Below are 144179 nucleotides of genomic sequence, written 5' to 3' on the forward strand. Positions count from 1 at the left end.
GGATGCGTGCCGCTAGACGATAGATGAATTGGCAGATTTCTGGGGTGCGACTGACTCGTAGTAGGCGTGTGACGTGAAAGGCGTCAGTGCGAATGACAGTGCGGGCCATAGGTAGCATGGGAACGGCGGCCACAGAGGAAAGTGCCTCTTGAACCGCCAGCATCTCCGCACAGAAGGAGGTTCTGAGAGGCGAAACCTTGACGTCTTGTTCAGAGCAGGCTTGCAAGGACAGTAAACTGCCATTGTTGTTTCGCAGGCCTGGATGCTTGCATCAACGTACATAACGATGGAGCCATGCGGCAGATTGGCGTCTTGCTCTTTAATTCGGTCGCGAAACGACGATGCCGCGCGGGTAGATGAATGCTGACGTAGATCAGTTGGCTTGTTATCGCTTAGCTGCACAAAACGCCAGGGAGGAAGAACTGGCGGGGGCAGTTGTAGAATGGAGTGCAATGAAGCATATGCCTGGAGTGCACACGTTGTGTGTGTAAGGCTTGACTTTAGGCGGCGTATATCGCGTCGTTGTTGCACCAGCTCATCTATAGTTTATTCAGCTGCGCATGCTCTTGGAGCGCCACGATCAGGGTAATGTGGGGAAGGCAAGTGATGACCCTCATTGCCTCTCGATTAACAGCTTCTAGACGATCCCATTGAGCCCTCGTCAAATGCTGGAATTGGGCTTGGTAAACGAGGCGCGGTTGCACAACCGCCCTCACCAACTGTCGTGCAACATGAGAGCGGGCTCCGCCTGTTTTAGGAGCAATGCGTCTAATCAGACCCAACGCCTGAATTGCTTGCTTTTTAGCCCAAGAAAGCCAAGCAGTACCTGTTCCTAACTCGTGTATTATCAAGCCCAAGATTTTTATGGTCGAACTTTCTTAAATTGGAGTTCCGGATAGATGGAGACGAATTGGTGTTGCAGCCAGTTTACAGCGCCCCCAGCAGTTGGCGACTGACACGAACGTGGTTTTGCTCACTGAAAGCTGCAGACCAATTGAAGGAGCAAAAGTCGACGTAATATCCATGGCTGATTGTAGGCCTGCTGCTTGAGTCATCAGGTCGTTGTGAGTGCTCCACACCATTATGTCATCAGCATACAATAAGAACTTAATCTCTGAGACATCATGTAAGCGCCAAGCAAGGGGGATAAAAGCAATATTAAATAATGCTGGCGATAACACCGATCCCTGGGGAATGCCGCGAAGAAGCACAAATGATCCGACGGCCTCACCACTGAGGCGTATGGCAGTGTCGGCCTTCAAGGAAGGATTTAACAAAATTGCGCACTCTAACGGGGAAATGCAGCATGCCAAGCGATTCCAGGATGGCAGCATGACTGATATTATCGTACGCCTTTTCAACGTCCATGGCCAGTACAGTACGTACATTGTGGCTGCAAGTTGAGGCCAGAACTGCTGACGCCAAGACAGCCAGTCCATCTTCTGTACCTATGGACGTACGAAAGCCAATTTGGGCGGGATGGCAGAAACCATGGTGCTCAAGCCACCACGACAGTCGTGTGGCAAGAATTTTTTCGAAGATTGCATAATGTTGGCGTAAGCGATATAGGCCAGAAATTTCCAAGGTCTGTCGGCGGCTTCCCCGGCTTTCGTATGGGGATCACAATAGCCGATTTCCAGGTTTCTGGTACGACGCCTTCTATCCATACCTTGTTAATGGTGGCGAGGAGTTGAGGCAGTACAGCGGAACTTAAGTTTTCTTGTAAACCTCGTACGGAATGGAGTCAGGACCGGGCGAAGTCTTCCGACGGGCCTCGTCTATTGCTGCAAGCAACTCGGGCATTGAAAATGGGCTTGCAATTCCCTCGGCGTCGGCTGTAGATGGGAGCTTATCGACATACGCTGGAATGGCAGCCAAGGGGGCTCCTATGACCCTTGGAGGCAACACATCATACTTGGAAAAAAACTTCCGCGCTGCCTCTCTGGCGAAATCATCCTGAGCTAAGTTAGCTGCGAAGCATGCTGTGGCCGCTGCGTCAGGAGGACGGGAACCGTGTTCCATTGCATGAAACATTCGCCAGAAAGCAGCATTCGATGAATTTGTCGAGAACTGCTCGCACCACGCATGCCACTGCCGTCGCGAGAGATCGCGTTCATATCTGCGAGCCTTGGCAGTAAGGTAATCCAGCCTTGTCCGTGCTTGCGCAGAAGTTGGGTCTCGGGAAGCTGCCATCTCCGCTTGTCGGCGAGCAGCCCACAGGTTAAGCAGACCCATATCCAGCACCGGGCGAGTCACGTGCGTCCAGGTGACAGCAGTAGCCTTATTCAGCGCAGTTTGTATGCAGTCCACAAGTAGTGTAGATGATTGCAGAGAGAGATCTTCGACGGTGGTGCGAAATGTGTCCCAATTGACCACAGAACACCTACGGCGTAATCAGCGGGCCCTTGATGGATGGAGACCGATGATGATAGGATGGTGGTCACTACCCCAGCAGTCTGGCTCCAGGTGCCACGATGGAGTCCCGGGTCCTGACCACCACGTAAGGTCCGGAGCATATGTTGGACTGCGAGCATGGCGCACAGTCCGCATTGCTGAATCTGGATGGTTGAGTAAAACAAACAGCGCACCCGCGAATGCGTCCCTTACCACGGGGGCTTGAAGTGGGGTACCCCCAGTCTGGATGAGGGGCGTTAAAGTCACCACTGACTAAAACAGGCCACCCTGGGTGCTGTCGTCGTAGAGTCAATAACCACCCCAGATTAATGCGGGAGGGAGCTCTACCGGCGGGTCTTGCATAGTAAGACACGACCACAACAGTTGCCTTGGGAAGCGTCACAGCCACTGCAACTACCTCTTGATATGAGGTGCACCAGTTTTTTAGAGAGAGGCGAACTTGAGGAAAACGCGCATCAACGTACACTGCAGCCTTTCCCGAAGGGGCAGCAGTGTGCACACGACGGTCGTTCATTGAAGGAGACATGTATCCATTAAAGCCCGGAATGGATGGCAAAGCATTTGTCTCCTGCAGTAGCAGGGCCCACACCTGGAGCTTGTTCATGCGAAGTCAAGATTTGAGCTCTCCCAGCTTTGTGGAGAAGCCTCTGCTGTTCCATTGGAGCGCACCACAACAACGTGTACTCGCCATTTTCGATTAGGCTTCCAAGCGTTGTAATATAACTGATGTCAGGTTAGATAACTGGTTTACCATAAATCGGAGGAGGGATGTTGTTGACTTATCCTGCAGTGCTGTAGAAGACCTGGTAGAGTCTGCGAAAAACGCATGAGGGCTGGACGTAGTCGAAGGCGCTGCAACATTGATTGGCGTGGAGTGGGATTCCGTTGGTTGTCTACGGCGAGCAAGCAGTTCACGGCGTTGCCGTAGCTTAGAGACCTCGGCTAAAAGGCGTGCAATTTGGTCATCAACTGCTGCCATGTTCTCACGCAGAGGTTCCAGTATGCTGTGCTTTTGTGTAGCTTGAAGGCGACGGCGATCCTTGCGCACTTTATCACTGTACGACGGTTGGGCAGGGGCTGCAGGTGGATTGGGCTCAGAAAGCTCCGGCCAGACGTCTTCATCCCACTGGAGAGCCGCAAACCCTGTTGGATGTCTGTATCGGCCCGGGGTTCTGTTTTCGTTCGGAGGCACTTGCTTACGGATCCCACGCAGAACCTTCTCAGTTGCTTTCTGTTTTGTTGGGCAAGTTGGAGAGGTGATCTCGTGGTCGTCAGACTTGCAAAGTCCGCACCGGTAAGACGGTGTGCCTTGTGGCCGAGCCTCATCTTGTGTTGCAAAAGGGCATGATCGGCGCATGTGGCCAGGTCTGAAACAGCTATAGCAATAGACAGCGCTCGGTTTTTAAGGGCGAGGCCGCAGAATACAGCCATAGTAGTAAAGTCGTTCTGGGAGAGTTGGTGGGCCCTGTAGTGTGATGATGCACGAGCTCCCCTTTCCCATATACCGTGCTTGGATGACACGGTGGGTTGGACAGTACAGCTCATGCTGGAGGGTCGTCTGGTCTTCGGCAACATCGACGCTGTAAACAACACAGCGTTGTAGGTCCGAACCTTCTACTAGGTACACCTGGACCGGCACCGAGATCTCGCTTGTAATCGATATATATGCACTTGAGCTTTTGCAGACACTCGACAGCAGCCAAAATCGGGAGCCACACCGCGATGGTATTAGATTTCGTTCTAGACGTGAAGCCACGAAAACCTTTGGTCCAAAGACACTCGTCCAGGTTTGCCTGAAGAATCCTGTTCGGAATGTCTGTCAGGCTTTTGGCTGCCAGAGCTTTAATGGCCACTTTATACGATACCGATCCTGATGTCGGCACAGCCACCTGGTTGGTATACGCTGGGCAGGAACGCTTGCCTTGTGAGCTGCAGTTAGCAGAAGACGAATCCTTTGCAGTGTCCCCTGATGGGGGCTTTTGAGAACTGCGGGAAGCCGGTGGCAAGGATGGAGGCGCTGAAGGCAGGTCCATTGGAGAGCTCTCCTCCTCACGCTGCACGGTTGAAGCCCCATGCATCCAGCAGTGAAGGCAGCCATTGCCGAATTCCGCCCACAGGGCAGATCGCTCACGGGCTGAGGTGCATTTGGAGAAGGCGGGATGTGCGCTGCCGCTGATGTACCGGGAGCAGGGACCGACGCCGGCGAAGCCACCTCTGCCAGCGCGTCACCGGTGGCTCCAGGCCTAGCCTCGGAGCCCAGTCTAGCTGCCGGGATGACTGAAGGACATTTGCTTACTGCCACCCAGTCAGACGGCGCATGAGCCTCGGGAGCTTCCTCAGATGGTGCGAAGTCAGTTCTCTTGATATAAGGAACGTATTTATGCGGATGGTGAGATTTTTCACTGGAGCGATGTGCAGCCACCGTAGCAGGGACTCTTCGTCCCAGTAACCGCATCTTCGTGGCACCACAGGAGTAAATTTTTCTCGAGGAGGGGGGGTGGGGGGGCACCTGTCAGAGACTGAGCTTGCTATATAGAGGCAGAATAGTCTTGGAGACAAGGAACTTATAAGTTTACGGACATCCAGTATAAAAGATTCGAGAACAAAAATGACAGTCGTCACACGGTTGGACGAAACAAGCAATCCCCTCACCCAGTGCCCGCTATTCGCTGCTGTCTCCCGTGTTGCGATTCTTCCAAAAGCAAAAAGGAAAGAATGAAAACCTAGCTGCGATTCTTCCAAAAGCAAAAAGGAAAGAATGAAAACCTACAGTTGTCTTGCCTGCGGCAAAGCAGAAAACTCCGACAGCACCTCTGCACTTTAGTACATGCAGCCCTCGGGAGGAGCGCTCCGAATATTGTGATTTCTTCGAAGGCGAGACAGTACTTGCCCCCAAGTCATAAATATCTACACCGCAAAAGGGCTGAGCGGCTTTGGTTAACCACAGGGTCAACGAATCCAGAGACCTCAAAGCACACCGCTGCTACACAACCGCGTCTCTGCAACTTTCACTGGCTTGTCAAGGAGACCTTAGCTGAGCTGCTGATAAGTGCAGTGCCTCCTTGTGGGTTGCCCCGCCAGTGTTCTGTTCTCCGGTCATCGCCATTACAAGCGGAGGGCAGACAAGAATTCACATGGCACGAGTATTCAAAGGCAGCAGACTGTTGCATCAGCCTGCTAAAGCAGTGTACAGCATATTCTGGAGGTCAGCGTGTCTAGGCAGAAAATTCACTGCAATGGCGAAGCCATCCCCGGATGACAGGCTGATGGGCTCGGTCCCTGGGTCAATTGAGAGTGCCAGTGGCACATTTTAGAAGTCAACAAGACGATATGAATGCACGCGGCGATGCTCTTGTGGTACTGAGCTCATGGCTATGTAAATTCAGCGCCTGCTTGTACCCGGCCAAGGTCGCCACAAGCAGGGAGGTTGGGGGACACCAAAAACGAGCAGAGCATGAGAACTCCAGGTTGTGGAACTCTGGCATCACCGAAGCTAAAACAATCTACAGCATTCCTGGGAGGAAAAAGGAATGCTTCCACTCGCCTAGACAAAGCTGCACATATCTGTTTTTATTTATTTACGGGTCTGTAAGCTTATCTAAGGCTGTTACAGTTAGACCCACGAATGCACTTCGGCGTAGTCAATGGATTAGGTATATACCACTCTTTCTGAATGGCCAGAGCGTTCTACATCTCAAACAAGCAGGCTGTTCATGAATGTGCAGAAAATTCTTTGGAAGCTGCCTAGTAAGGGTGATATGAAGCCAGTCGGAAGGAAGCTTTACAATGGCCGGCATGAAATTCGAAAGACTGGAACTGTATGCTTCTGTGATGTGCCAGATCGACGAGTACAGGTTACAACAAAGTGGCGTGTGCTGCTTCGATCCACGGATTTATTGCACTTATGAACAAACCAAAAAAGGCTTGGATTAAATTTAGTCATCGAAGAGTGCTGCCACGGCTACTGACTCTCCACAGACAACGCTTCAGTTTCTTCAGGGCAATGGTGAGCACCAAAAAGCCTTTGACGTAACTTATCTTTGTTTATTGTGAATAGTAATGCTCTCCTCGGTATGCAAGAAAACAAACCCTCTTCACCAGCTTCTTTTCGGAAGAAGTTGGTGATGAGAGAAAGAAGAGGACACTAGAGGTTATGTGGGTGGCGACAAAAGGGAACTATTTTTACATCTACTGTTTACATTTATCGAATGAGATTACACGGAAGTATACAGCTCACAATCCAAAGGGGATGACTCTGATTAAACCTGAAAACCAGCGACTCTCTTGCTTTTTCATTCTTTTTTTGTATTTGTTAAAAGCAGCCGTAAATATGTCTTCCTGCTAATATAAGTTGCTCCAGTTTCCGTCGAGTAGCCATGGAATGTACAGAGGGGTTCCCTTCACTCGAAGTCAAAGCAGCAGCCTTAACGTAAGCACATGTAACTGGCATGAACGTGATGAAGCAGTCTTGGTTTAGACCATTCACTTGCCATGGAGATTGTTCTCTGCTTGTTGGGTTGAACATATTTGTGGCATCAGACGCTCAAAGCTACCGGGTCGGCATGAGTTAAGTGTTTCGCGCTCAACCTCAGGCCGCATTTACGCCAACGGGGGAGGCGAGGCTCACTGCCACTGTACCCACACTCCTTCCTAGAAGACAAGATGGGAGCGCAGCAACTGAAAAGACATTACAGTGGAGTCCCAGAAACCTAGGAGGGAGCCACGGCATCTGGGTTTCGAACCAGCGTAACAGAACACCAAGCGTCACTGCGCACCGCAGCGGAGCTCTTGAACTGCACTTCGGAAGGGGTGCTCGTCAGCGTAAACTATTAAAAAAAACTCTAACTCAAAATTCGACCTCACCAAAGGACAACCTCACTCAACCTCAAACACACATGTGAGGTTGAGATCCGATTTTCTGACCTCACTCAAAAAATATTGACTCCAATCCATGCTGTGAAGGTAGTTGGACAGCGAAGCTGTAAAACGATACCAAATTGCCCATTGCGACGTCACTTTAAAATTGATACTCGTGGCTCTACAAAGAGTGAAACCAGAGACAAGTGAAATATATTTGAGCTGTATGCTATACGCCTGATTTCAAAGGAGATATGCTGTTTGCATTCCATTTTTAGCCTGGAATTTTTTGCTTACGACGATGACACGAAAACGCAACCGTAATCTTTACCGGGAAGCACACGTGGGGAGAAGGAACGTGCTTCGCATTGTTTGCAGGCGCCGTTATCATACATTATGCGGTTTGCACTTCACACGATAGCTTTGAATGACGTCAACCCCTTTCGAAGCAGCTGCAAACTTAATGTTTACCAGAACACGTAGTTGTAATTGTCAGCACCACGCATCGGAAATATTCTTTCCCTTATGGCATGGTTTGGGTGTCCACCGAGATATGTGATGATGATGGATTTTTATGGCACAAGGGCATCTGCGGCCAAAGAGCGCCGTGGCACAGGTTATTTTCTTCTACCCAGGGTGGGGTCAACGACCCATTTCCCAAGCATTTCACCCTAAATAAGCCAAGCACCAGACCAGGGGAAAGCTTGTACCCATATTGTGTCACTGGTGGGTACCCGGCGGCACTGGGGACCGAACCCCGCACCTCTCGCATGCGAGGCAAACCAACGATGGCATTCTGTGGACTCTTTGGCAACGCTGCTGCAACACGCTGTTGCGTCCCGCTCTTAAAAGATGAAGCTTGTGCGTCCTCCAATTTTTTTAATCTTTTTTTTACTTTTTATTATTTTTTGTCAGTTATGCCGGAGCCTTTGCATGATGTCAACCCCTTTCGAAGCAGCTGCAAATGTAATGTTTACCAGAACCGTCGGACAGTGTTCCCATTGTTCACATGCACCTTATAATCTATTGTGTGGCTCTGATGCTTGTTTTGTGGTTTTTTTTAGCCTGGAGTTTTTTGCTGATGACGACGGCACTACGAAAAGTGCGCCGGCCCGCTATGCTTATAGTTGCCAAGGCCATTTGATTCCCCCGTTCTACAGCCGCCGTTCCACATGGCCCTCTGCAAGGCCACTGTTTCTCAGGTGCAATGTGGAGCCTGGTGCAAGGCCACTGTTTTTCAGGTGCGGTGTGAAGCTCGCTGCAAGGTTTTTCAGGTTCAGTGTGGAGCTCACTGCAAGGCCACAGCTTTTCAGGTGCAGTGTGGAGTCCACTGCAAGCCCACTGTTTTTCAGCTGCAGTGTGGAGTACAGTTTCCATTTTCATGGCGTGGTCATACGGTTTCGCGCTATGTGTTTGGTGTATGTACATAATGGTATCGACACCCCTCTGGTTTCACAAGGTGAAGATTAGTGGCAGCATACGAAAACAAAAGTGCAATACAATGTCTGATGACCAAAATTATAGCTGCGGCCATGACCAAAGCAACTGCAACGGTTGTGAAGAAGCGCTGGATAGGAGATTGGCATAGGTTTGAGCACGTTGTGTACAAAAGGCTCTAATACAATCCTAAGCAACTAAGAAGCAATCACTAACACAGTCGCCTATCTGCAATGTGAAAGGAACTAGTAAAGATCTTGCCTTTGAAGCATTTGAGAGCCCTTTCCAGTTTTTCTTTATTCCTTTGGTGTGTCATATAGACTCTCCACAAGGTGCTGCTGTCATGCAGTGAGGTGTCAATTGTGGTCAGCATACCCATGCATCATGCAGGGAAGCCAACCAATCAAGTTCTTGCATATAAATCGCCGCCAGGTGCCCTCTTTCAGAGCAGCCCATATCGCTTTCAGGCGAAGAAGAGGTATCTCTCCACTATTTGTGACATTATTCATCCAGAACCCATTTCCTAGGTGCTGGAGCCAATGCGGGCAACGGAAAACATGGGCTCAAGTTGGCAAGGCTGACATATTCGGGCGCTTGGTGCACGTATTGAAAGGCACCCTCAACACACATTGGCGGCTTACTAAACGCTGGCTTGGTTGTCGTCGGTCTACATGGCAGCAAATAAGTCTGTTGGCACGAGACAGTTGTAACCAAGGTCACTTATGGCTGTAAAGAAGTAACAGCTATAACGAAGAGACTGCAGGGCCCTTTCGACTTCATTATAACGAGGTTCAACTACTTACATCACTTTTATTATTTAATTTTAAATTCCTCACATAAATTATGTACTTGTGTCAGTACTCAATAGAACAGGCACTCTGAAAAGGCACTAACACATAAAATGCAGATGTTTTTTTTTATCGCACTTGTCTTTTCGTTCTGCAAGGCAAGTGAAAAATGCAAATGTGACAAAAAAGTGTTGAAAACCTCTATTCGGTCATGCAAATACAACTATCAACCAGAAGCTTTTGTCATATTGTTTCCTTTTCAGATTTGCTGCTACATTTATTAGCAGATAAAATATATATCAACAGATGCATTTTTACAAACAGAAGTCCAACATATACACAGTACACTGTCACAACAGGGATTATAAACAATATGTGGCGAATGTAAAACAGTAGCTAAAGGGACGCTGAGGACAACTCTTATCAAATTCTTATTCTTAGTAAAAATAGACTATCTCTTTGTGGCTGTACTGACGTCTACTATCTCTTTGTGGCTGTACTGACGTCTTAACAGCAAAACATGCATCCATTGCCAAGAAAATTGGATATGAGAACATATTCTGTCCTGCAACTAGATTCGACTCATGACGTAAATAACGAAAACGACTCTATGATCACTGCTTCGAAATGAACGCCAGTGAAGCCTAGCCTCCGAGATCTGCAAGCTAAAAACTGTCTCAATATCACTGCCCTTTGCTTGTGAAAACGGCCAGTGGCGGTGATACTATCCTTCATTTGTTGGCCTTTTCTCTCTTATAAAAGCCCAGTTTTTCAGTGAAAATAGCCTCTTCTACCGATAGAAAAGGCCAAATCTATTGATACAGGCCAACTTCCAATTCGTCCTCAGCATCCCTTTTACAGGTACAAAACACATAACAATTCTCTTAGCGTTGCTTAGCAGAGCAACTCATCCTGGCACATGAACAGGAGCAAAACATAGCAACAGATTGTGGAAGAACTCCTTGTACTGCAATAAAACAAGCCTCTGTGTCTTGAAACTAATTTTTCCTGCTGTTGTGCATTTACCGTTAAAATAGTTGCAGTTGCCAAAGGTACATTTAGTGATTCAACAGAAGTTTACTAAAGCAGAGGATGGCAAACATTTCGTAGAAAATGCCCAAAACAGCAGTAATTATGGTTTGTTTGAATGTAATGATCTCGTGACCACAGTGTGGGGATTGTGAATTAGCCACAGGTTCGGGGGAAATGATGAAGTGTTGCAACATCTCCTGTACGGTGGAGAGAGAGAGATAAGTTTATTGATAGAAAGAGCAAAGAGGTCGGCTGGAAAACTGGATATCTGGCCTGCTACTCTGCACTGGGGAAGGGGAAGAGGAGAAGAAAGAGGGTCGTGATGGGTGACGATGTGGTGAGAAGAGAGATGAGAATATGTGCACGTACATTTGATGGCATCGCAACCACGAGTCGAGGCCCGTGCCGCTCGAAAAGCATGAAAACGCCCGCACTGCCTGGACTGCTTTCCAACTCTGCGGCCAAGCACCTAGCAGTAAGCGGCCAACTTTAGTAGAACAGTGGAACCTTCTTTGATACGCACCCAATTAAGACACAATTACAGTTTAAACACATTCACAACTGTGCCTCCATTGAAACTAACATATCTGCTCCCAGCTTAACCTGTAATAGCTTACCACATATGCAATACTGAATATGTAACGCAACTCTTATATGTAGCTATGCGGTACACAGGGTAAAACTGTCTACCCAAGTGGTAGCGCCACTAGTGCTACAATGCACTGTGAAATGCTCCCTGCAATTCTGCAATGCACAGTAGACAGAGAAAACAGTGATTTTTGCTTGCGATTCTCTCAGTAAAAACATCAAAACTGCTCAAAGATGCACGAAAGCTGGGACATCAACGGGAGGCCTCCCAATGAACCAGCTGCCCATTGTCGCCGGCCCTGTCAAAGTCTCCACCTTTACAACCCTGCCCAGCACGCAGCCTCCATGCATCCACCTAACATTTTTGTTTTCTGACCGTTCGACGCATTTTGATGGCAAACCATTGATCGAGCTCAATTTTGACCAAAACTACAAACTAAAACTATGATTGAAACTAAACATGCAAAGAGATGAGTTTTCTGCCCACTTGGACATACTGTTTCCAGAGTTTGGCTATTGTTCAATGCTACTTTTGTCACTGCACGGTTGTGGTGACAATAAACGTATAATTGATTTTGCATCTTGCAAACTAAAACAAATCTCATATGCAAGCATTCCCGAGTAATGACCTTAACATAGTTTTTTTTTAAGGTGAAAAACAACTGGTAATTAGCATGTACACATTGCATCTTCCTGCTAACTACGTATTAATGAGGTTCTACTGCATTTAAAACACCAGAGGCTAGAAAAAATCCTGGCAGAGAATGTCACATGACAGTGCTTCTAATAACACTGGCTGGACTAGAATGACATAATACAAGAAGCAGTCCCTGCGTGAACAGTACAGTTGGATGAAAGCGCATCACTATAAACACCACAGGCAATTGTAGTCCCCACAATAACGGCAGTAAGGTCTAAAGCACTTTACATTAAATACCACAGGTAACATTGACATCAGCAGAGCAGTCACTACTCAGGAAATTATATTATGCAATAAAAGTCATGCCTCCCACGACAACAAACAAAAGACTAGGCTTTACACAAAACTGGTAGGCCAAACTACATATATGGAGCCATGTAGAAAATAAAGAAGAGTACAAAATTCCAGTATCAGTGAAACTTGCCTCCAAGAAACAGCTTGTTCAGATTATACATGCAAATACGTATTGCACAACAGTATAAAAAGTATGTAAAATAAGAAGATGGTTTATGGGGGTTTAACGTCCCAAAGCGACTCAGGCTATAAGGGACGCCGCAGTGAAGGGCTCCGGAAATTTCGACTACCTGGGGTTCTTTAACGTGCACTGACATCGCACAGTACACGGGCCTCTAGAATTTCGCCTCCACCGAAATTCGACCGCCGCGGCCGGGATCGAACCCGCGTCTTTCGGGCCAGTAGCCAGGCGCCATAACCACTCAGCCACCGCGGCTGCCGCATAAATAATTAAAAAATAGACAAAAATTGTATGGCTTAATTGTACTAAACAAGCAAAAAGGATAGTGAAACCGACAGTATAAGCGTCCCTTGATAATTCCAACTCCAAGGGGACCAAAAGTTTCTGCAGGTTTTGTGAAGTTCTAAACAAATGGAACCTGTTCAAGGGGAAACATGGCTTTAAAACCACAAAAAATGGCCTAAAAAAATTTTTTTAATCACTGTATCCTTTTGTATGCCTCGTTTTCTATGCTGTCCTCAAGTTTCATTGCTGAAGTTCACCGGAAAGTATACTCTAAAAAAAATTGTTTCACGAACCACGGTGGCACTGCGCAGGAGAAGAACGCTAGAAAAATAGGTGCTTTTCTTCGTTCCAGTGACCACCTTGTGCAGCAGATTCCTTTATGATTCCTTCAGCGCCTTTTTGGTTGCACGTACAGAGCTCCGCTATGTGCAGTGACAATCTTTTATTCCTTTTTTTTCATTTTTATGGATTGTAGATATTTTGGCGTGACATCTTGTTTACAGTTCAGACATGTCTATGTCAACTCATTGGTAAAAACTGAAGGCAAAAAAAAATTTTGTGAAAATCACGCGTAGCATGTGCATTCAAAAGTTATGTGGATGTTGAACCATTCTACCACATTTTGTTGAGTCTGCAGGTTTTTCACGAGGTGTAGAGGAGAAAAAAGGTCTAAAAAAAAGTTCTTCAGATGCAAGGCTGAAATTTTGTACACTTAAGTGTAAAAGCATTACTAAGGTGCAAAAAAATTCATATCACAATCCGTCACAAGATTAAGAAAATTGGTGCTGAAAGCTGCGTTACCCCGCATAATACACTTGACATCACAAGGACAAAACTGCCAGTTCGATTGAACGGGATGTTTGGATTAAAGGAGTACAAACACAATTTTGAATGCAAAAAAAATATAATTTGTATCATGGGCATAAGGGGCTGCCTATAGTAGCAAGTTTTAGTTGCGAGTGTGTAATGGAACATATTTTAATATGATTTTGAAAGTTGTCCGAGCAGCCGCTCGAAATTGTGATATTCACGAGCCGAGTGGTTGCACTCCTTCGTTAAAGTACGTATTATGCACTGGCGTGAATTCTTACATAATACGTACTTTAACGAAGAACGTGAGATTGCACGCCAGTCAGAAATAGTTCGGAAATAGCAGATAATTAATAATTATTAATAATTGGTTTTTGGGGAAAGGAAATGGCGCAGTATCTGTCTCATATATCGCAGTATCTGTCTCATATATCGTTGGACACCTGAACCGCGCTGTAAGGGAAGGGATAAGGGAGGGAGTGAAAGAAGAAAGGAAGAATGAGGTGCCGTAGTGGAGGGCTCCGGAATAATTTCGACCACCTGGGGATCTTTAACGTGCACTGACATCGCACAGCACACGGGCACCTTAGCGTTTTTCCTCCATAAAAACGCAGCCACAGCGGTCGGGTTCGAACCCGGCAGATAGCTGCCGGAAGTGATATATCTGCCTGGCCCGAAGACCCGAAAAGGAAGACAGAGATGTGTTACGTATGTCAGTATCTTAACTTTATTTAGCAGTTTACCATCTACCACCCCTTCGTAAGCGTCTTAATTGAGACGCCGTCTTGAAGACTACCTCATTGGACTACCTGCGCCGATGGATGGATGGATGGATGGATGGATGGATGGATACGGCTGAACCCTTTACATCGGGCGGTGGCTCAAGCCACCTAGCCATGTCTTGTGAAATTTTACTCCTGTCTTGCTTTTAGCCACCAATCAGATAACCTTCGCTTGGTTACTTCTAACCTCTTAAAATCCACTTTCTCTTCACTATCCCTAAACCCCAATGCCTTGGGTAAGTCAGCCCCGCTGCCTTCCACTGTAGGGTGAAGCCCTTTACAGAAAAGTATCAAGTGTTCAGCTGTTTCCTCCTCCTCTCCGCACGCAATGCACAAAGTGTCTATCTCCTGATACCTGACTCTATACGTCTTAGTCCGCAAAACTCCAGTCCTGGCCTCAAACAACAAAGAACTTCCCCTACAATTATCATAGATATTTTCTTTGACAATTTCCTGTTTAAAGGTCCGGTATGTTTCCAGTGCCGATTTCGTCAGCATCCCTGTTTGCCACAAAGCTGTCTCTGTTCCTTTAACCTTTTTCTTAACCGATAATTGCTGATTTGCCCCCTTACTGCTGTCCAGATATTTGCTTGTCAATTTTCTAGTTCGCTTTCTCCATTTCGTGTCAACATTCTTTATATACAGGTATCTGAAAACTTTCCTAGCCCACCGCTTTTCCTCCATCCTTCTCAATCGTTCCTCAAATGCTATCTTACTGCTAGCCTCTCTGCTCTCGAAAGACGCCCATCCCATATCACCCTGTACCCCCTGATTTGGTGTATTGCCATGTGCTCCCAAAGCTAACCTCCCTACTCCCCGTTGCCTAATTTCCAGCCTTGCTTGAACATCTGGCCTCATACACAGGACCGCATTCCCGAAGGTCAGGCTAGGGACCATCACCCCTTTCCAGATCCCTCTTACCACCTCATACCGATTGTATTTCCACAGTGCCCTATTTTTCATGACAGCTGCATTCCTACTAGCTTTATTCATTACATATTTTTCATGCTCTGTCAGATACTCAACACTGTTATTTATCCACACCCCAAGATACTTGTACTCATTCACTACTTTTAGCACTAACTCCTGTATTCTATGCTCGCCGCCCTCTTTCATTAAATATCATGACTGCAGATTTTTCCTTACTATACTTGAAGCCTAATCTATCTCCCTCTGTACTGCATATGTCTAACAACTTCTGCAGGTCTTCCTTGTTGTCAGCCATTATCACTATATCGTCCGCATATATTAGTCCCGGTAATGTCTGTTTAATCAATTCCCCTTGCTTGAAAAAAGATAGGTTGAAGCCTAGTCCGCTCCCCTCTAGCTTGGCCTCCAAACCTTGCAGGTACAACATGAACAACAAAGGGGACAGAGGACATCCTTGTCTAAGCCCCCGCTGTATCTCTACAGGCCCTGATACATTTTTTTCCCATTTTACGAGCACTCTGTTACCTCTATATATATCATTTAAAAGATTAATTACTCCATTTTCCACATCCAATGTGCCCAATATGTCCCACAAATGCTCCTGAGTAACGTTGTCATAGGCTCCCCTAATATCCAGAAATGCTAGCAATAAGGGCCTATGTTCCTTTTCCGCAATTTCTATGCACTGTGTCAATGAAAATAGATTGTCCTCCAACCTCCTTTGTTTCCGGAACCCATTTTGTAGTTCCCCTAGCACCCCCTCGTTCTCCACCCAAGCCTGCAGTCTATCCTTTATAATCTGCATCACCACCCTGTGAACCACAGATGTCACTGTTATGGGGCGATAGTTACTTACGTCTGCTTTGTCCCCCTTTCCCTTATATATCATGTTCATTCTACTTAATCGCCATTCATCGGGGACTTTCTCATCCACTATCATTTTGTTCACTACCTGTATTAATGTTTGCTTGGATTTTGGTCCTAACTTCTTTATCAACATAATCGGGATACCATCTGGTCCTGTTGATGTGCCACTAGGAACCTTCTTCTCTGCCCTTTCCCACTCTCCTTGCTCAAGTGAAGCTATTGCTGTAACCGGTCTATCCTCCTTCGATAAATTATGTACCACGTGCTTTGCTGAAAATTTTTCCGTCATCCTTGTTCCTATGTGTTTTATTGCTTCATCCCCTTCTAGTCGAATACCCTCATCTGTAACAATAAACCTTTGTTCTAGCCTAGTTTTATTACTCATTGCATTTAGATGTTTCCAGAATTTTTGGGCTGCTTTTCTATCCTTTTTATTTACTTTTGATATCCATTGGGCACCCTTTCTTCTAATTTTCTCATTAATCAAATAGGATGCGTCCCTTCTACACTTTATGAAGGTATCCCATTTTCTGTCTACTTCGGGTTTTGGTTCCCCCCTCTTCTTGGAATATCTGTGTTCCCTGGATGCTTACTTGCACTTTTCTATTGCCCTCTTGACCTCCTCATCCCACCAACTCTTGGGTTTGCATCTTTTCCCTTTTAGCTTTACTCGCACCTTAGCTAGCTCTAGCTCCGGTAATCGAGTTAATTTGGTATAAGTCCATTCTGTTTCACTATCCTAAAAAATTACTTTCTCGATTTGTTTGGCTGCTACTTCCAATTGCTTTTCTGAGTAAAAATTTCCCCCTGATTGTTCATCTTGCTTCAGTCCTACATTGCTTTTTCTTCTGAAGCTCAACTTGATACGCTTGTGGTCACTACCTAGACTTCTGGAACCATCTTCATCTATGCTCATTACCCCTAATCTGTTATACATCCTCTGTGACATTAGTGCATAATCTATCGTCGAGTGCAGACTCCCCGCCTCCCATGTTATGAGCCCTTCACACTTCTCGGTGCTGTTGCATACAACTAAATCATGCCTGTCACACATGTCCTGCAGCATGCTTCCTGTCGAATCCGTGTACCCATCCAGGTCTTCTATGTGTGCATTCATGTCGCCTAATATAATTATCTCGCCCTGTCTTCCTAGCTCATCAATGTCGCTTGCAATACATTCTAACATTTTCCTGTTTTCCTCTTTGGCATTAACCCCTGTCCACAGGTATACAAAGCCAAGGAGTGTTTGCTTGCCTGCCACTGTTCCTTTTAGCCATAAATGTTCCCTGCATCCCAGTCTAACCCTTTGAAAATTCATACTTTTATGAATGAATGCCCCAATTCCACCTCCCTTTCTGCTGCCCTCTGTTCTATTGCAATATTCCCATGCGTAGTCTGGGTTACAGGGTGGTTGCTCCATGTCTCTAAGATGTGTTTCCACTAAACCATATACCATTAATTCCTCCTGTCTTAACTGTTCTTCTATTTCCTCCCATTTCAGTCTATTCCTGCCACCTTGCATGTTAATGAAACCTATATCTGAATTAACTTGGCCCTGGCGCTTGCGTCTCTTTCTTCCCCTATGGTTCCATTGTACGTTTGATCTTAATTCTTCCTTCTCTACACTGGTTCCTTCAGAGCTCTGGGTCCCCCCAAAAAAGTTGTTGCCTGGCGACCTATCCTACTACCCACCTTCTTGCCAGTGGCACCACCGTAGTGGATGCCATCCTGTGCAAAAGGGTGGGGCCTAACCTCGTACACTTCCCTGTTGACCTCCATCACCTCGTATCTTAGTCGTCGGCTCAATAGCCTAATTACCCGATTAGTCTCCACGACCCTCCTTTCCGTTTCGCGAGCCTGCCTCTGAACCTCTGGGATTGTGCATATGGTCACATGCACACTCTCAGAGGCCTAAGCCTACGCATCCCCACCTCCAACTGCGTCTCAAGATTATGGCTCCTCCCCTGCAGTACATCATTGAGACCAGCATGGATGACCACAAGGTGTTCGCCATCCATGCTGCCCACCACCACCTCCCGGGCTCTGGCCATTGCATCCGCCATGCACTTTCCCGACTGAGCCTCCACCTGCACCCGCCTGTCTGCCTTCAATGCCGTCAGAACGCCTCCCTCAACCCTCGCTACATTCGAGTCCCCGACCACCAGAACTCTCCTGCGCCCCAAAGGTTCGCTTCCTAATTCCATCTGTTGGCCTCCGGATCGCTCTAGTTGACTCTCCTGCCGCTGTACGCTATTGTCGCGAGTTTCCATGCCCGCTTTAACCTTTTTCATTTCGTTCTCATTTTTCTCACTCAATGCTCGCTGCACTACAGCACTGTACGATCGACGAGCCTCGTCCCCCACCTGACACTTCTCCGTACTGGGGTGCCCAGCCGGCCGCGACCTGAGCGCTTCAACCTGTTTTTCTAGCTGGGTCCGCTTTTCCCGCTCTTCTTAAATCTCGCCCACCATTCGCTTCAACAGGGCGGCATTATTCTCCTCCTTTTTAATCAAATCGGCGACCTGAGCTTCCAGCTTGATCTAGTGTTCCTGTATATGCTCCCGCGGGAGCATATACAGGAACACTAGCTTAATCAAGGTAGGAGCGTCCCCTTTGAAACGGGGTAGTGGTAGTTGCCACTATGCGCAGTTTTTTTTTTCCTTTTTGTTTAACTCTGCTGTAAATTGTTAATAAAATTCGCAATTTTCTTTAAAACACGTCATCCTACACTTTAAAACTTATGTCACCTCTCTGTTTTTGTGCCACCAATCTCCAATCGCTTTTTTGCTAATTTCCACCACCGATTTATTTGCATGACTATTGTTATCCCTAAATGCCATAAGGCCTCAGGAAGAGTGACTTTGCCTGCATCGACATCGGGGTGGATACCATCACATTTTAGAATGAGGTGTTCTATTGTTTCTACAGATTTGCCACACACAGCACATGTGTCATCTTCTTCGCTAAATTTCTTTTTGTAGCTGCGCGTTCTAAGACACCCTGACCTAGCTTCAAAGAGGAGGGCACTGCCTCTTGAGTTATCATAAAACGATTCCTTCCTGATGTGCCTTTTCCAGCATCGATATAGTTCTACACTATGCTTCTTTTCCATTGAATATATTCAATTTTTACCTTCGACGTTTTTAACCTGTCGTTTAATGCTCTTTCTTTCTGCCGAACAAAATATGGGAGCGCCCATGACGGCGAAACAAGGAACTAGAGTTGACGCAGCCGTCGCTTTCTGTGTAGTCGATTGTGGTGGCTGGTGGTAACTAGGTAGGTACACCGGTGCTTACGTAAAACGCGAAAGGGAACGGATTCGCGGGCTTTTAAACATCTTCGTGACGGCGCCTGTAGCGGCATACATTAATTTTTGACATGACTGCACCTCTTGTATAGATCAGTACAACGTGTAGGACAACCTCTTAATGACTCTTGAAGTCCAGATGCAAGTTACAGCTTCTCTTCTGCTCTGAACTTCTTGCTCACTGGCCTGTGCCGTTTCGGAGTTTCGTCTGCCGGCGTTGCATCGTCAAGGATCGTAGAAGTGGATGTGGTTGAAAGGCTTGTAGCGTCCACATTTGCGCCTCTTTCTTTGCAAATTTTGCTAGCCTTCCGTACTGTACTTACCAACCTAATGTCTTAGCAAGTGGCGTGTCCGCACTGATCACTGTCCGCTCAGGGCACTTGTGTCGTTTTCTTGACGCGCGGAGGTTGAAGTGAAAAGCGGAACTAAACCTTTGGCGCCGCTTCAAGCGCCAAAAGCGACGGCATTCTTTGTAATGTCATTAAATGTGCACCCACTCGCTCCTCACAAGGCGTCTCACTGCTTTGGAGTTTAGAGTCTAATATATTGCTGCTTACAACGGGAGGGCACAGGAAGAAAAGATTCTCAACATGGCTCAACGCGACGTGCCGACGAACTCCAAGCTGCCAGGTAATTACATGCAAATAGACATGATGCTTTCCGATTCATGGGGAAAGTTTAGAGCTGTGCAATTTTCGCGTTTTGAAGTGGCTCTGTCAACGCAGTTGTGTGAAAGCTGCCAGCTCGCCTGCGCAGAACTAATGTGTTTCTTTTGTCATATTCCTGCGGTTGGTGTTGTCTGCTGCTACTGTCGTACATGGCACGCTAAAAACTGCATGTCCTGCCGTGCCGAAAACCATGATGACAAGCTCGCAAAGAAACGAAAAAACATCTCAGCCGCTCAGAATGGTTACAATCAGTGGCCGCTGTGCTGCAAACACACGCTTAACACGAACGGTGGATTGCGCGTCCTGCGCTCTTGGCGGTGAATCCGAGACCATGCTACACGGTGTGTTTGCGGCAGCTGAGCGTTCGTGATAAGCGTGATGGCGGCGGTACATGCGTCTATCATTGCACACGGTGGAAAATTGAAAATGATATGTAAAGGACTGATATCGGATTAATGTGAAAGTGATGCTGACTCGGGAACAGCAATCATGGGCAAATGTGTGTGCATGCGTGTAGTTTCCTGCCTTTTTTTCTGTTGTTTTTAATTATTTGGCCGTGCTGCATTTCAGGTGAACACTCGGCAGCACCAACAAAAACAGACAATCAGCTGCTTCTCTGGATGAGCTCTGAGAACTGCGCAGTACGGCGCCCGCGACTGACCAGTAAGCTCAACAGATGAAGTTTTATTGAATTACACACGTGTGTTTCCTTGGCTTCATTTCTGTGTGCAAGTGAAGTCCCTACTGGGTGGTACCACGAGAGATCAAACTGGCCAAATATTTCAGATTTTTAATTTTTTCAGTTACTTTATTATGCACACATTATTCGGTAGGCCAATAGTGAATTTCGTAAGGCCTCATAAGGCCGATGCCACTCTTACCCCTGGCCCTGTATCGCCACAGCTAGGTTTAGATGGCTATGCAAAATGATCAGCTGCACTTATAAACTTTATTGCTCATAAAAAGTGGGTAGATGATGCTGAGTGCAAGCCCAGAAATTTGTAGTTTATTGGTCAGGGCATATGAAACCGAAAAAATCCTCCCCAGTGAGTTTGAGAATGGGCAGGCAATATTGACAAGCTGAAGGGACAGAATGGCTGGTAACCACAAAGTGAACAAGGGAGGGAAAGCCTCGGGGTGCTTGCCAGGATGGCTGCTAGTATTTCCCAGGGGCGGATGAATCTAAACCTACTTGTTCGTGCAGCCAATGATCTTGTCAGGTTCTTATTTTTCGGGCAATCTCTGCCGATGCCCATGTGCTTCCCATTTTGCATGTTGTGCACTGTGAAGCATTCAATTTCCGACTCCTCAAGGTTAAGGAGGTCGAAACAGTGTATGAAACACATTACTTGATCTCGGTCTCCTGCTACAAAATGCAAGGGAGATGCTGACAAAGCCATTTTTCTTGCTACAAATCCTGCCTTTAGAGGCTTGTGGTCATTCCAAACACTGTGCTTGGTTTGCGAAGAGATGAACTGCATACTGGGATGTTTGTCTTTCTGTGGCTAGCTTTCCAGAGATGTGCGCTTATTGCTTCTTTGGTGCAATGGGACTAGCTGTCATGCACTGCTAGTAGTCACTACTTGCCTGCTGCAGTGTTACAGGCGGTTGTTTTGGTGGTGGCGTAAGATCACTTACTTGCACACGTTTAGCCTGAACACGGTGTGGGAAAGACTTCTTGCAGGATTTAGTGATGCTTGGCGCAGAACTGACGCAATGCTGATGTGGAGCAGACAAGGGTAGGGACATGATGGTCTCATGGGCATGACATACAGAGGTCATCAGCTCAGATCTCACTTGCAGAATGTAGCTATTTTTTCTTTTACTTTTAATCAATGACATTTCATGCAAAGAGTGGTTGTACTACTAATTTTACATTGATAGTTGGACATATTTAAAGAAAATACATGCAGCTATAAGTTCTTTGGTTTCGGTGAGACGTATTTAAAGAAAATACGCCCAACTATACGTTCCTTGGTATCGGTGACTGTTGGCTTCCTAGAAACTAGTGCTGATGTGTTGAATTGCAAATACTATCAGTGGCTCACCATACTATGCAGTTCTTTGATTTCATGCATGTGTGTACCTCATTGTGATGATATCCCGCATCGTGTGTGACCCTCCATGTCGTGCACAAATATGGGAGCTGCAAGGGCTCACAATGTCCACATTGCCCAGTAAACAGACTTCGGGCTCCCGCATGTCTGTTATCACCCAGATAAACTGCAGTGTTGGCCCTGGTTGTTTGTTTAGGTTTTCCTTTGTTTTTTTATGGTACGTGGTCAAAATCCTGCTGCTTCTAAGTATGCACGCACTCTGTCTTGTGACTGGAGTAAGCTGGACCTGAGAAAATTGCTTATTGTTCTGCGTCTGCAAAATCTGATACAGTGTGAAGTATGGCTGTTCAAATGTTCAGTGCCGTGTACCTTGCCTGCATTGGTTAAGAGTGGGATGTAGGGCTTATAAGGGTCAACATTTGAGCTGTTGTGCCAATTTTGTTGTATTTTACTGGGGTGATGTGCACTTATGCCATTCGAACATAATCGAATCTTCAGTATTGTGTTTTAGTTGGGAAAAAAAGTTAATCTCATCAAGTTGAGGAGTTTAGAAAAATATCATTTTAAAACTGCTTGTAATTTATTTTTATGTTATGACGGAGGTGAGCCTAGAAATGTGCCTCTTATATGATAAGGAGGAAAAGTGCTGTTTCTTAACCATTTTCCTGGAAAATCTCACCACTTGAAAGCAGTCTTTATTTATTTTTTGCACTTATTGCTGTTTAAAACCTTTTTTTCATTCACCATGAAAACCTACAGAGTATGATAAGTACATAATATTGTTTTCCACATAATTCTAGCTTATAGAATGCCTTTGAAGCTAGTTTAGGATATACAGTAAAAAAAATGATAGTGTTCCTAAAGGCACGTGCAGTTTGGTTCAAAGATATGCACTGAGGAAAATAAGTTCAGAGGTTTGACCAGTTGTGCTTTTATTTCCTTTTTCACAAATAAAAGCCCTTGCCACATAGGTAAAACCTTCTTCCATTCCAAGCTGCTCAGTAGTAGTGGCTTGCAGTTTTTGTTATTTTCATGCTTTTGAACTTTGGAGTGGCTTTGTTTGCTCTCAGAAAGTTGCAACAATAAGCTGCACAGTAAAGACATGTGACACATAATGGAATAAAACCAAGGTTTCATGAAGACTAAAAGCTAGAAATCGGTCTTCAAAGGTCATGCGACACATCTCCGCTAAGAGCAGCCTTATTTTCACTTTGCCTGCCAGTCATGATTCGTAGGGCTAATATTACATTGTTCTTGCTTGCGTTGATGTGTTTCTCCTGCAATCTTGACATCAAAGTCACAGTTTTTGCACCATATTGCCACACTGCTAACTCCTATAGTGGCGCCGTATCACGGCTAAACTGTATTACTTGGCAGTTGGCAAGCCTTGAGCCATCTCGGGGCTAGATGTTTTCTCGTCTTCATCTCTCGACAATATCCCAATCCCCCCTTAAGTCTTTTGTTATTCTCTGATTCGTACTTGCCCCTGTACCTGACTTTTGTGGGTAACAAGCCTGCGATTTCTTGTAATGCACTTGCAGATGAAGAGATTTCCAAGCTCTGTGTTGTTTGCACATCCTGTGGAGACCAGCTGAACCATCACAAGAAGAAGAGCCTCTGTATCCATAGGGTTCTGAAAGTAATTTCCTGCAAAGTGAGTTCTTTGGAGTTTCTTCACATGGGGAGGCAAACGGGTGTTCAAATCATTGCCTTGACTGCCACACAGTCCAGGCAATGGCTGCATGGATAGCACTGCTGCAGCATACCTGTCACAGTTCCTTTGTTCTCTGGCTAAGGCCAGATTGTTATAAGTTATCGCTTAGTTTTACAAGCTGTGCACATACGTGCACCATCAATTCAATACAATTAACAGGGAATATGTACTGTATTTGCCTGAATGTAGCTTGATCATGAATGTGACGCAAGGATCACTTTGCAGGCATGAAACAGGAAAAAAATTCCATGAAAATGTAATGCGAACAACTAGGCCGCAGTGTGCTGAAAGTTTAACTGAGGTTTACGAATAAAAGGGCTTCGAAAATTGTCCTTCTTGTTCTTGTGCCTTGTTTTTATAGGAAGTCGAGGCCGCCTTCGAGCCTTAATGAAGTACGGCAGTTGCTGCCACCATTACTGTGTGGTTTCACGTTCAGCTTAAGTTAAGAACAATACAGCGAGCTATGAAAAGAAAAATAATAGGTGTTACATTAAGAGACAAGAAGCGGGCAGAAAAGGTGAGGGAACAAACGTGGGTTAATGACATCCTTGTCGAAATCAAGAGGAAGAAATAGGCTTGGGCTGGGCATGTAATGCGAAGGCAAGATAACTGCTGATCCTTAAGGGTAATGGGGTGGATTCCAAGAGAAGGCAAGCATAGCATGGAAAGCAGAAAGTTAGGTGGGTGGATGCGATTAAGAAGTTTGCGGGGATACGGTGGCCGCAGCTGACAAAGGACAGGGTTAATTGGAGAGACATGGGACAGTCATTTGCCTTGCAGTGGGCGTAGTTAGGCTGATGATGATGATGATTACATTCCAGCTTTGTTTTAGAGTGCAGCTTGTAGGCATCCGTTCTTGTCTTCCGTGTCGTCGGCATTGCTGGTTGTCCAAGTAGCAGAGCAATACGCCACCTGGAAGGTAGCTGCCATTGGAAGATCCCAGGTGGTGGCTAACAACGTAACATGTCACCTCCCAGCCATAAGAGCTGTGCTCATATTTCGCATTACCGGTGCCATCCTAATCGTCTGTCAATTTTTTTTATTTTTCCTGAACGTTGATGTTGACCACTGCAACGCATCAATCAATATCCAAGTAAATACGGTACAGCCTGCCTCTACTGCTGCATAATATTCAGTTTTAATGCGAGAGATTAGTTTTCACTTATAGGTATGGTAAAAAAAAACTTTAGTTTGAGTTAATATGGTAACATATAAAGAAAAACAAAGGCTCAAAAAGGCTAAAAATTGGCTAAAAAAGTATACTTTGGTGCCAGTTGGTCAGGTACACTGCTTGAACAAAGAACATAGCTTTGAGGCAGCATAGAGAAAAGGTGAGGACAGGATGAGCACTTAGTCCTCGCCTTTTCTGTGTGCTGTCACAACACCACGTTCTTCTTTGTTCAGACACATTGGCTAACCTGAACTCCTGCAGCGGCCCTCTGATTATTATTCTACAGAAGCTTACAGAAGGGACCCATTTTTTTTGTATCGCTGTGCGGTGTGCAAGGGGACAATGACTTTTTCTCAAGGCTAGGAACATGAACAAAGTCAAGTTTACGTATGTAGAGGTTCTTTTATCCAACAGGACCATTGATGAATTTCTGATTGCCTTACATGGGACATTGATTAGGCACAGTGTGTTCAGCTTGTGTGTTTAATAGGCTGCTTGTTACCACTTCTGTAGTGTCCTGTTTTATATTTGCCTGCTTCTGTTGTGGGGCAAAACCTAAGGACCGCACCTTGTACCATTGTCTTCTGTGCAACCTTTTCAACTTTATGTCGCTCATATTAATTGGTTGCAACTGCCGAGGTGGCTCAGTGATTATGGTGCTCTGCTGCTGACCCGAAAGACGCGGGCTCGATCCTGGCCGCATTTCGATGGAGGCGACATGCTAGAGGCCCGAGTACTGTACGATCGATGCCAGTGCACTTTAAAGAAGCTCTTGGGGTAGAAATTTCTGAGGCCCTCTACAATGTCCCTCATAGCCTTAGTCGCTTTGGGGCGTTAAGCCCCATAAGCCATAAATCAACCTATTAATTGGTTGTAGTGTGAACAAGTTGATGGTTTGTATCATTTTGACTTTGCTTGCACAAAAAGGGTTTGTGGTGCTTCAGTTTGTTTCCCATTCCCTACAATTTTTTTTTTTTTTTTTCAGCGGTGCTACACCTATTATGGTGATGGCAGTTTCCAGAAAGATGAAAGTGGCATGGACGAGTACTGCAGCTGGTGTGCTGAAGGTGGAAACCTCGTATTGTGTGACACTTGCAGTCGAGTTTTTTGCAAGAAGTGCATTCGTCGCAACATGTCTCGCCGGGAGCTGACCAGGATTGAGTCACTGGATGAGTGGCACTGCTACGTGTGTGACCCGGATCCACTCGTGCCACTGGTCAATTATGCCAACATGATCGTAGACTACAGCCAGGAGCTGCAGAAACAGGCTTCGTCGAGTTCCAGCAGCTCGGGAGTGTCCACGAAGCTGAGAGAGGCCGACGTGAAGAAATTGGCCCTGCAGAAAGTGGCAGAGGTTCAGCGCTCGATTTCTGAGCTAGCTGAAAGTGGAGGTGGTGAAGGGTTCCTGGCAAGCATGAGCAAGTTGCTTCGTGACCACGCTCGCAGCTTATCCCATATAGCACTAAGTGCCGAGGAGTGTCAGAAGCGCCAGCTAAAGTTGAAGAAGCGAGGTGAGAGCAAAGACGTGAAAGAGGACTGCAATGATTCCTCTGCGTCTGTGGACTCTCAGAACAGCAATGCAAAGAGGCAGACCAGGAACAGACGGCTTCTGGTGCTCGATTCAGAGTATTGCCATATTGTTGAATCCGATGAGGATGAGCAGAAAGCAGGACCAAAGCAAAATAAACAGGCTCGGGAAGGAGAAGATGCTGAAGCCGAGTTGAGCACTCGAGAGGCAGATAGTACTGCTAAAGACGTAACGGGCAGCGACAACCAGGAAGTGACGAGAGAACAAGACAAGCAGGCTCGTGGAAAGAACGAGTCAGACTCTGAAGCAGTCACAAATGGTCCAGCAGTCAACCCTACTGATGGAAGCATAACAAAAGAAAATGGCACAGACTTTGAAGATGGAGTAAATGGTTTTGAAGTGAGTAGCGTTGTTGAGAGAATACTGGATGATGGATCTGATGATGATGCCAGCAGTAATATAAGGCGTAGTGCAAGAAAGCTTACCGGTGCTGCCATAGAAAAATGCTTAGAAAATGTGCCCGAAGAAGAGGAAAAGAGGAACGGTACAGAAGTGAGTGCTGCTGTTGAAAAGGCACTGGATGACGGTTCTGGCAATGAGGCTAGGAGTGGCATAAGCAGCCCTGCAAGAAGTGTTGTTGATGCTATTGTAGAGGAAAACTCAGAGGATTTGGAGGCAAGTAAGGAAAAGGGGAAAAGGCACAAACCATCCAAAAACTTGAAGGCTCCACCAGTTCTCAGCCTGGGTGATGAATTTTCACCTTTAGTTGAAACCGGTGAAAGCGAAAACGAGTCGGAGAGCCTCCTTGCAGGCATGTTGGATGTAATGGAAATTGTGCCTGAAACGCCTCCCATGAACGAAGAGCGAGAAAAGTCCGATAACAGCGATCATTCTGAAGGCACCGGAAAAGCCTCGCTTGTAAATGAAACACTTGCCAGGCTTAAAAAGGAGCCAAAGTCTCCTGACGGTGATCAGCTGGAAGGTACTGGAGAAGCATCAGCTCTACATGAAACACCTCTCAGTATTAAAGAGGAACCAGAGGACGTTGATAGCGATCAGGCAGATGGTGTTGGAAAGGCATCAGCTGAAGATCACGAGGGTGCAGCTGATGTAGCACCTGGCTGCAGTACTAGTCATGACACTAGTGGCGATCGTTTGACTGGTGAGTGCCAAACTGATGTGGTACAAGCAAACCGAAGTGGTTCACCCTCTTCTGTTGATGAAGCAAACCGATTGACTGAAAGTATGCCAAGCTCTGAAGAGGGGGAACATGAAAACCTCAAAACACCACAGAAAGGGACTGGTAGCCAGCCGAAGAAACGCAGTCCGTTAAGTAAGAGCACGAAGGCACATCTTGCCCTGATGCGGAGCTTGCGTTACTCTAGTCAGTCGTCGAGTGATGATGAAATGGATGACCCATTGACAAGCACACCTCGTGCCCTGAAGCACAGAACTCCCAGGAAGAGAAGGCGCAAGTCCTCCAGTGCCTCACCAGCACTGTCGGCTGAGGCCGTGGAGAGGTATCTTGAAAAGGCAGCTGAAGAGTACGGGGATCCAATGCTAAAAATGTCTGCACGTGTGGAGTTGGAACGCCTGCCTATTGACCCATCACTGATTGCTGCGGCAACTGCAAAGACTAAACATAGAAAGCCTGCCCTGGGTGACAGTGATGATGAAGAAGATAAGGAGATTGCCAGGCTTCTTGCTCCAGTAAAGATGCCTACCAAGGCAAAGGGCACAAGTGAGTCTGAGGGTGAGGCAAGGACGCAAGGAACTTCAAAAAAACCAAAGAAGAAACTTCATAAAAGTAAAGCAGCAGGTAAGTTCAGCAATCCTTGAGAGCGCAGTTGATATAAGAACTCATGGGGGCTGCAAATTTTTGCTCGATTTATTGAGATTTATGTGTGCTTGTATGCTCAGCCAAAACATGCTTTTTATCATGAATTTTCATACATGATAAGTTTATTCTTGATAACTCTTTTGCTCAATGACCTAATTACATAGCGGGTATCAATAGATATTCGTTGAAATTTTAAAAAATGTGCCTGTTCAGTAAATTAACTCTACATACATCCTTGGCGGAAAAAGAATACCGCAGAGCCCACTTACAGTAAACCTGATGGTTACGCAGTTTGCGCTTATTGCATCCAAATTTCCTAGTATCTTTCCATATTGCAGCCAGAAATTCAAAGCTTAGCAATGTGAGCAGTTATTTCTTTTAAAACATCCATCATACATGTTTGCCGATTCGGAGCAGAAGTGCATGGAGTCAACACGGTACCTCGAAGCACCATGGTAGATAGACCCTGTCACAAAGCTGTCAAAGCTCTTCGCCGGAGTTCATGTGCTCTTTGTCATGACCCATCCTGTCGTGGTTGAAGTATCTTCGACAACAAGTGGTTGTATGTCAGCCTTCTCCTCATTGTCATCACCAGATTCCTGGCAGTCGTCATTGTGTGCTCATACTTAGCGTGCAGTGACTTTATCAGTGCACGACTCTGCAGTGTCGGTGGCATCATACGCACCAACAAAGTTGTCTCAGGCGACATCAGCTCTTGCCAGCTGTGCATCGACATTCTGTGCTGTCTTTACAGAATGACTGTCATCGTTTTGCCATCTCCAGCCTTTTCTTGTTGCAGTCAAAGTAGAACTTGGCATGCAGTCTGTCGTCATGCTAGGCATGATTGCAGCTCTTTTACTCTTGCGATAAAGCAGCTTTGGAAGCCTCCGATCCTCGCCAAGGTTAAGGTACAGTAACAAAGCTAGTGCAGTGTACACGCATCCAGAATGCATCAGCTGCGCTGTTCGTGCACTGCCTTAATGCAGTGGCAGCTTGCTTCAGAAGGTGGGGAGCCAGAAGGGGAGGTGAAAAAAAAAAGCAAATGAAAATTTCCCCAAAATTGGTTTGGGTAAAGGAAAAGGTGCAGTAACTCTCTCACCTCTTAGTGGACATCTCAATCGTACTGTGAGGACAGGGATGAGAAGGCAGTGGGAGAGGAAGAAAGAGGGAAGAGGGTGCTACAGGAGATGCAACACAAACCATGTAAATGGTAAACCATTCTTGCTTCACTGCCAATGGTTGGTCATCAACCGTGTTCAGTAGTTTTGCTTGCCCCTGTCTCACGCCCACCACACTTCCACTTTAGACACTTTGTCCAGCCGGTACACATGCGCGTACTGACTCACTTTTCTGGCTATCTACGCATGCTTGGCCAGCGGTTAACTGCTGTTCCGATTGCGCCTTTTCACTGTGTTTTTTGTGCTGACACGCTCTATCAAGAGGTGGGTTGAGGGAGGGGGGGTTGTCACGGGGTCAGGGAAATGCACTCCCTGGCACAGAGTTTTAGATTGTGGGGCAAGTTTACCATGCCTCCCTGTTCGCTGTAACCATAGTAGTGGTGCGGCCACGGTTGTTCGTTTTATCTGAGATGCACTGCCACTGCCCTAGTAGATGGCCGTAGCATAGCGTTTGTTTGTATAAGCAATTGTTCATTATAACTGTGGCCATTATAAGTGGGCTTGACATCACATGAGCATTTCTAGCAAAATAGAGTATGCTATTACCTACCTCATGGAGACATGTCTGGAGTCCATGGAAAGCAAAAAGCACGAATTAGATCAAGCAGTTCATCCAAACTGGCCCGGAGTGTGAAATAGCAGTCGGAAGTAGCTGTGTTTGTGCTAAGTTTAATGCTGTGACTCAGCTCTTCTGCTGTTTTCACTGTTGACATCCTTACAAACTGTCGTCTGTGTGAATGAAAGATGTAGGGATTAAAAAAATAACTGAAAACACTGTTTGAATGAAACGGCTATAAATACATTGAAGACTTTATGGGCAAGTCAGTATTTTAAAATACGTAAAATTATTCAACAATACAAATGATCAGAGTGCGAAGTAATTGCAAATGAACTATCATTGGAAGAGAAAAATGCGTCATGCTTTTTGCTATGGCTTCATTGGAAAGCAAAGAGGAGTTTGAATTATTTTCCGACTGGCACCTCATTTCTTCCTAACTGATAATTTTTATGTTCCTAAAGGCGCATCATGAGCACTTAGAGTAAACATATGTACCAGGATGTGTAACCCTATTAGCGCATTATAACTTGTTTACTGACCTGCACTGTACATATTTCTGGGTGGAATGCATTGCGCATGCAGTTAGCTCCTATTGAACTTCGGCCATGTCTTTACTTGTTTACTTGTTATGTTGCACTGCACAGGACACTTTTGGTGCATTGTAATGCTAAATTGCCAATTGGAGGCACCGATGGCATAGAGGTAGTGTCTGCCTCGTTTGTAAGAGGACCGGGGTTCGAATGCTGGTGTTGCGCAATTCTCCACTGGATTTTTAAAAAATATAAAAAAAATAACTGCGTGTCGATGGAATTGCATAACCAGGCCTGGGGTGCAGATTGATCTCGGTGACTAGAATCGACAACTCACTCCCTCACCAGAACAGGATGTGGCCACCCTGGTGCAGTACTTGGCCGCAGCTTTCCATGAACAATCCAATTAATTGGAGAGACATGGGAGAGGCCTTTGCCCTGCAGTGGGTGTAGTCAGGCTGATGATGAATGCCATGAGCAAACAAGCTAGGCAGAGAAGAAAAAATGGGAAAGCTTGTCCTGAGCAAAAAGAAAAATAGACGTGTGAGGGGCATAAAATGGGGAGCGGGAGGTTAAAAGCTTTTGAAGCATGTGTATTCCGCGGGCTCTGTCAAAGGTGCATTTAGTGAGCATGTCCTTTCAGTGAGGAATGTCCAGTGTTTATCAGCGCATCTCATTTTTGCCTTTTTTGTCAGTGATGTAGCCTTGAGGTGCCATTCTTTAGAGAGCGTTTTGCAAATAGTATTTCTTCTTATTGTTTTAGGTTTAGCAACAACAACACTGGAAAGCCATTTTTGGCACCTTTCACTATTGGGATCTCTAGCTATGGCATCCATGCTGCAGTGCTATCTGTACTAGGGACATGGGTTCATTTCATAATGCTTCGTGTTGGGCACAGGTGCAGCAGCTGTGCGCAGGATATGCCCTTCAGGCACTAATTATTATCCAAAAGAGGGAAGTTGTTGATGTCATCAGACTTTCCTAAGGAGCCTGCCAGGATTGTACATGGAAAATTTCTATTCTCCCATATGATTAACTATGCAATCATTATCAGCTCCATATCGTGACTCAGTATTGGTTTCAGGATCTCAATTATACTTCTTTCGACTCATTCTTGCCCTAAGCACTCGTTACGTAAACAAATCTAATAGGCAAATTTTTATCATTTTAAGTCACCTATGCTAACAAAACAAAACGAGCACTCATCGAGGCTGTACCAGAGCTGCCATGAAACTGGGAGACGTACATCCTAAAAACGATTCTTGGCGCTTTGGTCGCACGTTTGGCTTGAAACGGTTTTACAGAAATTTCAGCAATTTAATATGGCATCCCTATTTGTGTACATTGCACCTTATTTACGGGGATCTGGCAGTGTTCAGGTTTGTACACGCATTGCCTGAAGGGGGTAGGCATAGGCAGGAGTACTACATTGACTTTTGAGCCTCCCCCACAGCTCGTGCAATCGTTCAATATAGCGTCACGACAGCATTTGCCACAATACTTTCATTTCTGCTGTAGCCTGTCAGTCGGTCACACAGCAGCCAAGAGCATGCTGTCACACAGTCTCTCGCTGTGCCTTAGAAGATGAGTAGATAGCACTGAAACTTGTGGCGCCTTTGATGGTGGGTCTCGTAACTTTTATTTGAGTCGGTTTATGCTTGCATGGGCTATGCTGTGTGTGTAGGCTTGCTTTAACAAACAAATTGCTGAAAGCAGTAAGTTCTCTCTGAAAGAAAAAAGTGTCGATGTCAAGATCTTTTATCTTCTCAAAAGATTGGTAGCATTATTCATTCATTACTCAAGGCCTCTTGCACTTGTGATTTGCAGCATCGGATGGCTCAAGCAGCGATTTTGGTGGATGCAGCCCACAGGAGGAAAATGATGTCAACAAGGAGGATGCTGACCTTTCATCGACGATGGTGATTGTTTTTTTCATCCCTTTTGAAACTGCAAATAGTTTGCTGCAGTGTGTGTTAGAATGCTTACGCTTGTTATGCTGCTAAGAAAGAGCAGGCAGTAAATTAGTCTTGCTGTGGGTAGGAGCAGTATTGGTAATTTTCTAAGAGTTCTTTAGGGCGGGAGTCCCACACTTTCACAACCACTGGCCATTGTGTTTGTGCGATTGCTGCAGTCCCCCCTGCTTATGATAGAAAAACGAGTTGTAGCTCATTAGGAAGATAAATGTAGTTATGTTTCAGTAGTATGCATTGTAAATAGCAGTAGTTGTTGGTATGGATGCAGCTACACAAAACGTAATGCTTACAACAATACCTTTGTTTGAATTGCCTGCTTGCAGGATGCGTTTGGGAAAAACTACTGCAGCATTTAAATGAAATGTTAATCTCGAAATGCTGAGAGCGGTTTTGGCTCCAGTGGATAGTTATTTAGAACTGGCACTCTAAAAAGGACCAGAAAATGACAGAAATGACTCATGTTAACGGCTTAATTGCTTCCTATGTAACTGACAAAACACATGCACATTAGGCACATTTGTGGGACATGTATACAGTTGAGCCCACATATAATGTCCCCATTTAAGACGAACTTTCGCTTATAACGAGCGAGACCTGCGCGACCGTCAAAATATATTGTTTCAGTGGCACAAAATCGCACGTATAACGAACGCCATTAAGCCCTGCTGATCGGTTACAGCGAACGGACGGCGTAAACCCAGCGCCGGGATGCGAGATAACCTGCCTCCGACCTCTTTGTGTGCCCGGCGCGCGGTATGTTTTCCCGAGCCTCATCGCAGGTGAACTGCCCGCCCCGTTTCGGGCCGCTCTCAAGCGAGCTACCCTTTCCCCACCGATCCGCATTCCAAGATTGCCCTCCTGCTCCTCCTCACAACTCCGCTCTCCTCTCCTCGCTCGCTTGCAAATCCGTACATGGCCTCCGCGATCAACCGCCACGCCGACTGTGCCGATCGCAGAGGCCACAGAGGCAGAGGCGTTCTGTGAGAGCCAAGGGGTGGCTGCACTGATGCTCACAGACGCTCCCCATTGGTCTCTCCGCTGGCGCTGTGCATCTGTATCTTTAGCTTGATTGCTGCTTGTGCACGTTGCACGTCTACCCCATCGTGTGCTTTTGTTACTCTTGTTGCGGTGCGGACGTTTCGTTGGCTTCGTTCAAATCTCGGGCCCTGGTTGTAATCCGGGATGGCGGACGGGAACACCGTGCCCATTTTCCATTGTATTCAGCGGTAGAGATGATGAAAGCGGCCTGTGCGGAGGTGACAGACATTGGTGTGCGGAACTGCTTCCGCAAGGCCGGCTTCGTCGACAGTGTCTGATGCCGAGCCTGATGCTTCGGAGGATGACGAGCCCGGCGGCGATTTGTGCCAGCACGTCGTCGACCCCGACAGAGGGGGTCATGACATTGGTTGGAACGATTTTATTTCTGTCGATGACGACGCCGACACCGCGGAACTGTATACGGACGAGGGCATCGTTTCTAAAGTGCGGGATGAGAGTGACACAGAGGAATCAGATGAGGATGAGGAGAGCCTCAGACAACTTGTCTATGCCAAGGGCCTCGGCGAAGAGGACGCTTCTGCTTTAAATAAACAGGAAACCTCTCTCATCAAATCTGCGCTACAAAAACAAAAAACAGATGTCCATCACTGACTTTTTTGCAAAGAAAAAATTTTGTATTTTGACAAGCAACTGTCTCTAAAGCTGTGGTCCACTTACTACGAACTTTGGGATATAATGAACAGACGCCGCATTACGCTCATGTTCGTTATAAGTGGGCTCGACTGCATTTTGTTAACTGTGCGAAATTCCTTTGAGCTGCATATTGTAGTACTTAGTTTTGCTTGTTCAAAGTTAGCTTTCATCGCCAAAACGGGACCCATGTCTGCCTGGCTTTCTTCATTTGCTTCTGAAGATGGAGACGTAGAATGAGCAGCTCGTTTGCCATGACTTGTTTCTGCCATGGACTCTGCGAAACTCACGAAAAACCCAAGTCTGTTTTGCTTGTAGAATATGGCATGATCTCTTTGAGTGATTATCACTTTGCTTATTGTTAGGCTGCAAAAAGCACTTTCTAATAATAAGCATAATAATAAGTCTAATAATGAGCATTGCCATGGTGTTTTTTATAAAGTGCGGGATTTCGCTGGATGACGACATTAGAACAATGTGCTGTAGGACCGTAGCAGCAGTGATGATGACAGCAGCAATAGTGAGGACAGTGGTGCAAGTGTAAACTAGTCCAGTAACTAATACATTTTCATATTCGAATGTGCCCACGGGCACACCTGTCCTATTTATTACCTTTTTTTCTTGCTTACGTGCGACAAGGTGGTGTCGTCTTATGTTTGAGTCAACTTACAATAGTGTAAATACGGTAGTTGGAATGACTGCTGTGAGAACATCAATTTTGATTAAAATTTCAGAATCCCGAATCCCATTGTTGTCTACCTTTTTTCATGCATTATATTTGAGGAAAAATAAAACATATTTCTTTCAGGTCGTTACTAAAAAAATGTAATGTCTTTTATCCATGTAAAGAATAATTGAATACTCATGCATAAAGTATTTCTTTTTTGTACATTTTTTTTGTAAGACTAGGATTTGCTACCGTTTGCAAACTTCGGATGGTGGCCACAGCATGAGAAACTTATTTTACCTAAAAGAAGCTGGGATAAAGAAATCAAAGATGGTCAAGAACACAATTTATTGGTGTCAGTTGGCTTGGAATGAGCCTTACTTATTTTGTACGCAAACAGCAGAGAGGTCTTAAAAGCCATCATCCATCAGTAGCAGATGACACCATTTTTTATTCATATTCCTCTTGATTCTTCATTTTTTTTTGTTCCAAGCATGGGCTTCTGTTGCGGTATTGATACCTGTTCCCAGTGTTCGCATCTCAATGGAGGTGAAGGGTGAAATCGGCTGTGTGCTGTACTTTCAGCAAGAAAGGAAACATAAACAAGGCATCTGAGCCACAAAACACAAAAGAATATCTTAGCCAGGGGAAGCTCAATACTAGCTCAGGTTCTTTTAACTTCGAAGACGCGAATACCCTTCTTCAAAAGTATTAATCTTCACTTCGAGAATTAATGTGTTAGTGTTTTTGTGTTGCCACCTCAGTTTTGTTGATTGCATTTCCTTCGCTGCTGACAGTACCATGTCAGTGCATGTTAAAGAACCCCAGAGTCCTCTACTACAGCGTACCTCATAGCAGCTTTGTGATGTTGAGCCTCATATGCCATCTGCCCTTTTTTTTTCTGTGCACATGTATTGGGATCACAGGAACGTTTATTCTTTTCAGATGGAGCCGAAGTTGAATGACGATGCATTCAAGGACGCTCTCCTTCAGGGCATTCTGCGGAGCGATTCTGAGGAAGCTAGTGAAGGTGTTGTACACAGCTGGCTTTCGCTTGTATGCATGAGTGCCAAGGAACATGCATGGTAGCTGTGTTTCTAATTGTTTAGTGTGAAAGCACTCGTACAGTCACCAACCCTGACTGTGAATCTTGTCAACCGATTTTACGGTTTTGAGCTGTTGCCTAGCCACAGCGATACCACGTTAACTTTCGTGTGTGTAAAATAAATAAATAAATATTGTTGTGCCTGGGATTTGAACCTGTGGCGGAACAAAAACATCAGCTTCGCTGGCCACTGCGTGAGAGCACTATGCTATCATCGCAGCCGATCCCGCCTCATATTAAACTGCAACACACTCCCGCTCTGTGCATTGCGCATCATCGTCTTCATCAACTTCCATCTGCGGTGTGAACAGATATGATCAGCTTAACCTCGATCGGAGCTTAACCTGAGTTTAACATTGTCGCCACACGTGCTGACGACCTAGCAAAGCAAAACCATGAGCCAATCAGGCTTAACACATACTATTGCACGTCTACTCGGTTTGACTACATTAAAGCCTTACCATTTTTTAATGTAAAAATAGTGATGTGTGGTAGTGGTGAGCTTGCGTCACCTTCTCATGGCTCTTGCTGAAGCAGTGCGTTGAGAAAGGAGACTTTTGTCAGAAGTGTTTGCCTTCATTGTTATTTTTACGGGTGTGCAAATATTCGAAATTTTGAGTACAAATACGGATGTGTGTGTACAAATACGGAGTAGCGGCTGTTCAGAATCAACGAGGAATTGACGGTGACCTTCCATGCTTGTCATTTGGAGCATTCCAACAAGCTTGCTGTGGGAGCTTTTGTAGATGACAGGTTTGCAGATTCAGTTACAAGCTTTTTCATTATCATCTGTTTTGTAGCTTGTCTGGGGACCTTTACTTTCTCCTTCTTTGTTTTTTTTTTTTAGCTTTGCTCAGGTGGACGAGTGACATTTCTTTGAGCAGCATAGTGACTATTGTTGATGTCAGTTTGGCTGAGGTGCAGACATACATTAATACTCAACACTGTGCTTTTCTAATTGGCACCTTCGGTCAAAGACTTCTTATGATGTTGCCTGACTGGATTACGTCCATTGCTTTCGGGTGACATAAGCGAGCCATTTGGATTAGTTAGTGCCTGGATGTAAAAAATGAAAATTTCTTCAGCGGGATATTAATAATTATATTGAGATTATGCTTTCTGGAAAGATGCGGAAAAATGAATGCAGATTTAAGGTCTTAATGAAATGATCGAAAATTTGCTTGGTCTTGGCAAGTGAAAAATCAGCTGCTTAGCAGGCGCTTTTTCACAACCTGCTTGCTAGTGGACACACTACGGGGAGCGAGAAAAACAAACAAAAAAACAAACAAACAAAATCATCGCATAACTTTCGGCCAATTACTTAGAACGTATGTGTTTTGGTCAGTCGGTCATGTGCCTACAAGTGTGCACAAAAGGTCAGAAAAGAAAAAGACAGGAAAATTGTGGTGTTAATTGAGGCTGGTGATTGTAAGAGCCTGTTCCTTGCAGGTGAACCTTCAGACTTGCCAAAGAAACGTAAAAAGGAGAAACCCGATCAGGATAAGGAAACAAAGAAAGCTGAACCTGAAGCTGATGAATCTGCGCCCAAGGAGGAAGCATGCAAGGCTGAGGAAGATAGTGAAATGGGCTCTGATGATGATGGCGGCGAGAAGCAGAAAGCCAAGAAGCGGAGCAAGTATGACAAGCTTTTGCGAAAAAACCCGCTGGCGAGCAGTGGCGAAAGTGAAAGTGATGAGAAGGAAGAGGAGGAGGAAGAGAAGATGACGAAGAAGCCGCAGCCCTGTGCCCAGCCGCAGAAAGCGTGAGTAGCGCTAAGGGCATCGCAGCCTTCAGTGTTAACAGCATGGATTCCTTGGAAGGGCAGACCTAGCAGAGAGAGGGCGACAGAGTCGGGTGGGTGGACGAGGTTAGTCCTTAGTTTGTGAATATAAGATGGCCAGAGCTGGCGCAGGAGACTGGCTTGATTGGAGGTCAGTGGGAGAACCCCTTTTCCGGCAGTGGATGCAGCCGGTGGGATGGTGGTGATGATGAGGACAGGTCAAATTGACCCATATTGATTGGTTATCATATTCTGATAACACAGAGACCACTTTCACCGAACACAGAGCTTTTTTTAGCTAGGAAAAGCCGAAGAAAGAAAACTAAGTTATTGCCGCATCCGGCTATTATTGCATGCATATTGCAGTGACATCAAGACGGTCTTACATAGATCCCTGAGGTGAGGCTAGGCTATGCTAGGCTAGGAGAATGCAAGGAACAACAGGACTGGACCTGACAAGTGTTTTGCCAATGCAGTCAGCTTGCCCCTTGATCTTCTGCTGCACTGTAAAGTTTCCAAAGTTTTGTAATCAACTCTGGTTCAGTAGTCAACCTTGGCTACCACGTTCATTGTGCATGCATAAAGTTTCCCACAGGGGTGCATAGTTGCAGAAATTCTTACATCTGTGCTTAGGTGAGTGGCCACTTCGAATCAAATACCGAAGTCATCTGCTTTGATTCAAATAAATTCAAACCTTAATTCCCGTACTCACTTGTCGGAAAAGGACTTGAGCTTTTCCACCTCCATAGGTATACGCAGGACTTAAAAGCAAAATAGTGTCAAGTTTGCAGGTCATTGGCCTTTTTTTTTGGTAATTTATGACTCTGTGCACAAATTTGGGCCAGCAAGGGAAAGGAGAGCATGGGATGCATGTATGGCTTTGCCTTCACTGGGTGTGTTGGTGTTGAGCATTTGCTGCAAAAGAAATTTGCTTCTCTTTGTGTAACTACCCTCCTTGGTTGAATGTGAGAGTGACTTTGCTCAAAATACCATATTTACTTGCGTAATTTGCGCACTTTTTTTTTCTAAATTTAAGGCTTCAATTAGGGGGTGCTCAAATTATGTGTAAATTTCACAAGCACATCTAAAGACTCTACGAAGGTCATAATGTGCAATATGTACGGTATATTGCCACGTATAAGACAACTCAGCAGCTTGCGCTGCTCGCTGGCCAAAATAAAGTAGACTTAAGTATAAATCGACATATAACCCCCATCCCAGACCCACATAGTTCCCCATGTGATATCGTAATGGCGCACGTGCAGTTAGAGGAGTAAACGCGAAATGATAAACTCTAAGCCAGCACACGGAGGCAAATGGAGACAAAAGATTACCGAAAGGTTACCGAAAAGTCAGTGCCACTAGTGCTGTTAATGTTTCTTTGTTTTTCATTTACTGTGTTCTGTTTTGTTGTGTTCATGAATTATTTCTGTGCTTTTGATGTACTTAACCCCCTACAATAGTGCCTTTGGGCGATGTAGGTACATTGAATAAATAAATAAATATACCAATTTACAAATAAATTGCTGACTTTTTTAATGCCATTCACTCACCGTTCGCAACTGCACGTGGTGACGTGGCTGCGCCAATCTTCCGAAGCCTGCCCTGCACCCTTGTATCGGCTGGTGTGCATGCGCATCAGGGAGCGTAAAATATGCGAGTTACGGTTTTTTTTTCTCTGTAAATCCGGGCAATAAATTAGGGGTGCGCAAATTATGCGCAGGTGCAAATTACGCGAGTAAACACGGTATTTGTTGGTTATTATTTTACATGCTTCACCTAGTGTTTTTGTTGATCTAGCTGGAGCTGTGTCCTGTCACCTGGTAAGAGTGAAAGGGACAGAGTTAGAACAGAGTTCTGCAAGATGCCTTAAAAGTATTGTCCTCTTTGTTCCATTTAGGGGTGCATCAAGAAAAAGGAAAATTGTGTATAGTGATGAAGATGACTCTGGCGACAAGAAGGCTTCATCAGACTGTGTCTCTATTGACGGCAGCTCATCAGATGAAAGTTCAGGGTTCACTCCTGCTCGTAAGAAAAAAAGTAAGAAAGCTGCCAAGGCGCCTGCTTCAGATGACTCGGACTTTGCAGAGAAGAAATCCAAGAAGGGCGCCTCCTCATCTTCAGATGTGAACAAGCGGAAGAAAAAGCGGAAGCGCATCAAGATGGCTTGCTCTACAGCTGAAGAGGATGATGATGATGACGATAGTAGTGTTGAAGTGCTCAATGCTGTAAGTGGGACATTATAGGTATTACAAACTGCATTGGATGGTGTCTTGCTTGGGCATTAGAGAATGAGGTGGGCATACTTGTTAGAGAAACTTGGAACTCTAGGATACACATACAAGCAATGGCCGTACAGTCGTGCCCCGTTAATGCGACGACCCCGTTATTATGGACTGCTCGAACTATGGACAGTTTTTCTTATGGTTATGGACCAAACTTTGTTATGGACCAAAATTTATGCCTCGTTAATATGGAAACTAGCTGTCCGAACGATGGACAGGGCGAAAATGTATAGAGCCCATTGGGACCCATGTATTGTTGTCCCGTTAATAGGGACAGCGATGAGAACAAAATCTTGAGTGCATCTGCCAGGTGTTCTGCCCCTTGTATTTTGAGTGCAGAACACCAGTGCGAAAGTGTAAACACTGTAGTAATGGCTTTATTTTATGGGTGTGTGGCTTCATTCATTGCACTGGCGAGATGCCCAGTCAACACAACTTGATCATTTCCCGCACTGCATGAATGGTTGCGAAAAAAATTATTTGCGTGCTCCATTGAAAACTAATTCAGCAGCTGTCAGCCAAGTGAGCACTGAGTTCTTGGAATGTGTACAGTCTTAGTAAAAGATACTGCATAACATCAAGAGGCGCTGTCACACCTCGCATGGCCACTAGGCTCTCCAAAAAAAGATAAAACCTGCACAGCATGATTTAGAAAGTAGTGGTGACCAGAATAATGCACTTGGAGCTTCCAAGATTGCCTCATTTTCAATTCACTGCCTGCCACTGTGCTGAGAAGTACTCCGTAATCATTAAGCATTTTTATTTTTTCCAGAATATTTTTTTTTTTTTTCGCGATTCATTATTTAGACGACTCGCTTTATAGACACATTTACTCTGGAACCGCAGTGTCCATATTAACAGGGCACGACTGTATTTTAAAATGATTTTCTGCACGCCAAGGTTTTTTCCTACTTATTACACAATTTTTGCAGCAGTGTTGCATTGCAGGGACTAACAAATGATTGAAGTGTGTTTTCAGATTACGCTTGTATGACGCTTAGCCTCCCCCTTAACAGTACAATGCGATAGCATTATAGATCCCTCCCACACAGGCACACCTTCTCTTTCATAAATTAATAGGTTGCAGGGAGTCCTGATGGCACTCCTGGCACAGTGGTGCAGCAGTTAAGGGATGCGCCACTGCCCCGGAAGTAGGGCTTGTGAGATCCAGGTTGCTCACCCCGAGCTCTCCCGTAAGGCTAATTTTTGCACAGATAGTTCTTCAGGAGGTTGTCTATCTCTCGTCCAATGAGCTTATGCACAGTGCCACGGTGGGCAGGTAACGATTCCATTAAATTTATTTGAATTAATTTCATTGCCACCTGCCATGGTAGGGCAGGTTGTCCACTGTGGCCCACCTGCTTTTTTATGACACGGACAGACACTTGCTTTCCTCGTGAATGGGATCTCTTATGCCATCGCATTACTAAATAGATCTTAATTCGCATTGCTAAAATCAAGTGCTGTATCACTGATGAAACAAAAATTTATAGTTTTAATTTTTCGTTGAAAGTCACATAAATTTAGCTGAAGTTATGTCCTGCAATGAAGCCTCGCTATGGTGGGTGTATCCCACCACATGACCCAGTCTTTCAGTACATCAAATGCATTTTATCTTTTCCTTCTAAAAGTAGTAGTCTTATTTTATTATAGTTTACATTCTTTCTAATTCTTTCTTCTGAAGAAAGCCGGCATTCCCTTCACATCACCAATGAAGTGCTTTGAGTTGTTAATAGATGGCATCACATTGTTTTGCATTTCTTAGTCGAAGCGGAAGTCGCGGCCCATTACAGCTGTTAGTGGCAAGACATACATCAGCATGCTGGAACCTCTTGTAGTGTAGAAGCTCAGATAAGCCTCTTCACAGTACTAGAACTGTCAAACAACTGTCTAGTGGCTGGGGCTGCGTTAACTTGTGGTTTCTCAATTTTGCCAACTTCTAACGCTGTCACTCTTGCTGATCATGGTTTCTGCCATCATGGTACAAAACACACCCACTGTTAAAAAAATTATCTGTAAAAATTCTTCTGGGTGATGGATGAAACAGTTGCAGAATTGGCCGTCTCGGGCACTAAGCTTTTGCCATGGTGAAAAAAATTTCGGTCCTTAAAATTCAGTTGTCAATTTCTTCAACAAAAAACTCTATAGGAAAACACTAGCATGCTGCAGATGAGCTTTAAAATTAGAATGTTTTTCCTCATTTGCCCTGGTTTCTCTGAAGTGGACAAATATTTCTACAGGTGCTGTTAAAGGTAAATGGAAGGCACAACAGTGTGGCAAACCATATAGCAGCACTTTCTAACACTGCCTTTGATAACTGATTAGCTCAATCACCGGGCAGTGACTCGCACTACTAGCAGACACTTATATGTGTGCAGAGTTTTAAATTTCATTGTCGGATATAATGTAGATCCATGTCATCCTGTTCCTTTCTTTTTTCTTTTAGGCCAGTAGTATTTTATGTGATAACACACCCTTTCTTTGTTTTTGTATGCAAAGTTTTCTTTTTACTACTATGCCTACATGATATGAAAAATGATGTTGTAGAAGTGGCACAATGTGTCAGTGTTGCTGTACTCTTAAAATCTTCATAGCCCAGTCTACTGTGGTAACAGTATTCTTATGTCTCCTAACCTAGTCTGCTGTGGCAGGCTAAGGGGTCCATGCCTGGCATCTGAGACATTTTGCTGCTTACATAAAAAAATTGTTTGCGGCGTCCCTCATAGCCTGAGTCGCTTTGGGACGTTAAACCCCCATAAACCATAAAAAAATTGTTTGCATCATTGCTTGGAGACAGATGCTTCCGAAAACTTCGACTTGAAAAACAAATTCTGGGTATTTCAGAGCACACATGCTTTTTCATGAGCTGTCAAGTTTTTATTTTCTGGTTTTGCTTTAATAGCGGCAAAAACTATATTACATTAAAAAGTACAGTATTTTCTTGTATGGGTGAAACATGCAAGCCCTTATTGGTCAATGTGAGCAGGACACTTCCTGAAAACTGTCCAGAAACTGTGCTAGGCATTTTTTTTTTACTTGTTTTCAGCATGGCTGACTTGGAAGGATTTGATGTTGAATCATTCAGTAGCAAGATTTTTTATGGCCAAGATAATGAAGTTTCTTTTTTTTTTTTGGATATGAATTCTTGGCATCTGTTCTTTTAATACATTTTGATTGGAATTGTAGGACACTTATTTCTATGTGTTCGTGAGCTTTTGCAGATTACACACTGTTTTATTATATTTTTATCTTGACTTGCTTATCTCAGAATCCAAGGAGCATCTTTGGAACATGTCCACAGCGAAGGGCTGCTGCTTTTTCTTGCAGAGTCAAGATGCGGATGGCAAGGGCCGTAGGAACATTCGCAAACTCATCTCTGACAAGAAACTCACTCAAGAGACTAAGGCTGCTGCTCAGGCTGAAGAGGAGAGGAAGAAGCGGATCGCAGAAAGGCAAAAGCTGGTATGCTACACTGTTCCTAGCTCTAATTTTTCAGTAGTCATTTCATTTTTTACGCGAGTTGCTTGAAAACGCATTCCTCCCACACGGCCATGAAGCCATGCTGGAACATCAGGTACTCATTGCGCGGGAGGGTTTGCAAAGCATTGTGCACTGACAGCAAACGTGGATGTTTGTTAGGATGGCGAGCTTTAGCAGTGAGGTCTTCGTCTGATGTTATATGAAGCAGCCTTTTCCTTGGTGAATGAGTTGCCTTTAGACTCGCCGCACTCATCTTGTTGTTTTGATCATGTGTTATCAAACCTTTAACTATCCTGCACTGAGAGAATAAAAAGGCCTAGGTAGGGAACGCTACTGACGTGACCTTCAGGGTTGCTGTGAGTGAGTGGTGGAACCCCAAGCAGGGCCTCTGTATTTTTTCCTTTGATAAATGGCAGGGTGGGGTAAAAAGAATTACTTGGAGATGAGGAAATGTGGGAAACATTCGTGAAGTTTTACTGCCGTTGAACAGTTGCATCAGGGGCAGATGCAAGACACTTTTGATCAAGCTGTTGTACAGATGATGGAATGTGCATTGCTCATCATTTCAAGTACTCGGTGTCTGTCCTGTGCTTGCCTGTTACCAACCTCAGTGCTAAGTTACAGCCAGGAGCTTCTCTCAGTGAGCTGTGTTGTCCTTTCTTGTCTGAACTGCAGTACAATGAAGCCCTGGGAACTGGACCGAGTGAAGCTGACCTCACTGTGAAACAACTAGTGCTCGAAATAGACCTGAAGACAAAGGAGCCACTTGTGCAAGTGGACAAAGACCTGGTCAAGTTCATGAAACCTCATCAGGTCAACGGTAACACATCTTACCCAGTCTCATTTACAGTAACAATAACATATGTACTCTTGTAATGAATTCACCAAAATTATAACCTTTTCCTGCCATAAAACACATGCCTTTTTGTAGTGCAAGGCTTTATATGAAAGCTGCGCTGCCAGTTTTGGCAGCAACAAGGTGCACACATGCACATGTCACGTTGTGTAAAGCAGGGAACACGTGTGCATTGTTATAATTGAGTGTTTCAAACATTGCTCCCATTAATTTTTCACGTTATGCCGTTGTACTTCATTTTCTTTAACTTTATGCTATGCCCGAAGTGACATTGAAGACCAAGCACTTGTCATTTACCGTTCTCGTCTATTTGAAGGGTATTTTCTTAATTGTGTGTTTCTTCAAAATCTTTTTGTATGTCTGTCATAGCCCTGAGTGGACACACAGAGTGTGATGAGTGGACCCACATTTTTTGCAGGTGTTAAGTTCATGTATGACTGTTTAATCGAGTCAGTGGAAATGTTGAAGAAGGACCCAGATAAAGGATCGGGCTGCATCCTCGCTCACTGCATGGGCCTGGGGAAAACATTTCAGGTGCTGTGTTTTCTTCATGTTTGTAAGAATAAGAAGCAATGTGTGTAAAGTAGGCTGGTGTAAATTTCATTTTGAACGATGTGAAAAAGTATTTACAGGTTTTAGCTGTAAATACTGGCACTTTCTTTTGAGCTTGACTTTGAAACTTGCTCAAAGTTTGCTTCAAGGTGTCTTTCTTTTTTTTTTTTTCAACCTGTTTTTATCCAGGCAGCTTCAGTCAAAATTTAGTTTTTCACGCATACATGCACATGCCCACACACACATTTCCAACCCCCTACTGCTCATAAATATTGCGAATGGCTCGAAAACTTCAATCTATACACAGCGTACACTTCGACACTCAAGGAATTTCAGCTCTATTCTTCGAAGAAAACATTTATGCCCATATATTTACTTTCTTTATCATCCGAAGTAGCTTCCTCAATTGCAAATCAGCTACAGTGTCCTCTACTAAAACAGTCCACTGTGTGAGAGGAGAGAAGATAAAAGTTGCAGCATTAGAGAGGACTTGCAAGGCGCACCGCAGAACTTCGCGACATCCATCTTTATTTCTTGTTTTGAAAGTGATCCTCTCTTCTAGGTATGAAATGGTCCTACGATTTTCTCTGGCAAGGATTTAAAATGTTGCCGGCATTACTGACTTCGTGAAAACAGCCTAGGCGCTTCGAAAAAGTTTGAAAACTTGCGTGCACAATCTTGGATGTCGTACTGCAAAAGGTTATAGGAAGTTAAAAGCCACTTTGGCTGTGTGGTGTGGCATTCTGCCAAACTTCTTGAACCACCAGGCACTTATTGCTCTCCTCATTATTATTGTTATTATTATTATCATTAGTATCATTATTAAATATTCTGTTTCTTGAGGTGTCGTGGAGAAAGCGTTTTTTTTTTTTTATGAGCAGGGGCTTCGAGATGACTGTAATGAATGTTGTTTTTTTGTTCAGCTGTGCATTTGTTTTTGAAGTTCAGAGGAAGGTAGAGGAAAAAGTTGTGGCAAATGAAGAAACGAACGTACATTAAAATTATTGACTCCAATCACACCCCAGCCATGGCAGCACCTTGTCATTCTCCGGATGCAACGCAAAAGGAACACTACAGGATTACGTTAGCTACTTGGTGGGAAAATTATGAAGCAAAATTTTGTAATTGTTTCACCCTCTTGGGGCCTGCCCATTTGTAAGCCGAGCACTTGATGTAATACTAAACTGTTCACTGCAGCATCTGTTTTGCTAGATTTTTATCTGCAACAAAAGTTTGAACAAAAACCATTAACAAAAATAATGTTTGCTGCATGCACATTATCACCTGTTTGAGGCATAGCCCTCCTCTTATGATGGTAAAAAAGCTAGAATTTGATAACAGAATAGAGCATGGTCAGATCAACTTCCTACCTGGTCCTGGAACTGAAACTTTACATAGCCTTTTAGGAGAAAGATGACTGACGCCAACCAAGTTAATTTTGTATGCCACTTGAAGTGACCACATGCCACGTCAGTTGGAGGGCGCGTCCTTCAATTAGAAGAGAGATCGCTACCATTAAATATGCCCATAGCCTCAGAGATCACCTACTTGTAACGTGACATCATTAGGAGGGCCATGCAGCCGAAAACTGTCCGACGGCAGTGGCGTCAATAGGAAGCCACCACCTGCCATTGTTGGCAGGTGGAGATAGGGAAATCCCCGTCTCCGTTTGTAGGAGAGAGGGTGAGAGGGTTAACTAAGAATGGCTCATAAAAAAAATGGACAAAAAGCAATCATGAATAGAAATGGAATGAGATAGAATCGTGGTGGCTGCGTTTCAATGGAGGTGAAACGCTAAGGCGCCTGTGTGCTGTATGTCAGTGCACATTAAAGATCCCCAGGTGGTCGAAATTATTCCGGAGGGCCTATTTTTTCTTTTCTTCTCTTAGTCCCTCCTTTATCCCTTCCCTTCCGATGCGGTACAGGTGTCCCCCGATTTTCAATTTTCAGTCGGAATTGGTATAGATTGGCTAGTGGAAAAAAACTGCTATCACATCCTAAATTTTTTTGTTCTGTGGAATATGTGCAAAAGCACCAGAGAGGCATAGAATTTATACCTTATCCTTTTCTGTTATAAAATAAAAAATTAGCTGTGGTTCAACCTGACTGAACCTAGTAAGACTAGTGAAAGCCCTGTTCATACAAAAGATAAGCATACAAAAATAACCACGCTCCACATGCTTTTATATAGTGAATGGCGCATCACATGATTTCCGAAAGTTGCGAGAGTGCGGTCGGCTCCGCATACGCAGCTGTGGTGAGGTGCAGCGAGTCGCGTGATTCGATAGTTGCGAGGCGAGCAAGTGCTGTCGGCTCAACATGTGCAGCTGTAGCAAGGCATGGTGAATCACTTGACATGACCTCAGAGCCAAGCCTGCACTCCTCCTGGTTTGAAAGTCAAGGCAAATTTCATAGCCACATGACCTTCAGCATTGTGCGGGTGGAGTAGAGCTTTCGCTCTAATAACTCGATCTCCTGTTTGTATTTCACTCAGCTCTTAACTTCAATAAAGTAACCCTTCCCGTGACACTCCCTGCTCAGGAGCATTTCTCCATGTGCAGGCATTCTTTTATGGCGGAATGGCACATTGCTGCTCTCTAATCAACGACCACATCTCGTAATGACTTGTTCTGTCCCTGTACAGAACTTCGGTGGAGATCTCATGACCAGCAAAACTAGTTTCCAAAGGACACTGGCTCTGTAAAGAGTGCTGCATTGATATGCTTGCTTCCGTGTCGACTTGTTGCGCAGGTCATTTCGTTCCTGCACACCTTGATGACTCACGAGGTAGCTGGCCCGCTGCTCCGCACTGCCCTTGTGGTGTGCCCCTACAACACCGTCCTGAACTGGGCCAATGAGTTTGAACGGTGGATAGACGACAATGGCCTCAAAATGAAGGTGAAAACTGCTCTCATATTGTCTCGCCAGTACTCTGCTTGATCAAAAGAACATCGTTAGTGCCTTGTGTTCATAGAGGACATTTTGCCTAATTTTGTCTTGCAGATGTAGCCAATGCTAGGCTTTCAGTACGTCTTATTGTTTTGTTGTTGTTTTTTTTTTCATTTATTTCTTCAGCCGAGCTAATTTTTTGAACTAATAAATGGAGTCTATGATGTACTTTTGGTGGTTGCAGACTGGTCGTAACACACTGTGCCTATGACATAGCTTCAGTCTCATCTGCTCAGCTTTTGCTCCCAGGGATATTTATTTGGAGGAAAAGTGCAGTAGACACCTGTGTGTTACGCGATCACTGTGCATGTTAAAGAACTCCGGATGGTCAAGACTACCGTATTTACACGATTGTTAGTCGACTCGAATGTAAGTCGGACCCCCCCCCAAATCACATTTCTGAAAAATAAAAAAAAACTTCCAAGGTTGTTTAAGCTTGGCCTTGAATAGTTGAACGGGATAGCATTATCCAGTGGCCGCCGTTTATTGCCAGCCGCTATTGACTGCCGCGCGCGGGCATGCCCGTGGGCACATTCCAAAATGAAAATGTATTAGTCACTGGACTACTCGTCCACACCTGCGCCGTCGTCCTCACTAGTGTTGTCGTCGTGATCGCTGCTGCAGTCCCGCAGCATGTAGTTCTGACGTTGTCGTCCAGCGAAATCCCGCACTTCGCAAACAGCCACATCACGACATCGCATGGAACAGTGCGGCTGTTCGTTTCTTCGGCGTAAAAATGGCAGCCATCTTGAATATAGCCGTGAACGAGCGCCAGTCACTTGCCGGACCTGGAGCACAAATGATGTCTGACGAAGCACTACATTAAAAACTTGTGAAATGCAACCGGCAATAGTGAAATGCATCAGAGCCAAAGAGAAACTAAGCGTGAATGGCGTCGGCCCTTCCGTCGGCTATCGACACTCCCTGGCACCACCGCCATTCCGAGTGGGGGTGGCGCCTCGATTGGAACAGCGGCCTTTCCATCAACTATCAACGCTCTCTTGAGCGCCGAGCACATTTGAAAGTAAAAAGAAAACTTGTTGGACGCTTGAGCTTCCGTAGAACGCGATTGCGTTATCGGGCCGCCGCCGCTTATCAGCAACCGCAGTCAGCAGCCACTTGTGGGGTGCCAGTTTGCTGCTTATCGATAGCCACCATTTGCCGCCGCCCGCGCGCGCGGAGAGGGGATGCCAGTTTTGCGCGTTGACATAGCAGCCTGCTCAAGTCCAGCACCAAGATCGATGCGACAGAGCCGCGCGGCAAAGTTGCAGCCATGCTGTAGCATGCCCGATATCTCGTTTGTCTCGCCTTTACTTATAGTGCTTTGCTTTCGTTTCGATTGTAAGTCGACCCCCTCCCACTTCGGATTTTCAGGTTAAAAAAAATAGGTCGACTTGCAGTCGTGTAAATACGATAATTGGGAATGCTACACAACCGCGTTCCTCATAACCCATGTGTCACCTTGGGTGTTAAACCCTGCACACCACGCCATACCATCTTACCAGCCAGGGGCATCCACACTCTTAATAGAAACTGATACAGTAGAATCTCGTTACAATGAACTTCACGGGACCGCCGAATTTAATTCGTTATTTTGAAATATCGTAGTACTGAAAGACCTTTATTTTTTATTTTATTTATTTATTTATTGGTACATACTGTCAATCCCATATGGGATTATAACAGGAAGGGCATAAGTTGAACAGTCTAATAAATAAGCACAATAAGGCAAGCAAGCATAACACAAAGGTAAACACTCAGCGTTTTGAGGGTAAGATGTTTAACAAGAACTCAAGAATAGAAGTAAAAGTGAATAAACTTTCAAATGGACGGAACAGACAACAGTAATCAAGGAACAGAGAACAGACACTGGAAGCCAATGAATCAATATTTTAAAAATGAAAGGCAAAAATGTAAGGTAATGCAACAGAAGAACATGTAGAAATGCGCACACAATGAACACGATCTGTGCCTGATTGGAAGGCGGGTACATATGCAAAGGTGCGTAAAGCATTTATTTCGTACCCAGTTGGTGTTCGACGAGGGCTACAAAGTTATTTAATGATGAGCAGCTTGTGATGGTTGGGTCAAGGGTATTCCATTCGCGTATGGTTAGCGGGAAGAATGAGTGTTTAAAGCAGTCGGTCCGGAAAGTGTACTCGTTTAAAGTATGAGAGTGCTTATGGCGTGTGGGCCTGGTATCTGTAAAGGATAAATATGTAGAAGTGTCAATATGCAGCTGATTATTGAGCAACTGGTGCATGAATCTAAGACGTGCTAGTTTGGCTCTCTTCTGCAAGGTAAGCATACCAGCTTTCTGGAGTAGGTCAGTTGGTGAGTCAGTTTGGCTATATTTATTAAAAATGAATCTGATTGCCTTCCTTTGTACTTGTTCTAGTTTACTTACATGTTGTTTAGTAGAGGGAAACCAGACAATATTAGAGTATTCAAGAATTGGCCTTACAAGGGTATTATAGGCTAATAGTTTTGTCTCTGATGGGGCTAGTTTGAGGCGCCTTCTCAAGAAGAAGAGTCTTTTTAGAGCCTTGGATGTAATGTGAGTTATATGGGAGTTCCATCTAAGGTCATGGGATATGATTACACCGTGGTATTTGTGTTCTACGACTTGGGGGAGTGGGATATTATTAATGACATACTGAGATGCTGATTTTTGTATTTTCCTGGTTATTGATAACGCGGCAGATTTTTTTACGTTTAGGTTCATTTGCCAATCATTACACCATGTCATTTCATGTCAGTAATGCATCACAAGAACTAAAATTGCGTACCTTTGCAGCAGATTTATGTATTGGTAAGTAAATAATAAACGATAACGCTGGGCACAGTTTAACTACAATTTATTGCTTGAAGAAGTCTTGGCGAGTAGACGACAAGCGCTGCAGGACGAACACCTCCACGTCCTCGACCTTCCAGTGCACGTCATCGGGGACATCTCTTCAGCGCCCGAGGAATGATCGGGTCTTTTCTAGAAAGACTAGGACAACCGAGCCAGAAACAATCTCTTCCTCTTCGTGCGCAGATCCAGTGTCGGCATCGTCTTCGTCGCTACTACATTCTTCTTGCTCACGCACTTGATTCACGGTGTCTTCGATGGTGAGCTCTGCGGATGTAGCCCCCACGCTGTCGCTGTCCACGGTAGTTGCCCAGCCGCAGACGTTTTCTTGAGGGAGCGACTCTCGGTGTAGTTTTATGATCTTGTCCCGATCTTTGAGCATCGTTGCATTTGTCGACTGTGTGATGTCAAGCTCCCTGCACAAGTCCACTTGCTTTTTTCCAGCATTCAGCTGCAACAGAATGTCCGCTTTTTCTTTAAGCGAAAACTGGAGTCGCTTCTTTTTAACGCAGGGGCCAGGAGAACTCATTGTCAGCAAAGCTAATGCACAACACAATCACAGCGCCGATAACTTTGCAGATCCTACCGTTCGCTGTCGACGTGGTGACACTGCGCTGAATAGGCTTAAGACTACGGCGCAGTATGCGACCACACGCTGGATGGATGATAATGGCCTTACCCTTTGTATCGGGCGGCAGCTTGCGCCGCCTAGCCTATATTCATTCACCGCGACACTAGCGTTGATGCCGATGCTGCTGGGGCTGTATCCGTTGCAACGGGTTTCCCAGCGCATAGCTGCTGCTTCGGATGATGATGATAGGCGTCAGCTTCAGGGATTTGGTACGAAACTTTGATGGAACTTCGCAATAACGAAGCGTCTTGCGATGATTGCGAGATTAAATTACATACGTTATTCTGAAATATTCGGTAATTTGAAATTCGTAGTACTGAAAGTTTTTTACATTTAAAATATAGGCATTTTGGCGGGGATTTTAAAAAAATTCGTAAATCTGAAAATTTCGTTAATCTGATGTTCGTAGTAACAAGGTTTTACTGTATACTGTTTAGGTGCTACATAAAACATTGTCCATATAGTATGATTATTTCAGTAGCTGGACTTCAGAAGTGGTTTTGGAAGTGAAAAGAATTTGAATTACACTTTGGGTGTGTGGTGAGACAGCGACATTTTTTAAGCACTGGCCGTTGAGGCACAACCCAAATGCTAGGTAGTGTATTTGCCGTGAGGCTCAGTGAATTTTTCTGTACAATAGCCAACTGATTTGTCGGATTTCAATAATTCAAACTTGTGCAATATTTCGGACTTTGTTGAGGAACCATCATGCATCTCATAGGAAAATGTGCATATTTACGACCTATATTTCGGACCCCGCGGACCCCAAAAAGTAGGCTTTTCGCACTGAAATAGAGGCCACTAATACAGTAAAAGCTCGTTAATTCGACACTGACGGGACCGCGAAAAATTGTCAAATTAACCGAATGTCGAAATATCGAATGAACCACAAAAAAACTTGAAATTTGCCCCAGCATGACATACCTTTATTTGGCAAAGAAGTTTGTTATCGTCGTCTGCTATTTAGGGTGAATTTGAGCGGCTACAATAGCTCTAACAGCTGCCAGATGCTCCGCGGCACGCGAACCATCCGGAATTTGTTCACAGAAGTCTTCCAGCACGGGCAAGGCTTCTGCGGCTTCTTTCACCGTGCGCTTCGGCGTTTGGGGCAGGTGCTCACAATCGTCATCTTTTGACGAATCGTCGTTGTCGGCGCCTGTCACTTCTTGGATGATTTCGTCCTCGGTCAGCTGGCCGGCAATGGCGACACCATCATCGATGGACACGTAATCCGCGAGCCGCACGGCAGGAGGCAAAACGCTGTCGAAACAGCTGTCGTCTTCTGTGGTTGCGTCAGCTGCTTCTGTCGGCAGTTCCCCCACACTGCAGTTCGGTTGCACAAAACCGCTGTGCCGAAAGCAGTTCGCAATAACTGCTGTAGGCGTGTTGGCCCATTCGTGCGCCAGAATGTTCAAAGCGCTGAGGAGCGTAAGGTCGTACTTCTTCCCAGCTTCCATACAGATAAGCATGCGCTGCAATACATGCTTTCTGTACTTGCATTTTATATGCTGGATTATGCCCTGGTCCATGGGCTGAAGGGCTGCGGTTGTATTCGGCGGGAGGAACACAAGCTCAATCCATTCCAGGCCCGACACCTTGCAGTGAGCACTGCAATTGTCCACAACCATGAGGACCTTCCGTTTCTCTGCTCGAAAACGCCGATCCATTTGATGAAGCCAGGACTGAAATATGCTGGACGTCATCCAAGCCTTCCTGTTGGCTTGGTATTCAACCGGAAGGCGCCGCGCGTTCTTGAAGCACCTCGGCTTCTGAGCCTTTCCGATCACTAGGAGAGGCAGACGCTCTGTTCCCGTCATGTTGGCGGCAAGTAGCACAGTGACCCTTTCTTTGCTTCTTTTCCCTGCTGTGCAGGGGTCACTTTTAAAGGTGATCGTCTTATCCGGGAGTGCTTTAAAGAAAAGCACTGTTTCGTTGGCGTTAAATATATTCGGAGCGTCGTACGCAGCTAGGTGTTCACGAAGCCCGGTGATCCGCCACTCCTCGATCCTGTCTTCGTCCACGGATGCTCTTTCGCCACACACACTCTTAAAAGTCAGATTGTGACGGCTTCTGAAGCGAGCAAGCCAACCTTCAGAAGCTTTGAACTCTTCAAGGTTCATTTTTGTGGCGAACCTTTCAGCCTGGGCACAAATTAATGGCCCACTCACAGGGAGGTAGGCCTCACGTGCGTTTCTAATCCGTCGCATTACGGCTTCTTCGAGTTCCGGGTGGGCCGCAGTCCGCAGTCGTTACCTTTTGTCACCGTAGGCTTCACTGTCAAACGCCTCCATAATGCTGTTTTCATTCTTCACATAAGTGGCCAAGGTGGTTCTTTTAACATCATACTTGACCATCACGTCAGAGCGTGAAACACCATCCTTCAGCACCTTCAATATTTCCACTTTCGTGGCTAGGTCCTTCGCCTGGTTGTACTTCGGCCGCTTTGCCGGTGTCGCCATCGGAGCAGGACGCGATGGCGAGGCGCGCAGGCACGGCGCGCTACGCACTCGAAAACAGCACAGTAAACACGCTGGCAAAGCACGGAATTTCCAAAAAAGGCGTGTTAGGGTTCAATAACCGCGATCGTAGCAGCAAGAAACATGGGGCAACGACGACACACGCCAAAACGAGACTTGCTGAAGATAGGGTTAACACAACGACTGAGCACGACTGCAAGAGGCAACGAAGCACAAAGAAAGACACCGGGCACTTCGGCCACTGCTAACCTTGCTTCCTCGCCCTCTCTCGCACTGCTGATGACGATGACCGTACGGATGGCCTACGCTTCATTCTTTTTTTCCAACTTTACAGTAGCGCCGCTCTTGGCGGGCCGTGGAACTAGGTCGAATTAACCGATGGGCGGTAAAATTTGTCCGAATTAACGAGAGTTTTGCCCCATAGACTCCTATATATAATTGTAGGGACCATGCGTGCAGGTCGAATTATCCGATTGTCCGAATTAACGGGGGTCGAATTAACGAGCTTTCACTGTACTGTGCAAATCGTTTTTCATCTGGAAGTTCGTTTTTGCGGCCTAATATAGACGTGAGCGGGCATTGCTGCCACAACCAACCGGTTCTTTGCCACTGTGAAAGGCATCATCTTGGATTTAAACAGAATCAGACAGACTGGATTGGATAGCCTTGGCTACCATATTTACATGTTTGTAGGCTGACCTATTTTTTTAATTTGAAAATCTGTAACGAGGGTGTCAACTTATAATCAAAACCAAAGGATGGCACCATAAATAAAGGCGAAACAAAGAGTTGTCAGGGATGCTACATCGTGGTTGCATTTTGTTGCGGGGCTCCGTCGCATCCCTCTTGTTGCTGGCCTTGAGCAGGTGCTTTGTCAACGCGCAGAACTTCTGCGTATTGTCAGTGGCTTTGCTAATGTTGGCATAGAGCCCATTTGCTCTCTGCATGCTGTTTCCTGGAAACCTTTTGCTTCCTGCTGAGACAATTCGCTATTGCAGTTGATTCAGACCAATTTATGAATTTTAATTAACTTGTGTGTTTTTGTTGCGTTCTGTAACAGCTGCATTCAAATTGCACTTTTTGGAGGTTCAAGCTTTGTTGCTTGTGCAAAAAAGTATGCGGAAAAATTCAGTTCTGTAATGGAAAGCAGGTTCGAACTCAAAGTTCATAAAATGCAGAATGGCCACAGTTTAGTTAGGCTTGGCATTCCAGTACGAAGGGGGTATCAGAAATGCACATAATTGTAAAAAGCCATTTTCAAATATTGCATATTGCATGGCAGAGTTTCATGCTGTCATTACATTTGCATCATAAGTATATTGTAGTCTCTGCGTCACTTGGTGACTAAATGCGTCTTATTGAAGGAACCGTGAAACACTCGTTCAATGGGAAGGTGCATGCTATAGATCAGCTGGACAGAAAGGTTCAGCAGGGCCGAAGCACTACAAGGACATGAGGAGCTTTGTGTTCAATATTGCAAATGCCTAAAACTTGCTTGTCAGGTCCAGAATTGTGGTTTGTCTGGGACAAGTTTATATCGGTAATTGCCGCTTTGCTTTGGGTCGCACTTATTTATTTTTGCTTTGCCGAATTCGGATGCTATTAATTCAAACAAATACATGTGGCTCCGAGAACTTTGGTGCGACTTAGGGGCATATTAGCTGTGTTTGCTAAAAGGTACAAAGGTACTTTAAGGGGGGACACTGGTCTTGGACCTATTTTCCTTATTTTTAGTCCAATCCTAATGAAACTGTATCACGTTGCTCAGTTTTTTTATACTGAATTCAAAAATGAAATTGCTTTTTTAATTAAGTCTTTAGTTTCTAAGGTAATTAATTTTAATTAGTCATTTATTATTTCCTCGATACAAAAAAATGGCTCAATAAAAATAATTTTTAACCCATGGCTACATAGTATGGTGAGTAAAGAGTGCAATAATCAATGCAGTTTTATCATTTTACCCTCATTAGTAATTTTACAGCACTTAGAATAGCAGCATTCAAGGTGTGAATATCGTGCATCGATAAATTTTGCAAAATTACAAATTCTTGAAGCGTGATTGAACAGTTGTGCTTCGACTATTGCATACATTGTGCCTTCAGCTTCCTTTAGCAAACAATATGACATGTCTATCTGTCCTAGACGTTGAGATATTGACGTACTAAGACAGCCAGGTGTCCAAAATTTTCAGTGTTAAATCGCCTGCTCCTAAACAAATTGAGCCCACACAGTGATCTAAATTTAATAATATGGCCAAAGTACCAATTTCTTGGAGGAGAAAACTGGTAGAGTTGATGAATAATAGCTATAGGCTCCAAAAATCTCATTTATAAAAAATAGATTTTTGGGTCGTTTTTTTGGTCCCCGAAGACCAGTGTCCCACCTTAAGGTAGCTCAGTGTTGGGAAGTCTCCAGTGCAGTCCCATTTTGATGCTTTCTCCTTTCGGTGCTCCACTGACTGGTCACATTTTGAGAGTGGCGAGCAGTGTGTGTTCCATGCTGTGTCTCTGTTCATGTGCAGGTGTACGAAACATCTTCCATCAGGGTGAACGATGTGAGACTGGAGGTTCTGGAGAGGTGGCACCGCAGAGGTGGCGTGGCCATCATTGGCTACGACATGTTTCGTCGTCTTGTGAACACACCTGGAAGGGGAAAGAAGAAGACCATGCAGGAAAAGTTCAGGAAGCTTCTTCTTGACCCAGGTATGCCCAGGCTATGAAGAGTCTCTCTCCAATGCTTCGCATTCCAAGCATGCACAGGTATGCTCAGTATTTGTGAGAGGGTATGTCATGGCATCACTGCGTGGCTAGGACAGGACAGCTGGTGGTCTTGTGTGCTCACCAACATGAGGCATCGGGAGCAAGGCAGGCCTTAATTCCTGCTCTCCTTGCTTGCTTCACAAAAGCTCTTAGATACTGCACCATGCACCGAGCTAACCCACTTCATCACATAGGTGGCTATGTTGCTGAATACGACATACTCACTTTGAAAGCCTGCAGTCACAGTGAAGAAAATTGGAAATTTTTAAAATTATGATAGCTTTCATTGATGATGCATCATGAAACCGAATGTAACCATAACAGTCTTTGACATTGTCGTAAGTGCCACTGTCTCATGAAGACCACAAAGCATTATGGATGGTCTGACTTGCGCTAGCTACAGTCGACCAGAAAATCTGGACGCCTGAATATTTGGACATCTTTGCCGCACCACGACATGCCCCATAGAGCTTAATTATAAGAGTGCCTGAAATTTCAGACACGTCGCGACTGATTGCTCGATTTTTTGCACCTCATTTGTGCTTACCGCCAAAGACAAGCTGCCATATAATGTCTATAATGGAACCTCGCTAATTCAGACATTCAGGGAGGGATGCATAGGTTCATGGAGCTGCTTGAACGTAAAAGTGGTGCACGACTGATTAGGGCTTGTGCGTTTGCCAGCCACAGTGGGGATTGGTGTCTGCTTGTTGCAGTCTGCTTGTCAACATCTTTTCGAACGTGATTGCATATCAGCTGTAACTAGACCTAGCTTCTACATTGCTGCATGGTGACAGTGTGCATCACTTCCCAGCAGTGCACCTCATTTGTCAGATATGCAGGATCAGTAGTGCAGAACAAAGTATATCACTAAGAAAAACTGCTCTTTGACACAACATGGTGTTGTAAGCACTTAAACATAATTTAGAAATTAGTCGCATGCTTTTGGAAACTGGTGACCAAAAAGATAGCCATTGCTGCTCACCTGTGTGGCTTTTTTTTTTTTTTTGTCTTCCGACAAGGCGTTGCAGCTGCTTCGATCCACACAGAGCAGTTTATTTTGCTGTCGCACATCTTGTGAAAAGCTTGCATGAAGTGTGTTCAGTATATCAGTTTTGTCTCCTGGGCTGTAGCTCATATTCTACCTCACAGTGTGCTCAGCTGCTTTGCAGCTAATTTTGAGGTTCCTTCGCACCCCCCTCCCATCCCCATTTCACTCATCTCAGCGATTGAAAATTTGCAGGACCAAAGCTGGTTGTCTGTGATGAAGGACACGTATTGAAAAATGAGAGCACTGGCTTGTCCAAGGCAATGAGTCAACTGAAGACTTGCCGGAGGATTGTCCTGACTGGAACCCCGTTGCAGAATAACCTCCAAGAATGTAAGTGGAGTTTCATTTTTATTTTAGTGGCAGACTTGTAACGACCCTGGGATGTGGTGCTAGTAAAACCGTGACTGTTTTGTTAGGAGGCTGCTGCGGTGGCTCAGTGGTTGTGGTGCTTGGCTGCTGACCTGTGGGTTCAATCATGGCTGCGGTGGTCACATTTCGATGGAGGCAAAGTGCTAAAGGCCCGTGTACTGCGCGATGCCAGTGCACGTTAAAGAACCCCAGATGGTCGAAATTATCCCGAGCCTTCTACTATGGCTTCCCTCATGGCCTGAGTCGCTTTGGGATGTTAAACCCCATAAACCATTTTGCTAGGAAAGCAGCAGTGTGTTGCTTGCGGGCAGGAGGCTGTTGCCTCATAGTTCATCCTGGTGCAGCTAAGCATTTACAGGATTTTACAAAGTCTACAGGCTTTCATCATGCTTCAGGAGATGTTGTATTGAGCAAAATAATTTGATTGTTGGGTGGGATTTTGTGTACTACTATCAGCATCGCATGAAGCAAGAACGGACCTGCTTCAACACAAAAGTGAAAATGAGAAAAGTTTTGTTAAAAGCGATCAAATACTTGCGTTATTAATTATCGCTTCTAAAGTGTGATATCTGCTCATCAAAGCAATAATGGACCAAGGAGGTACTGTATTTACTCAAATGTAACGCGACCATGATTGTATCTGTAGGGGCAGCTTTACATGCTGCCCAGTGTTTCCCGGAAAAAAAAACTACGAACGTCACGCGAGACCAACATGTGCAAAAAAAAGATACCTTAAGCACTTTCTGTTCTGTGAAAAAAACAACCTGTTTTGAGTGTTATAAAACAAATATTATTTCTCCAAGAAGTGATAAATGCACTGTCCATTGTAATACATCAAACTGTAGCTTATTGATTATACTTCCGAACAAAAAAATGCCAGAGTTGTGCGTGCTAAACTTTTTCGAAAATTTATTGGTTACCATGAAAACCCGCACATAATAGAGGTATGATTTTGGAATAGCAAAAATGTAAAAAAATGTTCTCATCCACATCCATCATAATGAAAGTAAGGCAGTCAGCTCGAAGACATTCCGCAAGTCGCGAAAGCTGAGCGTCCTCCGATTATTTGTGTACACCAGCACTCCGAATATGACACGTGTAGCGCTGGCATCAAATATCTGGCAGATACATATCAGGTGCCAGCGCTCACGTCTACTCGCGTCTTGCGCCGTGGGCGCGCACTTCGAAATTTCCAGAAACCCCTTGTCACAGATATCTTTTCACAGAAACACAGCTTCGGTACCGTTAAGCGCGTTTGATATGCCGCATTTCTTGAAGTTACAACCGGTGAGCTCCTCGGGAATGTTAGCCCATGCGTCCGCCATCCAACTGCAATGTGTGGCTTGAGAGACACGTGTCCGGCAGCGGTAACTGCAGGCTCTCCCTACCTTTTCCACACCTTGTAGCAACGCTTGACGTGGTACCGATGCTTTCGGCAGCTGCGATTACAGTAATCCCTCATTATAACAAAATCACTTTACTCGAAGTGCACGAAGAGCTTGACCCGCTTAAAGTTAAATGGCGAGCGGAGGCATCGCCGGCGCCGAGCGCTGGCGACCCTTCTGCGCATGCAGTGTCAAATTAATACCGCCGACGAATTAGTCTCATGCAGGCACAGAACAGGCCACAAAAGTACCAAGCGAGTGCCGAGTGCCGCCAGCTATGTACAGCGGAGCGAAGGGAAGCTGTCAAATTCCATGGCACAGCGTGCCTGAACCGGTAATCTCGGTTGCAGTCGCGTCGCTGGTGTCCCCCGTGATAGAATCTACAAGAAAATAAAGTATTCCTTCGAATATGGGCCCATTCACACTTGCGAGTTGCAGAGGTTGTGCGACTGTTTTGGTTGAAAAGGGACAGGCCAGTCACTCGGTGCTCGATTTTCCAGAATTGCGACTGCGAATTGCAAACTGCTGAACCAATCAGCGAGCGAGCTAAGATTTCGGCACCAACACCAACCACAGTTGCGCCGGTCAACGAACAGCTGCTCCCTGCCTGCAGTAGTCGTCGCTAAGCCTAACCGTTTCACATCGGCCAAAGCAGACGAAACACTCGAAAGCACGCAAACGTCATTCCCGAGAGTTTTCGCTTTAGACGAGAAGGCAACCCGTAGGACGCACTTCAAAAAGAGTCAACAACAATGTTGTTGAGCTGCTGCCTGGTCGCATACCCTTTGCTATGTTCGATGCGAGGAGCTATGTTAACGAATCGGGAAAACAACTTTGGGGAAGCCGGTCCAGAAATTTGCTTGCCGCTCGCCATAATCAGCCTGCATCGCAATAAAACACCGCCCCTAGCTTCATTGCACTTTTGACGGTGCATATCGACCGATAACATGCCGAAAACATGAAAAATCCGAGCGTCGCCTGTGGCAAGTCAGGATGCTAGCATATCCAGTCAACGCAACCATAGTGTTTCCCCAGCGATTTTCTCAAGAAACTAATGCTCGATTCGTGCCATCAGACTAGACAAACGGTCTGAATGCTTGGTAGGGTCATTGAATTTTGTTCCTAGACATGTCAGTGGTGCAGAGGCGATGCTGCGTGCAAACCGACACTCGAACCGTAGAATTATCAGTGTCGTCGATAATGGTGCACCGAAAAATTCTCGTTTCGCAAACTTCACGGCTGCACACTTGGGAAAAAATTGCCCAGTAATCATGCTAAGTCCCTACTGCAAAACCATTCAGTTTTCATGATGGCGCTGCATACCCACAGTGAGCAGCTAATCGTTTTTTGAGCGCAACAAACACAACCTCAGACTCGAGCCACGGCATTTGTGGCGCTTTCCAGCGCGATACTCTTGTAGTCCTCGGTGACCCCCCCCTCCCATAAAAGCAGCCACTGCCTTCATGATTCGAAATGCCCCGAAGGTTGAATGCATGGGCGGTGACCGCGGCCTCATGCATTGCTTGGTTAGGGTTGCACGCGCCCGTTACAGTAACTTGAAACAGCCAAAGCGCATATCCTTTTTTGCATCTGAATAAAGTTTTGCTCCGCTGAATACATTGTATTTTGACTTCCTCGCAGTTGCGGTGCAATTAAAGCTGGTCTGCTTTAGCTTTTCTCGGGTGGTTGCTTATATTGAGTTACCGCTAATATAATGAATTTTTTCCCAGAGAGATTACTGTACTTTCCTTTTAAACGCAGCTGAGTACTGCTTTCGCAGTCCCGATTGTTTTTGAGGCAGCAGCAGCAACAACCGCGGGAGGTGCACTGGTGCGATAGTCCTGGGAGTCGTGAAGGCAGATCAGCGTGGTGAACTGGCTTCGAAATCGAAACTACTGACCTGGTAGATAGTGCCTCCTATCGCTCGAATCGCAGTGGTAATGGCGCTCGATAATAATGAAACTGGGAACTGCAGATTTGGTCAAATGGTTTGGATCCACATATAATGTAAGGTGGAAATTTGAGATGCTAAAATCCAAAAAAAAACCTCGTATTATGTGCGAGTTTTTACAGTAAATACGCTAGTAACACACATACAAAAAAGAATACAAGCAAACAAAAATCTGCTGCACTGAGCCAGACATTGATACGAAAAAAATATAATATACAAAACATTGCACATGTTCTTAGCTACCGTTCGTGCAATTTTCAACTGTGTACATAATACACACTGCACATTGCGTAGCTTTTCAGGTTAGGGAATATGGCTGCTGTGCCACTAGAGAAAGCAGTTGCTTGAGGACATGAAGTGGAGGTAGATATGAGATGTGCTGCACAGTACACATGTGTGAATAATCAAATTTTCGAATATGAGTCGAGTACAAATATGAAGAAAAATATCGAATATCTGTTCAGTGCAAAAAAAATATTTCAGAAAATGATAAACAAGCAAATGTTGTTGCCCATATTTTTTTCAAAATTGCGTATGGTCTTTGCAACTAAAATAAACAAAACTAGACTGCCTCAGTACCATATAAAAATACAAACATGATGTGCAAAGAAATGTATACCACTTGATTAGACAGCATAGCAGTATCCAAACTATAATGAGGTCATGCAAAACAAAATCCATAAAATGACAAGACTGGCAACAGAAAATAACATGGTGACTAGTGAAACCTCATTCATTCAGAGTTCAAGGGACCGGAAGAAATGCCCAGTTCATCCGAAGGCCTCGGTTTATAAAATTTTCGCCCCCCCCCCCTCCCGGTAAAAAAACAAACAAACGAAAACCAGCCAAAAATGCGAAGATGCAGTAAGGCCTTATGAGGCGGCTCCATCGCGCTAACACCGGTAAGCCCGTGCCGAGCCACCCATTTTGGAGTGCTGGAAGAACAGCACAAATGCAAGCAAGGGGCCAGCGAACACACGCTGGCGTCAGAACGGCGAGACGGTTTTTAAAAAGGAAGGAGAAATAACCTGCGGCACACCAGTCAGTGTCCGAAAGCCGCGCGGAGCTGGGATTGGGCCACCGGCGAATGCGCGGGCCGATAGTTGATGTTGCCGCGGGGCAGCGGCGAAGCTCAGAAGTCGAAACTACGCAGCCAGGCTTTTTTTTTTTTTTTTACCTAGCGACAGGGGCCTTCTGATCGTTGTCACACCTGCCGTTACGTCCACTAAAGAGGTGCGCAGGTTACAATGCACTGTGCAATAGGCGAGATTTTTACAGGATCACTTGCCCTATTGTGACAACTCAACGCGCCCCTTCAGGAGGCTCTCGCGGCATTCCGCAAGTAGGCTTTTCCACATAGCGTAGTTTACAAAACGGGATGGCGGAGGTCACGCTCTGAGAGTTATGAAGGCAACAGGACGCGTTCCTAGGATGTGGGCATTGAATATGTAACATATATTATATAAGGATAAAAGAAAAGCTCGATAGGACGAATGCCATGGGTGTGGGCATGAAGTATGTCACGTATTATGGAAGGATTTAAAAAAAGTTTGCTTTCGCGTTGCGATTGTTCGAAGCGGAGGCCGTCGGCCATATTGTTCGCAGCACGTGTGTTATGTGGGAAAGCCCACTTGCAGAATTTCGCATGAGGTCAAGCCTAGCGACGTCGGAATGTGATTGGTCTGCGTGATAAATGACGGAGAAGGAACGGAATAGGACCTCGGTATTGTTTTCCTGGAATTTTTATCACGATTATCGGCTAATTTGCCCAGATATTGTGGTTTTGCCATGGTCGAACTTATGAAAGTCTGCGCAGTATACGATCACTGGCGAGTATTCGGGAATTTTAGAATATTCTGAAATTCTCGAATATCAGTTTCTCGAATATGAGTACAAATTGAATATCAAACATATTTGATTCATATTCACATTCAAAATTTCGAATATTCGCACGCCCATAATATATATATATATATATATCTGCTGCTTTATAACTAATTTTCTTTAAGCGATAGATTAATCTTAGTATCATTATCCCACTGATTAGCACCACACATTGAAAAAAAAAATATTAAACATTCCCTTATGCACCTTGGTTTCGGTGACTGTTGGCTCCCTTCATAAGTTTGTCAAAATGAGTCCCTCATTTCCCTTACCTTATCTGCTAATATATATATATATATATATATATATATATATATATATATAGCAGAGATTGCAGTTCCTACTTTTTCTTTTTTACTTTTTACCTTTTTAATTTTTTTTACTTTTCAGTTGTTAGTAAAGGGGGTGTAATTATAAACCACCATAATAATGAATCTGCTGACATATTTGGCAAAATATCTTGGCAGTATGTTGCAAAGACCCTAAAGCCCCAACTAAAACCACTGTCATCATTTACAAATCAAGCAGGCTGCATTAAATACAACATGAATGGCAAAACGACACACACAGCACGCACTGATGACACGAGCCTCTGATACGAAGTCTCGCAATCGGAACTGAAATCCGACCATTTCATATAGTTGTCTAACTCACCACTGCTGCTCTAAAAAAAAAAAATGTGCTCAGTGTAGATTTTGCCTTCCTGCAGTGCAGGGCGCAACAGACGCTGTGATTGCCAACCGGCAGACTGCGTCTGGTCAAAGTTTCATTTGTCACGTTGCCTCCTCATGTTAGGAAATGAAAAAACAAAACTGAAACCAAAGAGATGATGATGTAGAAGCAAACTAGATGGTGCAGCTTGTCCAGAAGCGCTGACTAATTTTTGGCAGCAGGTTCAAAATGTCGGTCATATATAGTCTAGCCCAGTTATAGCAAAGCCACTTATATTGAACTAGCGGTTATAACAAAGGAATTTCAATTTCCCGTTCCCAATTTTGCACATTGATACAGTTTGGTCCCGTTTTAACGAAGTAAATAAAAGTGCATTGGTGGATATAGGGAAGAGATTTCGTACCAACAAAAAATAATCTATCAATCAGAACATTTTTACACCCTTGAGGCAAATTTTTGTGCGAAAGTAAGGGCAAAACTCGACTGATGTCAGCCTTTGCAGTGGCATAGCTCTCTCTCAGAGCGAAGTCCAAGGACTTAGACTTCGCTCTCAGCCACGAAGACTTCCAAGGCCGCGTCCATTGACGAGCGATCACTTCAGCACTGGGGATGGCCAAGAATATCCATCGAATTCTTGTGTATTCCGGCAAGGACATCTACAACACAGATGAAACAGGCCTGTATCCTCCAACTGTTGCCATCAAAGAGTCTCGTGGCCTAAACGGACAAATGCGTGAGAGGAAAAGCCAACAAAAACCAGATCACGGTGCTGCTCTGCGTGAACATGGATTGCTCAGACAAGTAGACCTGTTGATCATTAGCAAAGCCAAGAAATCGCTCTGCTTCGTAAAGGTGTTCTCTATGCCTGTGACGTTTGTGAGCAACAAGAAAGCATGAATGACTCGAGACATTTTTGGCAAGTGACTCGCCAACTTCGACACAGAGATGGTCTGAAGAAAGTGCAAGATGCTGATGTTGCTTGACAGCTGCACTGCGCATCACATCAATGCACGCTCGTTTTGTTCTTGCCCCCAACTACTACCATCAAGCTACAGCCCATGGATCAAGGGGTTATCGCCAACTTTAAGGTCCACTACTGGCGCCGAGTGATCGAGCGCCTCCTGATCGATGTTCGCACTGCTGACAATGTGGCTGACATGAAGACCCCTTTTGTGAAGGGGGTCTTCTTCTCAAGCAGAGCCTGGAGGATGTGTAGCTCCTGACCATCGTTCACTGCTTCAAAAAAGCCGGCTTCTCCTGAAGCAGCAGCGCGGATGTGCGATGCCTGCCGGCGACGAAGCTGCTGTGGTTGACATCGCCACAACAGCTGATGGTGCCACCACGACAGCCTGCTGGGATCAGCTCCGGGAGTCCAGTAGCAGGTTGGACCTTATGCCCCCGGATCTTGGCCACATGGACTTCGTTTTCGTCAATTACAACCTTATTGCCACAGAGGACTTGACTACTAATGAAATTGCTGAGTTTTCTATGGTAGCGGCCACGGTGGACAGCACCTCTGACAGCGATTGTGACAACGCTGGTGGTGTCTCTAAACCGGTGACCTCCGTAGCGGCCATCGCAGCAATTGACACTATATGGATGTACCTCGGGAGTTCAGAGCTCGGCCAGAACTTCGGTTCACAGTTGGAGGTTATCGAAGCTGCGATCCTGTAGCCCGCACTCACGAAGCATGTTCAGGGAATGCTGGACCACTATTTTCAGCGTCAATTAATAAATTTACCCATATTTGTGTCTTTTTATTTTTCTCTCGTCCAGGTATACCGAAATAGCGGATATAGCGTAGCGATTTTCGATTCCTGCAGACTTTGTGATAACCGGGCTAGATTTTAATGACCAATGGCCTAAGGCGTGGAAAAGAGGGGGGGGGGGGGGGGGGGGGGGGGGGGGGGGGGGTAGCCTTTCTTGACATCATCATAATTATAAATCTGCTGGCGCATTTGGTAGAATATATTGGGAGTATGTTCGAGAAACACCAAAGCACCAAATAAAACCACTCTTATCATTTACACATCAAACGCACTACATAAAACTTAACGTGAGTGGTTAAATGAAATGTCTTCAAGCACATGCTGATGTCCTGGGGCTATGAGACACAGTCTTGCAATTGAAACTGAAATCCGACTATTCCACGTGGTTGCCTAACTTGCCATTACTGCTCTAAAAAAATACAGCATAAGAACCGAAAAAAGTGCTCTGTGTAGCCTTTCGCCTTTGAGGAGCGTGTGGCGGAATGGATGCCATGATTGGCGACCGGCAGGCTTTATCCGGTGAAAGTATAATTTTTCACGCCACCTTCTTGCATTAGAAAACAAAAAACAAACATGAAACCAAAGAAATGTTATAGAAGCAAACTAGATGGTGCTCCTTGTCCAGGAGCACTGTCTTGAATTTTTGGCGGCAGGTTCAAAACATCAGTCGTATATGATCGATGGCCTATGACGCAGTAAGAAAAGTTAATGGACAATGGACTTGCCAGCTTTGTGAAAACACTCACTCATCTTCTTCTCTCTCGGGCGCTGAGTCTCGTCAACCTCCCAGGCAATGTCATCCTCTGTGCCATCAAGGCCATTCGATATGGAGCGCTTCTTGAATGATCGAACGACCATATCATGAGGCTGGCTGTACCAAGCAGCACACACCCTCTTGGGCCCGGTTGCTTGATTCTTCCCAAGGGTGTCGGGGGCCTGATGTCGCTGGATCCAGTCGCTGTACATTTTCCGCACTCTGTCTTAAAATGGTTTATTTAGGCAGACATCCAGTGGCTGCAGCAGCAGACGTCATCCTCCAGGAATAATAAGAAGGCGGGATTTTGTTTCATCCAGCTTCTTCACTTCAGGGGTCAGGCAATTCAAGGCCAGGATTGACACAGGGTGAAGAAGCGCACCTGGTAGACAGCAGTGCACAGTCTCGATTTAGTCAAGTACCAGTGACGCCTTCTCTATCCTTTCCTGCTTTTGGCAGTGAACAGTCATATTGTGGCCACCTGCTAGGCATATCAGCATCACCGTCAGTCTGGTTTTTTTCATTCCCAGTGGTCCTAATGCGGATTTCTGGGGTGCACCTATACTGTGCACAGTCTTCGTCATCGGCATGTCCAGATACACAGCTGTCAAATCGGCGTGGCCAATATGCTCCGATGGCACATTTGAACGGCGCAGGTTTACAAGGTAGCGCTGAAATTCTAGCAGCTTTGCTTTGGAGTCTCCCGGCATCTAAGTTGTTTGGAGCAAAGAAAAACTGCTTCTAATGAACCATTGGGCTCACCCGCGAAGTGCTGTAAAGTTTTCAATGTCTCCAGTCTTCCAGCGGATAAGCTCAATAGTGACCTCCATGATGCAGTTGCACGTCTCAATTGCAAGGTCTGGCACCTTTTCCTCCAGTTCGACGTGACAGCCACGGTGAGGCCTGCGGAAGCCTTTGCAGTCAAGCTCACATTTAAAAAGCACCTTCAGCTGCAGCCGTGGATGGTTAACTCGTTTGCATCCAGTCGACTAGCTGTCGCAGAATTTCCCAAGCCCTTCAGCCATCAGGATTGCTTTCCTCTTAAAACAAGCGTCATACTGAGCATGACACGTTTGCCGTTGTGAGGAAACTACCACACCGCGAATGACGCCACATGTAAAGAACACGACGCAACAAGCACGAGATCCCAGGCAACGCAAAGAACAATGTTCTGACCTTGTGTGGATTTGGCTTCCATAATACTCGCATTGCCAGCATAACATCGCAAAACTGTTTAAATGAAACCAAGTTGTGATTGCTTCAAAATGGCGGCACCACTGCACTGCTTTACTGCTCTGTTCACGTTATGTTTGAAAAAAAAATGTTTTTTTTTTTCCTTTGCAATTAATAATGTATTTTTTGCATTAATTTCAAATTGTTCTTTGTGTTTCAATAATGTCGATAGTACATGAACGGAGCAAAGCTTCGGTGCATATTGAAGGATGCCTGTGTTTACAAAGCCTTGTGGGTTTGTTTGTTTTTCCTGCAGATCACTGTATGGTGAATTTTGTCAAGCCAGGCCTTCTTGGGACCAAGAATGAGTTCAGAAACCGCTTTGTGAACCCAATTGCCAACGGACAGTGTGCAGACTCCACCATCCACGATGTAAAGCTCATGAAGAAGAGGGTCCACATCCTCCATCGGCTCCTGGACGGATGTGTGCAGGTGTGTTGTAGGCAAAGTGAGATGTTCTCTTTGGATGTGCACTTCTAGATGGTCATAATGGCTACACTGTAATGATGGATTCACGACAGCGGACAAGGTCACAGCTTGTCTGCAAGCTGAGTTGTCAGGTTGCCATGCATCCATAAGCTCCTTCAAGTGCAATACTAACACAGTGGATAATTAGAGCATCCCCCTCCATTCTTGCTCATTTGAGACTTTTTTTTTTGTACTATACTGAGGTCCTTTAATTGCACATGATACAGATTTAGTATAAGATTCTCAATCTTTTCAGCCTTGCGTAACCCAACGGCTTTCAAGATGTGCCTAGGAACCATGTGTTTCTTCACTTCCATTCCATCCTGCCTAATATGGACACAAAAGTAGAGAACATGCAAGAAAAATGCCCAAATTCAGTTAATAATTACCAGCTACATATTAAAGCACTCTGCTACAAGCAGTTATGGCCCCATAATTAGATATGTAAGAAAAAGTTGGGTTTGAGACAGGTTTAAGTGTTAGGCACTCTGGGAACCCAAGCGTTTCGTGGAATCCAGTTTGAGAATCCATTTAACTTCAGTAGACAGGCTAGTTTGCATTGGTGTCATGTTACAGTAAGCAACAGAGCCTGTGTAACGCGTATCCGTGTTCCGTATATGAAAAGGGCTTGTTCCTCCTTTTTTTTTTCCTTCATTCTCTACTCATGCATTACTTGTGCACCTATTCAGTGAAGTTTTGCATCAGAAAAATTATCACTGCTTTTCATACGAAATCTTCAGGGGACGTCAATTTTTGCAAGCTGATTTCAAACATGTCATTTACAGTCGCAGACCGATTTTTTGAACTTGGCAGGACCCAAAAAATGATCGCGATTAATTGAACAGTCCGAAAAATTTGTGAAATTCAACAATCATGCTCTTCTCCGCTCCCCAGGTTCCGCTTAAAAGCGATAATTTTAGACTGTATCTGAGCCACAGTCATGCATTCATCATGTTCGCACCATCTCTCATTACGATACCAGGCTGTGCAACACAGCCACACGTCATACTGCGAACAGATGCACGCACCGTGTGAAGCGAGAAGTCAGCTTCCATGGGCAACAACGCTCGTGAAGACCGAGAGAGGTAATCCACGGTATGATGCGAGCAGAAGCAAGCGCCCCTGAAAGAATCCTCTCATTTGCCCGCACAATGGGTGGCGTCATCTAAGCCGTGGCAGATGCTGCAGTTGCCCGGTTCAACGCCGATGCTATCGCACGCTCTTTGTAAGACATCTCAGTGGCAACGAAGAGCATGCTGTTTGTTTACTCAGTTTAAATCCAAGATGGTGCCATTCATAGCAAAGAACCGGTTAGTTGTGACAGCGATGCCCGCTCGCATCTATATTAGGCTGAAAAAAACGAACTTTTGGTTAAAAAAAAAAATGAACCCCACAGCATTGCTAGCATCTATTTTAGTCCAAAAAATCAAGCTTTTGGACTGCACAGGGTCTGAAATGTCGGTCATGAAAATGTACATGTTCCAGTCACCTGCCTGACGGTTCCTCAGTGAAGTTCGAAATATCGCACAAGTCCAAATTACTGGAGTCCAAAAAATCGGTCAGCTGCTGTAATTTTATGTACAAATCCTTGTACACTTATGCAATTTGCTCTGTAACTTTCTGCCTAAAGCTTTCAGGAAGTTCTGCTGTTTAGAACTTGCAGATTGTATTCGATTGGTTTCTCTTGACATTAAGCTATGCATTAAGGGTAAAATTATTATCCTGCCTGTAATAGAAGTTGAGTTATAAGATTTTGAAGTTGTCACCACAAACAGCAGTACATATTTTTCTTCCCAATTGTGAAGTGGCAACTTCAAAACCCTGTAACTCAACTTCTATGATAGGCAGGATAGTAATTTTATCCTTATTGTACAGCTTGATGTCAAGAGAAGCCAATGGCATGCATTCAAGCAAGTTCTCTGCAGTAGAATTTTTTGAAAGCTTGCAGTAAAAAGTTGCATAACATGCTATATAAATGCAGAAGGACTTGTACATAAAATTAAATTGCATATTTGTAATCAAGCACACAAACATGCATATTTCCTGATATTTTCATAAATGTGACTTGAGTATGATTTTTTTTTTCTATTTTTTCTGAGACCAGCTTCCCCCCTTAATGGCAGAGCTTTAGTGCTTATGTGGTATGAGATGGCCTGCGCAGTACTGGTTGAAGTCAGCACTGCATTCGCGAGCAAGATTGATCGTTAGTGCATATAGTCGAAGAATGGGGGTACTCTGTTTTACATATAGTGGCATATTGCTGTGTGTAACACTGCAGTTGCACTGGTTTTGCAAGGGGCCCCATACTTTCGCGGCCACTTTTTCACAATGTTGGCGCGATTGCTGTAGTTCTTCCACTTGTGGTGGAAAACAAGCTTTAGCTTATTATGAAGGTAAACGTTTTTACATTTCAATGGTTTTTGTTGTCAAGCAATACAGTCGACGACTGAAAATTTGCACGCCTGATTTTTCGGGCGTGCTTGATTATTCGGACTTTTTCACGGTCCTAGGTTCTTAGGGTTAATGTATTAAAGCGCCTGAAATTTCGGACGCACTGCAACTGACTGCTTGATTTTTCGGACCTTGTTCACACTTCCTGCCAATACCCAAGCCGCCATATAATGTGTACAGTGGAACTTCATTAATTCAAACTGCAGGAGAGATCGAAAACTTGATCAAACAAAACGAAAAATTCAAACTTAAAAGAGAGCCTCGTAAATTGTGGTGCTGAAATTCTGCTCTAGTCAGCACGTTGCGCCTGCGTGGTTTCGAATTCGTACTGTTCTTGAACGCGTTGTCCGCTGGACAGATTTGAACAGAGTTCGCGGAACACATCTGTACAGAGTCTTTCGTCCCGAATACGGGATAGGAGGTAACAGCGAAGCGCGTGGAAGGCGTACAGCTTCAGGGAGACTGCGAGCGCAGAAGAAAATGGTGGTGCATTTCAAAGCGAGGTCAGTGTGCCTGCAGCAAAACGCATTATAACCCTGACTTTTCTATTGTAAAACCGTAAACTGACAATGCGATGACAGGCAAGATGGCTCCCATTATACGCAAGCCACCGCAGGGTCTGTATCGCCGGATGCGATGCAAATTTTGGCTCTACGCGCTAGGCCTAATTGCGAAGGTCAACGCCGACGGAGCGCTTGCTGCAGCCGTTTATCAGTTCTTATTGCTTTGCGATCTTCGCGTTCTCGTTCCGTGCCCTTCGTACTGCAGGTGCAGTGCAGTTCCCACAGCGGCGTGTTCGCGTTTGCGTCTAGAGCCTATCCCAACCCGTGCGTTCATTGGCGACCTGCCGATGGCAGCACAGCCGGGCAGAGTTCGTGAAAGCGGTCGCCAATGTTGTCTGTGTGCAAGACGCACGGCGAAATTTATTCATGAGGAGTTTCAGAATGTGCACAAAACTCCTTCCTCCCTTCCTCCGCCATATTGGCAATATGGTCATGGTCTTTTCGGTGAAAGTTGAGTTTCCGGACTGCCTGATTTTTCGGTCGTTTCCGCGGTCCCTAGAGAGTCCGCAAAATCGGTCGTCGACTGTAATTGTTGGTATGAGTGCAGTGAGCAGAAACGTAGTGCATTAAACAATACTTTTATTCGACTTGCCTGCTTGCGTCAAGTTTCTGAAAAGACTAATGCACCAAATCAAAAAGTGTGACCTTTGCAGTGCTTAAAAGAAGAGTTAATCTCGGTATTAACTTAGCAGTTTTTGGCTCCAGTGGATAGTTATTTAGAATCGGCACTGTAAAAAAAGACCAAAATTGACAAGAAACGATATATTAGTGGCTCAGTAGTTTCCTGTCTAATTGATGAACACATGTGTATTTGGCTCTTTTTGTGAATTGTGCATGTTACATAGTAGTTAAAATTGGAAAATTAGTTTTAGCTGCACTTAGCAGTTCTGTAGTTTCATTGTTTGAAGGTGACTGTACGGCGGTCTGGTGACATACACCAGACCACTGGAACTAACAGCAATAAGTTTACCGAAATGCAGCATTACCATGATTTTGTGAGCAACAGTCACCTTTACCAGCGCAGAACAGAAAGAAAAGAAAATATATAGTAATATTGATTTATTTGTTTACGTAACTGTTCACTTTTCACCACTGTTGTCAGGAAAAAGAAAAAAGCCTGCATTGCATACAAGTAATTATGAAACATTCTTTGACTTTGCACCCGTTATCAGCAACGAAAAAAAGTCTTTTCAGTTAAAGCACAAAAGTTTCTCTGTGCCTTCCTGGGTTTCAACAACTATAGGCCCTTTGGTTCTCGGCTCACTCTGTGAAATGTGGCTCTCCCATGTTACAGCGCTGCGGCTACGATTCCCTGGCTCCGTACCTGCCACCCAAGTGCGAGTACGTGATCAGCGTGCGGCTGTCGGACGTGCAAGTGTCCCTGTACCGGCACTTCCTGCAGCACCTGGCTCGAGGCGGCCGCCATCCGGGCAGCCAAGGGACCTCGCTGTTCTGGGACTTCAACATGCTGCGCAACATCTGGACACACCCGCTGCTCCTCGAGCTGAGTGCTGAGCGACTCGCGGCCAGGGAACTGCTCAAGGAGCAGGAGGAGGTGGGCTCAGGAGTTTGAAATGAGAGAATATGCACTCGTTGCCCAAGGGCAGCTGCACAGCTGCAAAGGAAAACTGTACAGGTTTTACAAAGTCTTCGTAGTTGAAAGGTTTGTTCTGGTGGGGATTCAACTTGTACCACGCATGTCCGGGGCAGTCGCTCTATTAGCTAAGCTAACCAGGACGGCTAGCAAATGGCAGGGTGGAGACAAATTGATCAGCTCAAAGCAGGAGCATTGTTAGTCTGCAATGTTTAGGGAGATCCCTCAATGTGGAATAAAATTTATGCAGAGAAGTGTGGTGCTTGCAAGGGGCGTCTTAAGAGGGAGAGTGCGAGGCTTGCAGGCTGTGAGGCTCTGCCCTAATGTCACCTGTGGCAGGAGAGAATTAAGTAAAGTGGCAAAGGGAAATCAAATATTCGTGGCAGCCATATATGGTTTACGAGCCGAAGCACTTCACAGATTAACAGAGGCGCTGTACGTTGGACAGAATTGTCAACTGCCACAGCCTGTGCGACCCGCCAGCCCCCACCGGCACACTTGTAATGGAGCTGTGTCGCCACTCGTCAAGGGGGTCGATGTTGTACCAATGAGGAGCTGGGCAACTTCACTCCTCATCACGCAGTGTTCATGTTAAAGCACTGTGTCATCCACATTATTATAAGGGGTCGCACTACTCCTCAGTCGACCAACTCAGTCAACCAAAGAGTGCCTATGCAGAGCTCCGAGGACAGTTGGGGGGGAACTCCAACAAATAGTGTGTCACTATGGGATTGCCACTGGCTTTTGGGGAGCGGAGTGGTTGTGGGTGCTTAACGTTTGTACATATAGTGTGATACAGTTAAACCTCGATTGAAGTTGGTTAAATCGGCAGTTTACTTCGTAATACTGAAATTTCACTACATCAAAATTAGTCTCCTATAAACAGGATGCAACCAAAAAAGATAGCAGCTGTTAACGCTGGGCCACAGTCCGTGGATTCTTGTATTACTGCGCTGGCCAATCACAGCAGTAAACAAAATCAGCTTTTTGGTGTTTGGCTGTATTAAACAACCCAGGGATCAAAATTCTATAGCTTATAATTTTTCTTGCTGTGATTAGCGTTTTGGTTAGGCAACAAGAAATGTTGACTATGAACTACTTTGTTGTTGAGAAATTCTGTGTGGCGGTACTGAATGTGGATGGAGCTCTACTGCCTACCTAGGCTGTATCTGACTATAGCATGCTAAGGATCTGCCAAAAATGCACTGTGGATAGAGAGAGGGGGGGAAAACTTTTTCAGTGAGAGGATGGTGATCTTGGGTTTTTCTGCCGCTCCAGGTGGCCGGCAGTTTAACTGCGGACGGGAAAAACCTTAATTTGCGATTAAAATGGTCCCTTACTAATGCCCTTTCTTTGCCAGTAGCAATGGCGCTAAACGCGTCTTCCTTATATTAGCCCACGAGCCGCCTAAGCATCTGGAAACACTATAAACGCAGTGTGCTGCCTTTGAACACAGGTAGCACATCGCTTTCGGCACCAATTTTGGGCGAGACAGCAAGAGCCACAGGCTGCCAAGGCTGCACATACACTCATGCCAGCCTCGCCCATACTACCGCAGATGGCACTGCCGGCGGTGCATTCACCAGTACGATTGTTGTCACAGTTGCGTCTGGCTATGCACTCTGTATGTGAAAGCTGGGGGGTGCTTATATTACTATGGTGGCTAGAGGGGAAAGGTGTGAGCACCGTAGAGGTAACACCAATTCAAGTTGATGCGGTGGCGCTTCTGTCGATAGTGAGTTGCCTCCACGCACTGGCTTGCCTCTGCACCCCAGAGATTTCGCTCTCTTATGCACTGCTCTTTTGCTTCGCAACGTCTTGCAGTGCCTAATATGCGTGTTCCTAAAGGACTTCTGAAGTCTCAGTGAATTTGTTACCGTATTTACACGATTGTAAGTCAACCCCCCCCCAACCACCCCAGTTCACATTTCTGAAAAAAAAAAAACTCCCCTCTTTTGTTGAGACGAAAATGTTGAAATGCATTGCGCTAATAAACTTCCGCAGCATCCTGTCGTGCTCTTCATGCAAGAATTGCCCTTAGAGCTTCCCAGCTGGGTGGAAGTAACTAGAAAAATATTGGCGAACCTTTCCTGGGGGCAAATAGCCTATCAGTTTTAGCAGATTTTTTCTGAATACCTTGTTTACTCGCGTAATTTGCGCACCCCAACTTTTTAACTGGATTTCTAAAAAAAAAAAAACTTTTACTCACATATTTTGCGCTCGCTGCTGCGCAAACGCACCAACATGCATGCGGGGGCTCACAGAGAAGGCTTGGGAGGATCTGCGCTGCCGCGTCGCCATGTGCGGCAGCGAAAGGTGAGTGATTGGTGTCAGAAAAAGTTGGTAATTCGTTTGTAAATTGCTTCCGGTAAAAAGAGATAAATTCCGCGCCATTTACCCAGTTTGCTCAGCCGGCAATCACTTTCCTATATAACCAACTGCGAGATAAAACTTCCAGTAATCTCCAAAAGCGTACGTCGCGCCAGAATTCGAAACTACTAGATCGTTGGATGTTTGCTGCTACTCAGCCGGCTGCATGCGAGGACGTCATTTTATTGCTTTGTATCTCCATTTGCCTCTGACTGCTTGCTTTGCGATTAGGAAAAAAAGTGCGCAAATTAACGCGAGTGAATACGGTATATGTGGTATCTTGCACCGCGCAGCGTAACTCCTCACTTTAACATTTCTTCGTTCCATCACTGGAAATAGCTGTAGAAAAAGCTTGGACTGGCAAACCCCATCTGTACCTATGTTTACTCGCCAACCTAATTTTTTAATCCGGGAAAATAAGAGTCCTTTACGTATATAAAATACTCTAATTTCATGTATTATGCTTTCTGGCTGAAATTACTGATACCTTCTATATCCTCTTGCTGCATGTAACATCGGGCCGAAGTCAAACACCAACACACACATAAGCTCGATCGTAATACAGTGCAACAATCCATTTTGGAGCCACATTACGAATACATACTTCGTTGGCTTCATTACATACAAACATAGGTCATGCTAGATAGATAAGCTTTATTTTCCATCAACGATGGGGGAAGGCCAGGCTAAAAGCTGCAACCGCAGCTTGACTGGTCCTCGCCCCTTTACATAAAAACAACAGGTGACACGTGAGAGCAATAACATACAAGGGAGAGCATCAGAGACACAGCATTTAACATGAGAACATACAGTTTGGATAGTGGCTTATAAGTACGAACAAAATGTGAAGCTCATCAGAAACATGAAAAACAAAATTGTTTACATGGTACTGTACGTACAATGGAGAGAGGGGGATATAGTATGAACAAAATCAGTCAGTAGTGGGGATTAAGGTGTCAAAATTTTCAAAACCATGGAAAGTGGTGAAACACCATGCATCTCTCGCGTATTTAAAATTACCGTGCAGTCGCATTAAAACACGGTGTCCAAAAGAGGAGTGTGTTAATACATTCTAAGCACATGCAGCACTCCCCTCCCCCTACCGAGAAAAAAAAACACAAAAGAACACCGCCAAAATGAGATGTCAGTTCATGAATTGTAGAGTGCTATATCCTGTAGCGTATGACACGGGTATTATTGAAGAAAAATTTTCTTTAACTGCCTAGTATTCAACTGTAAAATGTCGGTATTATTAGATAAATAGGAATTTAAGAGGGTGGAAATGCAGTGGTTTAGTGTTTGCGTAACGTAGTTATACCTGAAAGCAAAAATGGAATACACTGCGCATCATTCCTAAGTGCTGTTTGCATGTTTCATTTCGGCCTGATAGTGCACGGGTCCACCGTTGTGTTTTGCAGTCCTGTAACTTCGTCTTCATCATGTTATTCTATTGCGTGAACAATCCGTCACACTATGGCAGGCAAGAAAGCAAAACAGTACCAACTAGTCGAGGCGGACGTGGCTAATTACGTTAAAAGATCGGGTGCAACCACGCGCACCCCAAACCTATGCACACAGCCGGTGGCTGGCTTCGTATGCCAGCCGCCATATGAGCGCATATTACGCGTGCGCTCAGATGCGCAACCACCCGCGCCAGCGATACAATTTTTCCCAGGTTCATTTCCAGCCAGCCATGGAATTTCGTAACACTGAAAGTGTGGCATAATATACTTCGTTATATTGAAGCAAAAAATACATGGTGTTCTATGAACGCAAATTTAAAGTTTGTTTCTTCGAGGTTTAACTGTATTAGTGTTTTCTTCGGGTTTCAAGTTGCATATCATGGCTTCTCTCTCTTTTTTTTTGTCCTTTCAGAGTGATGCCATGGACTCCTTCATTGATGACGGGTCATTGTCAGAGAAAAGCACCCCAGATACAAACAATGATGATGGCAATAATAATAATAATGATGATGATGATGAGGTGGTCTGCCTAGACGAAGAGGAGGGACCCTCTACCCGCGCCACTCGCTCCATGCGCAAGTTCGTTTGCTCTTTTTTGCTTCCTGTTTTAACATAGCATGGCCTATAGTATAGGCGTCCACTTACGCACCAGCGTCATCAGACTGCACCGAATGATATATTTTCTGCACCACGCTAATAGAAAGGTGTGGAGTTGTGTCAAATTCCTTGGAACCAAAGATTGCAATCAGGCACAATCTTGGGCTACGGGAACCTAGCTACTGTAATTTGCATTTCTTTGTGTGTGTTATGCACCATGTAGAACTATGCAACTTGCAAAGATGTTCACAGTGTAGCACTGTACCCTCTGAATGCGGCAACTTGCCAAGCTTCAAGGGGGTGTTCAGACTCCTAAAAAGTGTCCTCCTAATGATCGGAGTTGAGCCTGTGGTATTTCACTCCTCATTTTATTGTTGAAAGCATTGTCGCCAGCAGATCGCTGCCTGGCATGTTAAGTTTGCCAGTATATATAAAAGAAAGGGTGGGCTGGCCTCTGTGTTGTTCTATGTCACAAGTTCGAATAGTTCTCATTACACACCTTATAACTTTTCTCAACTGCACCAGTGTTCAAGATGGGGGCCAGTAATGGCTGTAAATGTTGTTTTGTACTTTTAGGAATAAAGAAGACAAGGCGGATGAGAGCAGTGGCGATGAAGTCATATCTACGTGGAAAACAAGAAGCCGAGGTTTGTTCAGAGCATAGTCATCTATTCTTAGGTTGTGTGCATGCTAATGGACTTTGATAGGCCTTCATTTGAACTTCGACTCAAATACAGTAACAGCTCATTGATTCGAACTTCAGACTGGAAAAAATGTTCAAATTATCCGAAGTTTGAATTATTGAATGACTCCTGAAAAATGACAAGAACTGCTTTCATGGTGATAAATTTCTTGGTAATACAGTCTAACCCTGCCACAACGAACGCTGTGACAGCGTAATTTCCGCCACAATGAAGTATGTGCTATTTGCGATACAAGGCAGGGCAATTACAACCTTTGTCCGTAAAGTTTCAAGACTGATTTATTTCCTTCTCTAGAAATGATTCCTCAAGACAAATGTTGGTGCGTATGTGTAGCGCCATCTTTTCGGTCTAACCTGAGCTACTTATGTTAATTGCTGTGGCAGCCGCTAGATGGCACTACATGTAGAAAAATGTGTTGTCACCAGTCGTCTGCGCATTCTACTGTGAGTGAATGTAGAGAGATGGACGTCCACCTCGAACAGAGTGTAAACATAAAATTCTGTGTGAAGCTTGGCAGGACAGCCACACAGACGTATGAGCTCCTTCGTGACGCTTACGGCAACGAGACATTATCGCGGGCGCGAGTTTACGAGTGGCACAAAAGGTTCGTTTCGGAGAGAACGCCGGTGGAAGACGGCACAAGGCACGGGCGCCGTTCAACCTCACAGAATGAAAACAACATGATTCAGGTCAGGGAAATCATACAGCAAGACTGCACCATTACAGCCCACATGCTATCATATGCTCTCGACATTAGTAAGACAACATGCCACCAAATTTTGCTTGATAACTTGGGGAAACGAAAGCTGAATGCCAGACTTGTGCCGCATTCCCTCACACAGGACCAGAAGGACACGCGGGCATCAGTGAGTGCTGATTTGCTCTCCGAAGCAGAGAAGGATGCTGCATTTGTTGACAGCATCATTGCTGAAGACGAAACATGGTGTTTTCAATACGACCCTCAAACAAAGAGGCAGAACGCCGAATGGCGATCCACAAGCTCTCCAGCGTCAAGAAAGGTGCGGCGACAGAAGACCAAAACAAAGGCGATGCTGGCAGTTTTTTTTTGATGCCAGAGGTGTCATACACCACGAGTTCGTCCCACAAGGGCAGACGGTGAATCAGGAGTTTTATATTCGCGTGCTCCAACACATGCGTGATGCACTGCGATGCCGTCGCCTTGACTTATGGGCACCTGGACAATGGAGCCTTCTCCACAATAACGCAAGGCCGCACACCGCTCTCAGCATGACAGATTTTCTCGCCATGCACAGGACTACTGTACTTCCCCATCCGCCATACTCGCCTGACCTCTCCCCATGCGATTTTTTCCTGTTTCCTCTTGTGAAGAGAGCCCGAAAAGGTTGCTGGATGGGGAGCGTGGAGGCCATTCAAGACGCCACGACAAAGGAGCTGACAGCTCTGCCAAAAGAAGCGTTTTCCAACTGTTTCCAAGACCTCAAGAAGCGTTGGAAGCTGTGTATAGACTGCAAGAAAGACTATTTCGAAAGGGTGCTGCACAAATGATTTCATTGTTAAGCGAATTTTTTTTAATTAACTCAGTCCCGGAACTTTACGGACAAAGGCTGTATTTTCCCCCACAGTGAACCATTTTCAGAGTCGGACTCTGCATCAACGAAATTTTTTAGAGTAAGTGGCCAATTTTCTTTTTCTTTTCCACATTCATACATGCCCTTGCTTCATTAGGTTTCACAAAAAAAAAAAGCTGCCGTAGACGGTTTGCAGTTTCACTACCGCAGCTGGCATTCCTCGCAGAATCGGAATTTATGTGTAGCATGTGCACATTAAGATGCGATGCAGTGCATGACTGCTTGCGATGGTTTTGCCAACGGCTTGGACTCTTCACTTTTGAACTGCAGTCGTTGGTGCAAGGCGGTTTTCAGCTCTTTTGTTTTGCTGACAAAGGCATAACGCAAATCATTTCTGCAGCATTCATTTCAGTGTGAAGCTATCACTTCTGCGGAAACCGGCTAAGTCGTTAATGATAAACGATGGCTAGTTCCAAAACTTTTTTTTTCGAGTCTTCCAAGGCACGTTAGGCATCGGTGTTCTTGAGACACCCAGCAAGCGGAGCAACAGTCCGCTGTGCCCGGTATGCCGGTGAGTCGCACGCCATTGCAAGAAGCCTTACGCCGGTTGCGGTGTAATCTAGTCTCGCTTTTACGCCACAGGCAAGCGTCTTGATAACGGTTCTGTCCAGCTTTGACCTTTGTTTCCCAGAAACAAAGGTCAAAGCTGGACAGGGCAGGCATGAACTTTTCCCGTGTGGTGCACCTAGGCACTGACCTAATACAATAAAACCTCGTTAATTTGGAAATTGGGATAATTTGGCCTCCCTGCTCCCTCCCGTCAAAAATGTACATAAGTCAATGGCACCACACGCTCGTTAACTCGGAAGTGAAATCGCGCTCAAACTGGTTAATTCGGACTGAAGACATGCCAGGAACGGCACTGAAGTCCATTTTCGAGACACGCATCACCCGGAACCAGTGCCACGTCAGAAACCACCCTTCATTCTGAAACAGAAAACTCGGCGCTGCTACTGTAAAACGTAAAACCCCGTTCATTCTGCCCCCGTTAATGACTGCCACCTGAGTCCCGCCAAATGCACATGCAGTCGATGGCGTCGAAAGCTCGTTTATTTGGACACCGCGATGCTCACATCGGTCAATTCGGACCGGCCCACCAAGGGGCGCTGTGTTGGGATATGACATGCTCGACTGGCAATTGTCTAGATATTCGTCAAGAGGCCTGAATTGCTTATTGCATTGTTTCCTGCGCCCCTCTGATCTGCATGCAGAGGCAGGCATGTTGACAGTCAGCAGGTTCCTGTCGATAGGCCGAGATAGAGTCCGGCCAAATGTGTCTTTTTCGGAGCCTCGTTGCGAGTTGTCGCCAGCCCGCGGCAATGGCGACTATCGGCTGCGCATATCAGCAAGCCAGCCAAGCCACGCACCGTTTGGTATGATAGCCTTGTTGCTGATCATTGATTTTCGAAGGCGTCTTGCCGCTCCAGTGCCAATGCGCGCTTTCCTCGCTTCCATCCGCATGGTATTTCCATTCTTCAAGTGCGCCGAAACTCCGCGCTCATCACGTGCTGTTCACTGTTTGTACAGTGAAGCCTACTCACGTGCGACACCACAGGTGAAGAGCCCCCAGCACTACCGTTTCGGATGCTGAAAGAAGCTGCGGAGACCGTTACCATTGTGGAGCTTCTGCTTCCGCCACTCCCGATAGCCTGCACGAATGAAAACATTTGTTGGAACAGCAAGAAATCGCTGTTGTCGTGCAGTTTTCATCGTAAATTGAGACATTTGTCCAGGTTCCTTCATAATAAATTTTGCTTTCATGTGAATGGTTTTTGGCAGCTTGGGAGACCGTTCGGTAATTCGGCATTTGGATAATTCGAACGTTTTTTCCACTTCCTCGAAGTCTGATTTAACGAGGTTTTACTGTATAGGCATTGCGAGTGTCAGTAGTTCTAGGCGGAGTGTCAACAGAATGACACTCCGGCGGTATGTTTGTACCGCGTGTCGCAAAACTTCTTCGAAGAGTCGGAGCAACCGCATTTCTGCCACGTGAAAAAGATCAACTTCAAGGTGCATGTGACTGCTACTCAATGCGCAGTGACGCGGGTGTGCACACGCTTAGTCCATGCTGATATGCCTCCAGGCAGCACAATAGTCTAAGTATGGGTTCTTGCAGGACTAAAGCAAGGGCAGTTTTAAAACGCATGCGTAAAAAAAATATTAGTTTTGATAGGAAATGTATTTGCTGGGTTTAATACGCGATTCCGAGATTTCCGGTGTACCAAGAAAATCGCACCACGGCGCCAATTTTGAAACTGTGAAAGACCGAAGCTGGTAGATTTTTTTTAAAACAAACATTGTTCATGAACTTTCCAGTGCAGCAAGTCAAATGTTCTGTCCAGATTTTACGGCAACGAAGGTTCCGCTTTAATGAAATATTTCATGGGTCCCGTGAATTTCGTTGTAGTGGGATTCAGCTGTAGATTACGCAGTGGTTGCCTGCTTCTGAGGCAGGTGCTGTGCGACAGTGATCATTTTTCATATTTACATCAATGCTTTATCAGGGGTAAAACTTCGTATGCCTCACAGCAGCCACGAATTACACACCGTAGCGCCAATTCCTCCTTCAGTTACGATCATAACGGTTAGTGGCACAGTTATGGCGTATTAATCTCTGTGGCAACAGACGACCGAAACAAGTGAGCGTGAGGGGTGTTAGCATGGCACCCGGACTGGCCCAAAATTGGGACTGCTAGGGGAGGTAGGTGGATTTGTCGTTGTCCACCTGCTGTGCGCGCGGCTGCGCGCCATGTTTTACTTGCGTTTTCGTCCACCCTTTCTTTGCTGTTGTGGCATGTTAAAATTGGTAGTGCTACTGGTCAACAATGGTAACTGCAGTGCTGGGCCAATGTACAGAGAACAGAGAGCATATTTTTCATGGTTTTATTGACACATATATCCTTCCCATTACTTTCAGTCTAAAAGATTTCTCAAAATACACTATATGTCTATGCTATATACAGCATTCCAACCAGTACAGATATGTGTTTGGACACACCGGAGTTGCCAAGTTTATCTCAAATGGCACAGCTGACAATTTCATTACATCTTATCATGCATCATTCACACAATACATATGTGATCATTCCGTGCGTACTGTGCAAGCAAACAGAAGGATTATTCTGTGCAATTTATTGCATGCACGATGTACCTTACAGTCATAGATAATTGCAAAAAATTGTTTAGTAATTATGTAAATGCGTGAAAGTGAACCACTGTAAGGCAGCGGCTTCATTGCCCACGCTAACACACACAGCACCAATAGAATTCAGTTAACATACAGTTGCATAATCGGTCCCCACGATGTGCCGACTCTTCTGCGAACCAGATACGATGACTGCTTCGTCAACAGCAGTGACTAAATCATAGCTAATGATCCATGGTGCCAAAATGAGCAATGGCTCAAGAAAACGAGCGCAGATAGCAGTTCCCATCATATCCGTGTGGGTCTCGCTGCATTGTTCGCAATTCCTATGGTCACGAGCGCAAAACCGAACAGCACTGTTTTGTTGCTGCACCAACATCACTAGCACAAAAAGGAACACAATGGCAGAGTATCTGTGACTGGCGCCGCAAAGCAGGCAACAGTGCCCGAGATAACGCGACTAACGAAGGTTGCGAAACATGCAGAGGATGCACAGCGGTTGCAACGGCCACGCTGGCCAGAAATTCTAAAGGGATAGAGAGAGATCTTTTCTCTTTTCAAACCTTCTTGTAATTAGATCTTGTTCTTTACTACTCAATCTAGCACGAATTCCTCCTTCATTTTACGCTCATATCGGTAAGTGGACCAGTTACTGCTTCATTGGAGGTTTCTCCAGTCGGGCGAGACGGAAGTTGCTCGCGCTGCCCTCCCTGTGACTTTACTGCATGCATGGGGCCAGTAGCGTTGAAGCAAAACAGCTCCAAAATGATAAGGCCCCCTCAGCATCTTTCACAATGTGGCACGGCAGCGGTAGATCCCCTTATAAGCAGCCGCACCATGTATGTGAAGGCTTCACTGCACAAATGACGGATGGCCCATGACAAACGCGCAGTGCCAGTAGTAACAGGAGCAGTCCAGCAGTAGTAGTCCAAAATGGCGCGCAGATGTTCACAGTTGGCTGGTTGATGGACAGCCGATAGCTGCCGTGGCTGCCACCACTGCCACAGGCTGGGGTGAAACTGAGAAAAACGAAACCGAAACTGAAACTACAGTCCCAAATCGAAATCAAGCGGTCAGCAATTTTCAGAAATTGGGCTGTCTGTTATTTTTTTTTTTTCATCAAGCCTGCCGCTGCGTGCAAATCAGAGGTGTGCATAACTGTGTAGCATATGATTCAGGCTCGATTAGGCTTTTTTGGTGATCTCTTGCTGTGCCAATCATACCTGGACACGGCCTCCATTCAAATTAGTGAGCGTCCAACGCTGTAGACTTACATGGGCATGGGCCAAAACCGAGCCAGTGGCTAGAATTTTGCATGTTTCCATATTAACGTTGGTCCAGTTAACGAGCTTTTACTATACAAACGCGACTTAGCATGTAGGCGGTATGGGCAAGCGCATGATTGCTGATGGAGTACCCTGTTTTGGTGGGGCTCAGTGTATATATTTTTCTTTTGCCCTGCACTGAAAGAATACAGGAGGCACTTCACCAACAAAAGCACGATGGCAGCAACTAATCACAAATAATTCAACTACAACCACTACAACTGCATTGTGTGCACCATATGATCGCAGGCCTAACATGGCACAGCGAAAGCCCGGAACGGCTTCACCAGAGCATTGGCAGTGCAGATAGTGCCTAGGAAGACCTGCTACGGCACGCACTGGAGCACACATCACACAGGCAGCTTGTTTTTCTCTTTTCGTTTTTTTTAATCTGCAGTGTGAGCCAGCGGCTCCCTGTTCAAATTATCAGGAGTAATTCCTCCACTGAAATGCACAAGGTTGGGCCGGGACCCAATTGTCAGTTCGAATTAACCGAATTTAAAATGAGCTTTATTGTACTCTGCGTGTGCTGCTTGTTGCAAACATTGCAAAGTGTTTCTGCTGCTGTTGTGCCTTTGCTCAGTGAGGTCTTCAGTAATTATAGGCGGAGTAAAATAAAAAAAAAAAACTTAACCCTACTTGGTGTTGTGCAGATGAACTTGGCCACACTTTACATTATGCATCACCTGTACAGAGTCGATCACACTTGTCTAGAGCGCTCGAGAGATGCCGTCTGCAGGAAATAAGGCAACATTCTAAAGCAGATATTGACTTTCACTGATAACGCTTGCTCTGGAGAGTAGCCGAATAGACAAGTGAACCGCACAGGCATCAGCGCCTCAACGCTTGCAAAGCAGTTGTGAAAATATTTCAATTCATGTGCTCTGCAGCACACCGTCGGAGCGCTCTAGACAAGTGTGATCGACTCTGTACCTCTCTTGGAAATCGTGGGTTTATGACTCCTTGTGGCAGAGGCTTCCACACCACAGCTTCTGCAACACCCCTCAAGAGCTTCCTTGTTTTGTTTTTAACACAATAATATGTGGTATGTCTGGTTCTCCCAAGATTTCTTTGTCACAATCTGCACTTCCAATTTGTTAGAGCTTTGTGCTGTCTCGTTGAATTGATTGTTTTGGGCTCATTCGATGTGATGTTTCTGAGTACACCATTGTGCAGATGGGAGATGATATGACAGCGTTGAAGATTAAGTTGTTTCAGTGGCATTTCATTAAAAAAAAAAAAGAAAACTAGTTTTCCTTGTACAGTTTTGATTAGGAGCAGCAAAGAAATTAATTGGTTTGGTTTGATCATAGAAGGACAACGCAGCGAGCCATGGAAAGAAAAATGATAGGTGTAACGTTAAGAGATCGGAAGCGGGCAGAGTGGGTGAGGGAACAAACACGGGTTAATGACATCCTAGTCGAAATCAAGAGAAAGAAATGGGCTTGGGCAGGGCATGTGATGCGAAGGCAAGATAACCGCTGGTCTTTAAGGGTAACGGAATGGGTTCCAAGAGAAAGTAAGCGTAGCAGGGGGCGGCAGAAGGTTAGATGGGCGGATGAGATTAAGAAGTTTGCAGGCAAAGGGTGGATGCAGCTGGCAAAGGATAGGGTTAATTGGAGAGACATGGGAGAGGCCTTTGCCCTGCAGTGGGTGTAGTAAGGCTGATGATGATGATGCTGAGCAAAGAAATACAGTGTGACTTGGGAAAAGAGTGCATCGAAAAGCCCACCTTGTTGAGTCCAGAGAGGAGCCCATTTTCCTGTGCCTGCTCTGGACACGTATGCACAGGGGGTTTGCTGTGTCATTGATCTTGCATGTAGAAAGCGTTTCATGGGAACAGTTTATGGATGGGACACAATGAGCAGCTGCATTCCATTACCTCTTGAGCAGGTAACCCAGATGAGCAGCCACCAACACCGCCACCGAAGCCACAAAAGAGGGAATGGTGGGACCAATATGTGTCTGAAGAAGACATGGAGAAGCTGCAGATCAGTGGGAAGATGACTCTGCTGTACAACATCCTCCAGGAATGTGATGCCATTGGGGACAAAGTGTAAGCTGCTTTTCTGTGTGCAGTTTTCTGTTTGTGCCTGTACTGTTTGTTATTTGTGGGCCTGTGTTTTGTCTCAGCTTAACTGAGCAAGTTTTCAACATTGTGAGGCCTTCACACTGCAAAGAAAGCTGTTTGCCCTGTGGCAGTATTTAATTCTGTAGGAATTGAAAACTCTGTGGCAAAATAACTGCGACTCTTGTTCGTGACTAGTTTTGTCTGAAATGCTACTGGTTTTGTGTTATGTTTGATGCCACCTGACTTTCGAATTTCGAATTGTGGAAGCCAGCAGCTGCACGCGGTCGTGTGTATCCTTGTATTGTAAGCATCCGGCCTAGTAGTATTGCTTCCTGGCTTCAGTTTCTAGGACTGCATCTATTTTGCTATAGACATCAAAATTCTAACTGTGCATGACTGCATCATGGTGTGCATGTGTTCTGAGAACATGCAGCAGGTGTGGCATTGCTGCTTGCTGACCGTGAATGCTTTAGGCGGGCTAGAAGTTAAAGTGGCGTTCATTACTTTTCCTAGCACTTGCTTGGGCTGCCTGCTACTGCAGCACTCCATGCGCCAGTGTACCACACCATTACTTCTCCAGGAAATGTCAGCCATGTGCAGTTAGTCATTGTAAACACTGTGCTTGTTTCTGCTCCTTATTACCATATTTACTCGCGTAATGATCGCACTTTTTATCTAAAAAAATTGACGGAAATTTAGGGGTGCAATCATTATGCGGAGTAAATTTTGCACAAAAAATTTTTGAGCATCGAAAATGCAAAAAAGTTGCAGGTCAGACTTTTTACAGTAGCTATCACGATCGTAGCCAAAAATAGAAGTTGAGTAAGGCTTACCTTTGTAATAAATGCACACATTGCACAGGCACCACATGGACTGCACATTGCCCTTTTATTTTTTCTTATTCAAAAATTTATTCCGAGTCTGAATCCTCACTGTCGTTGCTGCACGAATCGTTGTCTGAAACGGCAGTGTCATCGCTGGGGGCATCTTAGTGGTCCCAAAGAAAGTCGTCTTCCATTCCATCCAGAGCGTTGGATATGCCAGTTTTCTTAAAACCCTTGGCCACTACCTGGTCGGGGATACCGCTCTACACTTCGACAATCCACGAGCAAAGCACACCCACGACGGACGGTCTTCTGATTTTGCCACTTGGTGTCAAATCATGTTCGCTCGCCGCCATCCAATCTGTGTAGAGCCTTCGAACGTTGTCCTTAAACGGTTCATCATCATCATCATCATCATCATCATCATTTATTATACCCTTAAAGGCCTCTGTTGAGGCATTACATAGGGGGGGGAGACAAAGCAAATGCAACTAAGAATAATACGTTAATACAACAAAACATAATGCAATACAATAAAATGAAAAACGATAAATCACAATACAACGTTGGTCAATAATGAAGGGCACAAGGCTGAATTAGGCGGTAACAACTACAACAACAACAAGAAAAATAATAAGTTAACTGGGTGAAGTTTGACAAGTGTCTTTTATTCAGTACAGTGATTAATTAATGCCTGTCGAAATTTAGTAGCGTCGCGCTCGTTAACAATGTAGTCGGGTAGCAGGTTCCAATTTTCTATTGCAGTTGGAAGAAAAGATTTATTAAATGCCAAGGTCGATCCATGTATACATTGAATGCTGAGGAGGTTAAACAGGCGGCGCGATGTTCTGATGGGAGCTAGTAATAATGTGTCACGAAGATCAGGAAAATTGTAATATAACTTATGAAAGAGGCAGAGTCGTGCGATTTTCCGTCGGAGCTCTAGTGGCGGGATGTTAAGTGAAGATTTAATACTGGTGATACTGCTGTGTCTATTGTAATTTGAGGATATAAAACGGGCTGCTCTGTTTTGAACGGCTTCTAAGGTGTTAATTAAGTATGCTTGGTGAGGATTCCATATAGCCGCTGCATAATCAAGTATGGTACGGGTGAATGTTTCGTATGCTAATTTTCGAACAGAAGGAGGGGCTAGGTACAGGGATCTTCGGATGAGGCCAAGTGATTTTGATGCTCTAGATGATAGATATAAGATGTGTTCCGACCAGGTTAATTTGCTGGAGATGGTGATTCCAAGGTACCGATATGATTGGACTTGGGTTACCGTGTTTGACAGGAGTGAATATGCAGATCTGATGTTGGAACGTTTTCGCGATACTTGCATGAATTGGCACTTTGAGACATTCAGCTGCATAAGCCAGTCGGAACACCACCGTTCTATTATGTGTAAGTCATTCTGAAGCGATAGTTGATCCCTGTTAGTGACAATGCGACGATAAAGGATGCAATCATCCGCAAAAAGCCGAATAGTGGATGAAACACCGGAAGGAAGGTCATTAATGAAGATTAGAAAAAGAAGTGGGCCAAGAACGGAACCTTGGGGAACGCCAGAGATAACGTTAGTAGTGCCTGAAGGATGATTGTCGATTACTGTGTATTGGGAGCGACCTGTTAAAAAGCAATGTATCCATGATAAAACGAGAGGATCAATGGACAGTCCGGAGAGTTTAGACATGAGGCGAAGATGGGGCACGCGATCGAAGGCTTTAGAAAAATCTAAAAAGATAATGTCAGTTTGGAATGAAGAGTCCATATTTAAGTGGAGGTCAGTGGTAAATTCAAATAGCTGAGTTTCACACGAAAAACCGGAACGGAAACCATGCTGCTTAGTAAAAAAGAAATTGTTCTGATCGAGGTGTGATGCAACATGTGAATATATGACGTGCTCTAGAAGCTTACAGGCAATGCATGTAAGAGATATTGGGCGATAATTTGAGGGATCTGATCTGTTACCTGCTGTAAACACCGGCACAACTTTGCTTATTTTCCAGTCTTTCGGAAGCAAACCCGTAGTCAATGACTGCTAGAAAATAACTTGAAGGAATAGGCTAGAACTTTCCTTAGTGCTCTTAAGAAATTTTGCAGGAATTCCGTCAGGGCCTGGTGCTTTCGACGTTTTAAGCCCATCAATTATTTTCACAATGCCTTCCGCTGCAATGTGAATGGGGGGCATTTGAGGAAAATTTGAATTGGGAACTGGTGGTATATTTTGAGGGGGCTCATGGGTGAACACCGATGAAAAATATGAATTCATTGTATCTGAGCGGAGTTCTGTGGGAACAGATGCACCACGTTCGTCAAACAAGGTGATGTCTCGTGAACGGTGAGTGTGTGGTGCCAGTATGGACCAAAATTTCTTTGGATTATTACGAATAATGTTCTTCAAGTCCTGATGAAAGAATTTCTTTTTACTGTGTCGTAATAACCGTGTATATTGGTGAAGACATGCCAGGTATTTTTGCCATTTAGAAGCGAAGGTAGAATTTTTCGCTTCACGGTAGAGGCGTTTCTTTTTATTCGATAGTCTTCTTAGTGTGTTGGAATACCACGGTTTCCTAGCATCACCGCGAATACGTATGAGGGGAACGTAAGCATCAATAAGCGATAAAATTTTATTTTTATAGAGTAGCCAGTTTTGATCTATTGTTCGAGCAGGAGAAGAATTTAGGAAGTACGGAAAATACTTATTAAGCTCGGAATTAATCTTAGCGAAATCGGCTCTTTTGTAACTACGGATGTATTTTATTGACGGTTGTTTCATGGGGATTGGAATAGAAAGATCACACAACAGCAATTTATGATCACTGAGGAAATCAACACATGACAGTGACCGGATAAAATCTGGATTTGATACCAGGATAAGGTCAAGAATATTAGTGCCCCGGGTTGCTATTTTAACTGTTTGCATGAGGTTAAATGTGAGTACCATGTCAAGAAATTCGTTGGACTGACGAGAAGGTGCATACAGATTGTTCCAGTCAATGTCTGGGAAGTTGAAATCCCCACAGACCACATGTTCAGCATTTGGAAAGCGAAAATGCAAGTTTGAAAGGACACTGCAAAGATCGTCAACAAAGGTACTATCGGAATCAGGCGCACGGTAGCAAGCTGCGAGGATAACAGTGCTAGAAGGTAGAGATATTCGGACGCATGTTATTTCGTGGCTACAAGTAATCTTGACTGGAAATGAAGGTATACTAGATTTTACAAAAACCAGCACTCCGCCTCCTCTGCGCCCAACCCTATCAAGCCTATGAATAGTGAATAAGTTTTCATCGTCAAGTAACTCGCTGTTATCAACGTCAGAATTCAGCCACGATTCTGTGAAAATGGCAATGTCGGTGTCGTTGTCATGAAGGAGGGTTTCAATGGCCTCTTTTTTGGATAAATAACTGCAGATGTTTGTGTACATTACTGACATGACCTTATGAGCAGGTATTCTATTCCGGCTAGACTGTTGGTGAGGGGGAGTGGAAAATGGAAGCGTAGCCGTCGGCAGTGAGCGCTATGATTTGACCTCTAAAACAGAATCGGATTCGGTATCGTAGATAAATTGCTTTTCATCGATGATAAGTTTGTCGAAACGCATCTTGAACTTGCCGTTACATTCCTTGCCAAAAGCGTACAATTTCTGGCGACAATTCAGTGACACATTGAGGGGCCGCAGCAATGACGTTAGGCCTCCCAGGATCACCGCAATGTCTGTGCGTAGCTTCTTAAGCTTAGCACATACGCTATCCACAAGATGGCATCTGAAGCTGTCCAAAACAAGAAGCGAGGGAAGCAGAAGCGCCCCTGGTCTTCGTCCCCAAACAGTCTTTATCCAGTCAACCATCAGTTCGGCAGTCATCCAGCCTTTAGTTTGAGCACGGGCATGGATGCCACGGGGAAAGTTTCCCTTCAGGACAGTCTTCTGTTTAAATATAACATATGGTGGCAGCTTCCACCCATCGGCCGTCACAGCAAGCATGACAGTGCATCGCTGCTTTTCTGCACACGATGTCTTCATGAGGACACTCCGAGCGCCCTTCTAGTTGACCGTCATGTTTCGGGGCATGTTGAAGGTTAACGGGGGCGTCTTGTATCCAACATTGTGCCCTTCTAGTTGACCGTCATGTTTCGGGGCATGTTGAAGGTTAACGGAGTTTGGCCGGCGTTTCCTATTTGCGACAAGAGGTAGCCGTGCTCTTTTCGCGGATCCTGGTGACAGAACGGTGAAAGTCTATTACCTTGCTTTCATACGCGGATGGGAGCCGCTGGCACAACGACGTCCGCGGCCTCAGGGAAAGTCTATTTCGTCGCATGAAGCGGGTAGTCCAACTGGAGCTAGCGCGGAAGTCCTTTGTGGCAATTCCCAGCTTTCTGGCAGCTGTGCGTACCTGTGTTTGAATCATTTCTAATGATACTGCACAACCATCTTTGCGCAGGTCCCTCACGTATTGAAGGACCGCCTCTTAAACATGAGGAAACTTGCCCGTTTTGGGTCCGCGAAAAGCCCGGCGAGTTATGTTCGTAGCCATCAGCTTTTCACGCTGCTTTTTCCAGTACCGTATTCGAATTTCGTCGACACTGAAATGTCTGGCGGCAGCACGATTGGAATGCTCCAGCGCATAATCAATATCCTTGAGCTTGAATGCAGCCGTGAAACTTGTATACCGCCCCATGGTCAAATGGCACCGACACGCACACACACGATCACAAAGCTCTCTGCAGACTTTCAAAATGGCATACACGAGCTTTTGTAGACCATAGAGGAAGGAAAGAAACTCCATTTCCATGCGAGTTTTTATATTATTTTTGTCAAGAATTATGGGAACGCGTTTGCTGCCGGATGACTGCAGGTCAACCAATAGGCGGCCGCTGCTGTAGCAGTGTGGGACATCACAACAAAAATGGCGGCTGACAGAGCAAGCCGAACGTAGCGCGGCAAGTTCGCGGTGCGATCATTACGTAGGGAGTAAAAAGAACAGAATTTCGAGGACAAAATTCAGGGGTGCAATCATTTTGCGAGTAAATACGATACTTAAATTGGGGCCTTGCATGCTATATGGTCAAGGATGGAGTGCCATGATATTCATGCATGCAGCAGAGGAAGAGAGTACAGCCAATTCCAGATATATCGGATTATTGCTTGTAATGAACTGTCAGAATATCCCCTTGAAAATCCCATGCAAGTGTATAGCAGTGCTGTTCGTGTTTGTCCAACTCCCGTTCAGCGGAACATTCGATACTATATCCAACAGCGTGCCACGTCCCTGCAAGTGGTTCTTCTCCTGATGGCCCTCCCAGCCTCCACGGTGGCTCTGTGGTTATGGCGTTCGGCTGCTGGCTCGAAAGATGCGGGTTCAATCCCGACCGCGGTGGTCGATTTTCTGTGGAGGCGAAACTCTAGAGGTCCATGTACTGTGTGATGTCAGTGCACGTTAAAGAACCCCAGGCGGTCGAAATTTCCGGAGCCCTTCGCTACGGCGTCCCTCACAGCCTGAGCCATTTTCGGACGTTAAACCCCCATAAATCAAACCTAATGGCCCTTCCATGATCGCCTTTTGCGAACGGCGCCAGGTCGGCTGCGTGGCCCTTGACATCTGCCAGAAGCACTAGCATTGTAAAACCGCGTGGTGAGGTGACCGTGGAGTGTGCTTGAACGTGGCCTTTGGTCTGGCCTGCTTATTTTCAGTGCACCAGTTTTCATGCAGTGAAGCCAGCCTAGCTAATTGAAAGCTTTCAGCGACTTTCACGTGGCCTTCTTCGCTAGAAGGTGGCGCGGAAAGCAGCTGTGCCCTAATTGAGGTAATATTGCGCTTGTAGTCTGCTGGTAACAGAATTAGACCTCTTATATTTGGCAGTGGCTTTTTCCAAAGCACCGTTTGCTGCGGCTTCAATGCGAAGTGAGCTAGGCCTGGCGACACCCAGCTAACAGTACGCTGCCAGTGTGCCCGGGGGCAGTACGTTGCTGCATGAAGCGCAGCTAGCATCAGTGTGCTGTATCCACACATCTGGGATACAAGTAACCTTATCTGTTGCCTTGCTTATTATATTGAATTATTGATAAACCAAACTATTTTACAATTCCATTCAAGTTCAATATATCCAGGATCGACCGTGTATGTTCAAGGGAACTGTATGTGTGAGAGTACATGATAGAGAGAGAGCTGCATCTTACATTAAACCGGCTGTAACTCTTGACACAGTGGTGTGGTAAGTTATGGAAAATGATTTTCGTACTTGTTTGAAACAAGTTAGGGTATTTGGACTGCTGAAAGTGTCACTAGCCAATTGCACTTTAAAGTCAAGACACAAACTTGGGTGAACTTGTTGATGTGGGGCATTGTTCTGAGACTTAATCCCTCTGTTTCTGCTGCAGGATCCTGTTCAGCCAGAGCCTGCTGACACTGAACATGGTAGAGAAGCTGCTCGAACAGTGTGATGAGCGGGCAGCCTTAGTGGACCCCGAGACGGCCCTGGTGGACCCCAAAGACCCGTGGCGCGACTGCCATAACACATGGGTTGCAGGCATCGACTACTTCCGCATGGACGGTTCTACCTCGGTGGACCTTCGAGCGCGCTGGATCGAAATGTTCAACGACGAAGAAAATCCCCGTGGCCGCCTTTTCCTCATCTCAACCAAGGCTGGCTCACTGGGCACCAACCTGGTGGGCGCCAATCGTGTGGTGCTGATGGATGCCTCGTGGAACCCGACGGATGACGTGCAGGCCATCTTCCGGGTGTACCGGTTCGGACAGAAGAAACCAGTCTTCATTTACCGCCTGCTTGCACAGGTACTGCAGCTGCTTTCTGTGTCGAGAGAATATTCAGGAGTGCATGTTGTTTGGCGAGTCGGTCGTACATCGTTGAGTAAAGGAACTGCGCAAAATAATACAAACAACTGGTGCATGGCAGCCTCAACAATCAGGTTGATAGGTTGCTGAGGGCTGGGTTCTCTTTTCCAGTTGTCGTTGCTGTGGCGGAAAAGCTACTACGGAGATTGAAAGCGAGAGCACCCCAGGAAGGTCCCGTCCGAGGAAAAATCAGGCCAACAGTTGTTCCCTACATACACAGGGCATCACACAACTTGAAGAACGTAGCTGATCGCTACGACGTGCCAGTGGTATTTTCTGCCCCGCGCAAATTGGCCTCACTCTGCCCTCGGATTGCTGCCCGAGAAAGGAGCGTGCGAGGTTGCAAGAAGCGTCGCGCCACTGAGTTCGTCAAGTGCTCGGAGGGGGTTGTTTACGAGATCCCCCTGACATGTGGAAAAGCTTACATCGGTCAAACAGGCCGATGTGTAAATGACCGGCTGAGGGAACACCAGCTTTCAGTTAAGACCGGAAAAGGATCTAATCTGCCCTTTCACTGTAGCGCATGCCCTTCGGCTACACGTGATAACCCATGCCTGCCTTTGCTGCAGAAAACGAGCATTTTGAGGCGTAGCCGTGACCAGATGGCGCGTGAACTTGCTGAGGCTTTTTTCATTAGGAACAAAAGAGATGATTGCGTGAGTGATACCTCGATAAGACTTTATCAGACAGAATGCAGATTTCTGGCTTGCGCTTAGTGACTGACATGGTGGTGTGGAAGCTATAAGTATGCGCTGTTGTTCTGAATAAACCCAGTCGCGAGTCTGCGCCCGTCCTTGTGCCCTTCTCGTCCATGTTTGTATTATTTTGCGCAGTTCCTTTACTCAAAGAGAATATTCCATTACTGATGAACCTCATAGCTACTACAAAGCCGAAAGGACCCTGCTGTTTCATCTTTAGGACCATTGTTTTCTTTTAGGTATAGATGACCTTGGCCACATTTCGTTTCATGGGCCCTTTAGCATCCTAAAGCTATGAGCTATGAGCTATGTGTGAGCTATGAGAGGGACTCTGTTGGATGGCTCTAGACTAATTTCAGCTACGTAGGATTCTTTAACAAACAATGACATTGCGCAGCACACCGAGGTTTTTTCGTTTCTCCGCCATAGAAATGTGGTCACTGTGGCCAGGGCTCAATCCCGTGTTCTATGGATCAGCAGCTGAATGCCAAAGCCGCCGAGCCACTGCAGATGGGCCTCATGTCTTGATTGTTTAAAATGATATGATAGAGCCACCAGAATTGGCAGCATGGTTAATGACTTTCTCTAGGACACCTAAATCTTTCTCTTTTTATCAAGTTTTTTTTTCTGTCTGATTTGGAACGGATGGCTTACATTCTTCATGTTCTGCATAATCATCATCATCATCTTAACTATGTTCGCTGCAGGACAAAGGCTTCTTTCAAATTTCTTCGATTAATGGGGGGGACACGGTGTCCGGAAGTGAATATGTATTTTTATTTTTTGGTGCAGAGCAATGAAATTTCACACGCTTATTGGGAAGTCTACTGAATGCTGAAAATACAAAATTTCACTGAAATATCCTAAATAGCTGTGACATTATGAATTGTTATATGCTTCATTGCTGTACTAAAATTGCAGAACCTGGTCTGGCAACAAAACATGGTACAGTAGAACCCTTCTACACTTGAACCCCGCTACGGCAAAATTCACGGGGTTCGCAAAAAAATTCGTTGACGTGGAAATTTCGTTGTGCCGAAATTGGCCAAAAAAACTAGGAGCTGGCTGCACTGTTCAAAAATATCATTTACAAAAAATTCGGTCATCTTGGCTTGCGTCTTTTTAGTGGACATGAGCGTCGTGGTGCGAGTTATACACTCGGCCAACAACTGCATCGCGATGTCGTCGTCATGCGCACCGATGAAAGCACGAATGGTGTCAAATGCGTCCATCACATGCAATGCAGATGGCAGGGCTGGTGCATCTTGCACGTCGCTCTCATCTTCGGACGAGGCGTCTTTCTTCCTGCCGCTTGAGGCCTCTCGGATTATACATGCTTTATCATGCAAAGAAAGGAACTTGCGCTTTTTGCATGGCGTTGCCATGCTGGCATCGAGTCTAGCACACTAACACAAATGAAACACCGGACAATCACACTTTGTCGGGCTGGGTCTGCTGCGCTTCTCTGCCGATATGACGGATGGCGTTGAATAGCGCCACCCATTCGCACTCTACGCACTATGGGGCACACATCGATTCCAGCAAGTGTTTTCGGTGAAATTGGAACGTCATGAACGTACGGACGGGCAATGTTATGCTTGTTTTGTCGTAAAATAAATGTTAAGCCCATCTCCACTGAATAAAAATTTCGCTGAAGCGGAAACGCACTTGAAAAGGTAATTCGTTGTGGTGAGAAGTAGCATGCATTGTTTTCTATGGCTAGCTGACTGGGAATCTGAAATATTCCGTTGAAGCGGCGTTCGTTGTAGCGGGGTTCCACTGTATAGTAAAGTAGCTCGGACCAGCAAACATCCTTTACTATGTCGCAGTCTTTACTAGTATATCAGTTGTTGGTGATGGCAGGGCTTTGACTATGCTCCTCTATGGCTGCTTACGAATAGTGAAGTGTCGCTTTATGAAGCAAACACTCGGAAATGCCTTACATCCTGCTCATATCGCCCCTTTATGTGATAGTTATTTATTATCAGTTATCACATGTTGTTATGTTTTTGACATCATTTACATCTTGTGGAAGTACCACATTTACATGAATGCAATGTAGTGTGGCTACAAAAATAGTTTGATTCCATGTGAAAACCAAACCTTTCCGTGATCACGGCGGTGTCCTCTGTGGCTTCAGTGTCATTTAAGAGGAGTAGTGAAGAAGTGCGCGTGACAAAGTCAAGTGTGGCAAAACTGCCTACACAGTTCCGCCACGCCTCCTCTTCTTGCCAATGGTTCTCCGTGCTTCACGCTGCCGTGCTACGAACGCACGCAGTTTTCTTGCATTTTCTACCCCTACTGCACTTTGACTGGCTTTCCTTTGTCAGCGACTCGCGCCGCCTTCTTCCTACGTTCATAGCCAGCTGTTCACTATTTCCGGGCACGCGGCGCGCTTCGCCTCAAAGCCTCAAGGTCTTCGAGAAGTTGGCTTCTCCTAGCGGCTCTCTAGCTTGGTGGTGAAGCCACCTTAACGAGCACATTCGTATCTCTCTGTGTCGCGATCTTACTTCGCGTGTTCTGCGACGTCGTCGTTCCGCTGGAAGTAAGCACGTTACTACGGCCAGACGCTCTTTTCTAAAGCCGTTTCTCCGACAAAAAATTACTACTATAACAAAATAATGTACACAAAAAATGCACACTCCTCTCTGGAAGGCAAAATGCGACTGCAGCTTCACTTTACTAGATCTGAGTTTTTACTGTAACCGAGTTTACTATAGCGGGGTTCTACTGTAGAAGCCTACAATCGTTCTTGAGTTTCAGCCAAAGGATTGGTTTATACAGTGACATTCTCCAAATATTTTTAGCAGCCTAATTTATTTCTACTCGGAGTGCTATGTCCAGGGGCCAGATTAAGTAACTGTCAATTAGGAAAATTGTCAAAAACTTGTCACAGAGGTGTCAATAAGCCTCGCTCCTATTGATTGGTCGTGGCCGGCGGCCATATTGCCTTTTTGCGTCATGGGTGGCTGCAGATGATGTCACGGATGTGGCAGAAGTGGTGATGTTGCACACCTAATTATGCAGGCGGAAATTGACACTTTTTTGTGACAGTCTCGAGGCGGTCAATTTGACCGTTGCGTTATTGACAGAAAATGGCGGCGGTGTACGCGGCGATACGACTGAGGCGGCTGCGCTGGCGCAAGCAACGACGAAGGAGGGTGCACAAAGACGCGTTCGACTTGCTGGACGAGCTGTTTCGACGCCTTTTTCGACTGGCGAAGCAGACTGTGGAGTGGCTATGCGCCGAACTCGTTGATGAACTGGGAGGTTTGCGTGCGAGTGCGCTGTCGGTGCGGCGGCAGGTGCTGTGTGCACTGTGGTTCTTTGCTACCGGCGGCTTTCAAGCTGCCGTTGGTAATGAGGCGTACGTCTGCATCGCACAACCGGCGGTGAGCAAATGCGTACAGCGGGTGTTGGAGGCAGTTTGTAAAGTTAGTGCGCAGAAGGGGTGGGTGCCATCGTCACCTCTGTGACACACAGCTACATATAAATAAGACACGCTTATGCTGGCAAAGAACTTTATTTTTCCCAGCAAATCGCACTTCGTGGTCGTCTTCTGTTCCCCAATGGGAAAGAAACAAACAACCACTCGTCACATGCTGCAACACCTCACCTTTTGCCATTTTTGTCATCGATCTGAAGAACCGAAAAACACAGACTTCAACAAGTTGTCTTTGTCGATTTCGTACCAAGCGCTTCTTGCAAGTTCGCTCGGTAGGCACGTAGCCATCACTGCATTCGTTGAAATTTTTCTGCGCACTTAGGTCAACCGCACAGTAGCTTGATTCCAGACGCCGCGCAAAAAACCAATAACACGGCGTGAAACAGCTGCTTTCATGCAAAGCGGCATTTTTACTTTCGTCAGCACACCCCCGCGGCACCGAAAGTTACCCACCAGCCAATTTATTAACACAACTTTGAACGCTTTTTGTATTGCTTAATATTTTCTAACTTTAAACACAAAGTTTTGGCAAAATAAAATATTAGTTATTTTCATCGTTGCTCATTTCTTATTTCTTTTTACAAAGAATTAAGCAGACGATCCCTCGAGTGCTCTCGGGGTGCCGCCCTGCTGTAATTGGCTGATTCCTCGTTGCGTCACGTAGTGATGTCTCATCGTGTCGTCATTTTGACGTCACTGTCAATAACTTGTGACAGAATTTGTCACAGTTGCGTAATCTGCAGCGGCAGCTTCCCCTGAAACGGCACAACACACTATGCCATTCCAATCTTTAAATCTCGTCAGCCACCCTTCACTGCACGAGAAACATTCGATGCCAAGCTGCAGAATAAATTCTCCTGCTTTCGCGCGAATGAGTGGCCCGCTGATCGGAATGTTTTCACTGCGGGCTCTCCGCGGCCAAACGACTAGGAACTTCTCCAGATCTTTGTGGTTGGCCACCCGCAGTCGTTTTCTTTGAGGGCCAAAGCATGATGTCCCGAAAGCCTGCCGCAGCTTATCCTTGTCCTGAAGTATCCTCGTGAGGCTGCTCTTGGGGACGGCGTACTTCGTCGCAAGCACCGTTTTTGTGAAGCTACCACACTCGTAGTCGTTGATTATCTCCATCTTCCTTTCCAACGTAAGGGCATTGTGAGGTCGCTTCTGCGCTGCTATCGGATGCTGACTTCACGACGAAATGTCGCAGACGACGCTGAACAGCAGATGTAAGGCTTAAGCCTAGCTGAACACAACTGCAAGCACACCGTGACACAGAAAGCAAGCGATGCGGTTGCAGTGTGCGAGAAAACTGGAAACGTCCAGGGAAGGGGGGGGGGGGGGGCAGGGCAGTGATGCGTACCGCGATGGGGCTGCGCGTGCACGTCAAGTTGCGGTTTCGAGTCTATTTTGGGTTCCGTTTATATGGTGGTTGAAAAATTGGAGTTCCGGTTAAGGAGATTTTTTTTTTTTTACATTGCCTTATTAAAAACCAACCAACTTGCGAGTCGTTTGTTCCATTTAAGCGTTGATTCCATTTAACCGATTTCCGTTTATCGAGATTCTACTGTACATGAAAATCCATGAAGCCATTGTCATCCTATGCTTTCTGGAAAGCAGAGCAGTTGGGTCAAAAGACACTTTTGAGAGAACTGGCATTTTCACAGACATTTCAGACATTTTTTTTTTGGCTATTTAGTATCACAAAGACGTTTTTTAAAGTCACTTCTGGCTGTGTTCATGGAAAATTTTTCGGGATGTAATTTTAAAGACTTTACAGATACCAAATCTGGTGTTTTCTAAAATTTGTTAGTTTTTTGTTTAGATTTTTGCGATTTGATCTTTATGTCCCCCCTTTAATTAACTCTGTCCTGTGCTAGCTGCGGCCAGCTTATCCCCGCAGACTTCCTAATCTCATCCGCCCATCTGGCTTTCTGCTGCACCCCACTACACTTGCCTTCTCTGGGATGGCTCTCCGTTGCCTTGAACATGTATGCAGATATGTAGTTTACTGCAGATTGGATTAGTTGCCACAGTAATATTAAGGATTCCTCATGGGTTTTTTTCTTCTATTAAGAAGAATGGTTAAAACGACGGCAAGAGATCACGAAGCACGGATCTTATTTGTTGCCTGTAAGTCCAAGTGTTGTTCAGTAGGTGTGTGTAGAGTCATTGACTCATACCGCTGTTCTTGCCTGCTTTCTCGACAAGATGGTGGAAAGCTGTGGTTGGCCTTATTCTGGCTTTTTTGCTTCTCAGGGGACAATGGAAGAGAAGATCTACGACCGTCAGGTGACCAAGCAGTCGCTCTCGTGCCGTGTGGTCGATGAGCAGCAGATCGAGCGGCACTTCAATGCCGCCGACCTCCAGGAGCTGTACAAATTTGATCCAGATAAGAAGAGCAATCGGCCCACACCCATGTTGCCTAAGGTATGCACCACTTTTGCACATGCTTTTAAAGTGTTGCGCTTGAAATTCGTGCCGAGCTTTTCTGTACAGTCCAGCCCACTAATAATGGCCGCATTTGTAACGAATGCTTGCTTATTACGAACGAATTTGAATGAACGGTCAGCATATGTATTAGGGCAATGGCATTGCATCTCAGATACAACGAACCAGTGTGGCCTCACACCTCTGTTATAGGGAATGAGGAGGCACTGAGAACTGGGCCCTGGAGCAGAAAACCTCCATTTTTCTCTGGAGCAGAAAGCGATGACCACCTCCAAGTGCCCATGACATCACCTCCCCCCTTTCTAATGAAAGAATGCAACCCCAAAAAAGCAAAAAAAAAAATTACAAGCTGTATGGAATGACTACAAATCATTTTCTCAGATACGGCTGTCGAAAACGCATGCCTTGAAAGAAGCTGATGAAAAGTGCAGTAAGCTTTGAGTTACCATCCTTCAATGCCTGAGCATGGAAGGCAGCAACTAGCGGGCACCGTGCGAAGAATAGCAAGACGCAGGGCTTTTGAAGCTACATGCTCGTGCGCATGACACAAAGGACTGGACAATGCATGACATTTTGATTGATGAGTTTGCCACTAGGCATGCATTTGCGGAGTGGCTTCAGAAAAAAAAAAATTGGAAGATCCTGTTCGCATTCGACAACCGTGCGGCGCACCATGTGCTGACTTTTCTGACTGCGGCAACCACGCACTTTACCAACTAACGCAATGAGCCAGAGCTGCTACTTGACATCAGCATAATTCACATGCTCGAGGCATTCTATCGGCGCCCCGTCACCAGTGCATACTGAGCAATTAATAATAATGATAGCAATAATGATAGCAATTGACTGACAAGGTGCCGACATCAGGTGACTGCGACGTGCATCAGCAGTTGCTTCCGTAAGGCAGAATTTGTGATCCAAGGAGCGATGCCGGATGCTGTTGAACACCTTCGTTATTGATCACCTACGTTATCGAGCACATGCTTGTTGGTGGCTTTATTTAGAGTGAATTTTTTTCCGGGGGGAGGCCAGCGTGGGGTGCGGGTCCGGGTGCTGACATATACGAAGCAACATACACTATACCTATATTGCGCATTATGACCTTTGTGGAGTTCTTTAAGTCGCGCTCGCGAAATCCCCGCGTAATTTGCGCACCCCCTTCTTCGAGCCCTAATTTCTGTAAAAGTGCTCAAATTATGCGCATAAATACGTTATGTGCCGCTTTCATAAAGCAGCTTGTGGGCAGCAACGCTGTCGGTGAGGGGCATGTGACTGCTTGGAGAGTGCTTCAGTAGGGTCTAGCTTGAATAAACACACGCACATAACAAGTTTACACTGTGTGACTATTTTTGCTGTAACACGGGCAGTCCACTTAGTACGAACCTCAGATACAACGAACACAATCCACACAACTGTCAGGTTCGTTATTAGTGGGCTCGACTGTAATGCCATAGGAAAGTATGCTAAATGCTAGGCTCCCATTTGGCTGCCTGTGTAAATAAGAACTGTTACAGATAACTTCATTTTGTTAGCCATACTAGTGATATCCGGACTTCTGCTCAGACAGAAGTGTCTCATGCAGCCTTGTGAAAAACACATTCCTTTCGACCCAGCTTGCTTCTCAAAGGAAATGTAGTTCTAGATACTGAATAAGTCTATAGATTTGTGAAAGAAGCAGATGTTCTAAACAAACTTTAACACTTTGGACATTTAGTTCCTCTGCTCCAACAGAGAGCCATACCGTATTTACTTGTGTAACTTGCGCAATTTTTTTTTTTCATTAAGGCCTCAAAAAGAGGTGCGCAAGTGACGTGAAAATTTTCTGAACCCGTCCTAAAAACTTCAAAGGTCATAACGTGCAGTATATACTGCGCAGACCATTTATAATGTAACCGCTTATAATGCGGGACCGCTTTGTATGCGCCTTTTTGTGACAACCGCTTTGCTTCCCATAGAGTTCAATGTATTGGCGTAGCGCTTAATATGCGGCAGCGCGCAACCAAAGACTGTGTGTAGTGCGGTTTTCTGAAAGCCTGGCGGCCCACGTACCGGCGCGGGCCCATGGGTACCAGCGGGCGTGAGGAGTGTGGTCCCCAGATTGCACAAGAAGGGAGCAACAGGCGGGGTGGGGGAGCGTTGTCAGCGTGATTCAATGCAAGGCTGAAGGCAGGAGAGGATAGAAAAAAAATTCCCAAAGCAGGCGTTTTTCCTCTCACTCTCCGATGCGCCTCCGTTGGGCACACGGATTGGACAAAACCGGGAAGCATGTGATGGCACGGCCAGACAAGCGTTCTGGAGCGGTGGCCGCAACCTCATGGCATGACACTGCAAGCGCTGCTTGTACCACGCGCACGTGCGGCAGTGTCTTGTCACGCCTGAGTCCATGAGAGCAATATGTGTCGTCGCGTGTAGCGAAAAGTTGACAACGTTGGCGTTCAGTTGAAAACGTGAGCAAGTTTACCAGCCTCGGCTGTGTTCAGTTCCTATGGCATGTGCACCTCCGAAAGCCAGGAAACGGCAAGCTCTTTAAACCAAGCAGAGCATTGTGAGGCACGTCGAGAGCGGTTTTAAAAAGGCTACGGTGGCAAAAATGTATGGTGCCGCCGACACTACTGTGTCTGCCATTTGGAAGAACAGCGACAAGTTGCGACAACAGCTGCAGGAAGACTCCGCATTGCTTGCAAGGAAGTGGATTCGTGCGTCTAAGTACGAAGATGTCGCCGTTTTGTTTGCACGGTTTCGCGAGGTCCGTACCCAGAGCGTTCCTGTAAGTGGCTCGATATTGCAAGCCGAGGCCAGGTGCCTTGCAAACATTTTGGGGCATGATGGTTTCAACCCATTGAACGGCTGTATTCAGCGTTTCAAGGACCGGCACGCGATAAGCTCGTCGTCGTCTACCCCGATGGCGTTGTGTGTGAAGTAGCCGCCACAGTTGAAGACGTCGTGATAGCGGTGTGCAGTCGCAATGAGCCTCTATCTGAGGATGAGCCTGACGAAGTGAGTCAAAGTGCAGCAGAAGTTTCATGCAAAGACGCGCTCGACGGTTGCAACGAACTGCGCCTCTACTACACTCAGAGAAACCTCAGCGAGCAAGCACTCAAGTGCCTCACTGTTTTTGAAGATGAAGCCCTTAGCAATGCAGTTCAGTCGCAGCGCCAGACTAAATAACATTGTTCTTTCATTCATTACCATGCTTCAACAAAAAGATTAAAAAACGTCTTTGTTGCCTGTGATTGCAGTGTTGTGCGTCCGATGCGTTGTCAAGTACACTTTGAAAGGTAGGCTGGCTGTTCTAAAAATGAGAATGCATGGAAAAGCTGCGTTTTGGTTACAGTGCAGTACTGTTTATAATGCAGGATTTTCGCGACACCCGTGGTATGCGTTATAAGCGGTCTATGCTGTACTGTATATTGCCGCCTATACGTAGACCACCCCCATCTTGCACCCCTCACAGGCCAAAAATAAAGTTGACTCCAAATTTAACATGCATACCCCTCGCACCACACCCCACGTTATCTAGTTCCCCGCCGGATGGCATAACGGCGTGTGCGCAGCTCAAAAGCAATAAAAGCACAATGATACAATCGCAAAGCCAGCGATGGGAGGCAAAGGAGATGACGGTTGATAAAACGATGCCTTCGCGTGTGGCTGAGCAAGTTAGCGGCAAACCGAACAGCCAACTTTTTGTTAGTTTCGGATATGGATGCGTACGCAACTGTTCGTCCAGGAAAGCGGCCGCCAGTGGGAGTGAGCCGGGTAAACAGCGCGCTTTTCGTGCCTTCGTTACTCGCACAGTTCACAACCACACACAGCGATACGGCCACACCAATCTTCCCACTGGCATAGCAGAGAGCGCAAAATGTGCAATTAGTTTATTTTTTTTTTTAAATCCAGGTAAAAAGTTGGGGGGTGTGAAAATTATGCACGGGGGCAAATTGCGCGAGTAAATACAGTATTTACCCTGTGTTGGGTGCATTATAGCATAGCCACTAAAATGAACACAACGGCAACTGTCACAGGAACACTGTGAAGATCTGTTGCTGCTGCTGCTGCTGAACGAGTGCGTCTCCCCTTGAGGTCCCCGTGCTCCATTTTGTTTTCCTCTCTTTCTGCAGGATCGGCTTCTTGCAGAGCTGCTGATTCGCAACAAGGACTGGATTGTGACCTACCATGAGCACGACTCTTTGCTTCAGAATGTCACTTCAGAGGAACTGACCGAGGAAGAACGCAAGTTGGCCTGGGAAGAATACAAGGATGAGCGCGAGGGAAAGATTAACAGTTTGAATGACGTCCGTGAGTCTGCATTGCATTCTTTTTTTTTCCCTGGTTGCAGTGATGCTCTGCTTTTCTGGAAAATGGCAACCCCAGTCCAGTCATAGTAATCTGGTTATTGCATAAGCATGCATGATGGCAACCTTGGTGGCTGAGGCATAGGATGGCACATGTGTCAATCTGTTGGTTTTCTTGGCATCGGTTTTTCCTTCTAAAACAATAATTTAGCTGTATCAAGTAACAATCATCTACAGTTATAATATTTTTGTTAAGAGGAATTCTCGGATAAGGTGAACAGTGCGAGACCAACTGGTTGGTTTTCAATAGGAGTCAACTGAAATATAATCCGCTTAGGGCGAACTGTTTCATGTGTGCTTTGGTTAAGACAAACTTCGCAGCGACTGCCGTTGTTCAAAGGCACTAGTGGGGCATCCTTGTGTCTCTCTCAGGGAAGGAAGAGGCTTATAAAACTTCTGTGGAAGAAAGCGCACCCCTACAAGACAGCTTCTGCATACCTTTCACATAAATGTGTAGGGAAGCTGTCTCGCAAGAATGCGCTTTTTTGGGGGGAAGCTTCCTTGGTGGTGCACAAAATGGAGAGCCCCTTCAAGTATGCCTGTGCTCAGTGCGGAGATCTGACCACGTGCACCAATGCACGTGCCCCAAGTGCCGTGCGTTGCCTCCAGCGTACTACAGGCGCGTAGGCATCGAGTGCACATTCTCTTTGTCTTGGGGCTCAAAGTTTGGTCACAAGATGTGCAACTTATGCACCAGCACAGTTTAGCTCAGTACAGAGATGGCCAGATACCAGTGCCGCGTAATCATTACCTCCGGCAAACGGAAAGTCATGTGGGGCTCCTACATTTAGAGTTAATAGCAGCTACGCTGTGGAAGGCACGAAAGGGATGCACAGCTACCCAGTGGAGAGAAAGAAGAAATCAGAAATAAAGATTTAAAAAAATCACTCTTATAAAAGAACGTGAAAAGGGGTTATTGAAAAAATAAAATTTTACCGCTGCAGTTTTCAAGTAAGATTCAATGAAAAGAGTTCAACTTAAGGACAGCGCAGCGAGCGACGGAAAAAAAATCATAAGTGCAACGTTGAGATAGAAAGAGGGCAGAGTCGGTCAAAGATCAAACACGGGTTAATGGCATCCTGGTCGGAATCAAGCTTTGGCATGTCATGTAATGCGAAGGCAATATAGCCGATGATCTCTAAAGGTTACAAAGTGGATTCCAATGGAAGGGAAGTGTAGTAGGGGGCGGCAGAAAGTTACGTGGCTGGATGAGATAAGGAAGTTTGCGGAGATCAGGTGGCTGCAGCTGGCACAGGACAGGGTTATTTGGAAAGGTATGGGAGGTGCTTTTGTCCTGCAGCGAGTGTAGTCAGGCTGGTGATGATGAATGTGAGCTTGTTTTAAGCCCTCACTCTTCAGCTCACTTCATGCATAGTGAAATAAATGCTCTATTTGCCAATACCCTCTTTCTGAAAGGTCATTTTTTTACTGTTTTCAAGTAACTTTTATTTGGAACCATCTTGCATGCTCACATATCTTTTAACATGAACTCCTGATAACACGCACACATTTTCATGGTCCGTACCCGCCGTGGTGGTTCACTGGTTTTGGCGCTCGGCTGCTGACCTGAAAGACGCAGGTTCGATCTCGGCCGCGGCAGTTGAATTTTGATGGAGGCAAAATTCTTGAGGCCCGTGTACTCAGCGATGTCAGTGCACGTTAAAGAACCCCACGTGGTCGAAATTTCAGGAGCTCTTCACTACGGTGTCTCTCGTAGCCTTAGTCGCTTTAGGACGTTAAACCCCCATAAACCAAACCAAACCATTTTCATGGTCCCTTAAAGTTTATCCTAAAGAGCATCTGCTGTATATTTTTTTGGTTTGAGTTCTGTTATAGCTTTAAACTGATGTAGCTTTTTTACCCTTGGCATTACACATGGCTTTATTTTTAGGGGCAGAGGGGAGACAAGTTATCTTGCTAGGGGGCAGTCAACAGGGCTAGTGAGCACTGCCCAACACAAGAACTAAGATTGCAGGAAGTTTGTAAATGTGTATAAGTGCTGCAATGCTACCAGCTTGCCAGTGCAGTCAATGTGAAACCATTTTGCATAAGCTTGCGCATGCTTTCTGTCCCCAGCCGCCATGATGGCTCAGTGGTTATGGCACTAGGCTGCTGACCCGAAAAACGCTAGTTCGATCCTGGCCGCAGAGGTGGAATTTCGATTGATGCAAAATTCTAAAGGCCCGTGTACTGTGCGATGTCAGTGTGCATTAAAGAACCCCAAGGGGCCAAAATTTCCGGAGCCCTTCACTACGGCGTCTGTCATAGCCTGAGTAACTTTGCATGTTAACCCTTTGACACGCTATGTACACAATTGTGTACAAAGCAAACCCGCAGCTTTTCTTGAGTGATTGCACCTAGCAGTGATTTCTTTATTTCAGATTATTTTTGCATCTTTCATGTGGTAAATAGGGTGGTTTTTTTATACTGTAATAGGGAATATAGTCAGTAAAATTTTGCGAAGCAGCGAGCACGGCGGCATGTCATCCGCCATTGTTGTGAAGACATATTTTGCCACCAATAGAAACATCATTCCTTTTTGGTCACAATTTCAAGCATAATGTGCACATTTGAAATACAAATTATTGCCACAATCCTTCGGGTGTTTACTTGATAGTTCACAGCATTTCGATGTCACTATTTTCATCAGTTATGGCACTTTGTATGAAATTTTGCACATCCCTGCAGTAAAATAACTGTACTAGTATTTAGCGCTGGCAAACTAAAAGATGGTCATTTGAAATGGTCTTTTTAATGCCTGAATACACTGTTTAGGCAGGAAAACGTTCCTTTTCAATGAAACAAAAAATGGCGTTTCAAAGGGTTCAACCTCCCCAAAAACCACAGCTTCCTGTCCCCTGACTGTGAATCACGCCCACTGCATTTTGATTCTAAAATGCACACAACTTCAGCTGTCCCAAAATAGGAGCACCTTTGGAACTTGCCACAATATGGCATTTCCATGCCATATAGCAGGCTGCACCTAGAGCTCTAGTTGAGCAGCCATGCTTGCAGCAACTATTCTTGAGCTTTCTGGGAAGCAGCAATTTAAGCCACATGCTACTGTGTTAGCGCTAACCTTTATAAGCAGGCAGGGTCAACAAAGAGCTTGGCGTGGATGACACCTCTCACATATTTTTAGAAGCTGGTGTCACTTGAAGAGAAGTCGAGAATGGTTCCTAGAGGAAAGTGTCGTGTGCTTGTTTCTCTGGTGCTGCAGGTTTATTTTAGGGCTGTGCTGCGACATGTACTTTTTGTTGTATGGCAGTTGTGTCCTTGCAAGTTACAGCTGGGTTAAGGGTGACAGACTGGAATTCAACGGAAGGGAGGCTTAGGCAGCAGAAAGTTAGGTGGGCGGATGAGATTAAGGTGTTTGCAGGGAGTGGGTGGTCACAGCTGGCACAGGACAGGGTTAATGGGACAGGCCTTTTTCCTGCGGTGGGCGTAGTCAGGTTGATGGTGAGGATGATGTAGAGGTTCCACGTGTACAGTAAGGTAGAAAAGTTGGTGGGTTCATTATGTTGCTACCGTCAACAGAGGTTGAGGCGAATGTTTTCTTCCCAGCTATTGTTCTGTTCTGTGTTGCATGAATCTCTGGGTAACAGACATTTCTCCTCTCTGTGTGTCACTGCAGTTGGAATTGAGACACAGGGCACTGGGCAGACCTTCAGGCTCGCTCTGGACCTCAATCAGATGATGGCCGACATAAAAGCCAAGGTAAGTGCACCAGTATCTCTCGGCATACATTCCACCTCCTGCCATTGCTTGGGCTGGCCTATCTTCTCAAATAACATGCATCAGGTACATGTTTCTCTGCAAGTTGTCTTGTTAAATTGAAGATTAGCTAAATCGAAAAAAAAGTCAGTTATATCTGAGAGTGGGAGAGGAGCAGGTGGTTAGTATGGTGGTTAACGATTAGTACAGTATGTACATATATAAATTGGGCCATTGTAAATTAGCTTGGGTGTACTTTATTAGCAAAAAAATAAACAAAAAAATCTCCTGGCTTGGTGTTTAGTATCCAATAACTGCCATTTCTTTGAATAGAATGTTACTATAGAGTCCAGTAAACTACTTCAAGACATTTTCTGGCTTTGTTTGTAGTGTTACTGCTGAGCCTGAATGTAGTGAAGTAATGAAACTTGACAAAACTTAGCAAAACTTAGCAATACATGCGTTCACATGCTATGTTTATGGACATTCTGCTCATAGCCATGTGGGCTTTATTGTTATTTGATTGATTCTTGCAGTTTGGCTGAATGTTAGAGAAACTCAGTACTAGCCATAAATGACTAGTGTAGTGAGTTGCTTTTAACAAGGTCGATCACCACAACGCCTTTGTTACATGGATTTCACAAATACACGCCTTTCAGTGGGAATGCCATCAGGAAACTAAAAAACTTGATAATCCGAAGTGATTTGCTATGTGGTGTTTTATATATCTGGGTTTGAGTGTACCCACCGTTAATGCGTAACTCGTTCCACGCTTCGGCCACATCGGACGGAGTAGCAAGGTCTTCCTCCTCGTCGTTGGCACCAGCCTGTGCATTTTTGGCTATTCCGGCCTTTAAAAAGTAATTCGTGTTAACTTCTGCCCTGACCTCTTGCCAGGAGGCAGCAAGCATCTCTACTGCTTGATAAATGTCAATCTTCATCTCCCATTCCAGACGGATATCGAGAAGAATCTTCAGGATTAGTCAGCGCTGGTAACAGCATTTAAAACTGTTAAGGACCCCCTTTGTCCAGGGGTTGTATTAGGGACATGCAGTTGGCTGGGAAGTAGTGCAGTTCGATGTTTGACAACTGCAAGCCTTCGACATGGTGCGCTGAGCAATTGTCCAGCAGTAGGCAGAATTGAGGCCTTGCCACTTGACGTCTTGATTACATTTTTTTAACCACTCAGAAAATATTACCGAGTCATCCACGCTTTGGAGTTCACCCATACTTCACGGGCATTCGCTTCTTTCCCTTAAAACACCTGGGACGCGCACTTTTTCCAACAATTAGCGGGACTTGTCTGTGCTGTCGAGGTTGGCGCTCTGCAGAATCGTTATGCGAAGCTTGCTCTGCTTTCCGCCGCGGCAGTCATCGCCGTTTAAGGCTAGCGTGCGCCCCAGAAGCATTTGATAAAATAGAGCTGTCTTGTCGGCATTGTAGATTTCGGCCGCCTTGAAACGACTCAGAATTCCAGGCAGCTTGTCAGCTGCCCACGAAGCAGCAGCTTCGCTGTCTGCAGAGGCAGATTCGCCGCTGATGACTCTTCCGACAACACCGTGCCGGCTCTTGAATCCCTGCAGCCACCCATTGCTTCTTGAAGTCGTCATGGCCCAAGATGCGCGCAAAATCCTTTGCCTTCTGTTTTAATCATGCCATTTATGGGCACATTTCTGGCTCGCCTGTCCAGAAAACACATGAACACTGCCTTCTCCGCATCAGCGTATGTGGACAGCTTGTCTTTTTTTCCTCGAGCTTGTTCCCGACTCCACTGCGTGTCTGATGCTGTACTTCGCACTCAAAATCGTTGATGGGTGCTCGCTGGAATGCTGAAGCGGACGGCGATGTCCTTCTTCTCGCCCGCGAAGACTGCATTTAAAATTTCAAGTTTATCTTCAAAAAACAAATTTTTTCATTTTCTGGCAGTAGTACTCATCACGACCAACTGACGACGCAGTTACAAGCGGAGATGCACAATTATACGCTGACAGGCAGACCTAGCAGCTCCAAAACAAGGCGGACGAACCACCACCAGAACACAGCTGACACACGCACACGTGCAGACGCAGGACAACGCGCAAAGTGGCGAATACAACCCGTCGTCGTCCTTCTCCCTCCCCCCGCTCTGGTAATGAAAGAACGCGGCCATCAGCGTTGCTTTTAAAGTGAATTCTTAAAAAGAAAAGTGTCTAAGCCGTTGAAATACAGTTTTAGCATAGCGCAATCTGTGTTCCATTGCCATGAACCATATCTGCGCTGTCTGTGCATTAATGACCCTGAGGAGTGCACACCTGCCACTGCACAAGTGTAGTTAGGTCCCTGCTGAAGCAGATCACGATAGCGAATCGCGTTGCGCTTTTTCTTTCCAAACATCGTTATTAGGAACGGCAAAAGATGGCACACGGTTGCACGTCATTTTTTGCTGTATATAAGTCGCATCGACAAAAAATTTAAAAATGTGACTTGTCCGCAGGAAAATACGGTAGATACTGTATTTACCCCCCCCCCCCCCCCCCTTAAAATCGCATGTCAGGAAAACTTGGAGATTGCTTAAGCATTGCCTTTAACAGTAGAACGCGATAGCTTTATCTGGCCGCCACTGCTTATCGTCAGCCACTATCGACAGCCACGTGCTCGTCCACAGTTGCGCCATCATCCTCACTAGTGCTGCCGTTGTTGTTGCTGCTGCGATCCCACAGCACGTTCTAATGTCATCGTCTGCAAAATTCTGCACTTCGCAAACAGCCACCACACCTGTGTCGCCTGTTTCGAGACATCGAACTTTCGGCCCGGTGTAGTTGTTCATTTCTTCGGCATAAAAAATGATGGCTATCTAGAATGTAGCCATGAACGAGTGCCAGACGCTTGCCGGACCAAGAGCACAAATGACAATTGACGAAGCACTATATTAAAAGCAGGCAAAAGCGTGGCCAGCATTCATCAAATGCATCAAACAGAGCTAAGAAAAAGAAACTACACATGAGCGGCATCGGCTCTTCCATCAGCTGCTAACACTCCCTGGAAGCGTTGCCTATCCAAGTGGCCAAGATTATAACAATAACTCTTCCATCAACTATTGACACTCCCTTGAACGCAAAGTGCGCATTGGAAGTAAAAAATATATATATAAAATACTGTCTCGCATATATCCGTGGACACCTGAACCATGTCTAACGGAAGGGATAACCCACACCCTCCTTCATCCCTTCCCTTATGGGGCATATTGGGTGTCTATTATATATATATATATATATATATATATATATATATATATAGCACATTATTTCCTTTCCTCAAAAACCAATTATTAATTTTCATTTTTTGAACAAGCACACAAAATAGCCAAATGCTACTGGGTAGAGCCATAGAGCAAACACTAAATTGCAACCACATTTGTAGCATCTCTGACATCTCATTTGTCTTGCCTTTATTTATGGTGTCATGCTTTGGTTTCGTCCAGCCCCTCACCTTGGATTTTCAAGGTTTTAAAAAATGGGTCGACTTACAATCATGTAAGTATGGTATCTGCGCCACACAGTCATTTTTCTGCACCAAAAGACACTTTTCAGACTTAGGCCAATCACATCACTGTAATGTGATGACAATCCTTTATAGATTTTTGGTATGACACCTTGTTTATGCTTTACTGACTTAGCGCCGAAACAGACAGCACGCAGTAAGAGAGACTGGACAAGCATCGTTTTGTGGACAAGCTGTGGGATAAGCTGTGTGCTGTCTGTTTTGATGCTAAGTCTTTACGAAAATATGCACCAACTAGCCACCAGCAAGTATTACTATGCCTACTGACTTTGTAAAAAAATGAAACCAAACAAAAAAAAATGTTGTGAGAAAAAAGTGGCTGTCGGTTTAGCATTGCTAAGCAGGAAATATTGTGCAAAAGCACGGTGGGTCACCCAAATTTCAGGGGTGAGCCCACCCCATTCTGGGGTGCCCCACATCTGTTCCAAAGGTGGTTAAACTCAGTTTTAAAGTTTTTGGGGTGGGCCAGCTCCATGTTGAGAGTAGGTCAAGCCTGTCTTCACCTGAGCACACCCAGATTCTCCGGCAGTCAAATTCGGCCACTCCAAGGCCAATCTCAGGCGTCTTAACCATATTTTGGACATGCCTCCTGTGCCATACCATGTGTTGCCATCCTTACCCTTCCTTCGCTTCAGAGTCAAATTTCACATGGTTCTTGCCATATTTGGGTATGGGCCACGTTAAGGACATGCCATATATACGGGAACCCGCCGTTTTAGTTTTTATCTATTTTGGCCAAGGTCAAATTTCGGGAGTTCCATGCCATATTTGGGCATAGACCATGTCACGATATGCCATAATCACATCCCCAACCTTCAGGGCCATTGCCAAATCTCCTCACAGCTTTTTTTACAGCTGCTCCAAATTGAGTCACGTGTCCTGCCAGAAGGCTTCACACATCCCACGGCTTTTGCCGAGTATGCAGCTAGAAGTGCTTTCGCACTAAAAAAAAAAATAATAATTATATTTTCATCATGTATGCATTCAGAAATGTGGTTAAGGTTGAACTAGTCTTTTACCACATTTTTTAAGCCTGCAGGCTTTCCATATGAGGTGCAGAAGAGAGAAAAAAATTGTTGGAAAAAAAGAATTCTTCAGATATAATGCTGAAATTCTGTGCACTTAAAGGTGCCCCGAAACACATAATCAGTGCATTATTTTGCCTGTTGGTTGCATAGAATGAGTTATAGTGATGCTATTAGCATCAGTCGTATCGCATATACTCCTGTCTTTAATATTTTAATTAGCTCACAAAAACAAATTTATGGCACTGACGGTATCACCATACAGTGGCGGTTTTTAGCAGTGGATATGAAATCATTGGGTGGGCGCTTGATGAGTGGACAAACAGTAAATATACTGCAACTTGTGTTAATAAATAGAGATACGTTTTGTCAAGTTTTTGCATTTTATATTACATCAACAAAACCAACTTCTTTACCTTAGATAAAAGTGCTGTAAATTAAGTAACACAGAAATATACCACCAGAGGCCCTGGCTATTTTTTTGCTCTGGAGGACTCTGCGCCTCTCTCTACACATCCTACGACCTAGCACTCAACGCCTATGGCTACTCTCTATGCATCTGAGAACGGCTTTGTGGAATCGATCCGATCGAGCCATTGCACTCTACAAGTGTTCTTTTCGGTCCCAAGGAAGGATGCAAAGAAAAAAGTCATTCGTTTCACATTTAGCAGTGCACATTGTCGGCTTGTGGAGGATCACCGGGCGGCGGTGCCAGATGGCGCCACGCTCCATCAACAGCGCGCGCCTTGCTCGCCGTGACCACTCAGTGCGATCCTATTGGTGGGCCATGGTACGCGGTAAGCAGTAGCGCTACACTAGAAGTATCTAGTATCTTGCACAGGCCGTCACTCCGTCGCAGTATCTCGCGCTCGAGTGTGGATCCATAAGTCGGGGAATGTCACTGATCAGTGTTTCCTTCTGCATCGTCGACCTGACGATGAAGCATTGCTGGGTCAGCTGGGCATTTACGTGGTTGTTGTAACCATGAAAATGACGCTGCCAGTCTTGGCAAGAACGAGTTACAGAGATTAGGCTACCATGATGTGCAAACTTCTGCGACATGCTCAGATAGGCTGTTTTGATTGGTCCCGTCCCGTGTCGTCATTGGGAGAGTGAAATGGGAATGGGAAGCCCCACAAAAATCGAGTTGAGGGCAGAATTTTATTTGCTTGTATTTTGAAATTTCTTGAATTCTTGATTGAAATTTCTTGATTGAATAACTCCCGTTCCTATGCACAGATTCCTGTAATTCTTTTGAAGTCAGCATCTGTGTGATATAAAGAATCCATCCAAAGTATAACCGGCATCCGTTCAAGCAGTGTTTCGCAGCTCCTTTAAGTTTGAAAGCTTTATTACTAACATTGAAAAAAAAATGTTCATCAAATCCCATCAAGAAATAAGAAAGTTGAACCCGCACCCCTCCTTAGATGCCGTCATACAATTTGTGCCATAGCCAGAGTGATAAATGCAGTACTGTAATTGCTTATGTGATAAACCTACCCCCTTCCCCCCAACTTTGGAAGCCAAGGAGTTGAATTTTTTTTTTCCTCACATAATAAACACTCCCCTTCCTTTTAAGGCACAGTCTGCTGTTGATGATGACATCGAACACAAGCAGACGTCCCTTTTGGAATGGAAAAAGAACTAGGCAGTACTGTAAAGTGCTGTCTGTTGAACATCAGGACTACTGTACCTATGTACCTCACTCTAGGGTGTGAAGAGTCAGTAAGATTGTTCCGTGTGGAATCTGACAACCAAGAAGCCATGCCTGGTCACAGAGGGTTCTCTGTTCAATCTGTCATATTTGTATTGCAGCAACGTGTATCCGCTGTGCTTTTCTCTGAATGCTGTAAGTTGTGCTAGAGTGAACTCTAGTTGTGCTCTCTTTCAACAGCATTATGGGCTAATACATGATAAAACATGGTGATTTAAAATTAAAAGTTGACTACTCTCGAGCTCAGAAACTATGGTGAAGAGTGCGTTTTGTTTTATTTAGAAGCTGAGTCATGCTGAATGCCGTATTTATTTCACCAGCCTACTTTTTGTACCGTTTCTGCCCCTTCAGATTTTCTGTGAATATTTTGCCCTGCATAATAAATGCACCTTCAAATTTAAAAAAAAAAAAATTGGTGGTGGGGAAGTGCCTTAGTGCAAGTAGCCACTATTTTTTTTTTTAATGTGGCTGTTTGGGCTGGTTTCCACGTTTACTGCGACTTACTCGCACCCGCATCCTCCGTTATTCTCGAGGCGGCTGTGGAGTACACGATATCAGCCTGATCACTTGACATTGACAATGGGAACAATTGCTGGCGGAAATGTGGCACTCCTTGTTACTCGTTGCCTCGCCTTTGTTCTTATGCCATTCTGCCATGAGTTTTCACAGCTCATGCGCTGCAATCCTGCATGATCATCTTTTGGGAGCACGGAACCTCTAGCCTGACCTGTTACCATGATACTTCTTCCTCTGTTCACCGATGCAGTGTCCGTACCTGACTCCCAACCAACTCATCGATCAGCTGAAGAGGGCTTTATTTGCCTACCGTCACGAATTCCAAAACCGGCAGTTGAAAGCTTTCGAGAAAAGGGCTGAGGTGAGATTTCCTAGAGGGCTGCCAGCCAGTTCCTTATCATTGACCCTTTAACTGCTATTTCCATTGCTGCATTCTCCGCTCGACATTTCAGTTCCTCAAACTCAAGCAGCTGGTGCCCAACGAGATCATCGCACAGCTCACAGAGTCTGGTCTGGCCATCCAGCAGCTGAACCAAGTCCTCTCCAAGTTGGATGCACTAGGAAAGGTAACTAATATGGACTAAAGTCTCTAGATAGGGCACTAGGTACGTTTGTCAGTAAGTAGCGACAAGTTAGCCAAGCGTCTGCCATTTTACGCCCAACTTGCTCACCCAAAGGCTGCATTAATAACCACTACAGTAGAGCCCTGCTATAGTTAACTGAAACTGCATTCCATTTCGCTTTCCATAAACTACTGCATTTGTTTTTTTTTTTCGTAAAGACATCTTTAATGAAGAAATGGTTGTACTTCCCATGGAATGATGACATTGATTCAAACTCGTAATGCCGAAAGCCAAAAAGTACTCTGTCAGTGTATAAACAGAGTATATTGTGGTCTCTCAGTGTTATGAGGTAAGTACTAGGGGTAGGGAAACATAGTTGAGGGTTCGAGATGTTCAAGTGGACTGGCACGGTCAGGACCTTTGCTGAGCATTGGTGGTTGGCACAAGGAGAGCTCTTTGGAGAGGTCTTTGCACCACAGTGGTTTTTATGGGAACAGAGAGGACACATTGAAGTTGGCCTGTATCGACAGATTACCACATAACAGTGACAGAGATGCTACTTTCACTAAAAACGAAGCTTTTATAAGCTAGAAAAGGTGATAATAATAAAAAACAGGTTCCGCCACCACCAGCCATTCTCGCAAGCAAACTGCGGTGATGTCAGGACACTTTTTCTCTCGCGGATCCCTGAGGCTAGACTATGTCGCCATTCACTTCCAAGTGGTGACGGAGTCCTCTTCAGTCTTGATGTCACGAGCTTGAACTGAGTGGTAGGAAAATTTTTCCTTGCAATTTTCTTGGCATTAAATGCGTCTTTTGCTGCAGCGCAAACATCAGCGCAGCTAGAAAGAGTGTTATACAACCGATTTTGTAACTAAATACAAACAATGAATGGAGTCTTCCTCTGTGCCCCTTGAACCGAATCAATAGCAATGATGTTGATGAAACCCTTACTTTATTTGCAGCCACAACAGCAGCAGCCTCAACAGCAGCCTCAACAGCAGCAGTGGCAGCAGCAGCAGCAGCAGCAGCAGCAGCGGGCGCAGTACTACCAACAGCAGGCCTACATGCAACAACAGCGTACGTATTCACGAGTGCAGCCCCAGTACACTCAGCAGCAGCAGGCCCAGTACCAGCAGCAGGCACGGGCAGCACAGCAGCAAGCGAGGACAAGGCTGCCAGAGCCCAACGAAATCTACATAAAAGCATACAACTATGCCGTCCATCGAGGTATTGCAGCACAAATGGCACACGAATATGCCTTGACCCAGCAGAAGTTGGCGTACCAGCAATATATGAGGCAGTTTGGAGCCACCGTGGAGCCTGTGTCCGTGCCTGTGATCTCCGAAGTGGACGATGACACACACGTTGCAGGCTCGTCCACTGCAGCGGCAGGAGCGGGAGGAACGCGACAGCCGTCGTCGTCATCAGTGGTCATCACCGAGGTGATAGATTGAAACTGACTAATGCCGTTTGACTTGCTAGCATATGCATAACTGCCTGTGTGTGGCTGTCATACTGCAAGGAGGAGCTCTTTTGGCTTTCTGAGCTTCTGTCGGCATCTTGTGATTTTGGAAGTAATTGACTGAAGTTGCTGCATTTCATTTATAATGGACACAGCTGGCGTCATTGTTACAGCGCCTCAGCAGTGTTAGCCATAAACACATTGGCCAAGTGTATTGGGCGCTGTGTTTTGCTGTTGTACCATTCGTGCTAAACTAAGTAGGCACAGAGTCATATGTATAAGGTTCCAGTGTAAGAAAGTGTTTCTGCAGCTCTGTGAATAATGTGTGACATCTAATACTATACATCTTTTGAGGCATACTCCTTTCTTGAAGTTGTGGTCATATATATGTGAATGTCCATGCTGTTCATATGAGGTTGAAAGGCATTTCAAGGGCGCAGTTAAGAGCCCTTTCACTGGTTGTCTAAAGCGGTGGGCAACATTGTTATGGTGACACTACTAAGAAAGAATCTCCCACGCACTTAGTTGCTTTGTTACTGTATTGTATGCACATTTGATTGCTCTCACGTGAAGAGCAGAAGTGTTGTTTATGCTCGCATACACCGTACAGTTCTTTGTAGTGTTTGTTTAGTTCCTGTTTCCATTTTTTTTTTTTCAGCATTCTAAAGGGTGTTCTATCTGTGGAATTTTAGCTGAGATTCATGAGAAATATTTAATTCGTGACAATTTAACATAAGGCAGTATTATTGGCAGCAGCTTACTCAACTAGGGAGTATTTTTGTTTGGCAAAGTGTGTTTCTGTAGCACTGGAGGTACATAAGTTTCCCAATTGAAAATTCTAGTATGTCAGAAGATATCCCAGGTAGTACAAATACTGGCAAGACGGCTTTAATACTGAAGCTTTTATCTTCATACCAAAGAAAGCTATGGAAACAGGAGTTATATGAGATTACAAGTGCTTGTGCACGCTCATTGTGAATTCGGCTATGCCAATTCTGTAATCATAGCAACAGTGAATGAGTAAGCACCTTTAAAGCAGGAAGGGGTCCATACTGCACACATTTTAATTCTAATGTGCTTTACTTACCACATGTAAAAGCATTTCGAATAAACCTGCTTCTTTGATATTGGGCTACTTCAGGTTTCTGTGCATCTGATTAAACTTTGCTTGTACTTCCTGTGATAGAAAAGGCAATTTGATTAAATCTGGTCATAAATTATTTAGGCACACAAAAATACTTGCATTGTGTGGCTGCCACCAATAATATTTGTTTCATTGTTGTGAACTTTGCCAGTCCTTTGCTAGCGTGGGCTAAGGTGCATGGCATGGAGATTTTATGTTGCAAATTTAGGAAATGTGAATTTGAACCCGCTTTGCATCTAGATACTGAGTTCCAATAAGTTTGGATCTATGCTTTACGTAACTGTACGAGCTTCATCTATTGCACTCCTTGCCACATTTTTTTTTTCTTTTAGTTTTAAATGATTTTTGTATTTGTGCATTTGTAAGCAGTATATTGTCTTTTTTTTTTATCACAAGGGTTTGTGCTATAGGGGAATGTCTGTTTGTAAATATTCTGGTGAAGCCACAGAGTATCAGCATTTGATGAAAAGATCATTTGGTGATGCTTAGCCTGACAGCTTTGTCTACACAGTATGCTTGCTGCAGTGTTGAGAAACCTGTTTAATTTTTTTTTCTTACGAAAAGACATGCGAAGTGTGAAAGTTATATATATATGTCTTTTTTTACTATTATTCAAAAGAAAACTCTTGTTTCAGTTCTGTGTGGCACACATTTGTAACAGCCCAAAACTGCAATTGGAAGTTTTTGTCGCAGAAGCCTGGCTGTTTGACTTTTTACTTCATTTAGTGATTTACGTTCCTGTATTTCTGGGACTCATGCAAGCAAGCATGTATGTGTTTTTAGGTAAAGCACACAGTACTGTGTGTGATTTGATCAATAAAGTACCGTGGGTATTGCAGAGAGTAGCATTTTTTTTTTCACTTATGAAGACCAGTTCCGTTCAGGAATTTTTGTGACAGTGATGCATGTTGTAAGTGCAGACAGATTTTATTGCACATTTTCAGGGTAACCTTTATGGCTAAGTTACTAAAGGTTATATGCCTCTATTTTATATCTGTTGCAACCAGTGGTCCTTAAAAGCATCAGCGTGTTTCTCACAGACGTTGAGAGGTGTCAGCAGCGTAGAAATGATTGATCAGCTTAGTGCAAAGCAGTGACTCACACTGTTAAAAAGATTTTCAGTATCGTTCTCAACAGTCGTGCGTCTTCTGGGGTCTAAAATATACTTGAGGGAACAAAACGCATGTCTAAGTGGAACTTGGAGGCGCCAGCAAGGCACCAAACTGTTGTATCAAGGATGGCCTATGCTGCAATGAATGATTTTAAAAGCCTTGCCAGCAGATTACTTACAAAGTATCGCTAAGGACATCTGCGGGCACACATCTGCCAATTAGCTGCAACCCAAATCGCGCTACGATGCGCTAGAAGACGCATGGCAGTTTGTCCGAGTTTTATAAAAGCACAATCTGCTATTAAGACAGGAGTGAGTGTTGCGATCCTATATTTAGAAGCCTGACAACAAAGAAAAGGGGAGAAAGTCGGTTCCACGTGACACGTTTTAGGGTCTGTTCTTGTCCTACACATGCGGCTGACTTTGGCGTGCTTGAAAAGAGAGAGGAAAAGGAAGGCTTCTATAGAACTTGGCCAACACCATCTAGAGTCGGCTCGGCTTGAATAGGCAGGCTTCATTACGTAACGCTGCCTGGATCTTTCCTCCATAGCGGGCGCACTTCTGCCACTGCGCAAGCGCAGTTTGGTCAAGATGGCTCATCGCGCAGTCCCTTAACTCTCTAGCCCATAGAGCTTTCCTTCCTTCATGCCCTCGCCATACCAGTAAAATAAAGTTCATTCCATGCAGGTTCATTCAAAGCTCTTAAGAAAAATCTGTGACAGCCACCTATTACTGCGCCTGGGCATATATTTTTGAGGCCGTTGCAGCTGTAAACACACTAAGAAGTTGCACAGTTGCCATGATACTGGGTGCATAGTGCCAAGAGACGACGCTAGTGTCAGGATCCTGTGCACCAACCGTCATTTGCTTCACATCGTGCTCATGCAGCGCTACTCTGCGAGTTTGATGCATATGCAGAGGCTGGACAGCCACCATTTTGATACAAACACGATTTTCTGCATATTGCTGCCCCAAATTAAATTGGCTGAAACTGTGCCAAAGGCCAGACGAGCCCATCCAACACATAGGAGGTGTTGGCCTGATGCGGTTTTACACCAAGCATGTTACGACTTTCTGGTTCTTGTGGCAGCCTGCGAATGTTCAAGATTTTGAATAGTTTGCGAATATAGCGGTTGGTATTCGATTCAATCCGCACCGCACTTTAATTATACGACTCGTCTGAGTATTTGGAAATTGCATAATTTCTTGTCTATCGAACTCGCTGCTCACCATCACGGCGGTTCCATATGGCGCTCGCTTAGTTGCAGCATCTCGCACTTGTCACACTAGATAACAACTTGCTCTCTCTTCGTAGCATCGTTAGCCATCACCTTGAAAAAGCTCATGTGCGTAATGTTAGGCCTCGTATGAAGCCAGTGCGTTGACGTCCTTCGAGAGCCGGTGCAGTTGGCACAGGCGCTGTGCACTTGTGGGTTAGAAAACTACACAGCACGTGGAGGAAGGAAAGAACTCAGGAGAGACTGTTACATCACATTTTTTGAAGCCGGCTCTCCCGTGCGTCCCCCCTACTTGGCCGTTGTCTCAGTGTGCTTGCGTATGCAGAGCAGACAGTGCAGCAGATGATGCCGGCGGCCAAATACTCCCAGTAGTCTTTGGGAAAGCATGTGACTTCCGGCACACTTTCTGGCGTGCAGCTCGGATAGCGAAGGCCTCTCCAGAGTTTTCTTTCCTCCATGATACAGCACCACGCGGCATGTCATAGTGTCAGACCACCACTTCATCGGCGGGTAGCAGAAGATGCATAGGCAAAGCAGGCCTACTAGTGCCTCGCAGCCGTGGCCTCGTGGTAGAGCACCCGCCTCGGCTACGGGAGGTGGTGGGTTCGACTCCCGCCACCGGCCGGTTACCCACCGGTTTCCTCAAAATGGGTGCAAGCCATTCCCCGGCCTGGTGCTCGACTTCTCAGGGTGCATGGTTTGGAAAAGGAGCCCGCGCCATCAAATCCTAACACTGTGTGAGGCCGAGTTCAAGGCACTCATTGCAATCATTTGCAATCATTTTCGATCACTGTATTAACAGAGGCGACGCGCAGCGAAACAGTTGTTGAGAGGGTGACGGAATGGGCAATTAAAGTTGTATCCTGGCTGAGGCCGGTTCGCAGTGACAGCTCTTCCATCGTACCTGATTTTAAGCTGCAGGTGACACGGAGTAGTTTCGCAATTCCTGCTCTGAAAGAATGAAGCTTAGTCACGGGTTAGATCGAGACACTCTCTTCTTTCTACATTTTCTACATGCCTGCTCTCTCGGTCTGCGCAACAGACTTTGTCCTCGCCTAGCTTCACGTCCAGGAACATATGCGGTGCGCCTCGGCCATATTGGTGTGAGGTACAGGGTGCATCAAATGTTCCCAGGCTGCAGCATCTGCTGTTCAGCAGTTCTGCTGGCACTTACGACCTCCATGAAGCTGCGAAGGTTCTTAGAGGTGAGAATGATACTTCTACCCCTTACAAAGGTTTTGAGGTGCGGTACACCGCCCACTTGAAACCTTTTTAACCCATTGGAATGTCCAATTAGAATCTCAAGAATGAATTGGATTTACCCGACAGGTTTTGGAAATTCCAGTTGGTACCAAGATTCCAATTTTTGTCACTTCTCTCAGTTGGAATCTTCGAAACCAGTTGGATAATCCAAATCAACCATTTGGATTGCGATGTTCATTTGAGTCCATTGGATCCAATTGGAACCAACTGAAACCAATTGGAACTCCCATTTGGTTCTGTATTTTTTTCCTTTTGACGGTGGGGTGACGCAGGCGCCCTTCTACACGGCTCAAAAGAAAATTTCTCGATAGGGCCTCTTTCAAATGTTTTATCAGTCATCTCTAGGCGAATCAGTCATGTATAACCTGCTCATCACCTCTCCAATGCCGTCTACGCCCCCCACCGCAAGAACTATACTGCTCATTCTCGGATCTTTTTTCGTCACATCATCCCGAGACTGGAATGATCTACCACAGGACGCCGTGCATCATATCAACGCCATCCATTTTAGCACACTATCAAGACCATTGTTTAACTGCCACGCCCATCCCTCATCTAATGCTTCATACCAGGAGCCTTTGAGGTATCAAATAAAAAAGAAAGCAAGCCCTGGGAAATGGGAACTTTTGAAGTACCCTGAACCCAAGGGTTCGTAGCATAAGCTCAGTTGTGACCTGCATGCTGTGTCAAACACTGGCTAATGGCACTTTATTTTTTACTTTCCACATGCTAGCTTTTCAAAATCCGAATCTCGATATGAAAATCATTCGAGATAAGCGGTGGCAATCGCAGCATGTTCTACTGGTTTATTGTGCGGCGTGAAAAACCCGACGTTCTGGGGCATGCTAGTTAGTTTTAACAAAGGTTTCCAACACGTGCTTGTGCTCTTGAGTTCCAGGTCCGCCCTGCACTCTTCCACATTTCGTGGGGTTGTGGGGACAAACCGAACAACCTGCAGGTGGAAAACACGATTTTTTGAGCGGTGGGAGGCGCTGCTGACCAGCGGGCCTTCATCCAGCAGGGCAGCTCAAGCCAGTGGAGCCAAGGACTCCATCCACAAGCTCGAACATCCTTTCCTCTTGAGTTGGTCCTACAGTGGTTGGTCCAAAATGCTGATGTTGCTGAGCCGGAGTACCCGGGTTCGAACCCGACCGCGGCAGCCGCGAGGTGAAACGCAAAAGGTGCCCGTGTGCTGTGCGATGTCAGCGCCCGCTGAAGATCCCCAGGTGGTCGAAATTTCCGGAGCCCTCCATGACGTAGCGTAAATGTGGCGAGTTCCAGTATTCGCGGCTGAGGGACAGGACTGCAGGTATACGAGTCAAGAAGCCCTAACGTTATACCCCACTAAGTGCAAAAACTGCTTTGTTTAGCAATTTGTGAAGATTATTCATGAATATAGCAATACTTTCCTAGCGTTTGACAATTTCTTTCCCAACAATCGCCTTCGATAACGCTGGCTGCAAGAAGCTGTCTATTGTGAGGGTCATCGGACAGGCGACCTGCATAATCTCTGTAGGCATGATTGATTGAACAACTTTTATTTCCATCAGAAAAGACGTTTCTCCACGCCTCTGGCACGCAGGCCTGGGAGACGGGGAGTTGCGCGTCCGTGGTTAGAGGCTGGCTGGCACTGTCCTTGACCGGTAGCGGCCTCTTCCGCCACATGGATGGCGGTGCGCTGGAGCTCGGGGTCTGAGCTTCTTAGAGTCTCCCAGCTTCTCTACTATCAATATTTTTGCCCTCCCCATGAGAATTTGGGCATTCCCAAATTATGTGGTCGAGGGTCCCTCTCGCCCCACAGTGTGCATCGATCATGTGACCTAAGCTCTGGGTACACGTTGTAAGCTTATACCACATGGCTTACATTCAACGTAACATTTACAGACTCAAGTTGGTTCACTGCGTGTGTCCTACAAAGTCATACTATACAAGTCATATCTTACAAGTCATACTATAGCGGTTCTGGTTGCGGGTACTCCTTGAAATGTTCAATGATTCTCATACGCTTGAACCTTGCATTGCGCGACATTGCAGCATAGGAGCTTTATTTTTTTTAAAAGGAAATGGCTCAGGAATTGCCTCGCATCTCTGTGCACAGCTGCGCCGTAAGGGAAGGTGGAAGAGAAAGAAAAAATTGGCGGTGGTTTAGCTCTGGTTAAACTCAGAGTGACGCGATAGCTACAGCTGGCTGAGCGGAACTTGGTCACGTGACCAACCACGTGATCAGACGCGGCGCGGCGCTGCCGGCAGCTGCTCCGCACCACGTGACAGCGTGGCGGCGCCGCCACGCTAAAGGCTCGAAATGCTACCGTAATGTAGCTATCGCTCCAAAAGAGAGAAAGCGGTGTGGAGGACCCCGGAATAATTTTGCCCACCTCGGGACCTTTAACGTGCACTGACATCGCTCAGCACACGAGCGCCTTTTGCGCTTCGAAACGCGGCCGGGATATACAACCGGCGTCCTCGGGCTCAGCAGTAGAGCGCAGAAACCACTGAGCCGCCGCGGCGGGCAACCTTTTACCGCGCTGAAGAAATGATCATGACCTCCGTAACGTCTTAGCTGAGAGGGCGTCGATAACAATGAAGGAATGCGCCCCATTTCCTCTCGCGTGGCATGCAGAAAACTCTCAAGGAGAGCAACAGACGAGTTGCCCGACTGACGTTAACAGCAGGGCTCGCGTGAGGATCCAGCCAGACAGAGAGGGAACGACGGGCATAGTCTCGCGCCGTTCCAGGAATGCCTCGAAATGGTTTTTTAAGTACTTATGCGCTACCAGTGTTCCGCGCAGACTCCATTTGCGTCGGTGCGTTTATACGTTTGCTGATCACACCGTTGAAACGCCGCGCCGGAAGCGGCGATAGTTATTTGGGCGTGCTCGGTCCACTTGTCGCGTCTTCGGGAGACGAGTGCTTAGGTGCGAAGAAATGTGTGCAGTGATAGCGAAGCGGAGACGCTCTTCAGGGCTCCACCATTCAGGGGAGGGACGGAGAGCCCGCGTTCAACCGCTGTGTCCGCCCGTCGCTGGTCATGTATTCTTTTAGCCAGTAGTTTTCTTATGCTTTCCTCAATAACTCGAAGTGGATTGCAAATCAATTCGCTTTGAAAGTGGCCTTATTAATACTCTTGGTGTTGGTAGGACCAAAGGGAAGTTCGAGTTAAGCGAATTCGAATTGGCAAGATTTCATTTCCCTCGTTGGTTGATTATCTCGCGCTGCGTGAGAAGGCCGCCGTAAATAATAGGACCGTTCGAACTTGCAGCCGCTCGCGGCCAAGTCTCGTCACTCCTGTGCCTTCTGTAGTGCTGCACTGAACAGGCGGAGTATGCGTGGCTTCAAGGTTCAGTTTTGCTGCCATCCACGCGAGGGGTATGAGCTGCGTTCATTTCATACCAAACACACACTTTGTGGAAGTGGAGGCTGGGCCGGAAAGAATGTCGTAATAGTTTTCGCGCGCCCGCGACGACTTGTAAGTAATGCTGCTGAAGGCGCTGTATTACATATACATAGAGTGTGCAAACTGTGTCAGTGGCTCTCATTCCATGGCGATGAGACAGGTCTCGACGCTTTCTGCAGGGCGATCCACGGTGCGCCAAAAGTAAAAGAGAAAAAATTAGCTGTGGTTTAAACTTTGGTTAACCCTTTTGAGAAGCGAAAGCTTCCTTTGCATGGCTATGTACACAAACGCCACACACCTGAAATTCCCGATGGGGCAGTGGCCACCTGCCACGGTGGGCAGATTGTGATGACGTCAGTAGGTCACATGACCTGTCACGTGCCTGCACTGACGCTGCCCTCTTGGAAACCTAGCGTAGTGAAGCTTTCGCTTCAAAATGGCACGACCCGCCGCGGCGGCTCAGTGGTTAGCGCGCTCGGCTACTGAGCCGGAGTTCCCTGGTTGGAACCCTGTCGCGGCGGCTGCGTTTTAATTGAGGTTTCGGTTTTGGGGGAAAGGAAATGGTACAGTATCTGTCTCACATAACGGCGGACACCTGAACCGCACCGCAAGGGAATGGATAAAGGAGGGAGTGAAAGAAGAAAGGAAGCTGAAGACCTGAAGGCGAAACGCAAAAGGCGCCCTCGTGCTGTGCGATGTCAGTGCCCGTTAAAGGTCCCCAGGTGATCGAAATTATTCCGGAGTCCTCCACTACGGCACCTCTTCCTTTCTTCTTTCACTCCCTCCTTTATCACTTCCCTTACGGCGCGGTTCAGGTGTCCGCCGAGATGTGAGACGATACTGCACCATTTCCTTTCCCCAACAACCAATTTCATTTTTTTTTAATGGCAAGAAATTCGATTCTTATAACGCACGCACGTGCGTGAACTGTATGCACGACGCACAAAGCGTTTTCTGTACTCATAAGCGCGCCGCGGACGAGTATACAGGACAAGGCGCACACATGTAGAGTAGTGGAGATGCGCTTTTACGCATCGAATGTGTTGGACGACACTAACGGTCTATTCAGGCGTGCTGAGGGCTGGTTGTAATCGTGAGTAGTGACAGCAACTCTCCACGAAAGAACGACGCGAATATGTGTGGTTGTGATTCGTGTCGTTACAACTATGCGAAGACGTTAATAGACCGACTCAAAACGTGGCTAAGCGATGGCTGCACCACTGCTGATTGGTTTGCCAAGTACACCTGGGTGCGGAGCCGACCGCGCCGAATGCATGCTCTGTGTTCCTATATACGCAGACGTAGCGTCGTGAATTGCTTCTTTCCGTGGCGTTTCCGTCGTGATATTAGCAGCACCGGCTGCTGATTCACTTTTATTTGGGTGAGTGTTCAAACGTTCAAAAAACGCGCCGGAGGCACGATTTACTTGTCCCAAGCTCGGCAGGCAACACGACCGCCAGAGCGGTGTTTAATTACATCTCGTGTCGACAAGTCAATTAATTATTATTCCTACATCCTATATTTTTATTTGAAAAAAGTATTCGAAACAACCGGCGCGTCATCAAGAATAGTCAGACTGGTTACTGTGTTTTCGCGCTTATTTGCAAGTAATTCTCATGCGTTCTGAGTGCAAGGTGGTGGCGTATTAGGGGTGCTTGCTGAGTGTGGTTTCAGTAAATATTTCTGGCCGTGTACCAAAGCGCTTAGGCTTTATGCGCCGTAGAATTCGTCGAAGGCGAAGTGCTCGCTTTATCGCGTTTCATCAATTTACGACTATGTATATGCTGTTCCAAGAGAGGACAAGCGTAGCAGGGGGCGGCAGAAAGTTAGGTGGGCTGATGAGATTTATTTATTAATTTTCGAATACTGCAGGCCCTTTGATACAAGGCAGAAAAAAATGACAGTGGCGGATCGAACAAGGGAGACAGGTTTAGGCACAAATAAATACACAATACAATTTCATTATTACAGAAGCATCACGGTGGGAATGATGTTGGATCAAGGAGATTGACCTGTTCTAAGAAAGATTCGACTGCGTTGCAGTTCACAACAGTAGATGGTAGTTTATTCCAGTAACAGATAGGTGAAGGGAACAGGGAATATTTGTGAACATTGATGTGGCTCATGGGTTGACGAAGTGCTTTCATATTGTTAGTGCTTGAGCAGTGGAGGAATGGTTGCTGAAGGTATGTTTCTTTTGTTATGTTGAAATGTCCGTGGTAAAGTAGGTGCAAGAACTCCAGTCTTGATACTACTCTGCGCTGAGCTAAGCTGTGTAGATATCTGCTTTCTTTACTAGGTTAGAGATGCTGGAGTGCCCGGAATAGTTGGAGTATACAAAGCTGCAAGGTTTTGAATTCGTTCTAATCTGACTATTAAATATTTCTGGTGGGGACTCCAAATAATAGCGTAGATTAAGAAGTCTGCGGGCACAGGGTGGCCGCAGCTGACATAGTACAGGGTTAATTGGAGAGATATGGGAGAGGCCTTTGGCCTGCAGTAGGCGTACTCAGGCTAATGATGATGACGACATGCTGTGAAATCAGTCGACGGCACAAGTGCATATATATCTTGTATGCCGAAACGGCTGTAGTGCCACTGTGGTTATCTGGTAGAATTAACCGCGCATTCCTAAAAGAAAATTTAGTGAATTCGGCCAATGGAGCGATATATACTTGGTGCTTCACTTAAGACGTTCTGCAATTTAGAAAGAAAAAAAAGGCCTTTTGCGTTGGAAGAGTGCTTTTTCGGCGTAGCATTTTCAGCGGTGTAGCGCATCGGAATACGGCTCTAGAAACGCATCTAATGGTGGTTGATGCCATTCCCGTATTTTCTTTTTCACGCGTCATTTCTTTCTCAACCTCAGCAAACGCGTCAGCTACAAGCGCATTCGCACACAACAGACTGGCTTGTTTACCTCAACACTTTTTTCGGGAAATATAGTGATCATGTATCAGTGGGGTCATCAAATATGCGAAAGAAAAAAGGTACAAGGAATAAAGCATAACTTAGAATAATGAAATCTAAAGTCTGACGAAAACTCGTCTGGTCGGGTAGAAGATTCATGTATAAGGGAACGCCGAGCAAAGGTTGTTATTAAAACGAAGACGTTTCGGCTTCCATACGGAAGTGATCAAGGCTTCCGTATGGAAGCCGAAACGTCTTCGTTTTAACAACAACCTTTGGTCGGCGTACCTTTCTTTATACATGAACTTAGAATAACGGGGGTGGGGGAGGAGGGGGGGGGGGGGTCGCCGTTTTATTGTTGCCTGTGTGCAGGTGGCCGGTTTTCATCATGTATGAGTCTTAGTTTCTTGTCAATGCTTGTCATTATCTCCGCAAACTTAGGCACACGTGTGCACGCTTGTGCCACGAGAACATACCCTTGATTATACAAATACACCAAAGATTAGATTAGGACAGCTTGGGTTTTCCCAAACGCAACTCTCATTTCCTGGGAGGCCTGACATTGGCGTGCACGGTTATACTGAATCATTTGTCAAGCCGTGAGCGAAAAACAACGCTCTCTTCCTGCGGCCACACGCGCATTACATTGACGGCTTGAAAGCGCCGGGCGCCACTTATACGTCTCTGTCGAACGTCCGAGTGCGGAATAGAATTAAAGGACGCCGATAGCGCAGAAGCCTAGGCTTATCTGCAGTCAAATCGACCACCGCCGTGGCTTCGTCGGCGGCGGATGGGCGTATCTGCGGCCGGGATCTCCCCGCGCGTGGATCGGGGGAAACGTGTGATGCGGCTTTAATTGGAAAGTCGAGCGCCAGATGTCGCTCTCGTCCCGCTAGATAGACAGTGAGGTTGAAGCCGCGAGGCCCTGAGCATCGCCCGTCAATCTTCTGCGCATTCCAGGGGAGGAATACGCTTCCGTGTGCGCTGTGTTGCGAAATCTGTCGCAGAAGTAATTTCGTCTTTATCTACTCTAATAGCGCCCTTGACGGCGCCACTTGTTCGTTTCGTCAACTAGTGCGTTCTTGTTCAGTGCATATGTGACGTTAAGCTGGTCGTGACGTCACAATTGCGCTGCGGTTACCCTGTTGCTTTGAGCGCTGATGGAAGCACTGCTAAGCCTACAGCAGGAGACAGAACGACATTGCGCTGAGCTATGCCCCACCGCAACTCGCCTCAGCTGTAGTGAGGAAAGATGATGCGCAGGCATCTAAGCATGCCTGTAACGAGATTCTGTCTTCTGCGCTTCAAATGCCTGCCAATATCTCATAATGAATATCCTCCTAGCCGGCGCGATGGCACAGTGGTTATTGTGCTTAGCTGCTGGCCCGAAAGGCGCGCGTTCGATCCTGGCCGCGGCGGTCGCATTTTGATGAAGGCGAAATACTGGAGACCCGTGTACTGTGTGACGTCATTGCACGTTAAAGAACCGCAGGTAGTCGAAAGTGTCCGGAGCTCTCCTCTACGGCGTTCCTCGCAGCCTGAGTAGCTTTGGGATGTTAAACCCCATAAAGGAAGCAATGCATAATCTCCTGCTGTGTATACTATACTTGTAGTTGTACGTCTTGAAACTTGGAAAACACCCTGGCGCAAAAATATAGACGAAATCTAAGGTCTGACGAAATCTCGTCTGGTCGGGTAGTAAGTAACTCATTTCAACAGAAAAAAGGCAGACGCCGACCGTCTGCCTTTTTTCTGTTGAAATGAGTTACACAATATAGACGACGGACAGGCGCCACCTTCTGTTTATCGCACGACAAAAGCACACACATACATATAGCCTCAGGGTATACGCCCACTTTCACTCCACGTGCCTTATCAAAGCCGTGACTTATCGCCTCGCATTATCATCTTTGCACAGGAAATCGTACTCCGCCGCATACAATTTGACTGACGTGTCACTCACGCACAAGGCTGCCTTTTTCTTTATATGAAAGGCTAACCCTTGATCTGTGGGATGTCCTATATAGGGCAAATGGGGAGGTGCATTAACAAACGCCTTGGGGAACATGACAAAAAGGAAGAAAATAATTAAGATAAATATGCCAATTTGGTCAGCCATGTTAACACATGCAAGTGTGAACCTCGACTGGAAAAGGCGAGGATTCTAGGCAGAAGCAAGATCAAGCAGGTGAGGGTATTATTGGAAGCATTTCACATAAAGAAGGCAGCCTTGTGCTTTAGTGATCGGTCAGTCAAATTGTATGCGGCGGAGTACGATTTTCTGTGCAAAGATGATAGTGCGAGGCGGTAAGGCACATGGAGTGAAAGTGGGCGTATACCTTGAGGCTGCAAATGTATGTGCTTCCTCGTGCAATAAACAGAAGTTGGCGTCTGTCCGTCGTCTCTATACTGTGTGTTTGAATATTTTTATTTATTTTTTTTGCGCCAGGGTGTTTTCCAAGTTTCAAGATGCTAAACCAACTAGGCCGGCAACGTGCTTTACTTGATAATGATTATGGATTTTTATGGGGCTAGAGCATCTATGGCACAAGGTATTTTCGACTTCTCGAGGTGGGGTCAAAGACCCGTTTTCCCAAGCGTTTCACCCTAAATAGGCCGAGCACCGGACCAGGGGAAAGCTTGTGCCCATTGTATCACCGGTGGGTATACCCGGCGGCACTGGGGATCGAGTCCCGCACCTCCTCAACCACTTGGCCACCGCTGCGGTGAACGGCAACATGCTCTTTCTGAGCTACATTTATAGTTGTACGTACTTATGGTACATGCACTTCTAGGTGGGGCACACAACGTCAGTGATGACCTAGAAACAGCCGGCTGATAGATCGTGTGGCTTCGAGATAGGTTCCGACGTTACAAGTTCCACTATCTTTTCAAAGTGGCTTAATTGTGCACGCTCCTTCACGAAACTGTATCACTGCGTACGCTCGAAGGGCGTTTTGCGAAACCCTGTACAGATATGCAATCGCATCCAAAGTCACGAGCAGCAACGGTTCTGGCTCACTAGTTGTGGCAGAAAAATGAAAGATGAAAAGGAAGGCGGAGATATCTGCCGCTCGTGATATCTTTCTTGATTATATAAGAGCAGCAGATAATTTAGTGGCCACTGAAGAATATGGCTGGCTGCGCCACTGATAAGTACAATTATAAGTTGAAAAATACGCCATTCGCGTTTTGTGCTAGAAATGATCTTGTATCATTTCTCATGCGAATCATATTTTCGGAGTCTCCATAACGTGAATCGAAGAGGGTGTGTTTGGATGACCGCGCGTGTACGCGTGCGCTGTGAAAAGATCTACCATATATATCCACTGTGCTTTCGGCGTATTTTTTTTTAAGTCGCTCGTGCTCACCGTACGTAGAATATCATAAAATATATGCGGGTGATTAAAAAAGAAAAGAAGAGAGATGAAAGCTCATCCTGGAGGGCAAGTACGACTAGCAGTGAAACGGTCAACACAGTGAGTTCCAAGAGTTTGTTTATGAGACGTGCCGCGGGCTCTATCCGACTCACAGCAAGACAGGACAGTTAATGGCCTATCTTTTCTTGAATAAGATTTCACAGTTGATAGCCTCTGGCTTGTTTTTTTTTTTCTATTTTCTATGTCGCTTATTTTGGCTGGTGGATGTACCATTCATAGGCGACAGAGTTCTCTACTCCTCGAGGGCATTTGTAAACGCATCAGGCATAGAAGTAAGATGATGTGGATGTGAACTAGAAGTTAAGGGCTCCTCGCCTCACCAGCACGAGAACTTTCGCCTACTTTACACTACGCCGCGGCGGAAGAAAACGCGCGCGCAAAAAAAAAAAAAAAAGAAGCGCGCAGATCTCAATAGGGGACAGGAAAAACACTGGCTCCGGCGGGAACGCGGCCGTTGCCGTCTCTGCGGCGTCAAAGGAGGCGGCGGGGCCCCCTGTGGGCAAATAAACGTGCCTCTTTCCCCGCCGCTCGTTTTCTATGGTATACGACCAAGTGTTATCACATCCCATCCGATCGGGCTGCGCCTCACAGTCGGTGCTTTGCTCTTCCTAACCCTGGCAGCGAAGCAGTATGAAACTGTTGCCGGACGTATAAGGCCCATACGTGACTGCAGTCTCACGGATGTAGGCCAATCAGGGACAGTTCTTGAATGCCACAGCAGCTTCGTGAGGTTCGGCCCGTAGTCAGTTGGCGCCATCTCTGTAGCTTGCAGAGCGCTGCACAGTTCTCTGGTGCGAGACGCCGCGCTCGCGACGGCCCGCGTGTCGGTCGAAAGTGGATAGTGTTTGCAGGTGGCTGGGCTTCCGGACTTGTAGTGGCGGCCCTCGTTTGGAAGCTTCTCCTTTATTTGTTGCCCCGCTGTTCTAAGTCGTTGACCCTTTCTTTGCGTTCGCTTCGGCGATGAGTGCTAGGCTGCTCCACATCCAGAGGGCCTCCGGAGCTGTGTATTCAGCATTTCCGGCAAAGTCTGCTTGCTGTAGGGTGCGCAGATGTCGACAAGATCGTCGCAAGCAGCCGTTTAATTTGTATCGGCTGCTGCTTCGCTTTGTGCGATTGAAAACCGTCTTCTTCTCTATCGAACGCTGCGCCTATTCAACTAACCACAGGGAGGGGCGTTATGTGGCTTAGTAGGCGCGTTTGTTTCCTGTCTGTTTCTCTCTTCGTCCCTTGTTGTTCACGCGGTTACAATGTGCATTCAAGTACTAACCGCCAACTAGCCCGCCCTTCCTTGTCATATTAGTTTGGAAAACACTTTTGGGGAATCTATTCTATTGACACAGTGTGGAACAAATAAAGCGGCGATTATTGGAGCCGAGAATAGTAGTCATTTACTGCACAGTTTGTCGGCATCGCCACAGGAACTATACCTGATGCCAGCAGTCAAGCTTCCAAAGCTGTTCGTGTGTTAGAACGGCGCACGATTTGCCGATTGCCTTAGGCATCGTATGAACATCGGTCCACAAGCACGGTTGCCGAAATGAAGCAACGCCTGGGTTGATTAGGATACCTCCATGCTTTGGCACCTCCATATAGGGTGGTGGTATAAGCACTGCTCGTTCGGGAGACACTTTTTGTTTCGGAAGGACTGCGTATACACCTCGGGTACGGACGTAAATCTGCTAAATTTCTGTCTGAAATAAGATTCATGTGCCTGAAAAGAAAGGGAAATGATAGGTGTAAGCTAAGAGACAGGAAGAGGGCAGAGTGGGTGAGGCAACAAACCCAAGTTAATTACATCCTATTCGAAATCAAAACGAAGAAATGAGCATGTAATTCGAAGGCAAGATAACCGATGGTCGTTAAAGGTAACACAGTGGACTCCAAGAGAATTAAGGCAAACGTAGCAGGGGGTGGCAGAAAGTGAGCTGGGCGGATGAGATTAGGGAGTCTGCGGGATTAGGGTTGTCTCAGGTGGCGCAGGACGGTGTTAATTGTAGGGATATGGGACAGGCATCCGTCTGCATGCAGGGGACGTAGTTAGGCTGACGGTGATGATGATGATGCCTGGCAGCAGATCTCGTGGCCCGGACAGCCGAAAGTGCAGACGTAAGAATGATTATGCTGCGCCGAAAACTGAGCCTATGACTAAAAATAGCGTAGTTGCGATCAACTACATAAACGGCCGCGAAGCTGAGCGCACACCGCGGAACCCTGAAGCGATCACCAAAGCAACACTGTCTCGAGCAATCAGTGCCTCTCGCAGACGACTTCGCTTCCCTTGCAGTCAGAGCTCGCCACTAAGTTAGCAACTACGATGGTGGCAACAGTGTGTTCATTCATCTTGACCGACGAGTAAGAGCGGGATGAAGATAACAAAGCTGAAGACAAGCTCTGCCAATGAGTCCGTCGAAGTTTCACCTGCGGGGCCTTCACTGCGCACGAGAATGAACGAACGAATGAATGTACTACTAACTGAAAAAGGAAGAGGCCTGAAGCAGTTGAGTGCAATGGGGTATAAGCGCACGTGAAAGAAATACTGAATTCAGTTAGATCAATTTAGCCTCATCTTATCCGTGATCTTTTGCTCGACTCTCAGGCGTAGAAGTGACTGCGCGATGGCTGTACGTACAGCGCCTGGGCAGTTTGATTCTCGTAACCGCGGCTGTACCAGCGGGATAAGTGTCACGCTCCGCGCCCATGACACTACAGTCTGATACAGACCAAGAACGAAGCGGAAGACTGCCCTCAAAGGATGCCCTCCTATCCACGGCGTGTACTGATTTTCATTGCCTCGCAGTTAATACGATTAAGCAGTGGTTATTCCCTTTTCATCTGCCACCCCTTGGTATTTCACGCTAGCAGGTCCAAGGGGATGGGTCAGTGGGGAAGAATTGGTCGACGCCGTTGGTTGGAGGGTCTCCTTTGAGGAGCGTTTTCCGCTTTGTTCTTGACTTGTATCTGACAACAGAAAAGTAGCTTCTTCGAGGATTCCGTGCTTACAGCGCTGGGCACGAAATATGATTGTGCTGTTTATCGAGCAATAACGAACCCTACTGACCATTTCACCTTACAAAACGATCTTACTGGCATGCAGGACTGGTGTAACACTTGGCTCATGTCACTAAATGTCCCAAAAACTGTCTTCATGCCCATCCACCGTCGTCGTAAGAACGTTGTGCCTGATTATAACGTTAATAACATTGATATCGCAAAAACTGAATCATTTAAATATCTCGGTGTGCAAATCTCGCGTGACCTAACTTGAACATGTCACGTTAACCGAACAATAAATTCTGCTAACCGTGCTCTAGGTTATATACGCCTTAACTTTTCCCTCGCTTCTCCCCCTATTAAACAACTTGCTTTCCAAATGTTTGTGTGACCCAAGCTGGAGTATGCGAATGCTATTTTTGGCCCACACCACAGTAACCTTACTAACGCCCTCGAGTCGGTTCAGAACCGTGCAACTCGATTCATTTTGTTCAATTATTACTATGATTCCAGCATCTCAGCGCTTAATGCCCAAATAAACTTACCCTCTCTAGCCTCACTCCGTATAGGATAGCGCGTCTTAGCCTTTTCCATAATTTTTTTCATTCTTTGCCTTCTGATGTCCATTACATAAAAAGAGCCCACCGCATCGCCCGCTCCAGCCACCGTAATGCAGTGTGTCCCCCGCAAGCCCATAATTCTTCTTGCGCACAGCACTAGACAGGAATGGCCTGCCCACAGAAGTTGCCGCCATCCCCGACCCAGTAACATTCAAGCGGATCATCGAAACAATTCATTGTGATTTCTATTGAAATTTTTTGTCTTGTAATGCCCACTCCTTCGTGTAATGTCTCAACATGAGACCCTTGAGGAATGAAATAAACGAATATATGTGCGGCATAAAATGAGATAAGAGGCTAAATACTTTTGGGGGACGCATGCGTCTGTTTTTTTGAGTTACGAGTTTATTTAAATATTCAGTGCTTTGCCTTAGGTGTTTAAATGGGAGCTCTCTCTCTTTAGTATCCATCCTATGCCTAAGTGCGGAAAAAAAAAAAGAAGCAAGCTTCTGTGTCAGTCGATAGAATGCTTGTGCGTTTTGGAACAGGGAGGTGAACTGTTCAGTACTCAGCCCGAAAAGGAGTGCATGATCTTGTTTTTCTGATGACAGACGACGGGTCATATGTTAGTGGTGGCTTAGCAAGGTCTGCGAGGTTCTACAAAACTATGGAGATTCTGCGAGAGCCGCGAGATTCTGCGGGAACTTGGCTGACGCTGAATCTAAAAGGAACACCTAGAAAAGTGTGGAACTGAAAACAATGGCAGCGCGTCACTTTCGGTTTACATTTCTCGACCAGCTAAAGACAGCCGAACAAAACGCCAGTGACGCGGTCTCCGCCACTGACGCAGCCGCGGGCCAGCCATAGTTGCGCACACCTCTGTCCATGCCGACCTCCGTCGCCGGTGCAGCACTATACGCTACTACGCGTTTTGCGGTGCGGCTGCGTTTCCGGGCATAGACCGACTGAACTCGCTCAATCTCCCGGGGGGCCTGTCTTCTCTCGGGAATGATTCGACCTGACACGTACTACAAGTCAGCTTCGGCCGCCCTGGCGGCGGTGTCAAGCGCGCTCGATAGGGGGTAGATGGAGAAGGGAGCCGAGGGAGAGAGCAAACCTTTATTACGAGAGGGAGCTCCGCGCAGTTCGCTCTGCTCGGAACCGACTCGGCGCATCGGCGCGGCAATCTTCTCCCCTTCCCCCTTCCTTTCCCCGCGCGCTCTCCCCATGTTCGTTCCCTCCGCTCCCTTCCCGCCCGGCAGACGTGTTTTCTGCGGAAAGAGCATGAGTTCACCTCGAGGGCGCCACCACTCTATGCCGACACCGGCCGCGCCGCCGGGGCTTTGAAACTGCGACGCTCTCAGGAAACACAACTCAAGGGGGAGCGAACGCCGGTGGCACCAAGCGTCCGAACGAGGTGGGGGCGGGATCCTCTGCAGCGTTTTCCACGCGTGCAGTAAACCAACGCAACGCGTGCCCTCTAGCCGAGTCCGTTTCCGGATCGCGTTTTGCGCTCGCGCGTAAACCTTTTATGTGGGCGGGCGCGACGCCATGCCTTCGAGGGGACGTGTATATCGTCGGCAGCGGCGGAAAACGGCCTTTGGAGGATCGAAGAGGAAACTGAAAACCGCGTCGACGTTACAACGCCAGGGAGTGGGAAAAGAAAAACGACGGGATGCCAAGGAGAGAAAAACGGTTATTGCCGTCCGCGCGTCGGGAGGCCAGCAGACGACTGTGCGCGCTAATGAGCGGCTGGGCTGACCGCAGTCTTTTTAGCAGCGGTGTGCTGTGCGGAGCCGCTTGCCATGCACCGATCACTTGCAGCTGCGGCCTCCATTGGGATATGCCTGTTTAGTTTTGAGGACAGAGTCCTGCTTCGACGGCTGCATGCGTGTGAAGTGACATCACAGATTCTGGTTCGTCCTCTTAGCTCCTTTGTGATGGCTTTGCGATGCATGCAAGATAGCGGCCGCGGGTGTCGGATGTGGGTTCGATGCTTTAGTGTTGAGATGACCGCAGGATGGGCAAGGTTTTCACTGCAGTACATTGGATAATCCTCCACAAAGCTTCCGCGCAGCCCTGTTGCTTGAGATCTGCATTATTCAGCTTGTTTTGCACCGTGCTAAAACTGCGCGAAAAAGGACGAGGACGGCTGTCATACACCTACGACACAATAAACAGTCCAAGACTGAAAGCCTGCGGCTGTCAAGAGATTGCTGTATTTGGTCGTTAGATTCTTTTCTCCCAGTTTGGACTCAGTGCAGTAGTGAACCGATTGAAGCCTTCGTTGGTTTACCGCAGTAGAGAAAGAGATAGAAAGAAAAAAACTTTACTTTCCACCTCATGCTGGTATCTTCCTCATGGGGGTGGAGCCCTTAGTTCAGGGCGCCATTGGTTCGCGCCGTCGCTGCTCCTGCGGGGGCCTGAGTTGGCCAGAGCGCAGTCTCCTAGGACGAAGTTGTGGGCAGAGGAATAGGGGTGTTGCCAGGAGAGTGCGGCCACTCCGAGGTACAGTGGTATACTCTGGGCTTTGCTCCGCAGAAGGGACAGGAAAGGGGATATCGGGTGGGGAGAAAATGAAAATTGGTTTTGGGGGAAAGGAAACGGCGTAGTATCTGCCTCATATATCGGCGGACACATGAACCGCGCCGTAAGGGAAGGGATAAAGGAGGAAGTGAAAGAAGAAAGGAAGAAAGAGGTACCATAGTGTAGGGCTCCGGAATAATTTCGACCACCTGGGGATCTTTCTCTAACGTGCACTGACATCGCGCGCGCGCGCGCGCGCACACACACACAACACACACACACACACACACACACACACACACACACACACACACACACACACACACACACACACACACACACACACACACACACACACACACGCACGCACGCACGCACGCACGCACACAAGCACGCACGCACACACGCACACACACACACACACACACACACACACACGCGCGCGCACGCACGCACACACGCACGCACACACACGCGCACACACACACACACACACACACACACACACACACACACACACACACACACACACACACACACACACACACACACACTCTCTCTCTCTCTCTCTCTCTCTCCCGCGTTCCTCCCTTCCCTTGGGGCGCTGTTGAGGTGTTCACCGAGTAGTTAGGAAGCTACTGTGCGATTTCCTTTCCTCAAAAAACAACACTGAAGACATATTATACACCTTAACTGTGTACACCAGCCTCAGTAAGTTCCTTAATAGCAGTAAGAAATCTTTACATGCTTCTAAGGAAATCAGTTTGGAAACAAATTTATAAACTCCTGAAAGATCTGAAAAGTAATATATTCAGCACTTAACAATGCCGATATTAAAAAAATTAATGACATATTAAGTGAAGAGTTTTGCTTTCAACGAGACCACCTTTGCGACCTCTAAGTAAAGTCGTGTGGAGAGGAATATGAATGCAGCGGTTCTTTAGCGGTACACCCACGTGACGGTGGCACTTTTATTTAAATTTAACGAAATACAACGGATGAACGAGGCGTGCCGTAAAATATGTTTAGGCCATACTGTATGGCACCTGCATGCAGCTTGATCACTCTGTGAAAAGCTTCGACCAGATATACCTCGAATGAATATACACACGCCGAATCGATCCTACCGTGGTCCTGAAAATTTTGATGTCTGCGAAGTGCGCTGAAGAGCAGAAGATAAGGTTTTCTCACATGAAAATGGCGTCGAGCACAGGAACTGCGTGGCAGCATGGCTCGCCCGCTCTAACTCAAGCAGCGCAATTGGCAAGGAGCTGGTTAAGCATCTTGTCACTGAGACCGCTTACTGGACAGAGGTGTTGAAGTGCGTGGTCGTTGTAGTTAAGCGCAACCTAGCCTTTAGGGGCAGTGAGGAGATTTTTGGTTCACCGAGAAATGGCAATTATATGGGAGTGCTTGAGGCCATTGCCAAGTATTGATATTTAGGAGCACATCAAACGCTACGGGAACAAAGGTGACCCATCGTATCTGTCAAAAACCATTTGTGATGAATTCATCGAGCATATGGCAAAGGCTGTCAAGGAACGTCTCGTTGACGAAGTGAAACGCGCAAAATACTTCTCTTTAATTGTTGATTCGACTCCAGACCTTACGTTGATCAGCTGTCGGTTGTTTTACGATACTATTTAAATGGGAAAGTGTACGAACGCTTTCTTGGATTTGTTCCAATCGAATCGCATACCGGCTTGTATCTTTTCGATACCGTTATGTCCCTCTTGACGACCAATGGCATCTCAATTGATGATTGTAGGGGCCAAGCTTATGTAAATAAGTTGAGTTGGTTATATTAGGGTAGTATCTCCTGCTGTGTGCAATGTTCAAGCGTGCCGATGTAGTTCAGCAATTATTTTGGTGCTTCGCCTGGGTTGGACAGCTCTCGCGATGGTGGCCGGTCAGCTAGCGCTCGGGCTATCGCATTTGACTGGGCAGAGCGGCAAGCTGGACTAGTTCGTGGACGTTCATCTTGTAAATGCATTTGCTGTGCAAGAGAGAGATAAAACATTTATTTCATTGAAGTGTTCTACGAGTCAGGTAGGCGGACTCCTCAGTTCAGGACTCCGGTGGCTTGGGCGGATGCCTGGACCAGTCTTATGATGCGACACTGGTCCTCCAGACCATTGCTGGTCAGGGCTGCCTCCCACTGCTCGTATGATGTCTGTAATGTTTTTAGATGAGGTGGTTTTTGGGGACAATTCCAGGAAATGTGAAACAGCGTAGGCTTATCGCCGCACCATGGACAGAAGGGGCGGTATTTGGAAGGGTGAATGAAGCTGTACAAGTACAGGTTAGGGAAGGTATTCGTTTGTATTCGCCTCCAAAATGTGGCTTCTTCTGTGGTGAGTTTAATGTGGGGAGGGGCATATATTCTACGATCTAATCTAAGCATCTCCACCCGTTCCCCATAGTTTGATGGTAGAGGGGTGAGGTACGGGCAAGGATCCGCTCGGTTTGTTAGCTCACGAGCTAGATCGTTTGCCGCCTCGTTGCCTTCAAGACCTGAATGGCCCGGGGTCCAAGTAATGGTATGGGGGCGTTGAAGTGTAGGTGAGAGGCCCGACGGTATGAGTAGAACCGCTGTCATTTTTGGGACTCTCCCTGTAACGTAATATTGACAGGCTCGCTTCGAGTCACTTATTATGTGAGCTGATTTGTCCGCCAGATCACAATGCCTTATGGCAAGGGCTTCCGCCGCGACAGGATCCTCAGCCCGGAGTGAAACACTCGTCAGTAGTTGAAAATTGTGCTCAAGGGCGACTGCAACAAAGATGCTCGGTTCAGTGTACGCCGCCACGTCTACATAGACTGCTTTGTGATCTGACTCTAGACGCCGGCGTAGATGAGTGACCCTAGCCCTAGGACGCGCACAATCCTGTCCGCTTCTTTTTCTATTGCCTGTGTTTTTTTAGCGCAGTAACCCCATTTGTTATCACTTACAAATAAATTATTCAACTATATCAAACACAGCATAGCCGTTTTCATCCTCCTGCGAGAGGGCTAACCAAACGCGAGGAGCATTGGCTCCTTCGCTTATGTTATACCAGATTACCAACACGGTGCTGTGCCCGGCAGTGCTGCAATATTTAATCCGGCTTTTAACGGGGACTGCCCGCATTGTGGATGCGCGTTATGAGACGTGTACCACATGGTGTGGGCATGCCCCCCCCCCCCCCCCCCCCCCCCCTAACCCTGCTTACCCCCCTTCCCCCTCACCTACCGGAGAGAGCTGGGAGGCTGCCCTGCTTGGCTGATTTACGTTAGAGAGCCAAAGAGCTCGCGTGGCTAGGGCCCGAGCTGCCGCGGAAGCCACAGGGGTCCCGCACTAGGGACCCCTCCTATATTTTGTAAAGGGCTGGCCCTTATGGCCAGTCCCCACTTTCTCTTGTAAATAGCCTTGAATAAATGTTTTCCACCACCACCGCCACCCCATTTACAAGACTGGGGAGTTCCTTTCCTCAAAAAACCAATCTTTTATTTGGTGAAACATAGTAGGCCAGTGCCCAGCGCGGAATACGAGGCACCGGGTCTAATTACTCTTCTTGCCTCTTGTTTCTCCCACGCTGGGCACAGCTTAATAGTTTGCGATGTCACAATGCATTGTCACATGGACATAAAAAAAAAAAACGAGGGCAATGACAAACGTTTCTCTATGTTAACATCCGGCGTCATTTCTGCGTTCGTGTTACAGAGCAGAGCTACAGAAACCAAGGAGGGACAGCAGACTTTGTAAAATGAAACAGAGGAAATCCCGACTGTAACTATAACGCTCGTATATGCATGGCATGTAGCGAACGATACGAAACGCGTGGTTCCCAGTAAAAGCGAGTGGATTTCCTCCTTGGCAGCGGGACACTGGGAGGCAGTGTGACTGCCCAACGGCGCGGCCAGCCCATTAGCGACGGAAAAAAAAAAAGGCTCGCGCTCATCAAGGAGGGTGGCACAGTGGGCGCACGTTGAGCTCACTTGCCGACCCGTGTCGACTCGGCGCGCGACCCGACACGCGGCGCGCTCGCGTGTCGGTGCTCTCCTCGTGGCGGAAGTGTCCTTTGCCGTCCTCCGCTTCTTGCTCCTCACCCCCCCAACACGGTCACTGAAACCCACGCAACCATGCTGGATTGTACGCAGCGCGAAAGAGGCAGGCCTACGGATTTCACAAAGCGTTGTGCATCCTGAAGTATCGAGGCAGGCTTCCCAAGAAAACTCGGAGTGGTCGTCTGTGGGCTCTACCTGCATAGAGACCGAGCACCCTTTTCGAGAGAGCAGTAGTGGCCAGGCTGTTTGGGAAGAGCGTCGATGTGAATGCCTTGGTATCAGTTTTCTCGAAGGTGTATTGTAAAGAAGAAGCGCCATGATGTAACCGAAAATTCCCCCAATTAAAACCAAAGTTTCCGATTTCAGGCCTATTTCTCTCTCTCTATCTCTCTCACTGCAGCAGCTTGGGAACTCTGTTAATTTGGAAAAGTGAGAGAATTTTGATTCTTTAAATTTCCTGAAACTCCGTAAAAAATTCTCTTTTCGTTAGATTTAACCCCTCAAATTTTATGAAAAATGGAAATTTCCGTATTGAAAAAGCTGCATCTCCCTGGCTACGTTTGTGGTCGAGCTGACGGCCTAGCTCTGTTATAGGCCAGGATATACGCAGCGAAAGCGCGGAGACTTCTGCATCGGAGGAGTCATTAACTAGATGCGCCTTTATTCGTGGCCAAAGCTTGAGCCTTCGTGGCGGTGGTGGTGGTGGTGAAAACATTTATTACGGATGAATAGGAGGTATGTTTGGATCAGCCCGTAAGGGACCGATCCGTACAAGCACTAGGTGGAGGTCCCTAGTATGGGACCCCAGTGGCGGTTGCCGCCGCCCGGGCGCGCCCGACTAAGGCTTGTTGGGCCTGTAAGTCGTGGCAGCCGAGCAGGGTCGCCTCCCAGTCCTCCCGGGTTGGGTTGGGGATGGGGGGAATAGCGGGGTTGGAGGGGCAGGCCCAAACCATGTGATAGGTGTCAGAGGACACTGCACTACAGTGTGGGCAGCTGCCACTAAAGGAGGGGTCAAAATGTTTTAGCGCTGCCGGGCACAGCAATGTATTGGTGAGAAGGCGGAGAAGCAGCCGCTCATCCGCCTTCTTCAGGCCTTTACATGGACTGGGGTAAAGGCGATGACAATTTTGATAATATGTTGTAATATCTTTGAATGTATAGACCGGATTAAAATCGGGTTCCTGATCGGATGGGGAGGAGAAAACAGCCCGGTGAGAGAGCGCGCGGGCGGCTGCGTCTGCTGCCTCGTTTCCTGCCAACCCCTGATGAGCAGGGGCCCATATGAGGTAACGGTGTGCGGGGTCCGTATCCCGTATGCAATTTTGGTATATTCGATAGGCTAGGAAGGGAGTGCAGCCTTGTTCGACGTTCCGACAGGCCCCTCGCGAGTCGGTGATTATGTATTTTGAATTGGAATGTGAGGCCGCGAGAGCAATCGCGACCTCTTCTGCTTGTGTTACACTGCGGGCTCTGAAAGTTAGGCCGTTAACTGTGTTGCTGTTGTGAACTACCGCGGCCGTGTACCATCCCCCGTGGTGAGGGCCGGAGGCGTCCACGTAGTAGACACCTGTTTTGTTGCCATAATATCTGGCTAGCGCTTCCGCTCGTGCCAGGCGCCGACCATTATGGTCTTCGTGTGACATGTTTGCTGGAAGAGGCCGCACGTGGAGGGCACGTCTCCACAGTTCCGGTATGCGAAACCTGTCTTCCATTGGAGGGGTGTGTTGGATATGGAGTCGAGTAAGAAGGCGGCGACCCGACTTCGTTAGCGACAGGCGCGTGTACTGGTTTGTAAGGTGCGCCTCCCGGAGCTCCCGGAAAGTGTTCACCACCCCAAGAGCCATAAGCCGGCTGTTTGAAGTAGTGATGGGGAGGTCAACGGCACGTTTAACAATTTTGCGAAGGATAACCTCAAGGGCGTCCTCCTCTTGTTTCCGTAGGTGGAGATAAGGAGTCGAATAGAGAATTCGACTAGTTACGAAGGCGTTTGCCAGCCGCAAGGCATCCTTACTTCGTAACCCTCCGCGTTTGTTGGAAACCCGGCGGACCATGCGGCCCACCTGGTCCCCCACCTTACGGAGTTTGGCCAATGTAGTGTCTGGCCGCCTGTGTTTGTGGATGTAGAGTCCGAGTACCCGTATCTCGTCACTTTCGCGTATGGGACCGCTCTCAAGAGAGAGAGATATTTTAGTTGTGCACTTCTGTGAGGGGCGGAGGTGCACAAATTCTGATTTTTGAGGGGGACATTGAAGACCGCAGCGGCGGGCGTAGCGGTCTACTATCGTCGCCGCTGTTTGCAGGCTGGTTTCAATGTCTCCTGTGCTGCCCTGTGTCGGAGTGGTAGGCCCTGGTTTGATTCCGAGCCTGGGCACAGGTTTTTTTTATTATTCAGAGAGTGT

At 46.1% G+C, this 144179-nt stretch overlaps 1 protein-coding gene across 2 annotated transcripts; it reads left to right on the forward strand.

Moving 5' to 3' along the window:
* The first annotated feature begins 16709 nt into the window (after nucleotides 1-16709).
* LOC144128303 (uncharacterized) lies at nucleotides 16710-119141 on the forward strand. Of its 2 annotated transcripts, none has more exons than XM_077661619.1 (26): nucleotides 16710-19903; nucleotides 20512-20604; nucleotides 23540-23652; nucleotides 25869-28230; nucleotides 32346-32437; nucleotides 35793-35877; nucleotides 37402-37714; nucleotides 39633-39960; nucleotides 43345-43479; nucleotides 44173-44317; nucleotides 44772-44887; nucleotides 47657-47803; nucleotides 56338-56518; nucleotides 57819-57956; nucleotides 67900-68075; nucleotides 72420-72680; nucleotides 76965-77131; nucleotides 77726-77796; nucleotides 85824-85989; nucleotides 93211-93625; nucleotides 100082-100252; nucleotides 104389-104566; nucleotides 108257-108339; nucleotides 115382-115492; nucleotides 115584-115697; nucleotides 116660-119141. In XM_077661619.1, the coding sequence occupies exons 1-26, from the start codon at nucleotides 19864-19866 to the stop codon at nucleotides 117149-117151; spliced, it is 6693 nt and encodes a 2230-aa protein (XP_077517745.1). In that variant the 5' UTR covers nucleotides 16710-19863; the 3' UTR covers nucleotides 117152-119141. The 2 variants fall into 2 exon arrangements, with proteins under 2 accessions (XP_077517745.1, XP_077517746.1); XM_077661620.1 differs by having other exon boundaries at nucleotides 85827-85989.
* Nucleotides 119142-144179: the final 25038 nt, after the last annotated feature.

The sequence above is a fragment of the Amblyomma americanum genome, chromosome 4 (genome assembly GCF_052857255.1).
Source record: "Amblyomma americanum isolate KBUSLIRL-KWMA chromosome 4, ASM5285725v1, whole genome shotgun sequence".
Classification (NCBI taxonomy): Eukaryota; Metazoa; Arthropoda; class Arachnida; order Ixodida; family Ixodidae; genus Amblyomma; species Amblyomma americanum.

Coding starts and splice junctions, on each gene's coding strand:
- LOC144128303 (XM_077661619.1), top strand. CDS start 19,864: ATGGCTCAACGCGACGTGCCGACGAACTCCAAGCTGCCAG. Junction 77,132..77,725: donor GCCACTCGCTCCATGCGCAA/GTTCGTTTGCTC, acceptor TTGTACTTTTAG/GAATAAAGAAGACAAGGCGG. Junction 104,567..108,256: donor TAACAGTTTGAATGACGTCC/GTGAGTCTGCAT, acceptor GTGTCACTGCAG/TTGGAATTGAGACACAGGGC.